This window comes from Taudactylus pleione, unplaced genomic scaffold (genome assembly GCF_031769625.1).
Source record: "Taudactylus pleione unplaced genomic scaffold, aTauple2 ptg000302l, whole genome shotgun sequence".
NCBI lineage: Eukaryota > Metazoa > Chordata > Amphibia > Anura > Myobatrachidae > Taudactylus > Taudactylus pleione.
Genome location: NW_028284703.1, coordinates 7838523 through 7956615, shown reverse-complemented (window position 1 = coordinate 7956615; position 118093 = coordinate 7838523). Strand labels below are relative to the sequence as shown.

Genomic DNA, 118093 nt, shown 5'->3' with positions numbered 1-118093 from the left:
TAACACACACACAAAGACATTTTTTTTTTTTCACACTGGGGGTGGGTGAAGAGCACCCCTTATGGACAGAGCACCCCTGGACAACACAGCAGAACAGACAGCTTCTAAGGACAACAGCCAGCCCCTATGGACTACACCCAGCCAGCCCCTATGGACAGGACAACAGCCAGCCAGCCCCTATATATGGACAACAGATGGTATGCAGTTGGGATGCTGACGGTCTAAATCCCGACCGTCGGCATCCCGATAGTCTAATCCCGGCAAGGGTCTAATGACAGGCGTCGAAATCCCAACGCCTGTCATTTTACCTACGCCGGGAGCCTGATGCCCAGCATCCTGATCGAAGGTAAGCCGGGCGCCGGGCACGGACAGCCACGGGGGGGAGGGTTAGGTTAGGGGCCCCAATTTAGGCTTAGGCAGCCCCTCGGGAGGGTTAGGTTTAGGCTAGGGGAAGCGGGTGTTAGGGTTAGGCACCCCCGGGGGGAGGTTAGAGTTAGGCACCCCCCCGGAAGACTTAGGTTTAGGCAGCGGGGAAGGGAGGGTTAAGTTTAGGCACTTAGAGGGGGGTTAGGGTTAGCCACTTGTGGGGGGAGGTTAGGGTTAGGCACCCCTAAGGGAGGGATAGGGTTGGGGGGGATTAGGTTAGTTTGTTCTTACCTTAGCTGCTGTCGGGATCTTCACCTCTGACGGGCTTCCGGTGTCGGGATTTGAACCACGCGGCCGGCGTTAAATCATACCGATCCCCAACAGACAGCCAGCCCATACTGTATGTATGGACAGGACAACCTCAGTCATAACAACAGCCAGTCAGCCCCTATATGGACAACAGCCAGCCCCTATGGACATTAAGCAACACTGTAGCCAGCCCTATGCACCGCACAGCTCCCAGCTCCTTCCCTATACACTCTCCACAGGAGGAATGAAAAATGGCAGCGATCGCAGGACCTTTATAGAATCCAAAACCCGCGAGAATCCGACAGTGGGATGATGACGTTTTGCCTCGTTTTCAGATCCGAATCAGGCGGGAAAACCCGAGCCGACTCAGATCTGCCTCAGATCCCCTAAGTTCGGGTGGGTTCGGATCTCTGAGATCCGAACCCGCTCATCCCTAGTGTAAACTACTGTAAGTGTATGGGGGCTCCAGGTGCAGGAGATAGATCTTTCCATCTCTCCCCCGCAGCCCTGGCCAGTTCCGGAAGCTGACGCTGTGCGCATGCACAGTGTCAGCTTCCCCAGGGGAAGTCTTTCACTTCTGTGAAAGACTTCTCCTAAATGCCGGGGATATAACTCGCGGGAACAGCGGTTACTGCAACCGCTGTCCCTGCGAGTTCCCCGTATTGCACATAGCCGGGATCGTTTTATAAAAAATTTAAAAATCCCCGGCGAGTTAGGTACATAATAATTGCGGCAGTACCGCGATTATTAATACATAGATGCCTAATTTCTAGAAAAACAAATAAATAAAAGGCCAGTAAATTAGAATTACAACCATGCAAAAAGTCATTATGATGTTATTGGTTAAGTCCAATATTTCAAACATGTTTTTTTGTGCTTCAAAATATACTTATAAGCCTTTTTTCCACTGCCTAAAAATCCAGGGTAATTGCAGTGTCTACCCGGGACTCGGCTCAGTGGAAACGGCTCCAGGGAGAAAATCCCGGGTCTACTGACCCAGGATTTCTTCCCGGGTATCGAGCAGGGTTTTTAGCGGGTAATTATTTGCTGGGCTGCGTGCCATGTCTTCACTGCGCAGGGAGGGCCTGGGTGCAGCCCAGGATCTCCGGGGATGCTGGGCTCACCCTCGGAGTGATGTAACAGGGGCTTGTCATAAGACCACGCCCCTTTACTGATAGGCCACGCCCAACCTTCGGCGCACGGATGTCCCATCCACTTGACCACCAATGTTGGGAGGAATGCATATATGTAACGAGCTCGCTCTCTTCCTTGGTGGTGGTCTTTTTTCGACAGGTGTTCTGGTGTTCTATCACAAAAACATTTCAGTGAAAGTCATACCTCCCAACTGTTCCGCTTCCAGCGGGACAGTCCCGTTTTTCTGGGACTGTTCCGCCCGCGGGCCGCAGTGTCCCGCGGTGGGGGGGAAGTTGGGGAGAGCACACCCGCTGCTCTGCCTAGCAGAGCAGCGGGTGTGCAGAATGTGAACAGATGCCGTGCGCATCGCACGGCATCTGTTCACTAGCGTAGGGAGAGCCTGGGGGGCTGTACAGCATCTCGGAGAGTGCTGGGCACGCCCCCTATAGTGACGAAAGCGGGGGGAAGCCGCGAGACTCCGCCCCATTTTCAGTTGGCTCCGCCCCCTTTTTGGAAACCACGCCAGAAGGGACTGACATTGAAGTTAAAACCTAATATAAAATGTTTGCACTATTTGTGCTCTCCTTTATGGTGGGATTTACTAAGCTCTGAAAAGTGATAAATTGGAGAGTGATAAACTACTGACCAATCACCCCCTGTCATTTTTCAAACAGCCTGTAACATGACAGTTAGGAGCTGAGCGGCTGATAGTTCATCACGCTCCGCAATGTATCACTTTCCAGATCTTAGTACATCTCCACCTTAGGAGGTGATGTATTAAACCTTGGAGAGATAAAGTACTAACCAATCAGCTCCTAACAGTCATTTTTCGAACACAGGTCTATTTACTAAGCAGTGTTAGGAGACAGAGTGAAAAGTGATAAGAAAGTGATAAGCCAATCAGCTCCCAACTGCCATTTTTCAAACACAGCCTGTGAGATGACAGTTGGGAGCTGATTGGCTGGCACCTTATCACTTTTCACTCTATCTCCTAACACTGCTTAGTAAATAGACCCCACATCCTGTAAACTGACAAAAGCTGACTGGTAGGTACTTTATCGCTCTCCAAGGTTTGATCATACTTCCCAACTGTCCCGCTTCCAGCGGGACAGTCCCGTTTTTCTGGGACTGTCCCGCCCGCGGGCCGCAGTGTCCCGCGGTGGGGGGGGCAAGTTGGGGAGAGCACACCCGCTGCTCTGCCTAGCAGAGCAGCGGGTGTGCAGAAGGTGAACAGATGCCGTGCGCATCGCACGGCATCTGTTCACTAGCGTAGGGAGCGCGCGCCCTGTCCCTCCTTCAGCTTTTGAAAAGTTGGGAGGTATGGTTTGATACATTAGTGTGTCAACATGCCTGGTTTCTCCATTATATATGGATTTAGTACATTCCAATGTAGGAAATGAGACTGTGGTGGGACTACAAGTCAAAGCATGCCTACAAACAGTATAATGCTAGGTTATACACCACACAGTCACCTACAAGATGGCGTAGGGGCGGGGCGCGGTCTCCGGAGGAGACACATCCCTCGCCCGGCCTAGCCTCTCCTACGTCACCGCCCTGCCCCGGGACCCGCCCGGCGGGCAGCACTCAGCCACAGACAGCGGCGGCAGCGGGTGTCAAAGCAGTGATGTCTCCCGTAGTGAGGACCCAGACTTGGCAGGCAGCTCCCTGGCGGATAGCTCGCAGCGCCGGTAAGAGCCTGAGACAGCCGGGGGAGCTGCTCCCTATCTAAGTTACAGGGTCCTGCGTGCAGCTCAGCTTCTGTCCCACTTCTACCTGCTCTTCTGCCCATGGATGTGGCAACATAGTGATATTATAGAGGACCAGGAACATTTATATATTAGTATTACATTTATTTCTAACACAACCTCTGCAGGCACATTAATAAATAAGTATAATATAGAGGACCTCCTTGTCCCTGCAGGCACCAGTAATATATAATAATATATATGTATAACGTAGAGGACCTCCTTGTTTCTGCAGGTACATTTTTTACCTCCTCTATGTTGTATGTCCTCTGGGTCTTCCTCCTGATAAGACTCTGAACTTTGCACAGTGTTTTCCAACTGTCTAACAACGTTGCAGCCACATTTTTGTTTACAATACTTCATAATTAGGGAGGAACAAGGAAAGCAAAGCACTAGGTACTGTGACTTCAAGGAAAAAAATGAGTTATTTGTCGGGTTGCAGGATCTAGTTGAATAGGTCCGTGCTGCCAGCAGGCGATTAAATATGCCCCATAGATTATTTGAATGTTTCTAGGTGACTATGGACGAGCGGCTCTGAATGAGGGCGGACGCTTTTTTTTTTCTTTCTTTACCCGGCCTCCTGGCAGCTCGCTAAGCTGTGGGTGACCACCCACAGCTTTTGCGAGCGGCCAGATGATGGTCGCGACCATCGGTCTTGCGACGAGACCCTTGCGGTAGGGTCTCTTCTGCCGCAAGCCCCAGTGAGCTTCCTGCTCTAATAGAGCAGGAAGCTCACTACTGACATCACGAGTGATGTCAGTAGGGCCGCCCTCAAACGGCAGGCGTTCCTTCGGGAACGCCTCAGTTTGGCCAGCCACCCCTCTCCCCGCCTACAAAACGGGGCGAGCTGTCTATCGACATCGACAGCCGTCCCGTTTGTAGCGAGTGAATTTCTCACTCGCTCCGGGGCTCGCGCACGCAGTGCCCCACCATCGACCCGCTTGCAAGCGAGTCTGAATGAGGCCCTATATGAGGCCAGCTGGGCAAATTTCTATTCAATAATGCAGGCGTTTACACGTGTTGCATCTGACATTGAGGCCCGTATTCAATTTGAGACAAAAAGCAGGAATCCGCGGAAAAGTTTCACCAATGACGTCATTTCGCCAGGTGGAAAAGTATCGCTGTATTTAATTTGAAAGACTTTCCGCCTAGGCGAAAAGTCAATGTAATAGACGGAAAAGTTTCGCCTATGAATAACAGGCGGAATAAAGTGCAGAATTGGAGTTTTGGGGTGCATCGTTGCGGGAACCCCTGTGCAGCCTTCAGACAGTCTCCCACAGGTAAACTGCGTTAAAAAAAATAATAAAAAAAACACTTAAGAACACCCCAAAAAATCACTTTGAATTTGGGGGCAAAAAAGAAATGTTGGGGGACAAAGCTAAAAACTAGCGAACTAGACTCTGGGGTGGGTCCCCAAGTATGCCCCATGTGTTTTTTTCATTGCAGGATTTTTCACGATTTTTTTTCAATTTAACTTTAGCAACTTTAAAATATGCTGACCCCCATTTTCAAGTACCTCAAATTTGCTGGGATAAGTTATTTTCTACAAAAAATAATCCTGAATACTATTCTACAAAAAAGCTATTTAGCTATTGAGCCCATTTAAAAACACCAAATACCTTCAGCAAGCCAAATCAGGGGTAACCATAGCTAACCCCCATGTCAGAGCATCTTTTGGGGGGTGTCAGGCTGATTTCCCCAAATCTGACAGTACTTTCCGCTTATTTAAGTTTCGCCGGGTCCCGTTTTCGCCTACTTTCAAATTGAATACAGGGATACGCGGGCACGTGCGCGATACTTTAACGCCTACAAGACATGCGATGTAGATGAAAAGTCCAGGAGGCAGAAAAGCATCGCAGGTCTGCTCAAATTGAATATCGCTCATAAACCTCTGGAACAGGAGATGTCTCTGTGTGTGACATGTGTATAGCTGATTGTAGATGGTGGATTAACAAGAGAACATGGGAAAGCAAAATGGGCCTGATTCATTTGTGCACACAAATCTTGTCACGACTGCAGTTCTGCAAAAATATGTTAATGATTTAGCTGATGCCTTGTACATATTGGCGTCTCACATCAGCTGCTTGCGTACAAAAGACGAAACATCGGGAACCTCTGAGCAAGCCTATGCTGCAGCAGAATGTTTATCTCCCATAAGATACCGGTGCCCCTGCAGCTGCCTATGCATTCACCAAGTCCCACTAGGGATGACCATCGTCCATCGATGATTCAAAATCATTGATGGTTTACGACCTATGTTGACTATTTTTTTTACCATTGATGGCTAAGAGCCAATGGTTCTTAACCATTGGCTCACACTCATTCATCGATGGCTATTTTTTTTTCAGACGGGACGGAGCTTAGCACCGCCCCTGGTGCTGCTAAGCCCCGCCCTTGTTTTTTTTGATTGGCCCACCATTCTCCCCTGCAGCGGTGGCCATCGAGGGGTGCAAACAATCGATGGTTTGTGTGCCATCGATGGTAACCACCGATGGACACCCCACCGATGGCCATCCCTAAGGCTTACTAGGGCATGCCCAGAAAACGATCCTGACAGGCTGGCGTTTATTTAGCCAGCCCCAGTCCCACAAATACTGCCTACCTGTCTCTCACTTTACGATAAAATCCTCGGTGAGACTGGTGTGTCAAACCCATCACAGCACATGTGCAGTGTGGCTTTGGTAGCTATGTGTCACTCCACTGCTTCCACCTTTGAATCAGGCCCTGTATATGCTCCACCTTTGGTTGTTTAGAAAGACAACATAAGCGATTAGTATGTTCTGTCATAGGTGGTTATTGGCTTCATTGTTTGGCACCCTAGTAGTGACACCATTACAAACATCAGTGACTGCATGGCATTAAACCTACAGTACATTGACATGGTATTATGATAGAAGTTTTTGTAGATGAAGAAGTCGGTCAGAGGTTTTATATTATATTATATTGTAAGGTTTAAAAAAAAAAAAAAAAAAGTGCCTTCATATCCTATTGCCAAGTTAGGTGACCTGTAGCTAACTAAGCCTTTCATCCTATGACTTGTAGTTCCACCATGACAACAGACCTGCAAGTGTATAGTGTAGTGTTTGCACAAGTTGCACGCTTACATTGATAAAGCAAGTCTCAGAAGCGTCACAGCGCACATGTTCATGTAAAGTTGTGTTCATAAAAATGTTACTGTAAATTCAGTATTTGGAAATGATGAATGTTATTGTCTCCTGACTAAATCAGTGATTGTGTGTATCCTGTGGTCAGCAGCTGAGCTCGATGTACTTTATTTATCTCTACAGCAGATGCTCTATATACCAATAAGCACAAATGGTTTCTGGCTGGGTGACTTGTAGAGCATATTTCTCTGCCAAGTGGATAATTAAGTAGACATGAAAATGTTATTTGGAGTTGTTCATGGTGAGGGGTAACCACGTTTGTATGTAATGATGTCTTTGTTCTGTTGAGTTCCTGTAGTCTCCCATCTACTCTTCTGCTTCTGTTTGAGTTTACATTTTTGGTGTGGGTTTGGCATCCTCCCCCTGCATACTGCAGTACTATATCCTGTCTACAGCTCTCTGTAGCAAAAAAGCCTGCAGCTAGCGTGATGCATATATGATGGCAAACATACATGTGGGACTGTAGTCCGTCACCCTAATCCATAAGCATGGCTGCTGTGTAAAAGCTAATTTGCAATTCCTATGTTGCAAACACTGGCAGAGCTGCAGCACCTGTGACTGGACATTGACAGTGTCTCCCAAAGTTGATCTATAGTTAAATAGTAACAGATTGGTTACAACTGATCTCTGCCTGTCTAGTGCAGATAGTGCTTTTTATACAGCAGGCATCAGAAAATGTCAGGGGTAAGGACGCCTGCCCGAACAGGGTGTCCTTTGTGTTTGCTGGGGGAGGTGGGAGGTTTAGGTTACATAGCGCTGTTAGCGTTAAATTTTTTGGGGGGAGGGTTAGGCACTACTGGGGGGAGGGTTATGTTTAGGTTGCACAGCGCGGTTAGCGTTAGGTTTTTGGGGGAGGGAGGGTAGGGTTAGACACTACTGGGGGGAGGGTTAGGTTTAGGCACGAAGGGGAGAGACAGGTTTAGGCACTAATGGGGAGGGTTAGGGGGAGAAGAGGGTAAGTATACTTTCCCAACCCCTGTCGGGATAGCAACCATCGGGATGCCGCTGTCGGTATTGTGACAGGAGGCACCCAGATAGCTGGCATTACATACCCATTCCGTTTCAAAGGCCTGCTGATGTGTTATTACAGATGGGTGCCTCTTTCATTGCTGAAATGTATTAATTTAATTTACTACTGAGCTTTAATGTAACGTGTGACCCTTTTGAAGGGTAAAGTGTTGCCCAATGCAGCCCCCAAACTGTATCAGGTTGCCTATCACTGGTGTATGCTCAGTCACCTTTCTACTTCTACAAATGCAAAATCTCTACATGAACTTTATTTACCTAAACTGACATGGCAGATTTGCTTATTGATCTGTCTGTACCTGGCAGTACGGTGTTACAGATTTGCATAGTAATATCTGAAGTTTCTTTTTTTTTTTTTTTTTTTTACTGATTTGTGCTAATGTTGTTATTTATTATAGGTATAATTTATTATCCTGTGTATAGACCTGTTTAGAAAGGTTTGCTAATTTCACAGACCACATATGTCAACTGCACATAAATGACTAGATGATTTCTGCTTGCACCCTCCTGAAGTGCGAGCAGAAATCCACACCAGCAATTTCACTCTGGGCAGCATCACGCCCATCACTAGAGTCTGAAAATGCAGTTTACCGTGACTAAAGCCGGGTACACAGTAGATAATGTCGTCCGATCCGAGGTCCGACAGGCGATATTGTCAGCGGGGGCCATGCTGCCGAATGCAGCATGGCCTCCACCGTCGCTCCTGGCATCGGCAAGTGTGTACGTACTTGCTGATGATGACACCCTTGTCGGGACTCGCCGCACGACACATCGGCTGGGCACACATCATAAAGTGTGCACCCAGCTTAAGGGGTGCGATGCGGTCAATTGTATAGCTCCGGATACTCATTCCATTGGTTTAGCAAACATGCACTGAATTGAATTCCACCGAAGGTTAGTGGAATGAGTAAATGTTTGGCTGAAGCACTTCAGTAGTAGTCTACTCTCAGATGAAGTTCTGGTAAGCCGAGGAGTTCCTAGAGAAACAGTCCTGGGTCCAGTTTTGTTTAATGTATTCTTTAAGGTGCGTACACACAACGATTTTTTGAACGATTTAACTATGACAATGTCGTTATCGTTAAATTGTTTGTAAAATCGTTCATCTTTTTAAGATGAGCGATAATCGTTCATGCGCATTTACGTTTGTAGTTTGTAGTTCATGGTCCATGCTGACTGTCCAACAAACGATTTTCGTTCAGAAATTTGTTCGTTGTGCAGAATGAACGAAAAACGATGAACGATTTCCATTCACTGTATGCATGATTAAAAAATTGTTCATCGTTTTTGAAAATCGTTCATTATTTTAGTAACCAACGATTTTTAGTGAACGATTTCTGTTCATTTTTTCAAGGGAAAATCTGAACGAAAATCATTCACTAAAATCGTTGGTTACGAACATCGTTATGTGTGTGCACGCACCTTAAAGCTGCATACACACACAACGATTTTGTTACCAACGATTTTATGAATGATTATCTGTCAGATTTTTTTAAAGTGTAATAAACGATTTTTGTAACTTCCCTTAATGAAAATCTTTCAGTTGGTCAGTCAGAATGAACTGCAAACGGGAATCGTTCATCGTTATAACTCAGAAACTGAACGATTGTTTCAATGATTGAACGATAACGACATCGTTATAGTTAAATCGTTAAAAAAATCGTTACGTGTGTATGCACCTTTATTGATGATATAGTCTACAAGTAGAGGTATTTGTTTTTGGCATATATTTAAAAGCTTTGTAATATGTTTATATTCCATTAGATACAAATTCTCAATTAAATAGAGGAATGGACTGGATGTACTGGACACGTTGCTTTTGGGCGCCCAAAAGCCTGACTCTCATATTCCTGCTCGTCACTTCAGGATGGTGCGAGCAGAAATTATGGGCACCTGTGACACTCACGCCCATTAGCGTAAATAATTGAATACACCCAGTCACTGCTGCGGGCTGTGTAATATAATTGAATTCCCCCTAATGATTTTAAAAATAAACAAAGCATGTAGCACATGATGAATATCTAAAATGAGACAGGAGTGAATCATTATGTAGTCAACAGAAGAGAGGAACCCTGTGGTTATTGTATCAGATGACATTTGGGTGAGCAAGCAGTGGGAACAGCCAGCATAGGACCAGTTTGTACAGGAAAAGGCATTAGTAGCAGGTGAATAGAGGATACTGGCGACTAGTGAGATGTTATCTTGAGTGCTGTGTATAGTTCTGGAGTCTGTATCGCCAAAAGTAATAAACAAAAAACCAAAGCGCAAATGGTTCAACCACTGAACAGTTATGGCTCACAGGAGAAGGTTGGTACATGGGTTATACGATAGAAACATTCAAAAATAAAAGCAATAATAGAGATCAGTAATATGCAATATTTTTACAGATAAGAGGTTTTTTCTAGAACAGGAAGATAAAGGAAGACTGAACCGGAACTGAAGGAAGAATGTTTTTTTTTTTTTTTCCTTTCTTATAAAGAATGGTATAACAGTAGTGGTGGGGATTCATACAGTTAAAGAAGTTCAGTCCAAACACATTGTTGTTTTTGTTTTTTCAGAATATTGAAAAAAAATAAAATAAACAGTCCTACAATACTATCATTTCAGCCCCCCCTCAAATAAAAGGAATAAAAAAAACAAAATGGACCATTTTATTTCCATGCTGCCTATCCTATGTGCTGCTTAATGAATGTATACTCCTCACAAGCTTTTCTACACCCGCAAACACACAAGCACCCTTTTTCTGAAAATATCCTTTATTTATAATACGGCCAGGTACTTTCATACCGTGCATCATCCAGTCCCTATCTTATTTGTCTGCCACTGTCTTGGGGACAGTCACCCGTACAGTCCCTCTTATTTGTATTAAGGTCTGAAAGCCCCTACTCTAGCTATGGTGCAACGCAGATACTGTAGTTCCAGACTCTTCCATTGCATCAGGCAGAAGGGATCAAACAGAAAATAGCATTTGTTTTGTAAGATTTTTTTGCCCTGCGGTATAAAAGAAGTGTTTTCTGGGTCCCTTTCCAATGACCGGAATTGATGATCTGTGGCTGAAACCCTTGGGGTTCCACCGCAGCCCCACTTTTCCGTGCTGAGCCTGGTAGTGCCTAGCAGAGGGACTGTACTTTGTTGATCGCCCTCTACTAAAGCTTTCAAGCCATTGCTGACCAATCTTATGTCTGACTAGCTGTTGCCCACGGCTTCATCCACGATGAAATCACTTCAGTCAACATAAGGCTACTGACAAGCGTAATGTCTGACTAGCTGTTGCCCACGATGAAATCGCTTCTGCCAACATTTTTTTTATTTGAGGTGTTTAGTTGTATTGCTTTGCATAGGGGCCCTGTGGCGGGAGTGGTCCATATGACCAACAGCGCTATACAGACTGGTGGCAGCAGCTCCTTCACCCACCTCTCACACCAATGTCACTGTGTGCCCTGTGCACAGACTGCTATGTAGCCTATCCTATTCACCCACCACTCACAACAACGTCACTGTGTGACCTGTGCACAGACTGCTATGTAGCCTATCCTATTCACCCACCACTCACAACAACGTCACTGTGTGACCTGTGCACAGACTGCTATGTAGCCTATCCTATTCACCCACCACTCACACGAATGTCACTGTGTGACCTGTGCACAGACTGCTATGTAGCCTATCCTATTCACCCACCACTCACACGAATGTCACTGTGTGACCTGTGCACAGACTGTGGCCTATCCTATTCACCCACCACTCACACCAATGTCACTGTGTGCCCTGTGCACAGACTATGTAGCCTATCCTATTCACCCACCTCTCACACCAATGTCACTGTGTGCCCTGTGCACAGACTGCTATGTAGCCTATCCTATTCACCCACCACTCACAACAATGTCACTGTGTGCCCTGTGCACAGACTGCTATGTAGCCTATCCTATTCACCCACTACTCACACCAATGTCACTGTGTGCCCTGTGCACAGACTGCTATGTAACCTATCCTATTCACCAACCACTCACACCAATGTCACTGTGTCCCCTCTGCACAGACTGCTATGTAGCCTATCCTATTCACCCACCACTCACACCAATGTCACTGTGTGCCCTGTGCACAGACTGCTATGTAGCCTATCCTATTCACCCACCACTCACACCAATGTCACTGTGTGCCCTGTGCACAGACTGCTATGTAGCCTATCCTATTCACCCACCACTCACACCAATGTCACTGTGTGCCCTGTGCACAGACTATGTGCCCTATCCTATTCACCCACCACTCACACCAATGTCACTGTGTCCCCTCTGCACAGACTGCTATGTAGCCTATCCTATTCACCCACCACTCACACCAATGTCACTGTGTGCCCTGTGCACAGACTATGTGGCCTATCTTATTCAAGTGAACGCAGGCCCAAAGCACCTCCCCCTCATCCCTTACCGGCCGCGCACATGGTGCTACACCTAACTCTTGCATTGATGATGTCAAGAAATTTTGTTTTTGTTATTGCTCAGCTTTAACTTGATCGCAAAGAAAGTGCAGGTTATTTCTAGGAGTTTCCACTACAAAATGATGCATGAAAATTGTTTCAGTAGTTTTCGCGCCAACATACAAAACAAACACACAACTTTCTTATTATATTAGTATAGATTAATGTGTGTAGGGCAGAGGTTACCAAACTTGGCCCTCGAGGCACCCTAACAGTCCAGGTTTTAAGGATATCTATGCTTGACCAGGAGGTGACTTAAATTAGTACCTCAGTCAATTTAATTAACCACCTGTGCTCAACCATGGATATCTCTAAAACCTTAACTGTTGGGGTGACTTGAGGACCACGTTTGGGGACCTCTGGTGTAGGGGTTTCTTCATGCTCTGAACCAGCAAAGGCTCTAAGCTTCCGATCACGTAGGTATCCTGCATAGTCTGAGAGCTTACAATTACAGATGTTCGTCTTTTGGGAGTCTAAATGAAATATCTTGAGTGGCTAGAAAAAGCTGTGAACTGGTTTATCTCCGCTGGTTGTGTAGAGAAGAGACCACATGTTCCTGTGCATAAGTGTATTGGGAAGATGGGCATGGTTAGGAAATCGTGCTAGGCAGAATAGGCTTTCTGTATATGGCGCCTGTTGTAGCATTATAGGGACTGGAGCATGTTGCCCCTTTACAAATTTAAAATATTAAGCACAGAGGGGTAATTTTAATGAAGCATCTTGGCAATTTGGATATATAGGGGGTATTCAATTAGCCGCAATAAAGCGATACCTTTAATGCACAACAAGTTATCGCACCCTTCGCACGATAATTTTGTTTATCACATCTATTTGCGTTCCTGTATTTTGCGCATTCCAGTTGCAAAAGTTGTGTTGCGGAATTCGCGCGATAATTCTTGCTGCTTTTACCCGCAATATGTTTAGGTGAAAATGGGGAAATCTGCGAGTACCCCAAAAAAAGGCAAGGTGATAAAGGATAACTGTATTGAAGTGAATTAGTGGCCCTAATAAAAGTTTTTGGGGTTCTTAAATTGTGTCAAATGATTGTTATTTGCATTTTTCTAAGACTTAAATAATTATAGATGGCAAGTGTTTTTTTTTTTGGTCAAATTAAATGTTCTACATAAATTGGGCGTCCATAGATTGTAAGCTTGCGAGCAGGGCCTTCATACCTATATATCTGTCTGGTATTACCCAGTTTTGTTCTATTAATGTTTTCAATTGTGAAGCGCAACAGAATATGCGGCGCTATTTAAGAAACTCTTTAATAAATAAATAAAAAATGTATATAAGTATATAGTGTTCCCGCTAGGCTATTTTAGCAGGGCGCCGCATCCTGGCCGATTTTTAAATGGGCGAAATGCACCCTGCCCTGAGCCTGCAGTTTCTCCCGGGGGTGGAAACAGTTGCGGTGACCGATCACTACCGGGTGAATTGACGTCGTGTGCATGTGCATGGCATCTATTCATTGTGAGGGGAGACTTTGTATGCATGTCACTAGAATATGGCCCCTCCCCGCCCAGGCATGCCCCCTTTTCGGGGAGCGCAGAGACTCCCTACCTGCTCCCTCAGTGCCCTGTCCTGCCCGCAGGTTAGCGGGAACTTAAAGTATATATTTGTGTCATTTAAATACACTTTTAACCACTTGACTGGCTAATATTTTTTCCCAAAAACCGCTCAGAAATTGTCAGGTTTTTTTTTTAGATTGAATTAGGTCAAGAACATCATTTTAAAACTTAACCAACACTATTTTATTAAAAATATATATTTTTGTAAACACCGTATACCATAAAGCAATTTTTATGGTAAACTGTAGGGATGGCTATTGACAGCTGCACCATCGATGGTTGATGGAGCAACCATCTATAAAAATCATCGATTGTTTGAGACCTATGCCATCGATGGTGTAGCATCGGCGCCAATGGAAAAAATCACTTGTTATCGGTCTAGTGTACTGTATAGTATACCATCCCTAATTGGAGGCCCCATATCGAGTGTTAAAAATGAAATTCTCGTTATTGGCAGATAGGTGAAATTTAACATGTAATATTTCACTGATCCTGTGGCGGATCGCGGAACATCGATGTCTGCCGTTTCCGACCGGCGGATCCAATCTCTGCATCGCGCTGATCCGTCTCAGATGTGTGGGGGTTTATGCTAATTAAAAAAATATTTTTGCCTAATTAGTCATTAAGGAAGGTGTCCCAGTGGTTGTGAACCATGGGCCTGATTCAGACCCCCTCGCGAGCGCTGAGCGCTCGCAAGCGGGTCGATGTTGTCCAAGGCTGCTCCGTCGTGCGCATGCGCGAGACCCGGCTAGCGACGGGGAAGTAGTCGCTCCGGGTCTCGCACCAAAGGGGGCGTGCTGTCGATGGTGAGTGACAGCACGCCCCCTTTGGTGGGCGTGCCGGGGGTGTGGCTGCCCAGACTGAGGCGTTCCCATGGGAATGCCTACCGTCTGGGTCCGGCCCCACTGACAACACTAGCGATGTCAGTGGGAGTGTTTTTGGCTCTGATAGAGCCAAAAGCACTACGGGCTTGCGGCCAACGAGACCCTACCGCAAGGGTCTCGTCGCAAGCCCGATGGTCGCGATGGTCTTGACCATCGCTACCATCTTTTTGGCCGCTCGCATAAGCTGTGGGTGGTCACCCACAGCTATGCGAGCGGCCAGGAGGCCGCTCCAATAATAGGTAGGATGGCCCTGATTCAGAGCGAGCGCTCTTGTCAGAGCGTCCGGCTCTGAATCAGGCCCCAAGTCCCCACATATCTACCTTTTTAAAATAGGGATTTTTCTCAACTTTTCACTTTCTTTGGAGGTGGTGATTAATTTGAAGTAAATGCTATGCATTGCATAAATGCATTAAATGCTATGGAGAATTTGCACCTGCGAAAGCCATGGCTAGCAGGATTGCGCGATAAGTATTCACACTATAAACTTTTTTTTGCAAAAAAAGCAGTTTATTGTGGTTAATTGAATTAGCCCCATAGAATCTCTTACGCAACCATTAACCTGCTATAGAAGAGTTTGTATCCCATCTAATATGTAGTAAAGGAGCAACATATTTGGTATACTTAAAATAAAATAACCTCTGCAGCTATGAAGTTTAAAGTCTAATAATATATCACAGCTGTTTGGGTGGTCTCTATGGAGATATTGTAAGAGACTCGCTATGCCCAGCTACAGAGCTGTATCTATTGTCCTGAATGTAATAGTTGACAAACTGATGGTTCTTGAGATAACTGACCTCCTATTACATGTGAGTGTAAACTGCAATTATCCTTACGACAGAGAATGACTACATTGTTTGTTTATGAGTAAACTTTTCACCACACACACACACACTGGCAGACCTGGGCATCTAATCTGCCATTGTGTGTACTGCTTTACACTAATGGTAATCCAATCAGTTGTCACGTTTCTGTGATTTCACCAGTTTATGAATTATGGCTGTAAGATTCTTTATCCTCCTGGCAGGAAGGTGCACATAAGATTCATGATTGCATATTTATCACTAATGTCTTCAGTCATGAGGGAATTGGAATTTTTATTTTTATTTTTTGTTTAAACATCTTTCTACTTCAGGGTCCATTGGGGGTCCACAGGGTTGACCTTGGGGTATAGCTGCTCCCAGGATGCACTGGGCCATCCTCCTCTATAACCCCACCCCCGTGCCACAGGCACCTCAGTTTTAGTTGGTGCCCGGCCGGAGTCGGGTCACCCTTAGCGCAGGGGGGCTACTTAGCAGCCCCTAAGCTTATTTTTAGAGTTTTCTAATTAAATTTTTTTCTTTTTAACTAACTCTTCAGAGCGACAGCATCAGACTGTCCATTGGACGTCCAAGCTGCCACTCCTACACCCTGCTGGCGCCGCGACGCCAGTACAGATCTGGGGATCGCAGTGGGACCCTAGAGTCTGTACTAGAATGGGCTCTGGGTACTCACACGACTGCTTCCGGAGCGCCGGGGATAAGGTAAGACGCGGGTCACTGCTTGCGGTGACCCGCGTGTCTATGCAGTCGCATGCCTCTGGTCTCCGAGGACAGACCGGAGGCACTAGCAGTGGCGGAGGACTCCCCCTCTCCGGAGGAATGCCCCGCGGGACCACTAGACCACCAGGGAATTATGACGGCAGCGGGAGCCAGCGTCCCTGGGGTTAATTGCTAGCCAGGAGAGGCAGCCTTCTCTATCTAGCGGCTCCTCAGCTTAGCGCGCCTTTCCGCTCAGGTCTGGCGACACTGAGCTGCTTCCTCCTGCGGCCACTCCTCCTCTGAGGTCTCCGGCGGCCATCTTCTCTCCAGTGGCAGCGCAGATCTCCCAGGCAGCGCGTGGACTGGTCCCCCTGTGTACCTCTCCCCTGCTAAAGGACAGCGTACACAGCACTATAGCCCTCCCAGACACTGAATCTGGGCAGGTTGATTGTAGTGACAAGGTGCAGTGAGTATTAACTTTCTGCATTGTATGTGACTTTTGCTAGTGCTGACTGTCTGTGCTTTATTTCTCCTTACTGTCAGTCTATAACTATCCCTTTCCTTCTCCTACAGCCTTGACAGGTGTGTAGGGGAAGGGCTTTTCTTGGATCTCACTAATATAAAGTCATGTATTTGTGAGGTCGGTCACATACTATGGTGTGCTACACGGTGCCATATTTGTGGGCTTGTGGGTGCGCCAAGAGTACATTCTGAGCTTCCCTGTTGTGTTGCTATATATATTTGTATGTATGTGTGTGTGTATATATATATATATATATATATATATATCTATCATGTCTGATGAGGAAGTTGAACGCTCTGCGGCTCCCACTCTGCTCTCCTGCATACGCTGCGCTGCTGGGGTGAATATGGAGGATTTATCACAGGATGGGCTGTGTATGAGGTGCTGTCAGTTACCTGGTCCCTCTAACCCCCCAACTTTGGCACAGGATCCTCCTTGGGCGGTGTATTCTCAGGTGCTGGCTTCCATCGCTGACTGTCTGGCGGTTCCGACTGCTCTCCCCCATAGAGGGTTACCCCAAACAGCCATCCCCCCTTCTCCGGGTATACTGCAATTATTGCAGTCTCCCCCTGGGCCTCAGACTGTTCATCCATACACAGGGTTCCCTATGTATATTCAGTCTCCTTCGGTGGCGCAGCAGTCCGTCCTTCCCTTCCAGGGTCTCCCGCAGGCAGTACAGAGTTTGACGGCCTCATCTTCAGCCTTTCAAACTTTGTTGCGTAGTGACCAACCTCAAAAGGCGTCTAAACGCACTGTTATGTCATCCCAGTCTGCGCAGCTATCAGACTACGATGCATCCTCGGATGAGGGGGAATTGCCTGAGGACTCTGATTCGGATTGCCCTGCCCAGGAAGTGGAGACGAAATCTTCCATTAATGTGCGGGCGGTGCGGTCCATTTTTGATCTAGAGGATGATGTCCCGGCCCCTAAGTCCAAGTATCCAAATTTTAAGCAGGCAAAAGTGACTTTGGCTGTTTTTCCTCTATCTGACCAGCTGACTGATCATATGGCAGAGGCCTGGCAGTTGCCTAGTAAGAGGTTCCAGCCGCAGAAATGTTTAGCATCTAGTTATCTGTTTCCTGCAAGTCATTGCAAAAAGTGGGAAACCCCGCCTGTGGTGGATTCTCATGTTACTCGCTTAATTAAGAGTGCTACCTTGCCTATGCCATCCATTTCATCCCTAAAGGATCCCACAGACAGGAAAGTGGAGACTTGTTTAAAATCCATTTATTCTCTCTCAGGGGCGGTGGCCCGTCCGTCCATGGCCATCTCTTGGATGGCTAAAGCCATTGAGAGCTGGGCCAATGTACTGGAAGATACTATTCCTGAGGAAGCTCCGGAGGTTCAGAGAGCTTTAGTTGGACAGATGAGGGATGCCGCTTCCTATATTGGAGAAACGTCATTGGATGCCAGTCTTCTGACTTCCAGAGTTTCGGCGGCAGCGTCCTCTGCTCGCCAGTCTTTGTGGCATCGTTCTTGGAGAGCAGATGCGGATTCCAAGAAGAGCCTGGAGGCCTTACCCTTTAATGGGGAGATTTTGTTCGGTCCTGACCTGGACAAAATTGTTGATACCTTGGCAAAGTCTAAGTCTGCGTTTCTGCCATCAGCAGCTGCACCTTCTAAGGCTAGGACCTCAGCCTTTCAGTCTTTTCGTACTCAGGGTAAGTCCAAGGGTCAGTCCTTCCCGAGGCAGCCGTCAACCAAGGCTGCCCCTAAACCAAAGAAGCAGGCCTGGAGCACTAGACTCCCTGCTTCCAAGAGGATAAGCCTTCAGCCTGATGGGATGGACCTCTCTCTGTTGGATCCCAGAGTGGGAGGCCGACTTCTTCAATTCGCCCAGTGCTGGTGCAATACCACCACGGATGCTTGGGTACGAGAAGTGGTCTCTCAGGGGTGTGCCCTTTCCTTTCGTCACAGACCCCCCCAACAGTTCTTCTGCACGAGTCTTTCACAGGACAAGACCAAGGCCATAGAGTCCTTGCTGAAAGCAGGGGTCGTTGTTCCCATTCCGCTTTCTCAACGCGGGACGGGGTGCTACTCTTCTCTGTTTCTGGTTCCGAAAACCCAATGGGTCTCATCGGCCTATCCTCAACCTAAAATCGTTGAAGAAGTTCCTCAGAGTGCCCACATTCAGGATGGAAACTTTGCGTTCCATCATTCTGGCTATGGAACTGGGGGAGTATATGGTCTCCCTGGACATCCAGGATGCCTACATCCATGTCCCTATAGCACCTTCACACCAGCGGTATCTGAGGTTTGCTATACGTCAGCTTCACTTCCAATTTCAGGCTCTGCCCTTTGGCCTTTCCACAGCTCCAAGGGTGTTCACCAAAATTATGGCTGTCATGGCTGCCCATCTGCATAGCCAAGGTTTACGGCTTTAGCCGTATCTAGACGACCTCCTATTGCTGGCAGGCTCTCCGGAGGTACTTTAACAACATCTGCACCTGACGATCGCTTGTCTGCAAGCGCATGGTTGGCTGATAAACTGGAAGAAGTCCTCCCTCATTCCGTCACAGAGGATGGTTCATTTGGGAGTCCTTCTGGACTCTCGTCAGCAAAGGATCTTTCTGACCTCCAGAAAAGATGCCCTCCCTACAACTACAAGTGAGCAGTTGTCTGAAGAGTTCCCAGGTGTCGGTTCACTCGGCAATGAGAGTTCTCTGGTCCATGGTGGCGACATTCGACATGGTGGAGTATGCCCAGTTTCATTCCAGGCCCCTGCAGGGGCTGATTCTATCCAAATGGAACGGGTTACCACACCGGATCAGGACTCAGATGCTGGTGTTGTCTCCGGAGGTGCGCCTGTCGTTTGCTGGTTGGCTTCAGATGTCACATCTCACCAAGGGTCGCCCCTTTTGGATCCCAGACTGGGTTCTGCTCACGCCAGATGCCAGTCTCCGGGGTTGGGGGGCAGTGTCAGGTCCATAGTGTTCACTCTAGCTCCGGCGGCAGGCAGGGCGCCGGAGCTAGAGAAGGGCAACCTTGTGCGTGCGCCCAAAAAGGGGGCGTGGTCATGAAAAGGGGGCGTGTCTATAAGACGCGTCCCCTTTTCGTCAGACTTGGGGGCGTGCCGGCACTTACGGATACGCCGGGCAGCCCCCAAGCGCTGCAGACAGGGAGAATAGATGGCGGGCGCATGCGACCGGTGTCTATTCTCCGGTGGTGACCGGGTCACCGCACATTTCTCCACCCGCGGGACACTGCTTCGCGCGGGTGAAGACGGCACCCGCAGGCTGTGAGGGCAGGGCGCTTTTTGCCCTCCTTCTGGAGGGCAGGGTGCTTTTTGCCCTCCAGAAGAAGGGCAGGGCGCCGTGCCCCGCTAGAACAGCCTAGCGCGAACGCTAGGTCCACATTCACTTCTTCAGGGCCGTTGGACGGCGGAAGAAGCGGTTCTTCCCATCAACATTCTGGAACTTCGGGCCATGTACAGGGCCTTCCAGTTGTCCGGTCACACTTTTCAAGGAAGGGCAGTGCAAGTTCAGTCCGACAACGCCACCACGGTGGCGTACATCAACCGTCAAGGGGGGACTCGCAGTTGAGCAGCAATGTCGGAGGTGTCACGCATCTGTCTTGGGCGGAGTGCAACCTTCCGGCCATCTCGGCAGTCTTCATTCTAGGAGTCCTCAATTGGAAAGTGGACTTCCTCAGCCGTCACGACGTGCATCCTGGGAAATGGTCCCTTCACCCAGAGGTATTTCAACTACTCGTGGACAGGTGGGGACTGCCGGAGGTGGACCTCATGGCCTCCCGTCACAAGCTGCCTGTGTACGGGTCCAGGACGTGGCTCCGGCTTGGCCCAGACTTCCTTGGTACTCCGATCTTCGGGGCCTCTCCATCAAAGTTCCGTTTCTTCTGCCTCAACGTCGGAACCTGTTGTCTCAGGGGCCCTGCCTTTACCCGGATCTGGGTCGTCTGTCTTTGACGGCGTGGCTCTTGAGACATCCGTCTTGAGGTCTCTGGGATTTTCCAGCACAATGCTACAGGCGCGTAAGCCTGCTTCCGCCAGGATTTACCACAGAGTGTGGCATACTTATTTTCAATGGTGTGAGTCCAAAAACTACGATCCTCAGGCGTTTCGTGTTTCTAGAGTTTTGGCATTCCTTCAGTCTGGTTTGGACCTAGGCTTACGCCTAGCGTCTTTGAAAGTTCATGTGTCTGCACTTTGTGTGGTTCCAGCGTAGGATAGCTACTCTGCCAGATGTCCGCACCTTTTTCCAGGGTGTTCTCAGGATTCAGCCTCCCTTTGTCCCCCCAGTGGCTCCGTGGGATTTGGCTCTGGTGCTTCGTGCCTTACTGGGTCCTCCATTTGAACCTCTTGAGTCGGTGGAACTCAAATGGTTGACGGTTAAGACTGCTTTTCTACTGGCGATTGCTTCAGCCAGAAGGGTGTCAGAATTGGGGGTGCTCTCCAGTCGCTCTCCTTTTCTGATTTTTCACCAGGACAGGGCAGTGCTTCGCACTCGCCCAGGTTTTCTACCTAAAGTGGTTTCTAAGTTCCACATTAATCAGGAAATTGTTGTGCCGGCATTTCAGTCACCTGATCTCTCGGCTGGTGAGGCTTCCTTAGATGTGGTCCATGCTCTCAAAGTTTATGTAGACTGGACTAGTTCCATTCGAAAGTCTGATTCCTTGTTCGTTCTCTTTGGTTTTCACAAGAGGGGTTGGCCTGCCGGCAAACAAACTTTGGCCCGTTGGCTTCGTTTGGTTATTTATGAGGCTTATGCACAGAAGGGTTTGCCTGTTCCGTCCTCTGTTAAGGCTCATTCTACTCGGTCTGTGGGTCCCTCGTGGGCTGCTAGCCGTGGCGCCTCGGCCGTTCAGCTGTGTAAGGCGGCCACGTGGTCTTCCATCCAGACCTTTCTAAGGTTCTATGCTTTTAACACCTTCGCCTTTCAGGATGCATCCTTCGTGCGCCGGATTCTCCTTTCAGCACAGGAGCGTCCCCGCCCTTAGTTGTACTGCATTGGGACATCCCCAAGGTCAACCCTGTTTACTCCCTATGGACCCTGAAGTAGAAAACAAGAGATATGGTAAGAACTTACCTTTGTTATCTCTGTTTCTACGAGGTCCACAGGGCGCCCACCCTGACGCACTGGGAAATTCCGTCTCTAGGCAACAAGGAGTAGGTGGATGATCCCTGATAGATGCGTTTCGCTCTTATCCAAGGGCTTTTTTTCACAACCACTGTGTTCCCGTAGCATTCACCGGGACTCACTATCGGCGTGCGAGCACCTGGGCTCCCTTGTTACACACTAGGAGTCTACTCTGACATGCAGGCTCGGTAGCTAGAGCTGCTTCCGTGGACCAACCAGCACAACGTGCTTTACACTCCTCCTCACTCTCAGTGCTCAGAAGTGAGGAGAGAGGTCAGACGCATTGGTAGCTGGAGGCACAAGCTGTTACAAACCCAGTGTGCCCGCTCCTTTGCAGTGGACAGAATTGGAAGGACCACGGGCAGTGTGAGTACTGGACCTTGATTATTTATACAGGGTACCGCACTTCCCCGCTATTGCCAATTTGAATCACAAAGGTGAGAGGCACTGCAGGCCTCCTACACAACGGCAAGCTAAGAACTTTTTTTTTAAATTGTTAGCACCCCAAGATATTAGGTTGCTACTGGGAATTCCGTGATCTATTTGAGATACAGCCGGTGAGCTTCAAAGTTACTAACTTTTACTGTTAAAGGATTATTATATAAAGAGACATTTGTTTCTAATCAAATTGCAACAACCAACTGGTGAGCATACAAGTATCAACTTTGTATCTACAATATAACCATTTACACTTTCCAGATGATACTGGTTAGATACTGAGATATCCAAGAACACTAGATTACTCATTTAATATAAACAAGTATTTTTAGAAAATTGAATTGTTATACGTACTAACTAGGTATTATGTATTAAATCCATTTTAAAAGGTAGCCTTTGTGTCAATCCAACATATTATTTAAGGTTATGTAATATCTGTTTCTTGTGCAGTTCACTAGAAGGTTTTTTCCGCTTGGTGAATCAGCCTTATTATTCTGCAGTACTCACACTGACCCATTGATCCTCCACAATGACTTCCTATTTTTGGTAGATTAAGCACAATAGAAGGTATTTTCTGGAGCTGTTCCCTAGCCTATATAGAAATAATGAGACCGCCCATAGCTCCAGGTGATCGGTTTAGTCGCTCAGCAACATGGTGTCTTATCTCTATCCTGTATATCAAACGCAGCTGTTCTGCTAATTTTGCTGAGGTTCTTTTATATTGCTGGTATATTGGCTACATAATCTATCTTTTATTATATAATTTATGGCCGTCCCGTAGAATACTCCAGGGAGGCCACGCCTGCTCTCAGCTCTCACTGGCTGGCTGGATACCATTGTCTTTACTATCCCACAGCTAACTGGCAATCCTCCGCGTGAATGGAGTAGCTTCTGAAACAACCTCCCAAAAAATGCCCAGCATGCTGGTCTGGATGGCAGAAAACCAGAGGTGCCCCTGCCCACCACGCACATCTCGCCTGCAGCTGTTATTGCCGCAATGGACATCCTGCTGGAGAGAGAGACTTTCACCCACTTTCCCACATGCTGCTCCTGGGTGAGCCTCTAGCTCTGGAGACTGGGAGGAACTGGCGGGACCCATGCCCCTCAGCGGAGAAGGCCAAGCTCCAGCCCTGGGTGATGACTGCCACCGCATTGACTGTGGGGATACATCATCTATTACATCTGAGATGGCCTTGCTGATCATTTAGCACATTTTGAGGGCTACAGATAGACAGGGGAAACAAGTGTGAAAGAGAGATGAGGAGGGAGTGGGGAGTAGTCAGAGGAAGGTAACGTCCTGTTCCCAGGGAGAGTGTCTTAGAATTTTGTAACACTTCTCCATAGAGAAACATGACATCAGTGGGGTTTTCGGCAAACTCACTTAAGAGCTGCATTCAGGAGCGCAATTACATTGTAGATTTGGCTGTTCAGTGTACTGTAGCCTACTTTCCATAGGTGAATGGTGTACAACTACTGTATGAAAACTATTTATATACTAAATGCCCACTGCTAATACATGCCCTCACATCTGCCCCACCACCCACTCGCTTGCCCTCACACACTGGTTTTTGAAACTCATCTATCTACAAACTCTATCTGTAAAGAGTGTGATGGGGGAAGAATAGGGGTGAGAGGAGGAATAGGAGAGAACTAGGGGAAGACCTAAGGAATACTGGGAGAGAGATGGGAAGCCAGTGGGAAGAGAGAACAAACAACTGCACAATAACTAGCAACCTGGCAAAAGATGGGTCCAAAATACTAGTAACTTATATATACAGCTCATATAGGGCCTGATTCTGAGTCAAACGCAAAGCGGCTGCGGCAGCATGATTTACTACCTTATGCTAATTAACGTATCCCTATGGCTTCATGCATTTGATCTTACCACTTATGCTGGGTACACACTGGCCGACATGCCGGATGTTCCATTGAACGGCCGATATATTGTGTGTGTGTGTGTGTGCGTGCGCGCGCGCGTCTGCCAGTGTATACCAGAAGAGATGTATCACTTCGGCTGTGCTGCACACCCGATGCCCAATATATCTACAGTTATGTGTGCATAGGCCGGTGGCGATTGACAGCTCAACTGGGCGGGTGCAAGTTAATACCCGCCCAGTTATGATGTCAGTCATGACGAATTGGGCAGTCTGTATGCAGAAGTTATGTTCTACACAGTCTGCAGATATATCTGCAGATCAGTCTGTTTTTCTGTAAGTCATCATTTGTATTGGCACCCACCTCCTACCCCATGCAGGTTGCAAATATCCGTTATAAACCGGTGTCCATACGTGCGCCTCAAACTAGCGCGGAAGTCTGGCCACACGCCTACAACACTCACATGAGACAAAACTTTCCTGTGAGTTTGCAAGTTTGCTGCCCAGAAACTCCCATTTCACAGACTGCCACGCTCAGAGCGCACCAGCTACTTGCACATCTTCTGTCAAGGTACGTACACATACAAATATACACACACACACATGCAGTGTACATTTCAATAAATACAGAAATTAGGCTACAGTCATAAATACTTAAACACATACTTATTCTGGGAATTAATATTTCCATCAACAGGATATCTGGTATAGCCTGATACATACAGGAGCTGTATAGAAAGGAAGTAGACAATAGGATAGCGTTACATAATCCAATTACCACCCCCTGAGGTTCACATACTTTCTCAGAAACTTTTGTATCATGCTAAATCCACACATGGTGTATGAATCACCCTTTGTTCCTGTGAGTTCCTTTTCCATTACGACATCTGGCCTCTCCTTATTGTGTTTATGGTCATCTGACTTAGATCTATATATGTAATGCTGCAGGAGGTACCAGACGCATATCCAGCAGGTCAGTGCAGCGTTCTTTAGCTTCTATTGGATATAGGAGCATAAGTGCCTCTGTTAACTCTACGACACTGGACACAGCGCTCCAAGTGGGCTTGTGACGTTGCTAATGACTCTTGAGGACTGGCAACATGTGGCGTGGTCCGATGAGTCACGGTTTCCTTTGTTTCGCGTTGATGGTAGGGTTTGGGAGGGGCATAGACCCCATGAGGCCATGGACCCCATTTGTCAACAAGGCACCACGTCTCGGGGTGATTCAATTGTTTCTGCGTGCTCCATCGCGCCTGACGGCCCGTCACTTTAGATGGGGCGTCATTCAATTCTTGTTCTGGCTCTGGGTGCCCTTTCATTTATCGTGCTAAAATCCCCCCTTGCCATGCCAGGTCCCGTGAGACTCTGCTAGCGCCGGGCATCTGTTTTTTTTTATTTTGCCTTTTTTTTTTGTCAAAAATGCGCCTGTCGCAATGTGATGTGACTAGAACGCACCAGCAGCCTGTGCTGTTTAATCTGATATGCGACACTTGTATATCTGTATATGAAGTGCTACAATGTAGCTGCTGCAACTTTTTTCATTCCAAGTTCCGTTGTGGCTCATATACAGTACACACACACAGGTGCACACAGGTATATACAAGCGTCGCTTATCAAATTAATCCGCACAGTCTGCTGGTGCATCCTAGTCAGAAAAAGACGCCCAACGCTGGCAGAGCAGCACGGGACCTGGAAGCTCACTGCCGGGTCCCATGCTGCATGGCGTATGGATCTGCACAAAATAGTCTAATTTGGTGAAGTGAAATGAGAAAAATATATATAAAAAATAATCTTTATAAATAAAATTCTGAATATTGGCATGTGCATATGTAATCACCCCCTTTGCTATGAAGCCCCTCAAAAGTTCTGGTAACACTGCATAACAATGAAAATGTTTCCTATGTGCAAATGGTGAACTAGACGCATGTGCCCAATCGTGAGCACGCATTTTACGGCAAGTCGCAACCACATCTGCAGCAGCCCACCACCCCCCTTCATTCCCCATTCTTTTTTTTTCCTACTTAATAAATTTTTTTTATTTATTTATTTTTTTAGTAGTTTTTTTTTTTTTTTCTTCACGAGTAGTTCATGTACAGTGCGTATGTGTGCAGACATCGACCCTTGTTGCCAATAGATAATCACATATACCCACAATACCACATAATTTCACACATTCGGCTACAGATTACCATTATCTTCACCACAATTTAGGAACCTCTGCTACATAATTTCAAGTGCTGGATGATGCTATTTTTTCTGGCAAACTCTTAAGGTGGGTATCCACTACCCGGCAGTGAAAAGACTGAACGATAACGATATCGTTATCGTTCAGTCGTTCACTACACTGCAGGGTGCCCACACTGAACGATGTGTCGTTCAGTGTAGGCACAATCAGTCATCTGCAAAAATGCTGATCCTGACGATATCGTCAGGTTGACCAGCATGTTTGCACGATGATAGATGTCTAATAGACCAAATTTTCAAACGATGTTCGAACGATTATCAAACGATTTTATCGTAATCGTTCAACTTTATCGTCTAGTGGATACCCCCCTTTACGATTGTGAGCACGGTATATCCTACTAGCTGACACCTCATAGCACAGGTGGACTTACAACGCTGGCCTCACACTTTGATCAGACAGTGTCCTCCCTGCCGGGCATTGTATAATGATAAATGAAAAAGATAAATCTTTGCCCACTAACCGCAAGATTGTTCAAATTCCTGTAAGAGTTCTGAGCCAGGGCAAAAAAATTACCCACCTGCACTGCCTGAGATGCCGGCCAGCAGAAAGGAGGACTCTCTGCAACAGGGCAGGCTAGATGGCTCTTACCATGTGTGGTGCAATGCAGAAAATTACATAAATGCTATTTTTTCACCTCTCCTGTGGGATGAATCTTGTCCGCATGTAATAAAGTGCTGCAATTCTTGGCATAAGCTGTGATTTTGCCAAGTCTTGTCTTCATGCACACCGTCCTGCCCATTTCACTAGGAAGCGAATGGGATTTGAAAGTGTAGCCAGCTCTCCCGGCAGTAGGTGGGGACTCTCCAAAATTCCGATGTCTCCCAGGCATTCCGGCTAAGTAGGCAAGTAAGTTATAAATTACTAACAATGCATACACTGAAGTTCCAAAAGTTGTCGGATAGATGCCTATTGCATCATGTAGGGCCCCCTTATAGCCCGGTGAAGTGTAGCAACTCAACATGGTATCGATTCCACAAGTGGACGGAAAGCCTTCTGGAAAGCTTACCACAGCTCCCTGATATTTGTAGGTGTAGGATCTTTGGTGCGAATGGTGACCACACCATTTGTCGGAACTCTCCAGAATGCTCCTCAAACCAATTCTGGACAACTTGGGTCCGATGATACGGTGCATTATCCTGCTGGAATATTCTATCGGTATGGGGGTACATGAGGTCCATGGAGGGCTGTATATGGTTATTCAGCAATGCAAAGTAGCAATTACTGGCCAATGAAGCGTTCAGATGGCCCAGCGGACCCAGCCCATGCCACGTGAACACAACCCACACCATTATGTAACTACCACAAGCCTGTATGGTGCCTTGTTGACAACTGGGGTCCATGGCCTCATGGGGTCTGCGCCATACCCGTACTCTGGTACCTACTGCATTGAATAAGGATGTGGCTTGAGGAAATGTCGCTTGTCTGTTACCACGGACAATTCTGGCCAGATGCTGCTGGTCACGCTCATTAAGCACCTGTGGTCGGCCACTGCACTGTCCACGGTGGGTGGTAATGGTAATGCCTTCCATGAGGTATTCCCGGAACACACGCGACACCGTAGCTCGAGGGATGTTGAATGTCTGCACAATTTCGCAAATGGAATGTACCATCCATCGGGCATCCACTATCAAGCCCCGTTCGAACGCCATTACTTCACGTTCACCTTGCAATGAGCAACCCAGCCAGTGTTCAAACTGACTCTCAAGATGTCCGATTACTATTGATGCAGATATGGGCATTTCTAAGATGTACGGTGACGCCGCCTTCTCTTACCTTTTATGTTATGACTTTTGGCACTTCAGTGTATGATCTAACTAGGGTATACACGGTACCCCCAAGCATACTGTGATATTATATACTATTTGGTGCAGAGAAAAGGCAACCCAATGGGAAATTTTGTATCATAATAAATTGTTGCAATACCTAGTATTCCCTATTGATAGAAACCATGATATATGAAACTAAAACATAGCTTTCAAAATTGTAGCCGTAAAGTGCAACGCTGTACATTAAAATAAAATACTTCTATCCAAGGACGTGTTCTTTCCCAGAGCATTTGTGGTGCACGGTATCCTAAACTAGTACAGTTTCCAGTTTGAGTCTTCGCTCCTTTGTGTCTATACATGTAGAGAAGAGCTACCTTCCAGCATGTAGCTAACGTAACCCCCAAGTCTGGCAACGGGAGCTCATCTCGTCATGACTTGTTCACGTCTGACTTTGCCCTAAAGATAATCATTTAGATGCTTTCTGTAAGTCCTAGAAATATTTATTTTTTGCAGAAATCATATATTTTTTTTTTTTTAAGCTGCTTAACATTTATCTGTCCCCCATTTTCAGCACTTTTATGGAAATCTTTAGAACGTGCATTATATTGGGTAATATATATTTTTACAGTGGTAGAGTATATCTAATATTGGATTTGGCTGAGCTTTACTTCTGTGCTATTTTTGTGGACACTGAACAGTGAACTTCTCTTGGATCCTTTTTTGTTTTTTAATTTTCCCATTATTACATAAAACCAGTGCTGCTTGTATGAGCGGCTGGATGCATGTATATCCACAATACAAGAGGATATGGCATGTAGCCTTTTAGTGTACATCAGCGCACTGAGTATACGGTACACAGCTGCAGTACTTGTACTCTCTTAGCTGGGGGGGGGGGGGGGGGTGTCCTGCCATGGGCAAAATGAAGACAGCCAGCTTAGGGGGCTTTGTTTGGCAGCAACAAGTAGAAAATCTTATGCAGCTTTTGTATCCGTATTATGTATGAATATTTATGGCAGTTTGCATAAGGAATCGGAGCGGCATAATTTCACTTACTGCATTTGAAAAGGATAACTACACAGGTGGCTCCATCCATTTGCACGTCACCTAAGGGTAGCGTCACTCAGGCGTATCCATGCACAGGGGTGATGTATGTATAATAATGAGTTTTATCAACTTAGCAATGTTGTGTCTGATAGGGAAACCTGAATGAGATTTAAAATGACAGGTGGGTCATCATTGAGCTTTGACAAGACAATAGAAAGTGTATATAGCATTATTTTTTTCTTGCATTACATTATTGTAGTAGCTGCTTTACTACGTTCTCTGATTTCCCTTTCTAATGCACTAATTCTGAATCGCAGATTTTGTCTGTTGGAGTTCCATAATGGTATGCCAAAGTAATACACTGTATTGTAATCAGTGCTATACTTTTATTATGGAAGATTCTGTTATTATTCCGCAGCCTTAGCTCAGGGTATAGGAATGGGATTGAAATATCGGCGGCTGTTTATGTACCATGCTGAGCTCTGACTGCTGAATGGCAAATTGGCTCAAATAAATAAACTATAAAGTGAGAAAAAACAATTGGGATAGAGCACATCCAAGTATTCCTGATGGGTGATTGTCTAATTATAGACGACGTGTTGGAGTGAGAAATGACCCTTTGATGCAGATACAGTTGAGGTGCTGTCATTGGGCTCGATTCAATTCAACGTGAATTGAATAGGTCCCGGAAGAAGCTCCCGGAGCTATTCAATTCAGTGCGCTGTTATCCCCGACTAAGGATTTCTTCTCACATCCCTCCTGGGGTGTGACCAGAAATCCGACAAAACTACAAGCGTGATGCTGTTTTCTGCCCTTATCGCCGTGGAAACAGCATTGCGCCAGACAGTTTAGTCGGAGAATGTTAGTTCTCGCAACTGAAAACCGTGTTTAAGGCGCTGGAGCCAGCATTCTCTGACAAAACAACGCGCTGAATTGAATCGCTCCGGGAGCTACTTCCCGGCGCTATTCCATTCGCGTTGAATTGAATCGAACCCATAGTGTTTCCACAAATCAAATCATCCTGACAATGAAAACAATTTCATAAGAGAGCATTCCTTGCAAAATGCTTTTTGTCCAGTATTAATCGGTCTACAAAACCTAGTTTTATTTCCATAATAAGTACATTTTTAGTGTAACATCACACCTTTAATAAGCGATGCCTTTTTATCACAAACTTCATTACATGTTTAGCTTTTTTAATTATGTGTATAAATAAAATATCACTTGACGAAGCAGACACTGTGACCCTGGCCTGGACTTAGACACTATACCACTATGTAAGGATGAATATTTGTTTTTAGTTTTTTTTTTATTATTATTATTATTATTATTATAAAGGTTCACAATTGGAATTATCCTTACAACTTGCCTCCAGGCGTCAGGGATGAATTTACGCCATGGTTTCCCGGTAAGGGTCTGCTTTTGGCATGAGAATAAATAAAGCACAGTGGTTGAAGTTGACCTAAGTGGAGACTGATTTTTCTCACGGACAACGTTACGTGGCCCTTTTGCGCGTCACGTCAAAACTAAATCTTTTCGTGTTGACATCAGGAGAAAAAAAAAACTGGTAATGTCGCCTACAAGGCAATCTTATAAGACCTCGGTTAAAAAAAGATTATCGTAGTAAATTAAAAATTGCTCCCGGGGCAGGTCACTAGTTATATACAGTGCCTTGCAAAGTATTCACCCTCCTTGGCTTTTTACCTTTTTTGTTACATTACAACATGTAATTTTTTTTTTTAATCTGAATTTTATGTGATGGATCTGCACAAAATAGTCTAATTTGGTGAAGTGAAATTAGAAAAATATATATAAAAAATAATCTTTATAAATAAAATTCTTAATATTGGCATGTGCATATGTAATCACCCCCTTTGCTATGAAGTCCCTCAAAAGTTATGGTAACACTGCATAACAATGAAAATGTTTCCTATGTGTAAATAGTTACTTCTAATTGATATCAGCATGCAAAGAATGAATATGACATTTAAAACTCTGTTAGCTCTGAGTTCCGAGATATAGCCCATTTATGACGATGTAAGGGTATTCCTAGTGAAGTGGGCAGAATGGAGAGAATCTTACCAGCAATCTGCGTTCCGCGCAGAGGGGGGGGGGGGCTAATGACCCAATTAAATGAATCAGTTATTTGTCCCCTCCCCTATTCAAATATATGCGATTCACAGGATTACCCACACAAGATAACTGTGGTGCACTGAGTGACAAGCATAGTGACCGATTCCACAAAGACATTTCAGCAATGGCACAAAGATATCAGGGTAGGTGATCACTACTGTTGGACAGTGACAAGAGATGCCCCAGAAGAGGAGGACAAGCGACAAGCAAAGAGAAAGCACCCCCATGAATAGGCCACTATATTAGATAGTACTTTCATATGCTGTATGTTTGTTTCATTTTGTGTTCTTATTTGTGATTGATAGAAAATAAATAACAGTTGTTTTAATTCAATCAAGAAAATATGAGATTATTTTAAAATAGCTTTTCACTATGACTATATTCCTAATGTACATACAGTATAGTGCAAGTAGTGTAGCTCAAAAAATAGAGCTAGTAAAAACATTCTGAAATAATTTGTATTTCTTGACCTCAAATTAGTAATGTATGACTATTTTTAGAAAGGAAACAAATTCAAAGTATTAGTTGTACAGTGTAATCAATTACCTTCAGAAGTCACATAATTAGTGAAATGAAGTCCACCTGTGTGAAATCTAAGTGTCACATGATCTGTCAGTATAAACACACCTTTTCTGAAAGGCCCCAGAGGCTGCAACACCACTAAGCAAGAGGCATCACACAATGAAGACTTAAGCTGGCCACACACTAGACCAACTTGCATCCAACCATCCAACTTGTTGATTGGTTGGAATGAAAATCTGGTAATGTATGAGAGTAAATGATGGTCAGCAATTTGCTCCTAAATGCCAGGAAACAGATGAAAATGGCTGTCAGACAAGTTTGAACAAATTGTTTAGATCAAACATTTAACAAACAGTTTTTGTCCATTTTCCATTGTTTGGGAGCAAATTGCTGATTATCATTTGCTTTCATACCTTACCAGGTTTTCATTCCAACCAATCAACTAGTTGGATGGTTGCTTGTAAGTTGGTCTAGTGTGCAGCCAGCTTAAGCAGCTCTCCAAACAAGTCAGGGACAAGGTTGTTGAGAAGTACAATTCTGGGTTGGGTTATAAAAAAAAATATCCAAATCTTTGTTGATCCCCCGGAGCACCATCAAATTCATCATTATCAAATGGAAAGAACATGGTACCACAACAAACCTGCCAAGAGAGGGCTGCCCATCAAAACTCACAGACCGGGCAAGGAGGGCATTAATCAGAGAGGCAGCACAGAGACCAAAGGTAACTCTGAAGGAGCTGCAGAGTTCCACAGCAGAGACTGGTGTATCTGTGTATGTGACCACAATAAGCCGTACACTCCAGAGAGCTGGGCTTTATGGAAAAGTAGCCAGAAAAAAGCCATTACTTAGTGATAAAAATAAGACAACACGATTTGAGTTTGCCAAAAGGCATGTGGACGACTCCCCAAATGTATGGATGAAGGTGCTCTGGTCAGATGAGACTAAAATTGAACTTTTCGGCCACCAAGCAAAACACTGTGTCTGGCGCAAACCCAACACATCCAGTGTTCTCCCCAGAAAATTTTTCCAGCCGGGTGGTATCAAGAAGTAGCCGGGTGGGGCCTTCGCAATAATAAAATGTTTTAAACCCTGACCTTCTAATTATTTAAACTTCAAATAACATTTTATATATTCTCCTCTTATTAGAGGCCCAGTTGTCTGATTATGAAAAGCTGCAAAGCTGTTGGATTTGGTCCTTTTTATACAGTTCCCAGATACTGTCCCCACTTGCAGACTCCCAAAGTGCCGGGTGGTGCACCTGCAAAAAACAGCCTGGGGAGAACACTGCCCTCCCTTACCATTCCAGCCCGACAGTTCTCAGGCTGCTCCCCCACTGGCCATTATGCAGTGCCCCCTGTAGTTTTCCCCTTTATACATTGCCCCCTGTAGTTTTCCCCTTTATACATTGCCCCCAGTAGTTTTGTTTTGCCCTTATGAAGTGCCCCCAGGCTGAAGTAGTGCCCCTATGCAGTGTCCTCAGACTGGTCACAACCTCAGCCCAGAACTTACTTGAACATGCTCGGCGGCGCCGCTCCCACTCCCGCTGCCTCGCTCTGACTGGATCTAGCAGGTGCGCAGGGTAGGCTCTTCACGCCGCCCGCACAGTGCATCACTGGGAACGCTTGCCTATGATACGATCGGAGGCTTCTTTAGCCTCCGGTCGCTTCAGAGGTCAGCGTTCAACACCAGGAGGCGGAGGATGACCGGGAATGCGGCGGGGGGGGAAGTGCCGGGTGGTGGGCTGTTTCTGCCGGGTGATGCGCCCGCAGAAAACAGCCTGGGGAGAACACTGACATTCCATCACCCCAAGAACACCATCCCCACAGTGAAACATGGTGGTGGCAGCATCATGCTGTGGGGATGTTTTTCAGCAGCAGGGACTGGGAAACTGATTCGACTCAAGGGAAAGATGGATGGTGCTAAATACAGGGATGTTCTTGAGCAAAACCTGTTTCAGTCTGCCTGTGATTTGAGACTGGGACGGAGGTTCACCTTCCAGCAGGACAATGACCCGAAGCATACTGCTAAAGCAACACTCCAGTGTAGTGTTCACTCTAGCTCCGGCGGCAGGCAGGGTGCCGGAGCTAGAGAGGGCACTTCCGTACACGCGCCCGAAAGGGGGCGTGTCTAGAAGACTCGTCCCCTTTTCATCACTCCTGGGGGCGTGCCCTGTGATTACGGACATGTCGGGCAGCTCCCAAGCGCTGCCGACAGGGAGAATAGATGCCGGGCGCATGTGCCCGGCGTCCATTCTCTGGCGGTGACCGGGTCACCACATATTTCCCCACCCGCGGGACACTGCGACCCGCGGGTGAAGACTGCACCCGCAGGCTGTGAGGGCAGGGCACTTTTTGCCCTCCTTCTGGAGGGCACGGGGCTTTTTGCCCTCCAGAAGGAGGGCAGGGCGCCGCGCCCTGCTAAAACAGCCTAGCCGGAATGTGTTGGAATGGCCTAGCCAAAGCCAACATCTGAATCCAATTGAGAATCTGTGGTCAGACTTGAAGATTGCTGTTCACAAGCGGAAACCATCCAACATGAAGGAGCTGGAGCAGTTTTTCCTTGAGGAATGGGCAAAATTCCCAGGGGCAAGATGTGGCAAGCTCATAGAGACTTATCCAAAGTGACTTGCAGCTGTAATTGCCGCAAAAGGTGGCTCAACAAAGTACTGACTTTAGGAGGGTGAATAGTTATGCAAGCTGAAGTTTTCTGTTATGTTGTCCTAAATGTAGTTTGATTCACAATATAGAAAGAAACACAACTTCACAGTTGTAGGCATGTTCTGTGAATGTAATGATGCACACCTTCAAACAATTCATTTTAATTCCAGGTTGTGAGGCAACAAAACATGAAAAATGTAAAGGGATGTGAATACTTTTGCAAGGCACTGTAGATCTCTCCATGGTATAGATACTTGCCATAGCTTTCAATTAAAAAGAAACTTGCATAGTGCGCACGTCTTCTGTTAGCTTCTGTTGGTTTTACATGATTTGTTTTTTTTTCCCTTATAGAGTCTCTGACATCTGAGCACGCTATGGCAAGTCCTGGTAGTAAGGTGGATTCCAGTGTGGATGGGCACCCAGAATATCTTGCCTTCATCTTGGTTCCAGTCTTCTTCATCATGGGCCTATCAGGAGTATTGATCTGCCATATCCTGAAGAAGAAAGGCTATCGCTGCACTACTGCAGAGCCTGGGGAGGAGGAGAAAGTAACTGGAGAGAAGATCGGTAAGCATGTTGTCAGTAGCCCATTAATCGCACTCTGATGCTGAGCTTCACAATTACTGTTGGAAATGGACTCACAAGTATATATGACAAGTGTTGCTATTTTTCAGTATTGTCTGCGTTAACCTTTGTTAATAGAAGGACAAGGTCTGAGAATTTGTTAATGCATTTCACAGGATTTGTCTTTCTGCTGTGTGTTACAGCCCTCATTGTGCATCCTGACCTGGTTCCTCACAGAATACACTCACACTGAAAAGTAATTGGAATCCTGTCTGTGCCTTACGTGAACAGGTTAGGCCCTAAGTTGAATCTGGCACAGGTCACGCTGCAATTGAATGTTATTATGTGAGGTTACGGTTTGAATTCTAGTCTCAGCTTCCGGTCTATGACTTTGTTCTTGCTAAGTAGACACACTTTATAAAAAAAAAAAATAGAAAAAGTTTCCGTGGAAGATTGAGTGTTTTATAAATCTGCAGTCCACAATTTTCTTCAATTACATGGTCACACAATTGCAGAATGTTTCTTTTATGTATGTGCACTGAAGGTTCATCTGATTGGCAACAAAATCAGACTGTAGACAGTATCGGTTTCAGCATTCGTATCCCAGTCATCTAAGTGGGTGTAGTAGGTATTACCGCCGGCCGCATGTCCGGCGGTTCAAATCCTGACAGCTGCAGCCCGGCAAGGGTGAAAATCCCGATCGTCCAAAGGTAAGTATCGCTTACCTAATTCTACACCCGAACCCTCCCTTAGGGGTGCCTAACTCTAACCACCCCTCTAAGTGCCTAACCCTCCCGGGGGGGTGCCTAACGCTAAGTCCCCCCGGGAGCCCTAAAATCTAACCCCCTCCCCCCCCTCTCGCGGCTGTCCACGCCCGGCTTACCTTCGTTCTGTATGCCGGGCGTTGGTCTTCCAGTGTATGGATAATGACAGGGGTAGAGTTTTCGACGCCTGTCATTAGTACCACGCCGGGATTAGAGAGTCGGGAAGCCTGCGGTCGGTATTTAGACCGCCGGCTTCCTGACTACATCCCATCTAAGTGGGTTTTGAGGGCTGACATATATCAGAGTTTTATATTGTAATGTGAGAGCTCCCTTGATTTTAATAGGTATGCTCATAATAAAACTGAAAAGCACACATTCACTAGACGATTAAATTGAGCGATTGAATGATAATGATATCGTTATCGTTCAATATTCGTTTGAAAATCGTTCACACACCGTTTAAGAAAAGTCTAAAACGACCAGCGATGCGCGCTTCCGCTGGTCGTTGAGACCTCCATCATCGGGCAAATATGTTGTACAACCCGACGATAACATCAGGTTCAACATGTTTGCAGATGATTAATGTGCCTACACTGAATGACTTCTCGTTCAGTGTAGGCACATCACAGAGTGACAAATGACTGCACGATTACAATGTCGTAATCGTGCAGTCTTTTACCTGTCTTCTAGTGGATGTGCCTTGTGTGTTCTCTCCCCGCACTTTATTTCTCTGGATCTTCACCTAACAAAACTCCCCAGCTTCCCTATACTGTGACAAGGCTAATAAGTCGCACTGCCCAGTGACGTTTCTATATATAAAGGCACAGTGGCGTGACTTGCGTCCGAGTCCCTGGCTGAATAAGGCTGGAGGGCTGGGGGCAGAGCAGATCCCTCCCCGAGTATAAAAAGAAGGGTAGGAACAGAACAGATCACAGATGCCGGTGAACAGTGAGCAGAATGAACAACCTGCTTTCACTCTGCTTTTTAGCGGTCGCAGTTTTGTTATTGTCTTTCTGTGTAGCTAGCAAGTGGGGACAGTAAGTGGGGCAGTGTTGCTGTCTGTGTCCAGCCAGCAAGTGGGGCTGGCTATCTGTGTCAAGACAGTAAGTGGGGCTGTATCTGGGCCACTCTTAGAAAAGTTATTTGTGTCCGAAAAGGCAAGTGTGCAGTATGTATGGGCCATTCGTAAAAATGATATGTGTTCAGCCTGCTATTACTTATCATGAGTAAAAATTTTAATTTGGAAGCATTATTCTAGAAATGGAAGTCCTGCAATCTTAAACTATGAAAACAGTAAACTTTAAAATGGGCAGTTGCATCCATATTGTTTGAACTAGAGCCCTACAAAAATTTATTTCTACTTCAGGGTCCATAGGGTATCCACAGGATACCTTGGGGTATAGGTGTGACGTCAGTCGCAGGGCACCAAAGAGTTAAGCTTTCAGCCTCCCAGGATGCACTAGGTCCCCCTCCTATACCCCGCCCCCGGGCCAAGGCACCTCAGTTTAGTTTGGTGCCCGGCCGGAGTCGGGTGCACCTGTTGGAGTGGGGGCTAGAAGAGCCCCTGAAGCTTTTTCTTCATGCAGCTGTGGCTGCACATCTGGATGAACAGCATGGACAGTCAGTCCTGACGTCCATGCTGTCTTCCCTACAACCCGCCGGTACCAGAACGCCGGTACTGATCCGAGGATGCTGGTGGGCGTCTGGGGTCACAGCTAGCGGTGACCCCAGATGCTTCGGACCATGGCCGGATTCAAGGGGGACAGAGGTAAGCAGCGGGGTCCCGCGGTGGGTCCCCGCTGATCACATGGTCCTAAGTCCCCAGGCAGGGGGCTCCCTGGGGACTGGCTGCAGCATGGAGCCAGGCGACCAACCTGCGCTTCCACTACCCCCTGGGACAGCGGACCGCAGCAGAGCGGTAGCGCTGCGGCGTCCCAGGGGTTAAATGCATGCCAGGGGAGCGCGCCTTCCCTGTCTCACAGCCGGCGCCTCCCCCGCTGCACACAGCCCTCTCTGCACTGTGCTGACTGGTCCTGTGTCAGCGCTCCTCCCCCAGGCCAGCTTCTCTCTGCTCCTCGGCGGCCATCTTCTCTGCAACGCATGGTGAACGCTGCTGGAAGCCTGGAAGGAAGCATCGTGGTCTGGGTCCCCCCGCATACCTCTCCTCCGCTGTGGCTCAGGTCTGTGTATGCAGCGCTGTGTCCTACCAGGCCCTGTGTCTGTGTAGTTGAGTGATCAGTGCTGTTAGTGCAGGAATTGTTATTTCTCTGCATTGTATGTGACTGTGCTAGCGCTGCTGCCTGTAACTTTATCTTCTCAAAACTGTCAGCTTTATTACTGTCCCTGTTCTTTCTGCTAAAGCCCTTGCAGTGCGGTGCTGCAGGGTGGTCTCTCGCCTATTTAATACTTAATTGGTGAGAGAGGTCACATACGTGGTGCCATCATGTCTGAAAGTGATTTTCCCCTCCGGCTACAGTGTACCACGTGCAAAGTACCATTAGCGGAGGGGGAGGGTAGCGCGGAGGGCCTTTGCCGGCAGTGTTTGTCCATGGCGCGGCCTATTACGGTTACAGCACCGGTACAGGAGCCGCCCTGGGCTTGTTTCGCTCAGGTGTTAACAGCTTTAGTGGGCCAGTTAGCTCCGCAGCCTGCATTTACTCCGATGGGTTTGTCCCAGCAGTCTGTGGTGTCGTCACCCATGCAGGGGTTCCCACGACAATTGGTGGTACCCCACAGTCTCCCTATTTCCCCGCTACCGGGTTCTCAGGAGCCAGCGTGGGTTAACTCCCTGACGAGTTCTGTACAGCACTTGTCGGATGTGTTGCAAGGGGAGTCTGTGATGCGGCCTCATAAAAGGCCGGTGGCGTCTCTGTCCGCTCCTTATGAGGATGACGAAGGGACGTCTGATGATGGGGAGATTCTGGATCCTTACGATCAGGAACCTCTCCATACTAAGGACGCTGATGCTAAGTCCAAAGTATATATTCCTGGACTTATTCGGGCGGTCCGCACAGCCTTGGTGATTGAGGACGAAGTTCCCCCAGCGGCTAAATCTAAGTATGCCTTTTTCAAAGATGTGAAGGGCGATGCCACAGTCTTTCCTCTTTCGGGTCAGTTGGTGGACCATTTAGAGGAGGCGTGGAAACAACCTGGCAAAAGATACCAGCCGCAGAGACGCCTGGCGGTGGCTTATCCGTTCGCGGATAATTATTTTGCTAAGTGGGAATCCCCTCCACAGGTGGATTCTCACGTGACCCGTCTTGTCCGTAGTGCCACATTACCGATGCCATCCATGTCCTCCCTTAAGGATGCTACGGACCGCAAGGTAGAAATCTGCCTGAAGTCCGCTTATTCCCTTGCAGGGGGGGCAGCACGGCCGGCTATGTCCATTTGCTGGGTTGCCAGAGCGATGGAGCGCTGGGCGGATTCATTAGAGGCTTCTTTTGAATCCGACTGTCCGGCCGAACAGGCGGAGTTGATTGGCAATCTCCGTGATTCGGCCACCTACATCAACGAGGCGGCTCTAGACATTAGTACTCTGGTGTCTAGAATTTCTTCAGCAGCGGTGGCTGCTCGTCGCACCTTGTGGCTGCGATCCTGGAAGGCGGACGCAGATTCCAAGAAAGGTCTGGAAGCGTTGCCGTTTACCGGAGAAGTTCTCTTCGGTCCGGATCTGGATAAGATTGTGGCCACGCTGGCGGCAGCCAAATCTGCTTGTCTCCCGTCGGCCGCTGCTCCTTCTGGTTCTGGACCATCATCCTTTCGGTCATCTAGGGCCCAGGGCAGGCCCAAACCACAGTCGTTTCCTCGACAGGCTGGCCCTAAGAAATCGGTCAAGCCCTGGAAGCAGGCATGCAGTACCAGACGTCCGGCCCCCAAGCCAGATGACAAGCCTGCGGCCTGACGGTCCGGGCCTCCCTTTGGGGGATCCCAGGGTGGGAGGCCGCCTGCTACAGTTCGCCCAGTGTTGGTCGACCACTACGACAGACACTTGGGTTCTGGAGGTGGTTTCCCACGGATATGCCCTCTCCTTCCGGCACAGACCCCCGGCTCGATTCTTCACCACGGGTCTACCATCAGACCGGAACAAGGCTACGGAGCTGCGGAAGGTATTGCACACTATGCTCCAGGCTGGAGTTATAGTGCCTGTTCCATTCTCCCAGAGGGGCCAGGGTTTCTATTCAAATCTATTTTTGGTACAGAAACCCAATGGGTCATATCGTCCGATTCTCAACCTCAAAGCACTCAACAAGTCTTTGCGGGTCCCGAAGTTTCGGATGGAGACCCTACGGTCCATCATTCTGGCGCTGGAACCTGGGGACTACATGGTGTCATTGGACATACAGGACGCTTACCTGCATGTCCCTATTCTTTTGCGCCATCAACAGTTCCTCCGGTTTGCAATCCGCAGCGACCACTTCCAGTTTCGGGCGTTACCTTTTGGCCTGGCGACAGCACCACGTGTTTTCACCAAGGTGATGGCGGTCATGGCGGCTTCTCTGCGGCTGCAGGGAGTCCGCATGTTGCCGTACTTGGATGACCTGTTATTGGTGGCAGGATCTCCAGAGCTCCTGTTACACCACTTGGACCTGACCATTGCGCTGCTGCAACGGCACGGCTGGCTAATCAACTGGCAGAAGTCCACTCTAATCCCGTCTCGGAAGATTCTGCATCTTGGAGCCTTATTGGACTCGGGACAGCAAAGGATCTTCGTGACGGAGGACAAGATCTCTGCTTTACAGTCAAGGGTGCGCAGTTGTCTGCACAGCCGCCGGGTGTCCTTACACTCGGCGATGAGGTTACTGGGCTCCATGGTGTCGGTGTTCGACATGGTGGAATACGCCCAGTTTCACTCCAGACCTCTGCAGCACCTGATCCTGTCCAAATGGAACGGGCTGACTCAGTCTCTGAAGTCCCAGACGATTGTGCTCACCCCGGAGGTTCGCCTGTCCCTTGCGTGGTGGTTAAAGACGACCCACCTCAACAAGGGACGTCCGTTCTGGGTTCCAAATAGGGTCCTGTTGACAACGGACGCCAGTCTTCGGGGCTGGGGAGCAGTTTCGGGTCCACACTTGTTCCAGGGCAGGTGGACGCCGACAGAAGCGGAGCTTCCAATAAATATCTTGGAACTCCGTGCGGTCTTCAATGCTCTCCAGCAGGCACAGCGGTTTCTCTAGGGTCACCCGGTGCAGGTCCAGTCGGACAACGCTACCACCGTGGCCTACATAAACAGGCAAGGAGGAACTCGCAGTCGTGCGGCTCTCGTAGAGGTCTCTCGGATCCTGGTTTGGGCGGAGCGCAATCTTCCGGCCATATCAGCGGTCTTCATCCCGGGAGTGCTAAATTGGGAGGCGGACTTTCTAAGTCGCCAGGACGTTCATCCGGGGGAATGGTCCCTGCACCCGGACGTTTTTCAACTACTGGTGGACAGGTGGGGTCTTCCAGAAATCGACCTCATGGCGTCCCGGCACAACAACAAGTTGCCGGTGTACGGGTCTCGCACAAGAGACGAAGGGGCGTCTCTGGTGGATGCTCTGTCCGTCCGGTGGACGTTCCGGTTCGCATACCTGTTCCCTCCGGTCTCCCTTCTTCCACGGGTAATCCGGAAATTCAAACAGGAAGGAGGGACGCTCCTGTTGATAGCTCCCGCGTGGCCAAGACGGCACTGGTTCTCAGACCTTCAGGGTCTGTCCGTGGACAGTCCTCTGCGGTTGCCGCTACGACCGGACCTTCTGTCTCAGGGTCCTTGCCTTCACCCGGACCTGACTCGGCTGTCTTTGAATAGGGTTGGCCTGCTTCAAAGCAAACTTTGGCAGCCTGGATCCGTATGGCTATTTCTGAAGCTTATCTTCATGAAGGCCTACCGGTCCCTCCTTCTCTGAAGGCTCATTCCACTAGGTCTGTGGGTCCTTCGTGGGCAGCTCGACGTGGTGCCTTGGCAGTTCAGATCTGCAAGGCTGCTACGTGGTCTTCTGTCCATACATTCGTGAGGTATTACAGGTTTGACACCTTCGCCTCTCAGGATGCTTCCTTCGGGCGGCGGATTCTCCTTTCTGCACAGGAGCGTCCCCACCCTTAAAGGATACTGCTTTGGGACATCCCCAAGGTATCCTGTGGATACCCTATGGACCCTGAAGTAGAAAATATGAGATATGGTAAGAACTTACCTTTGTTATCTCTATTTCTACGAAGTCCATAGGGTTCCACAGGACTCCCGCCCTGTCACACCTGTGCTGCAGATGGGCTTTGCTCTGGTCACCGGTTTTCCGTCTCCCTCTGGTGAGAATGTGATTCTTGTATGTGTCCAGATCTTTGTTCTCTCTCTTCCTTCTCCTCCTTCGGCCTATGGCTTGGTAACTAACTGAGGTGCCTTGGCCCGGGGGCGGGGTATAGGAGGGGGACCTAGTGCATCCTGGGAGGCTGAAAGCTTAACTCTTTGGTGCCCTGCGACTGACGTCACACCTATACCCCAAGGTATCCTGTGGAACCCTATGGACTTCGTAGAAATAGAGATAACAAGGGTAAGTTCTTACCATATCTCATATTATTCCAAACAACGGAGTTCAAATAATCTTTTCAAATTTAGTAAACCTGGCTGCTATTGGGCTGAATATACCTGTAAGCACAGCTGAATGTAAAAGAGTATTTTCTACGCTAAAGTGAATTAAAACCTATTTAAGGAATGGCACGAAGCAGAGCACACTAAATAAACTAATGCTTTCATCAGAGCAGTGATTTTCAACCTTCTTGAACTCTGGGCACAACGAACAAGATCGTAAAGTTGCCAAGGCACATCATCTGTCCCCCTTGGAGAAAAACACACATTGGTCCCCACGGGGGGAAAAAAAACACATACATTAGCCTCCACATAAAACAAAAATAAAATACATTGATTTTTTTTTTTTTTTAATGGGGGCCAATCACACTATCCCCCACTGAAGGCAAAACAATTCACATGGTCCCCACATAAAAACACAACTACACTGCCCCCTCAGAAAGCAAAATAAAACACACTGGCCCTCAAATGATAATAAAAAAAATCACACACTTCCCCTCAGAAAGCAAAATAATATACATTGCCCCCACATAAAAACACAATTATACTGGCCCCCACAGACAGCAAAATAATACATATTGACCCCCTACATGGAGTTCCCTATCCCTCGGTAACATCTAGATGCCCTTTTACTGGGCAGATCCTGACATCTTCAGTCCCTCAGCCACGATTGGTGCAGGCTTGTAGCAGCTGTCACTTTCACTGCTCATTAGCAGTGAGCAGTACTGTGTGGGCGGGACAGCAACGCAGCATGCGTGACCTATGATGTCACACCGCCGCGTCTCCATTGGTACGGCCCGTGCCGCGGTTGAACCACCCGGAAGAGCTCACCGCTGCCTGGGCACAAAGTTAAGTTAAGCTGCCGCGGGCGTCTCCGGGCGGCGCTTTTCTTGCGCCACACTTAGGAACTGCTCGCGGTTGAAAATCGCTGCAGTGGACGGACAAGATCATACAGACTGTGATAATACAAAAGCTGCCCACAACTATGCCTCTAAGAAGAGAAGAAATGAATATATAAAATGTTAATCTGGAGTATAAAGCAATATAATGTCAGGATTTGAACATTTCTTTATTGCAAATGCCCCAACTGGCTACTTCTTGATGCCGCCCAACTGGCAAAATTTTCTAGGGAGCAAACTGAAAACTACTCTCATACTCCTCTGTAAAGCTAGCTACACACTGGCCCTGATTCAGAGGCGCTCTGAATCAGGGCGGGACGTTTTTCTTTTCTCCAGGCCACTCGCTAAGCAGTGGGTGACCACCCACAGCTTTAGCGGACGGCCTGGCGATGGTCTCGATTATCGCGACGAGACCCTTGTGGTAGGGTCTCGTCCACCTCAAGCCCCAGTGAACTTCCTGCTCTAATAGAGCAGGAAGTTCACTACTGACATCACTGGTGATGTCATGATGTCAGTAGGGCCGCCCACAAACGGCAGGCGTTCAGGAACGCCTCCGTTTGTCCAGCCACACCCCCTGCACGCCTACAAAACTGGGCGAGCTGTCAATCACAATCGACAGCCGCCCCTTCTTGTAGTGAGTCCCGCAGCGAGTGAAAATTGCACAAGTGGTCAGGCGTACACAGTCTACGATCTGCACAATATATATCGTTCCACTGTGTCTGAGCGATCTATATCGTTAGACAGATCGCATAGTGTGTACCCAGCTTAAGAGGCCTGAAATGGGGAACCTTCTGTGTTACTTTTGATGCAAACCCACATTTCACATGTTGGGGTTTAGCTGGCCATGAGACGTGCTGCTGCTATGTGACAGTTACCAGGGTTTATTCCGCTGTACCTTAAATCGTATTCTTTGCGTTTTTAACTGGAGGCTTTTTTCTCATGACCAGGCCATCAGCAATTATCAAATCACATGCTTCAATTCTTGCAGTAAAAACAGGATCTGGAGTGTCACAGAAAATAATTTGACTGAAGGCAGTATCGAGGCTGCCTGTTAGATCAGCTTTAACTGAACGAATGCTGAACGCTTCCCCCTGCAGGCAGAGTCCAGAATGTGTCTGTCTACTTTCTAATAAGCATTTTGTTGTGCATTATCACCTACTTTTTTGTTTGCTAAAATGTTGGGGTTTTTTTGTTTTTTTTTATTAATCTTTATCGTTTATTTATAAAGCACAAACATTTTGGTGCACTGCTCACTGGGGGAATAGAAACATTGGCAATATATCTTCTTGCTGGGGTTTATAATGTATAAGGTGGATGATACAAAGTGGGTTCTGGATTGCATAAACCTATAGGAGAGTATTTTGTCAAGCGCTCCGTATTACTAATACTCCTTTTCCACCAAAAACCAGGTTTCAACCCAGGACACTGAGCACGGGTCGAAGCAGGGTTTTACCCCTTTTACGTCGGTGGCTGCAATTGGGCTATTTTCTAGGTCTAGCCATTCACGCCATGTCCCTGGTCTTCCGGCGTTACAGTGGACGCTTGGAGATTATGTCATCTCCAAGCACTACTGAGCCAGCCAAATTTGCTGGTTTGAGGAATGACTAGGGTCATCGTGACCCGGGTCACACCGTTTACATGGCACCATTACCCGGGTCCTTCCCGGATTCAACTCTGGTAGTAACTAAGGTCAGATTCCCAGGTCACTCGACCTAGATTTTTTTTCAAGGACCCTTTTGCACCAAGCCGCTATTCGGGTAGTTTTTGTCAATGGTTTCGATTAGGATCACAGCACCTATTGTGTTCACACTTCAAAATAGGGGGGCACGAATGAGCAAGCGATAAAGATGAGATTATATTAAAAAAAAAAAAAAAACCCTCTGTACTCAATTAGAATATTAGCATGGTAACCGCAGCACTGTGAATGGCTGCTCAGCCAATGTGTTCAAGTCTATGTGTAAACAAGTTTGAAGTATAAGGTGCTGGACAACCTAAATGTATATTGTTATAAATAGTTATTTTCCCCCATAGTAAGCCTAATTTATTTTTTTTTCCCCAGAGATGCAAGATGCTTTTGCAGACACAAACAATGATACTGTCGGACAAATTGTAAGCTATATAATGAAAAATGAAGGTATGTCTCCCTTTATAAGCCTTTGTAAAGTTTTAGTATTTACAAACAACATTTCTCTCCAAAACCAGCAACTAAATGATGAGGCCTATCGCGGTGCTCGTAAGCCAGTCGGCAATGCAGGACTAGAGATGTGTCCACATACATCTATCATCCCTGCGTGTTAAACAGAACTTCTAGTCTTGCCGTGGTGTGACTCTGTGTCTTTTTGTGCAACTTTTTGCGTTAGTCGCATGCAGCTATAATGGCAATCGCACACAGAATATAGGCATGCCACATATCCTTTTAATCAGCATAAGCTGCTTGTGCCTCCTATTTGGATTGTTTTGCAAATAAGACACACTGTAAGGGAAAATGTCACACATAAAGATGTCCACCGATATCAAGGCACACGGCGCTCGCACGTTATGTGTAACGCGACTTGTAGCGCACAGAGGATAGATGTATGTGGACACATCTGTAATATCTGGTCTATATAAATATTTAAACGCTATATGGTACCAAGTATAATGGGCTAAGCCACACTTAGATGAGCGATCTCTTCTGGTAAGACCAATGTACATAGCCATACGTCTTGCAAAGTATAATATGCTCTCCATACCTGGTGCTATGTTTTAAATGGCATATCTAATATCTAGTATAAAATGCACTCCCACAATTATGTATTTACTTACCTCTGTATAGTGGAACACAGTGCTCCAGCCTCTGTGCGGGATCCTGATCACAGCAGTTACCAGCCATCCTCGTGCTGTTTCCTGCATTGACCACCGTTATAAGATAGTAATAGAACCGGCTGCTAGTTGTTAGTCAGACAGAGGGGAATAGTTTGGGTGCGCAGTGCGTACACACGAGAGTCTATCTGCATTAGCTGCTAAAAACATTTTGTCAAATGACAATAAATGAGGTCCATTCAGGAGCTGTGGTCTCTATATACTGTACATAGGGGCTTATGGGGAGATATGTAGAAGCAAAGCTAAAAAATATAAAAGGAGACCCACTTGCTCCTGAGCACAATCCATGTTGCAATGCAGGTTGGGGAAATGCATGAATGTAGCGCTCTATAACCTTGGCACACTTTTTCTTTTTTTTTTACAGTGAAATTTTAAATGAAGGCAGGACACCCCTCTCTGCTCACTCTAAATTTGCCTCCCTGCAGTGCAACATGGTTTTGCCCAACTTTGGCTAAGCCTTGAGTAGTTTAGATTTCTTATCCAGTTTTCACTCCCAGCATTACAGCTCTCCTCTCTATACTGTCAGTGCATAACTGGGTTCCAGTACAAGTGGGGCTTCCTTGGGGAGTTGAGGGAGACGCCCATGTTTTAGTGGGGTCTTTCCCTAAATAGAAATAATTGGAAATTTAACAATGCACTTGGTTTCCTTTTGAGTTTAATGACCTATAATAATGAATTGAGCTATTTAATGGAAATACAAGATTATTGATATTGCTTATAGAACCTATCTGTATTTATGATTTTTAGACGTTTTAAATAATTGGTAAAAGTCTCCCAGTTGTTTGTGGTACATCATCAGTCAAGCAATATGGTGGAGCTCTGTCTCATTGTTTTAGGATGCAGCCCCCTAAATATTACTGTCTTTAGACATTGCTGTCTATGTGTACGGTATTGCTAGTATCTTCCCTTTCCAAACCTTTTATTATTAATTAAAGTTTCACTAAGTTTACATAAAAGTTAAAGCTTAACTTGTGGGTATCTGTTTACCATAACCGCCAGGGTCTCAGAAGCCTTCAGTAGTCTAGTACCTGTTTCCTCCATGCTGGCTTGATTCAATCATACACACATGGGCCTTATTCAGAGTCAGTCTTAAGTGCAAGTTAAAACATTTTTTTCAATCTCCACTTACAGTACATTATATTTACTTTTTCACCCGTCTTTTTACAATCCGAGGCTGTAATGGGCGAGGAAACACAGGAAGCTGGTGTGAATGTGATTGCGGTAGGAGGGCAGCCACAACGAAAGTACAGTAAAGCCGCATACAAACGGGACGATGTGCTGTATGAACGATATTGGTGAAAGATTTCCCTTGACCTCTCTGTAGTGCAGGACAAACGATATTGGATGTACACACACACTGATAGATCTCTTCAGTGAAGTCATCCTGCCACATCTCTTAACAGGCAAATCTTGACGATATCGTCCAAATTGGCCTGCATGTACGATAGTAAAAACAAAGATATCGTTATCGTCCATCGGGAGCATGCGTTGTTGGTCATTCATTACGCATACACGGAACGATATAGTTATGGTTCATATCGTTCAAAGATATCGTTTCGTGTCTTCTGGACGTGTAGGCTGTTGCTCAGACAAACATGGCTGCTGAAAGGTCTGAAACTCAGAGCCCATTTCAGAGGTGCGCACAATTTGATTGCAATAACGATGCTCGTGTAGCTGAACGATTATTTGCCCCTGAGCATGCAGGAGAAGTTCCAAAAACCCTATGACACATGCGTTACATAGAGTGTACACACAAAGATGCTGTTGTGATTGGGATGGACTGTATCAGATATGAGGTGGCCTGAAGTGTACTCTAAATAAAAAAAAAAAGTCTCATGGGCGTTTCACAGTCCTGTAGATGAAAGCGGCTGCATTCTCAGATGCAGAGCTGCAGCCAAAGAGGCCATGTTCACATAGAGAAACTGTACCTGCCATGGCGTACAGAGACGCTGAAAGTGGATGTTTCAGTGCTTGCTGATTAGACGCAGGCTACCGCACCAGGAAGGGGGGCTGACTAGCATATGCATATAGTCACAGCTGGCAATCCAGCAGCATACGCAATAGCAGCATCTACCTCTTAATCAGGCCCTCAACCCCTTGGAAGGGTCTAACTTGCGTCAGCTCTGACCAGGTTGTAAGTGTAAGAGTTGATAGTGATGACTGTAAAGTTGATAATGATGACCGTCTCTGGTTGGAAATGTGAAAGACACACCCATGTATTCAAATACATGAAAACTTCAGGACCTGTGCTTAAAAACTCTCGTTTTACAGAAATAAAGAATGATTCATGCACAGTTTGGGAAGGGGAACATCTGTTTATTCAAGATGACATGGGGAAAAAAAAGCTATTTGCGTCTGCTTTGTGGAGCAATTCACATGTTCAGAGCCACTTGGCTACTTATTAGCTGCACTGTCAGACCATCAACTTCAATATGGTTTCAATGTATTCCACGATTTTAAGCAATTTTCTGTGCTCTGTGAAACCATGCCACCAATAGCAATCCCTCACCCAGAGACGACAAGGGGAGGGAGTTGCAGCTGCGGATTTGCACATATGCCACTGGTTGAATAGGTCACAGACTTGGGATTTTCAAAAATATTGCGACCGTGCTTCCAACAGACTCTAATTAAGGCCCATTGTCTGCCGCTGCCTTGTGAACGCTATAGTTCATGCCAAAGGGCATTTTACAGGGGAAGGGAATTAAGAGCATGTTTGTCTGAAGTAACTCCCCATACAGAATATGCCGCAGACTAGACTAGAACCACTTCAGGTTCCTCACCACATTCCATTTAGGTAAAACTCTGTATCTTATTTTAGCTTTGTCATTTCCTCCCTATATAAATGGTTCGTTTTTGAATGGAGTTCTTCAATTATCTCTGTGTCAAGTATAGTTGGAATTTCTCAGTGCCTGATCATGTGACTTGACCCTTAACACTGGACTTGTCTCTGCAGCAAATGCTGATGTTCTGAAAGCCATGGTCGCTGACAGTTCAATGGTGGCAGATAACAGCTTGTATGATCCAGAGAGGTAAGTGTCACTAGAATAGCTTAGACCATGTGCTTTACACTCCATGGTTTCTGTGTTTTCCAGACTTCGCCTCTACAAGCGTATCATCATCCCTTATCACAGAATAAAACAGGGGTCAGACTGGTTAATGCCATTTCATGCAGTGCTGTGGTTCATTGCGCCGAACTTAGAATGATGTGAGACTTAATAATAACACTTATTGTGCCCAATCGACTTGGTCTACAACAGTAAAGTAACCTAATTGCAACACATCATTGTTCTGAACCCAGCTGCCATGCTTTATCTTTTTGCCCTGACTAATAGAATAGATCTAAATGATCAATAACTCTTAATTCATATTTTATTTCTTAATGATTGTCTGAAGAGGTTTCCATAGCTGTTTCAGTTGTTAGAGCAGGAAATCTGTTTGCGTTACACGCATCCTGGTTGCGACCCAGCTGAGACCCCTTTAAGACTGGCGGCCGGACTCTGCTCATTGCCGGGTTGATGACCTCACCGCCATGACGTGCCGAGTCGACGCTAAGAGATGAGATCATGTCCAAGCGCCGGCTCTTCCGATGCTGTAAACGGGTCACACTGCACTGCGAGCCAGGTTGAACCCGTGTTCAACCCTGCTTGTTACTCGGGTTGAAATGCCGGGTCACTTCAACTGGACCCTTTCACACTGCTGCGAGTTCACGTGACATAACCTGGGTTATTGCTGGCAGTGTGAAAGTGCTGTTAGTGTAACATCTTAACAAGACAAATTCCTTTAAAGTCCATTAAGTACGTTACAGGTTCATCTTTTTTTCAGCAGGCCCGTAGTTACCTAATGTTCGATTAACATAATGATAGCTTGTAATTTGCCCACAACCTCCCCACCCCCTTTTTCCTTCAAGTACAGGACTATTAGAATAGTTTTATTTTCTTGATTGTAATAAAGCTTTTATGGACTGTGCAGTTCTAATATTGATACTTTAATAGTGAGTGTTAATACTATATTTGGCAATACCGACTTCTTCCATATAAGTAGAAGGGAAGCGACATGACGTAGCTGAATGCAGATATTGAATTGACAGATTGTAGCCTTTTTTTAATCTTGAAATGTTTTTTTCTTTGCTGTGCCTCCTGGAAGATTTGGTGAGTGTCTTACCTTTCTGGTGTGGGAGAGGGGGTGCGGGGACCTTTGATGCTTGAAAAGGTTGTGCCAGATGCTGCAATTGCTCACTTCCACGAGGGTGGGATAATTCTGTATTTCTGTGGGCTTTCACATATGACCAGTTTCATCCCCCGGCCTCTGTAGATGTCATTGCCCCCTAATGACACTTTCACCACATGGATAGGTTGAAAAAAAGTTACTGGTCCATTGAGTCTAACCTATTGTAAACTCTGATTCCATTGATTTCTCATTTGATAAGGAGCGGCGCACTGGCAAACTACACCTGGGGACTGGGCTGAAAAATCACTAGGAACATGGGGACAATCTCTGTGAATACAGCTATACATATTTACCATGAACCTTACTGAGGAGATTAGTAGGCTGCTTCCTTAATATGTTTACAAGAATTAAAAAGATTTCAACCTGGTCTGCGCACAGCAGCCAATAATGGGAGTTCTCAATACTAATAGATGTCACCACACCCAAAAATATTTATACACACAAAGAGTAAAAAGAACTAACACCTAGGCGCTTAGTAAACAAATCCAGATAATTAAAGGTATATATATCCCTTTTCAAAAATGAAGTCTTTATTTCTTAATTGCTCTTCTTGTCCTCTTCTTTCCTTTTATTTGAACTGGAGTTTGATGTTAGATAACTTCTTCCTCAACGTAAGTTGACATGTGGAGAGATATATCCAGATATCAATCTTCAAATATATATTTGGTCACAATTTAACAAAAAGAAACCCTCGTGACGTAATAGCGTACCCCACAGCAGAGAGAAGGTGTGTATTCCTCAAAAGGTTTCTTTAATAGGTACCATCACCCAAAGATTTCACAGAAAACGACAAGGAGAAAATCCTGCGTACCGTAACTCACATTCAAACGGGTAGGGACACCACATATAAAGGTTTCTTTAATGGATAGTTATAGCAGGCGTACCCAAACTCACAATCAGAATAGTGGTTATGTATTCGTAGCAGTTTCTTTTTGTTCTTATTCCCCTTCTTCCTTTTCTTTTAGTAATGTATTCTCCCAATAACGTGATGGATAAGTGCCATATCAAAAAGATTTATTCGTCAATATAGACTCCAATACCACACAGTACATATCATGAAGCATCAAAACAAAATAAAATTATGAATTTAAAAACATATAAAAAAAATAAAAGATCTCCCTTGTGGGTAATGTCACAACACAGAGTGAAATATTCACAAGAGTGGAGTCACCACAACTAGAGCGGACATACCTCAACCCAGGGGATCATGAAAAAAGGGTCACACTTCCTTAGTCGACGCGCGTTTCGGCTCGTGCAGGAGCCTTTGTCAAGACATATGGAATAGTGTGATAGACTGTTATTTAAACTACCTCCCACCAATCACTGCAATCCACAGGGCCAACCCTCTTAAAACTATCCAATCGATGTGTGCCCAACTCGCATGTTTGGTAACCACGGATGCCGTATAAACCGGAAATAACTGGAGAATGGTCTCACTATGAAACCAAAGGAGTCCTCCGCATCGCCCGCCGGGCGGAAGTGACATTCCGGCAGCTGCCGGAAACTGTGTTTGCGTGTCATCTAACCGGCTGCCGGAAACTATGTTTGCGTGCCACCTGACGAAAACCCGTGGAACGCATAGGCTCAATTAGTACTTAAATTATATAAATTTCAAGCCCAGGAGTAGCGTATGATTGGTGGTTTACAAATCGCTAAAACATAAGATAGTGTTGACATGAATTATAAATGTCACAAATCACCTAACTTTACACAATAAAATACATAATTAAAGACATAGTATAATGTATCTAAAACACTCATAACGGAAACTTTATTCTAAGAGGATAAAGACATCCACAAATGCATCCATCTCTGTCCTCCATAACGAAACTTCATATGAAACGATTGCAATGAAGTGTTCCGATCTTGGTTTCTCAGTTTTTTCAAAATAGTCCCAGGTGATATAACATCTTCATAAAATTCCATAAAAAACAGGACAAAAAGAAAACAAAAACCACATTAATGACCGTATTATAAAGAAATCTGAAGGACAATCCAAAAACTACAAAAACCATTTTAACTCAAAATCTTTGTTTAGCCCCCAAGGTATAAGTGTCTTCAATGAAAAAATACACTTCATTTCAGCCTTTGCTAACATTGTGGCTGTATCCCCTGATCTCAAATTGCCCCTTATGACTTTCAACCCGTAAAAACCAATTATACCATCCGGGGAACATCCATGGAATTCTTTAAAGTGTATTGAAAGAGCGTGAGTTTCCATACCTTTCTTTATGTTTCGTAGGTGCTCACTTAATCTAATTTTTAGTGGTCGTGAAGTACGACCAATATAAAATTTGTTACACTTGCATTCAGTCCCATATACCACATTTTTGCTATTACAGGTTACAAATTCTTTTATGTGAAAATCCTTTTTATTAATCCGGACCACTTCTATTTTATTTCTTCCATCCCCTTTAATAGATTTACAACCTAAACAAGCACCACATCTATAAAAACCTTTTGATAAAATATTTGTTTTATTATTAGATGGTTCAAGAAAACTCTTTACTAATTTAGTTTTAAGATTCGGGGCTTTTCTATAAATACATATTGGTTTATCCGGTACCATTGTACCCAAAATGGGGTCTCTCTTAAGGATCCCCCAGTGTTTTTTAAGAATCTTTTCAATATCTCTATATTGTTTGGAATAATCAATAATGAATGCCCATTGGTACTTATTATCTCTAGAGGGTGATTGACGTTTTTTATTTTGGAGAAGGTCTTTCCTTTCTAAAGCCTTCACTTTATCCAAGGATTCATTTATTCTATCTTCCTTATATCCACATGCCTTAAATCTAGCTTTCATTTCTTCAGCTTGGCTGTGAAAAACTTGTGGATCTGAACAATTTCTCCGTAACCTTTTCAACTGGCCTGATGGAATTGAATCAAGCCAGTTATTATGGTCGCAACTAGTCATATTAATGTCCCTGAATCTGTTGGTTTTTATCAGAATTATCGAGACTAGATCGATCTCCCCTCCATACAAAAAAAATATCATCTATATACCTGCGATAGGACACCAAGCCCGCCCCAAGCTCGCCAACACCCCACATGGCTTCCTCCTCCCACATGCCCATGAAGAGGTTGGCATAGCTCAGGGCGAACCTGGTGTCCATCGCGGTACCTGTCTTCTGCAGAAAATACTCATCCTTAAATAGAAAATAATTATTCGTTAAAATAAAATTGATCCCCTCCAAGAGAAAACATTGCAAGTCCTTTGATAAATCGGAAGTACTAAGAAAATGTTTAGTGGCTGCAATCCCCAAATCGTGACTAAATATCGTATACAGGGAGCTTACATCTGATGTTATCATATAAAAATTATTTTCCCATTGGATTTTTTCCAAAGATATTAAAAAATCCTTTGTATCTCTTAAGTGGGATCTGTTGCGGACTACTAGAGGCTGAAGATAATAGTCGATAAATTCCGACAAGTGTGAGGAATTAGGATGAATGACAAGAGATAGATATCAACCAGTGAAGAACCAAAGAAATAGAAATAATAAGTATGAAGTTAAGTCCAGAGGAAGTGATGATAGGAATCACCACAAGTTAGATGATGATTTCTCTGTACATTGGAATGGGAGACATGATGAAGATAGATATATGCTAAGTCCTTTCTCACACGCCAATCGCTTTTCACCATTAAATAGGAGACGTACCCATTTTTTAGAGGAGAGTCCTTATCGAAAATACCACAAATAATAAAAAGGAAAGTACGGGGGAAAAGAGGGGGGAAATTAAAAGCTGAGCGTAGGAAGAAGGGTAAGAAAAGAAATAGAAAGAAAAACAAAAAAACTAGAGATATCCAACAAAAGGATAACACATGTTGAAAGACACGTTATTGTCACAACAATATTCAAAGGTTAAAATTTTCAACCTTAGCTCGCATGTCCTGTCCAAAGATGAGGAATCCTTACTAGAGAAGGGTTTGAAATACGCTCCAAATCATTACATCAATCCCTTCAATGTTTATGTGGATACTCAAAGATTTATTCGTAAATTAACGATAAAAAAATTATTCCATAATGAAACCTTGACGGAAGAGACATCTGTCATTCCGTTTCATCCGAAATCAGTTTTTTATCCACAGCATGTAAGGGGCCCATTTTTGGACACTTTTAATGCTTTGGTTTCCGAAGATCTAGAAAAATTGAATATTAATAGGCAAAATAACAACAAAATACAAAAGAAGAGTTGTAATTTAACAGTAAAAGAAAGAGCAGCCCTCAAAGATTTAAGAGATAATACAAATCTTATTGTGAAACCCGCCGATAAAGGCGGAGGAGTGGTGATCCTAAATATTGGGGATTATGAATGAAAGGTTTACAGACAACTACATGATATAAAAACTTATAAAAAATTACGGGGAGATCCCTCAAAAGCTACTTGTAGTAAATTGAAAATTCTGATAGATAAATATGAGCATAAAGGCACTCTTACTCACAAAGAAGCATTGTTTATCATTAATGATAAACCCATTACACCAGTGATTTATGTATTGCCAAAGGTGCACAAAAGTTTATGTAATCCACCGGGACGACCAATTATTTCCGGTGTAGATTCTATCTCCTCAAACTTGTCGGAATTTATCGACTATTATCTTCAGCCTCTAGTAGTCCGCAACAGATCCCACTTAAGAGATACAAAGGATTTTTTAATATCTTTGGAAAAAATCCAATGGGAAAATGATTTTTATATGATAACATCAGATGTAAGCTCCCTGTATACGATAATTAGTCACGATTTGGGGATTGCAGCCACTAAACATTTTCTTAGTACTTCCGATTTATCAAAGGACTTGCAATGTTTTCTCTTGGAGGGGATCAATTTTATCTTAACGAATAATTATTTTCTATTTAAGGATGCGTATTTTCTGCAGAAGACAGGTACCGTGATGGGCACCAAGTTCGCCCCGAGCTATGCCAACCTCTTCATGGGCATGTGGGAGGAGGAAGCAGTGTGGGGTGTTGATGAGCTTGGGGCGGGCTTGGTGTCCTATCGCAGGTATATAGATTATATTTTTTTTGTATGGAGGGGAGATGGATCTAGTCTCGATAATTTTTGTAATCATCTAAATAAATATGATAGGAACATCCTTTTAACTTTTGAAATTAGTCAAATAAGTCTCAACTTTTTGGATGTGACAATTTACATAAAGGATGGTCGAATGGAAACCAAAAATTATGTAAAACCAACAGATTCAGGGACTTACATTAATATGACTAGTTGCCACCATAATAACTGGCTTGATTCAATTCCATCAGGCCAGTTGAAAAGGTTACGGAGAAATTGTTCAGATCCACAAGTTTTTCACAGCCAAGCTGAAGAAATGAAAGCTAGATTTAAGGCATGTGGATATAAGGAAGATGGAATAAATGAATCCTTGGATAAAGTGAAGGCTTTAGAAAGGAAAGACCTTCTCCAAAATAAAAAACGTCAATCACCCTCTAGAGATAATAAGTACCAATGGGCATTCATTATTGATTATTCCAAACAATATAGAGATATTGAAAAGATTCTTAAAAAACACTGGGGGATCCTTAAGAGAGACCCCATTTTGGGTACAATGGTACCGGATAAACAAATATGTATTTATAGAAAAGCCCCGAATCTTAAAACTAAATTAGTAAAGAGTTTTCTTGAACCATCTAATAATAAAACAAAACAAATATTTTATCAAAAGGTTTTTATAGATGTGGTGCTTGTTTAGGTTGTAAATCTATTAAAGGGGATGGAAGAAATAAAATAGAAGTGGTCCGGATTAATAAAAAGGATTTTCACATAAAAGAATTTGTAACCTGTAATAGCAAAAATGTGGTATATGGGATTGAATGTAAGTGTAACAAATTTTATATTGGTCGTACTTCACGACCACTAAAAATTAGATTAAGTGAGCACCTACGAAACATAAAGAAAGGTATGGAGACTCACGCTCTTTCAATGCACTTTAAAGAATTCCATGGATGTTCCCCGGATGGTATAATTGGTTTTTACGGGTTGAAAGTCATAAGGGGCAATTTGAGATCAGGGGATACAGCCACAATGTTAGCAAAGGCTGAAATGAAGTGTATTTTTTCATTGAAGACACTTATACCTTGGGGGCTAAACAAAGATTTTGAGTTAAAATGGTTTTTGTAGTTTTTGGATTGTCCTTCAGATTTCTTTATAATACGGTCATTAATGTGGTTTTTGTTTTCTTTTTGTCCTGTTTTTTATGGAATTTTATGAAGATGTTATATCACCTGGGACTATTTTGAAAAAACTGAGAAACCAAGATCGGAACACTTCATTGCAATCGTTTCATATGAAGTTTCGTTATGGAGGACAGAGATGGATGCATTTGTGGATGGATAAAAAGATATACGTACTGCGCTCAGCTTAACCTTAATCTAGGCTATGAAGGTGGTCTCATATGGACTGATATGTAAACCGTGAGAGTCAGTATGATTATGAAACAACGAGGGGTTTTAATGCAAAAAACAATTCATACGTATATATCACAAAATGTACAAAAACAAATAAATGAATAGGGAAGGTGATAAGTATATCACTAATTATAACAAAGACAAATAGATGGGTAGAAAGGTGATAAACATTAATCAAATATAATGATCAAATAAGATAGACATGCATACCAAGATCGGAACACTACATTACAATCATTTCATATGAAGTTTCGTTATGGAGGACAGAGATGGATGCATTTGTGGATGTCTTTATCCTCTTAGAATAAAGTTTCCGTTATGAGTGTTTTAGATACATTATACTATGTCTTTATGTATTTTATTGTGTAAAGTTAGGTGATTTGTGACATTTATAATTCATGTCAACACTATCTTATGTTTTAGCGATTTGTAAACCACCAATCATACGCTACTCCTGGGCTTGAAATTGATATAATTTAAGTACTAATTGAGCCTATGCGTTCCACGGGTTTTCGTCAGGTGACACGCAAACATAGTTTCCAGCGGCCGGTTAGATGACACGCAAACACAGTTTCCGGCAGCTGCCGGAATATCACTTCCGCCCGGCGGGCGATGCGGAGGACTCCTTTGGTTTCATAGCGAGACCATTCTCCAGTTATTTCCGGTTTATACGGCATCCGTGGTTACCCAATATGTGAGTTGGGCACACATCGATTGGATAGTTTTAAGAGGGTTGGCCCTGTGGATTGCAGTGATTGGTGGGAGGTAGTTTAAATAACAGTCTATCACACTATTCCATATGTCTTGACAAAGGCTCCTGCACGAGCCGAGACGCTCGTCGACTAAGGAAGTGTGACCCTTTTTTCATGATTCCCTGGGTTGAGGTATGTCCGCTCTAGTTGTGGTGATTCCACTCTTGTGAATTTCTACTTCAGGGTCCATAGGGTATCCATGTCTTGCAATTAATCTTCAATTTTCTTTTTCTTAAGATATGTGGACATATGAGATTTTTTGATAATCACTACTAAAACAATGATGATTCACGTAGATATTTCACTCATTAATTATTCCTTTCACATTATTTTCCACAGACACATTTTTTATTTTTTATATATATTTATAAGCATTATACCTTACACCAATAAACCACTCATTAATTTTCCCCTCCTATTTCTCACATTAATAATTTTTCATACAGAGTGTTTTTTTTTTGCACGATTTACAATTGTCTATTATTCACACACACTTTTTTTCATCCAAATTAATTTTTATATTTCTTTTTTAATACATTTAAAGGGGATTTTCACATCACATTCTTCACATTCATCTTGTATCTTTCTTTATCACATTGTTGCACTTATTCTTACATCTAACTAATATGCATATCAATAGATTATGTAGATACTATTGTGTTTTACATACAAATATTTATATGCTTAGATAGTAGACACCAAGTCTAAGATATTTATTTTATTATATTACACTTACTTTTTATGATTGATCGGGTTTCTCCGTTACTTATTTATAACAATTAATGGATACACTCTCCCCTTGTTAGGCTAAGGTTTTGGTCACATGTTCTATATCAATATTTATGATCTGCCGTTCTTAATATAACATATGATTCTAGGCAGAGGGATACTTTCAGACGCTAGGGACTAAGCCTAAGACATCCAACTTACTACATAAATTTTTTTTATATATATTTGTTCGTATATTGTTAGTCCCCTCCGTTATTTGTTTACAATAGTATTTAAATGAGTGGACACACCTCCCCCTTGATAGGAGGGGGTTTTGATCACGTGCTTAAAATCAGTGTTCACGATTCTCTATACAATATGTGAGCCCGGGTAAAGGGTCTGTCTATTGGTTGTTAATATCACGTGATTTGGGACAACGACCTGATTGGAACTTGGTTCCTCTTAAATACTTGGCCGAGCTGAACAATCGGGTTCAGCCTTGATAAAGCTTACAGTGAAACGCGCGCGTCGGCGTCACTGGCGGTTACACGTGTGTTTGTTATTGGGGAGATATCTCATACCTTATATTGATACATGTTGTATGTAATATGCCAATACAGATAGTGAGACCAGCAGAATAATACCTGACAGCCTATGGAGATATATACATCTTTTAGACTAATACTGATATCGTGGTAACTGCTGAGTTAATATACATGTGTTTTTTGTTTAATAATTATTTTATTCCTTATATTTCACTGTCTATATTCCCTGTATTGGGATATTTTTAAGAAACAATTTATTAAAAGTTATATATTAATTGACATCAACAATTTTTGTGCGCCCAAAAAAACAACTCCTTTGCCTCTATTTGTCTACTGTATGATCCATAGGGTATCCACAGGATACCTTGGGGTATAGGTGTGACATCAGTCATCGGGCACCATAGAGTTAAGCTTTCAGCCTCCCAGGATGCACTAGGGTCCCCCTCCTATACCCCGAGCCAAGGCACCTCAGTTTAGTTTGGTGCCCGGCCGGAGTCGGGTGCACCTGTTGGAGTGGGGGCTAAGAAGAGCCCCTGAAGTTTTCTGCATGCAGCTTTGGCTGCACATCTGGAAGTACAGCATGGACAGTCAGTCCTGACGTCCATGCTGTCTTCCCTACACCCCCGCTGGTACCAGAACGCCGGTACCGATCCGGGGATGCTGGTGAGCATCTGGGGTCACAGCTAGCGGTGACCCCAGATGTTCTGGACCATGGCCGGAATCAAGGGGGACAGCAAGGTAATCAGCGGGGTCCCGCGGTGGGTCCCCGCTGTTACATGGTCCAGAGTCCCCAGGCAGGGGGCTCCCTGGGGACTGGCTGCAGCGTGGAGCCAGGTATATAACCTGCGCTTCCACTACCCCCCTGGGACAGCGGACCGCTCTGCTGCGGTGTCCCGGGGGTTAAATGCATGCCAGGGGAACGCGCCTTCCCTGTCTCACAGCACTCCACCGCTGCACACAGCCCTCTCTGCAACACGCCAACTGGCCCTGTGGCAGCGCTCCTCCCCCAGGCCAGCCTCCTCTCTGCTCCTCGGCGGCCATCTTCAAGAACGCATAGTGAACGCTGCTGGAAGTCTGGACGGAGGCATCGTGGTCTGGGTCCCCCCCGCATACCTCTCCTCCGCTGTGGTCAGGTCTGTGTATGCAGCGCTGTGTCCTACCAGACTCTGTCTGTGTAGTTGATTTATCAGCGCTGGTTAGTGCAGTTTCTTTGCATTGTATGTGACTGTGCTAGCGCTGCTGCCTGTACTTTCCATTTCTGACTGTCAGCCTTATTACTGTCCCTGTTCTTTCTGCTAAAGCCCTTGCGGTGCGGTGCTGCAGGGTGGTCTCTCGCCTTTTTAAAACAATTGGTGAAAGGGGTCACATTTCTACCATAATTTTTGAAACTGACTTTCCTCTCCGGCTACAGTGTACTACGTGTAAAGTACCTTTAGCGGATGGGGAGGGTAGCGCGGAGGGCCTCTGCCGGCAGTGTTTGTCAATGGCGTGGCCTATTACGGTTACAGCACCGGTACAGGAGCCGCCCTGGGCTTGTTTCACTCAGGCGCTTACAACCTTAGTGGGCCAGTTAGCTCCGCAGCCCGCGTTTACGCAGATGGGTTTGTCCCAGCAATCAGTGGTGTCGTCACCCATGCAGGGTTTCCCAAGACAATTGGTGGTACCCCGCAGTCTCCCTATTTCCCCTCTCCCGGTTTCTCAGGAGCCGGCGTGGGTTAACTCCCTGACGAGTTCTGTACAGCACTTATCGGATGTGTTGCAAGGGGAGTCTGTGATGCGGCCACATAAACATAAACGGCCGGTGGCGTCTCTGTCGGCTCCTTATGAGGATGACGAAGGGACGTCTGATGATGGGGAGATTCTGGATCCTTACGATCAGGAACCTCTCCATACTAAGGACGCAGATGCTAGGTCCAAGGTGTATATTCCTGGACTTATTCGGGCAGTCCGCACAGCATTGGTGATTGAGGACGAAGTTCCCCCAGCGGCTAAATCCAAGTATGCCTTTTTTAAGGATGTGAAGGGTGACGCCACAGTCTTTCCTCTTTCGGGTCAGTTGGTGGACCATTTAGAGGAGGCGTGGAAACAACCTGGCAAGCGATACCAGCCGCAGAGGCGTCTGGCGGTGGCTTATCCGTTCGCGGATAATTATTTTGCTAAGTGGGAATCCCCTCCACAGGTAGATTCTCATGTGACCCGTCTTGTCCGTAGTGCCACATTACCAATGCCATCCATGTCCTCCCTTAAGGATGCTACGGACCGCAAGGTGGAGATCTGCCTGAAGTCCGCTTATTCCCTTGCGGGGGGGGGCAGCGCGGCCGGCTATGGCCATATGCTGGGTTGCCAGAGCTATGGAGCGCTGGGCAGATTCGTTGGAGGCGTCCTTCGATTCCGGCTGAGCAGGCGGAGTTGATTGGTAATCTCCGTGATTCGGCCACTTATATCAACGAGGCGGCCTTAGACATTAGTACCCTGGTGTCTCGAATTTCTTCAGCAGCGGTGGCTGCTCGTCGCACCTTGTGGTTGCGATCCTGGAAGGCGGACGCTGATTCCAAAAAGGGATTGGAGGCGTTGCCCTTTAACGGAGAAGTTCTCTTCGGTCCAGATCTGGACAAGATTGTAGCCACACTGGCGGCAGCCAAATCGGCATGTCTCCCGTCGGCCGCTGTCCCTTCTGGTTCAGGACCATCGTCCTTTCGGTCTTATAGGGCCCAGGGCAGGCCCAAACCACAGTCTTTTCCCCGACAGGCTGGTCCCAAGAAATCGGCCAAGCCCCGGAAGCAGGCCTGGAGTACCAGACGTCCGGCCCCTAAGCCAGATGACAAGCCTGCGGCCTGACGGTCCGGGCCTCCCTTTGGGGGATCCCAAAGTGGGAGGCTGCCTGCTGCAGTTTGCCCGGTGTTGGTCGGTCACCACGACAGACACTTGGGTTCTCGAGGTGGTCTCCCACGGATATGCCCTCTCTTTCCGGCACAGACCCCCGGCTCGATTTTTCACCACGGGTCTACAATCAGACCGGAACAAGGCCACGGAGCTGCGGAAGGTATTGCACACTATGCTCCAGGCTGGAGTTATAGTGCCTGTTCCATTCTCCCAGAGGGGCCAAGGTTTCTATTCCAATCTGTTTTTGGTGCAGAAACCCAATGGGTCGTATCGTCCGATTCTCAACCTCAAAGCTCTCAACAAGTCTTTGCGGGTGCCGAAGTTTCGGATGGACACCCTACGGTCCATTATTCTGGCGCTGGAACTTGGGGACTACATGGTGTCATTGGACATACAGGAAGCTTACCTGCATGTCCCTATTCTTTTGCGCCATGAACAGTTCCTCAGGTTTGCAATCCGCAGCAACCACTTTCAGTTTCGGGCGTTGCCTTTTGGCCTGGCGACAGCACCGCGTGTGTTCACCAAGATGATGGCGGTCATGGCGGCTTCTCTGCGGCTGCAGGGAGTCCGCATGTTGCCGTACTTGGACGACCTTTTATTAGTGGCAGGATCTCCGGAGCTCCTTCTGCGCCACTTGGACCTGACCATTGCGCTACTGCAACGGCACGGCTGGTTAATAAACTGGCAGAAGTCCACTCTAATCCCGTCACGGCGGATTCTGCACCTCGGAGCCTTATTGGACTCGGGACAGCAAAGGATCTTTGTGACGGGGGAAAAGATCTCTGCTTTACAGTCGAGGGTGCGCAGTTGTCTGCACACATGAGGTTACTGGGCTCCATGGTGTCGGTGTTCGACATGGTGGAATATGCCCAGTTTCACTCCAGACCTCTGCAGCATCTGATCCTGTCCAAGTGGAACGGGCTGCCTCAGTCTCTCAAATCCCAGACGATAGTGCTCACCCCGGAGGTTCGCCTGTCCCTTGCCTGGTGGTTGCAGACGACCCATCTCAACAAGGGACGTCCGTTCTGGGTACCAAATTGGGTCCTGTTGACAACGTACGCCAGTCTTCGGGGCTGGGGAGCAGTTTCGGGTCCACACTTGTTCCAGGGCAGGTGGACTCTGACAGAAGCGGAGCTTCCAATAAATATCTTGGAACTCCGAGCGGTCTTCAATGCCCTCCAGCAGGCACATCGGGTTCTCCAGGGTCGCCCAGTGCATGTCCAGTCGGACAACGCTACCACCGTGGCCTACATAAACCGGCAAGGAGGATCCCGAAGTCGGGCGGCTCTCGTAGAGGTGTCTCGGATCCTGGTATGGGCGGAGCGCAATCTTCCGGCCATATCAGCTGTCTTCATCCCGGGAGTGCTAAATTGGGAGGTGGACTTTCTCAGTCGCTAGGACGTTCGTCCAGGGGAATGGTCCCTGCACCCGGACGTTTTTCAACTTCTGGTGGACAAGTGGGGTCTTCCAGAGATCGACCTCATGGCGTCCCGGCACAACAACAAGTTGCCGGTGTACGGGTCTCGCACAAGAGACGAAAAGGCGTCTCTGGAGGATGCTCTGTCCGTCCGGTGGACGTTCCGGTTCGCTTACCTGTTTCCTCCGGTTTCCCTTCTTCCACGAGTAATCCAGAAATTCAAACAGGAAGGAGGGACGCTCCTGTTGATAGCTCCCGCGTGGCCCAGACGGCACTGGTTCTCAGACCTTCAGGGTCTGTCCGTGGACAGTCCTCTGTGGTTGCCGTTACGACCGGACCTTCTGTCGCAGGGTCCTTGTCTTCACCCGGACCTGACTCGGCTGTCTTTGACGGCGTGGCTGTTGAGACAGCCATGTTAAGGTCCAGGGGGTTTTCCAGCTCTGTAGTGCGTACCATGTTACGAGCTCGGAAACCGTCTTCCGCGAGGATATATCATCGCGTGTGGCATACGTTCTTCCAGTGGTGTCGACCGAGAGGTTATGCACCGCGGGAGTTTCGTCTGTCTCGGATACTCGCCTTCCTACAAGCGGGACTAGATCATGGGCTTCGCCTTGCTTCTTTGAAGGTACAGGTTTCGGCCCTGTCTGTCTGGTTTCACCGTAGGATTGCTACAATCCCGGATGTGCGCACCTTTATGCAAGGTGTTCTCCGCATTCAACCACCCTTTGTTCCACCTGTGGCGCCTTGGGATTTGGCTGTGGTCCTGAGGGCTCTCCAAGGGCCGCCGTTTGAACCACTGGGCTCAGTGGATCTTAAATGGCTAACAGCTAAGACTGTTTTCCTTCTGGCCATAGCTTCGGCCAGACGTGTTTCTGATTTAGGGGCTCTTTCTTGTAGACCTCCTTTCTTGATTTTTCATGGGAACAAGGCAGTGCTCTGCACTCGGCCTGAATTTCTTCCCAAGGTTGTTTCCCAGTTTCATGTTAACGAGGAAATAGTTGTTCCGGCCTTTAACTCACCTGGCCTTTCAGTGAGTGAGGCCACTTTGGATGTTGTGCGGGCCTTAAGGACTTATGTTGACCGCACTTCTTCGTTTAGGAAGTCGAACGCCTTGTTCGTCCTCTATGGCTTCTGTAAAAAGGGTTGGCCTGCTTCAAAGCAAACTTTGGCAGCCTGGATCCGTATGGCTATTTCTGAAGCTTATCTTCATGAAGGTCTGCCGGTTCCTCCTTCTCTGAAGGCTCGTTCCACTAGGTCTGTGGGTCCTTCGTGGGCAGCTCGACGTGGTGCCTCTGCAGTCCAGATCTGCAAGGCTGATACGTGGTCCTCTGTCCATACCTTCATGAGGTATTACAGGTTTGACACCTTCGCCTCTCAGGATGCTGCCTTCGGGGCGGCGGATTCTCCTTTCAGCACAGGAGCGTCCCCACCCTTAAAGGATACTGCTTTGGGACATCCCCAAGGTATCCTGTGGATACCCTATGGACCCTGAAGTAGAAAATATGAGATATGGTAAGAACTTACCTTTGTTATCTCTATTTCTACGAAGTCCATAGGGTTCCACAGGACTCCCGCCCTGTCGCACCTGTGCTGCAGATGGGCTTTACTCTGGTCACCGGTTTTTCCATCTCCCTCTGGTGAGAATGTGATTCTTGTGTGTATCCAGATCTTTTTTCTCTCTCTTCCTTCTCCTCCTCCGGCCTATGGCTTGGTAACTAACTGAGGTGCCTTGGCTCGGGGGCGGGTTATAGGAGGGGGACCCTAGTGCATCCTGGGAGGCTGAAAGCTTAACTCTATGGTGCCCGATGACTGACGTCACACCTATATACCCCAAGGTATCCTGTGGAACCCTATGGACTTCGTAGAAATAGAGATAACAAAGGTAAGTTCTTACCATATCTCATATTATTTCACTCTGTGTTGTGACATTACCCACAAGGGAGATCTTTTATTTTTTTTATATGTTTTTAAATTTATCATTTTATTTTGTTTTGATGCTTCATGATATGTACTGTGTGGTATTGGAGTCTATATTGACGAATAAATCTTTTTGATATGGCACTTATCTATCACGTTATTGGGAGAATACATTACTAAAAGAAAAGGAAGAAGGGGAATAAGAACAAAAAGAAACTGCTACGAATACATAACCACTATTCTGATTGTGAGTTTGGGTACGCCTGCTATAACTATCCATTAAAGAAACCTTCATATGTGGTGTCCCTACCCGTTTGAATGTGAGTTACGGTACGCAGGATTTTCTCCTTGTCGTTTTCTGTGAAATCTTTGGGTGATGGTACCTATTAAAGAAACCTTTTGAGGAATACACACCTTCTCTCTGCTGTGAGTGGGGTATGCTATTACGTCACGAGGGTTTCTTTTTGTTAAATTGTGACCAAATATATATTTGAAGATTGATATCTGGATATATCTCTCCACATGTCAACTTACGTTGAGGAAGAGGTTATCTTACATCAAACTCCAGTTCAAATAAAAGGAAAGAAGAGGACAAGAAGAGCAATTAAGAAATAAAGACTTCATTTTTGCTTTCTCAATATAGCTTCATTCCACATAACTGCAGCTTCTATTGTCTTTAGAGGACTGTTTCATTTTAATGTACTCTAAAACTCTAGATATTGCCTTCTGTTCATTCATCCCCACGCCACCCCCCCCCCCCCCCCCCAATTATTTCTTCTGCTAGCTTCTCCTCTCTTGTCAGTTGTGTTTACTGTTCATTTGTTGCATTTCATACCTGCAGTTGCCCCCCTGCTGTAATCCCAAATGAATGGGGGGACAAATTTTCAGCAACTGCACAGTTCACTGATTAGACCAGAGTAGAACCCTGATGGAATCCTACAGTGATATGAGGACTGCTCTCAGTGTGTGACTGTCATTTAGATAAGACGGGTCCTGAGGCATCGCAGCAGTGCTCCTGCCACAGACTTAAAAACTCTATAAGGGGCGGACACTTCAGTCTGGTCAGCAGAAATTGGGCTCCCTGTTACGGTGTTCTAACAATATTAGGGGGGTTTGTAGGGCGATGGGCAAGGATGAGTAGTTTGAAGTGAGACCTTTTTATAGTCAAGTTTTCATAGTCCTTTTTATAACTGACAAGTGAATATATAGCCAAAACGTATTTCTATTAAGAAAATAAGCAAAGTTTTATATACGTGAAGTATAAGTGAAAACAACTGAATAGCCCCTGGTCACTTTAGACGAGAGCTACGGGCATTGCAAATAATGGAATTCCCCACTTAGATTTTCTGTAGTACGCAAACATGCATTATGTACTGTAGTATGGAGGTACTGCAGGTGTGCTTTTAGTTTTGATCTGCAGTGCTAAATAAGAGACTCCAGCTGTCAAGCATCACATTGTGTACTAGTGTCCAGGGGACGCTTCGCATGTAGAGCGTGCCGACATCATTGTCACTCAGTAATCTCGGGGCACCTGCCTTGTTACTGATTCCATGCCTGTGAATGCAGGGATACAAAACGAAAAGTAATAAATCTATGCTTACCTGGGAAATAGAAAGCTGTCATTCTCTGTACTGTGATGTATTTTATACTTGATGCCTTTTTTATTTTACTACAGACCATCCACTTTTTGTTTTCCTGTAGCCCTAACACACCGAATACTCCAAATACTCCTTTGAGTCCTACAAGTCCAGTTAGTCCAACCTCGCCTGGCGCAACACCATCAAAACACTCGTGCCAAGGGCACCACTTGCACACTGTTGGGGGGGTGGCTGAGAAAAATGCGTGCAGCCGGTGCAGCAACAAGCGCTGGACCTTGAAGACGCCGCAAAAACACAAAGAGCCTAGGAAGAGCCGCCCGGGAGCTGTCACTGTCCTGTCTGTTGGAAGGTAATATTGCTCTCATTGGTATTTATTTGTCTGCCGGGGTGAAAAGTGATGGATTTTCTGAACATAAATAACGGGATGATTTTTTGTATCTGTTCGTTGTACTTTTGTTTGTTTGTTTTTTAGGCTAAATCTGTAACCAGCCTACAATTTACCAGGATGATAATAATTGTTGTACTAGTACATACAGACCTTTTTTTTCCACCTTGTTTAAACAATGCCCTCATCTAGGAGTGTTAGAAATACCGTAATTGCTAACTCCTGTACCTGGGGTTTTTGTAAAAGGTAAAAAAAAAAATCCTTGCCCCTTTAGAATCCCAGGTTTCAAATAGCCAAGTCCCCCCCCCCCCCTCTCCCTTCACCTTCCTCTCTCTCTTTCTCTCAAACATAAAGGCCTTCCTGTGCTAAGCAGATCTTGCAAAGCCAGCATCACATATTCAGTTTTGTGGTTTGCTGCTGTCACGGTTTTCCTGGGGAATAGTATCGCATACATAGCAGCATTTTCTGGTCTCCTAATAATATTGCACCTTGTTTATGGACCTCTGTCTGTAGCACTTGTGTATAGGACTGTGACATCGTATGACTCGGTGTTAGAGAGCTGTAGAGAGATAGAGAATGCTTTGTGTATTTTGGGATTCTGATCCTGTCTTATTACACAGAGGTTCTCTCCTGACCAGTGGGACGTGCAGACTGATTGCATTAGGGAACCGGGAATGAGATGTGTGGGGGACATTAGAGCTTGTACAATGCTTGGCTGAGAAATGATTTCCACACTGAATTGTCAAACATGTTAGTCTTAATCCTTCTAATATGCTGCTCCTGACCTTTTCCTAAATACGTAATAAGGGGCTGTTGTTTTTTTTTTTTTATTCAAATATTGAATAAGTTGGGTTCAAAGTTACACAGCAATTGTAATAATAGAGTAAAGGGTTCTTTAGACTAGGGGTCTTTTTAAGAACAAGTAGTAAGGTGAAACAGTGTTTGTGGAAATAGTGGTGTATTGATTGCGGGCAGAAGTGCAGGATCTGTATATCCCTGTGATATACCAAAAACGTTAGGTATGCTTCATTGGGAGCTCATAGTAATATACCTACTGTGTTAGGAATACATTGTCTGATGCACTCTGTTTATTCTATAAAGAAGTATATGACAAATGAAGAGGTGCATTGATTTGAGATCATTGCTTTTATCAGTTTTAAATCCACTTGTCTTGTAGCTTAGATAGTATGCACATAGACTGCAGGTTATCCTCTGGTATCTTATTTGCATTTTTCTTGTCCAGAAACCCATTAACCAAAGCGTTCCATAGTGCAGATAAAAACAAAAAGCACAAAGTAGGAGTTGATGCTGAGTGGGAATACAAGTCCGTCGTAATTGCTTGCGCATTTTCTGCAGGGGACTAAACGTGGCTAATCACCTATTTGTTGACTTGGGCGCATCACTGCAATTGGTCCGCGCCGATTTGTATGCTCCACTTGGACATGCTTCGGGCGCACTTATACACACTGGGACGTCGGGCGTTCACTCCGACATCAGAACGAATGCCCTTGAATGGGGATTGCCCGTCCACACTTGAACGCGTTGGTGAACGATGCAGCGATCACTGTTCCGGCCTTCATTAACTTAACATGGGTCACTAGCGATGTCTTCAGGTTTGATGTGTACAGCACATCGAACCTAGCGATCGTCGCTAGACACTGAGTGATGTTGGCCATTTGTCACTTGAAACGGCAAGTTGGCCTGACATCGCTCCAGTGTGTACCCAGCTTTACACCCGCCCTATGTTGTATGAGAAACAGGCGCATTCACATTCCGTCCAAATGTGCATAGCCCACAATTTCACCAACACGCCCACTCTGAACATTGCCTACGCTACACTGTTGCGCTCCTTCAGTTGCAATTGGAGAGACTGTAAAAAAGACTGGTGGTCATTTTTAAATGTATGTTAGTAGATTTTAGGTATAGCGCTTCAAAGTCTTAAACATTGCAGATATTATACCAGTAGTAGCAGCACAGGTGGTGTAATGGTTAGCATTACTGCCTCACAGCACTGAGGTCATGGGTTTGAGTCCCACTAACTGTGTGGAGTTTGTATATTCTCCCTGTGCTTGCGTGGGTTTCTGCCGGGTGCTCCGGATTCCTCCCACACTCCAAAAATATACTGGTAGATTCATTGGCTCCCAGCAAAATTAACCCTAGTGTGTGTGTGAGAATGTGGTAGGGAATATAGAGTGTAAGCTCCACTGTGGCAGGGACTGATGTGAATGGCCAAATATCTGTACAGCGCTGCGGAATACGCGTGCGCTATATAAATAACTGGCAATAAATAGTACTAATTCCAGCATAGTGGTACAGCGCTGAAACCATGGTGTGTTTGGATCTCCAGAGTGCCTCCTCCGGTATGCTCACCACAGAGAGAGCCGCAAAATTATTCTGTGTGACCAAAATTAGTATTTTGCAAGTAACACCTCCCCCCCCCCCCCCAAAAAAAATACAAAAGTTGGTTCCGAATGATGATTACTGCATTATATGTGTGCTGCTGCTGCAATCTGCGTTGTGAGCCCATATTTGTCTGTCTCCATGTGCTAATACTATGCTCTACAGATCCTATATGTTCTCTTCATTTCACCTGCAGGTTCAGAGTCACCAAGGTAGAGCCAAAGTCCAAGGAACGGAAACGCTTAATGTCTGACGGAACAGAAGTGACAAACGGTGAGGTACCTACTACACCAGTCACTCCGAATACCAGGCAAAGAAGTGGCACAGAAACAGAGGTAGGTAAGCCTAGATGTTAGCTGTTCTATGATTGGATAGGGGTATATTGAATTAGTCAATAAAACATTTGAATAGCTGTCAGAGCATGTAACTGATATTGTTTAGTGCCTGTGTGTAATGTATGGGTGTCATCTGCTGAGGATAGTGACTCTGTACAGACCAGGCTTATCCTTGCGGTATAAATTCAGTACATGCAATTAATCAATGATGACTGAAGTATCTGCACTCTATTATTATTTCTGCCGCCACTTGTGGATTCAAATAATAAAAATTTAATATTAACTATTAACCATTTAATAGTATCATAAAAATGTACATACTTTTTGTAACTCCGACAAACCATTTTCACATTTTAGACCGTAGTGACAAGTAATCTCGACGCAAGTATGAACAAAATTCCAAGGATTATAATAATTCTTAAACACAGCCCTAGACCGATCGGAATGAATAGGAAGACTCTGTAACCATCCTTGCAAATTATACAAATTTACTATTATCCTTTGCACACTATAATGCAAAGTATCAAAACCTATGAGCAAAATTAAAAATAACATTTTCTATTTTCAGAAGAGCGATATACAAAGCCAATAGCACACCAGAGACCAAGCAAAATGTTTGATTCCTGCGTAACTGCTTTAAAGCCTGTAGACGCGGTTACTCTACTGTATGACACCATTTACTTGTTGCTTTTCACAGAAGTAAAAAGTTGAAAGTGATAAAGTGGAGTAATCATTCGTTTTTCTGCTTGAATTTCAGAATCAAAGCACGGTGGATACCTGAAGTGTGAGGGTATGTGTTGTGTTGTGCCATCATTTTTATGCTATCTCACTATAAAAATAAAAAGATAAATGGGAATAAAAAAAGTGCAAACATACAGTAACCAAAAGCATCCAGCTCTTACTGGTCTCGTGCTGGTTGGACAACCAAAGAAAATGCAAGTGAGACCTTGTTATGATGATGGCTGATGAATTTATATCCCCTTTTATTAAGTCCCTGCTGTTGGTATTTTATTATTTCCCCTTCCTATGCTTTCATCCATCGTTGGTAAGAGTATTGACACTTTTTTTCCTTTTCTACGAAGTCTGTTCTAGTGTATCTCGTTTCACCTACCAGTACTCTTGTGCTTTGCCAGGCATTTACCAAGTTAAGACCTTCATCCACCAAGTATGGCTATTTACCCTTCTGTTCTGCCATTTATACCCAGGAGGTGATCTCTTGGCCCTTACGTCACTCTCCCATTGCCTATGGAGGAGTCTCCTGCCCCTAATACTTCAGTGGGTTCCAGATCAGCTGAAATTCAGCCACTCTGGCTAAATCGCCTCCTTGTCCATTGCATCCTGATGGTAATGGGAGATGACCGCATAATGGCCGACACCTTTTCCCCCTGTCCTCTCTTTCCTCTACGCCCAGTAACGATCCTCACGGTTTTTAGGGGATCATTAATGCAGAATACAGTCAGTGTTTACCGTTCAAATCTTTCCTCCTTCCTACTAACACAACTTAACCACTGCGGGTACTCTGTTACGCTGCCCATTTCTTAGCTGGGTGGGTAATTGTTAATGCTACATAGTTTCTTTTCTTTGGTGCCCCCTCCTTTTTTTTTTTTTTTTTTTTTTATTATTATTCCCTAAATGGGTTTACTCTTGTATTCTTCCTTGTACTTCTGTGTATCTTGTTAGTAGAACGCCTGAGCCCTTCATCTGTGAAATGAACAGACACGCTTTTCGTTTGCTCTGTTTAATCCAACTGATCCCCAGGCCCCCAGGAGTTGGCCCTGTTTGCACATCCCTACTAACAAGTATAACAGTCCTACAGCATTTTAATAGGACAGGAGAGTGCCTAGGACTACAATCCAATAAAGCCGTGTATTCCCCATACATTGTGCAGAGCTCTGTGTCTCTTATTGCCGCTATTTCACATCCAGCAGCTAATGTCAGTGGTTTCATACCAATACACTCTCTACAATAAAAAAAACATTGTTCATTGTTCGATTGTAACACATTACAGATGCGCATGGGGCTTGGAGGACAATTGCACATAATTCAAGTGGGAGACTTTATGTGAATGATGCTGGATGAATGTTGGCTAAAACTGTGCTCGTTTCTTCTTGCAGTAACTCTGTGCGAGTTGTGACGGTGCCTCAATCCTTTGGGCCTTGAAGATTTTAAAAAGCCTATCTAAGCGGAGATGTCCGACTGTGCGACCTGCATACAGAAAGCATGGGTCTTCTCTTTTTAGTAATACAGAAATAGGGGGGAAAAAAAGTAATTTTGTTAAATTTTTAGCAGTGTGCATCTGTAACAGAAACTATTTTTATAATAAATGAAGAGAGTGCGAAGTCTGATTGATCCACTACACAAAATAGACAAGTTAACTTAAACGCTACTAACAACATTCAAGATGATGAATTACTTTATGCCAGTAGTATTATGGTATATTTACAACGCTATTTGAGTACATAAAGGCTGCTGTCACCTTGTTTAGTGTGTACTAAGTTTTTGGACTAATACAGTATTTTTAAAAGTAGATGGCTTGTCTACAATCTGGCCTGGCTGCAGTGTTATACATTGTCAGCCTTACTTGGCATTGCTTATGGAATAAACTGTTTTAGTTATGTGATGTGAAATAGGAACTTTGTTTTTTATTGTAGCATATATATGAGAAATAGCCATGGAACCAGTTTCTAAATTAACTATAGGTGATGGGCAAAAACAGGATGTGAAATGTACATGACACTTGTTTTGTTTTTTTATTACTCATTTGTTTAGTTTAATGAACGATTTTAAAATGCATCCACATTGATTTATAGGGTTTTTTGTTCTCTTTTATTTTAGTTCAGTTTTTCTCTCTCTAAATATATATCATGAATGGGCCAACTGGAACTTGTCCTGATTTGGCAAAGATGCAGGTTTTTTTTTTTGTAGCAGGGTTTAAAGTTGCAATTTCTTTAAAGGTAAAACCAGGTTGGGTTTTGCCTTTTTTTTTTTTTTTTAATAACTTTAATTCCCGCTGCAAAATCGATGAAAGCATCTACACTTTTGCCAAGACGTGCCCAGTTACATTTGGCCCATGATGTCTTTTTATTTGAAGGCATTTATGGAATCTAGAACCTATTTTCAGTCTACCCATAGCATCCATTAAGATTTATTTTTATCAGTTAATATCTGGTTATTGAAGGTTATTTGTTGACCATGTTATTAAATGGACCTTTTAATAGTCTCCTGTATGACCATTTCCTGTTCTCGTTCTTTGCCCAACAGCTGACCTTTATTTCTTAAAAATATCCGCTCACGTGGTCAGTCCACGTGTATATATCTCACTGTCTTCATTCTTAAGGTCTGTTAAAGAAAGAAAAGTCTGAGTGACCCAACACTGTTAAATTACAAGTAAATCTAGGATCTACTAACCACATTCACAGACCTGAAAGCTTTAGTATTTATCTGAACATAAGATGTTCTAAGATAAGTATGTGACACTGAAAGATAACTAAAGATGACTTGCATTTAGCACTGTAGGCGGCGCCTCTGGGCCAGGACACCTCTGATAACGGAGATAAATAGCTTTTTTTCAGCTGCATAGCAAAGTTACGATGCCAAAAATCTTAATTTCTTTGTAAAGTTTTTACGTATATATTTGCATGTGATACGAGATGCTTTTTTCATTTTTGATCATATTGTAGATTTTATAGAACGGTTCTGTAAACATCTGTGTACAACTGTAATTTATTTTAGCTAGATAATATGACCTTACATAACAAACATTTTATTAAATATCTGTTTGCGCACACAGGAAAAAAAAAATCACTAAGTAGCAATGTGATCAGAAATAGACATCGTTGCCAATATATTCATAGGGAGGAAGACTTATGACACGACTAAGGGGGACTTCTGCACAAGAGAAATTCTTTTCAAACACTGAAGTTTCAATATTTCTTGATGATTTTTTGTTTTGTTTTATATTCGTTTAAAGTCTTAATTCTCAGCTAATTACACTTTTGGTGTTTGAGTGGAAATATGAAATTATTATACAGCATTTGCAAAATGCTTAAATCTTTTAGACTGGGGCAGCAACTTTATATTGTATCATCAAGGAAAAAACACAATTCAGAATTAAAACCAGCACCCTATAGAAAACATTGATGAAGAAGTAGTAAAATTGATATATCTATATATAAAGTGCATTTAGCTTCAGGGCAAAGGGGTTAATTCAATTAGAGGGGGGGCAATCAGGGGGTGCGTGTATATTTATAATATATAGTACCCCTGGTATCGCGACAAAATGACAGTTTTGTGCACACCTCTATGGGGACAAACAAAACTTCACAATGTTGATTGAATGCAGAATCACGTTCTGGAACGAGATTGGCACCTAAATGAATTGCCCCCATAGTGCTAGTGCAGGGTTATAGACGTCATGGGAGTGTATATTGGATTTATGTAGTCACAGATCTTCGTGTTGCACGTATTCTGCTGTGTTCTCAAATCGCACATCATTATTTGTTTTCCTATCCTTTATCACATTTCAGGAAACTGTTTAAAAACACAGGGTGGTCGGGAATCATTGTAAATATATATATAATTATTGCAATATTTGTCTTAATCAGCCAAATACAGAAATGTGACCTCTGGGTTATAGGAAAATTCACATTTGCACCTGACAAATCTTCGTTTATATTGTTGAATGTCTATCACTATGCTCTGTCTGTTTCTGACATATTGTATGTGGCTGCTATGACTGTGTGTGATGATGGGATGTAGAAATGTATAGTTATATATTTTAATCTGTGTAGTACATATTTTATATAGACCAAAGTAAAAGTGCTATTCCACTTCGAGAAAAAGGCAGCTTTTAAAATTCACCCACCCCCTACCTGAACCGAGGGAATACCGCTAAAGTGACGCTTCTCCAGTGGAACACCTGGAGCGCCGAGCTTGCCGTAGTGGCACGTAATGTCAGGCCCAGTAGTAAATGTATCCTACCTTTGTTTCTGCTCCTTAATGTAATAAGATAAGAATGTCCGAGCGTCAGTCACTACACTTGTTGGTCCAGACATTATACACCATTAGGGAGGCCCCTTTCTGCCCTTGCAGTGATGGTTGGATTTCAGCGGTTGAACAACCACTGTTTAGATGGGGGGTGGGGTATTACACTTTTCTAAAGGGTTTTTTTTTTTTTTTTTATTCACAAGTTGAACTGCCCCATAATATATAGTAAGTTTCAAGGTATTTGTAAGTATGGAGTGTATATATGCGCATTTATATAAAGATAGACATGTTGATTTAAAAAAAAAAAAAAAAAACCTGTTTTTGTAGTTATCTTGTATGGACTTGAATATTTCTGGAAGTAGTAAAAAATGTAGTTACTTTTTGTTTTCATCTGTGCAATATGTACTTTCACTTTTTGTACTCTCACTTTGACAGAAATAAATGACAAATGTTTGTTTCATGTTAAGTGTTTTATTTGCTTGATGCCTATCAACATTACATTGTTTCTATCCGTTTAGGAGTTTTTGTATGTTCGCTTTTTATTTGTGCCTATTAAACGTACAGGCTAAATATTCTATCCCTGAAACCCACCTGTCACTGCTAGATGACACCCCCCAATATGTGACATTAATAAGATAGGAGGGTTTTTGGAGGAGAAAAAGACATAATGTCACACTGATTTTGGTTTTAGTTAACACCTTTTATTGAAGCTAGACCCTAGTCATGCAATAAAAATATAATGTGAATATTTCCATTGCACCAGCAATGTAAAACCATGCTTAGTCAGTCTCACGTACAAAATGTACTGGCTCATTTATGTTGGTTACAATGAAGCAAGCATAATGCAGTATTTATATAGGCAGAAATACAGCATGCCAGTGCTCTTGACAGCAGGGTCGATACTGTAACCCACGGGTGGATCTGGCAGATTCATGCTAACTGAACACCATTGATTATTTTATAGTACAGGCTACAAATCACAATAGGCCGAATAAAGATACACAAGGTGTTTATTTTCTTGAACCAATGCCTCAAATCACAGTAAACCTGTAAACCCTTTTTAGTCTTTAAAAAACGGCAAGCACAATATTGTCCATTAATGTATGTAATTGGCTGTGTAGTCTGTAATACAGAAATAGGTAGGATTGGAGTGTCCATAGAAAATAAGAGTTTTAGGCTTGCCACGTACAGGGCGATCCTGCGGCTTTAATGGCCAGGATTATTGTTCAAATTGACCACAACCAGTGACTATGTCGGATGAGATCTGCCCATTCCAGGTTTGTGCCCATTAGTGCGGTTTAGAACACTTTCACACACCTAAGCTGGTGGTAGCTATCGGTGTTCATGTTCATATTGCATTTTTCCTCATTCAAGATGTTTTGTATTTGTTCTTGTTCTGCGTAAGTGGATTTGAAGTGGAAGTCTATCAGAGACTTTATTATATCAGTTTATCAGAATGTTCAAAGCAAATTCTCAGGAGAGGAGCAAACTAATCTTACAGGAAACAGTGACCTCTGCCCTCTCATGTGATTGTAATGGTGTTATATTTAAGACCGAGGATTAAGCTCCGCACTAGCTGCCTCGGTCTCTGGTGATGCACATGAGTAAGTACAGATCTGGTATACAGTCACATTTCTGCTCAGTTTTCTCATTGGCTCTCAGTGCCTGTTAAACGGGATTGTTCACTGCTCATTATTGGTATGATTTCCTTGTCTTCCAGGGCGACTTATGATTCTTCCACGGACCAGCCTTGAATGAGTTTGAAACCATGTCTAAAAGCTGCCTGTTGATATTTCATGTCTAAATGCTGCCTGTCCTGACCAATGTTCCTGCCCAGCATTGACTTTCGAGTCTGTTCTACCAGAATTTGATTCTCTGGCTTGTGTCCTGACTATTAGAATGCTGGGCATATTTATTTATTACCAGTTACTTATATAGCACACACATATTCCACAGCGCTTTACAGAGAGAATATTTGGCCATTCACATCCGTCCCTGCCCCAGTGGAGCTTACACTCTATATTCCCTATCACATGCTCACACACATACACACTAGGGTAAATTTTTGTGGGGAGCCAATTCAACTACCTGTATATTTTTGGAGTGTGGGAGGAAACCGGAGCACCCGGAGGAAACTCACGCAAGCACAGGGAGAATATACAAACTCCACACAGTTTGGGCTGTGGTGGGAATTGAACCCATGACCTCATTGCTGTGAGGCAGTAATGCTGACCATTAAGCCGTCTGTGCTGCCCATATACTCTACAATTATCGGGCCGATCTCCCTGATAATTGTAGTGTATGTTTGCTTGACCAAGGGTTAAATATTGATCGGTCGGGCATGCCCGTTCCATGCAATATCTGCAAGTTAAAATGTCGGCCGCCTCGGGCAGTGTATGTTCAGCCGACAGACAGACATTTCCCCTGTTCCTTCAGGAAATGTCTCCTCCCCCGGGGGCGGAGCGCAGATATCGGGGCCAATACACTGTGAGATATCTCAGTGTATGCCTGCGATATCTGTGGGCTGACAGGCTGCCAGATAAACTGTCTGTCTGTCTGGCAGGCATTACTAACGTTCTTAACACAGGGGACCGGAAATACATTTGCGGCCATAGCAACAAATGGAAAAGTACCCATAACATAAATGTCATCACAAATCCCGCCATATAGACAACCAATATACACCATTAATATATTCAATAATATACATAAAACCTATGACAGAAAATGATGAAAAATACAATAATATATATCCATCATAAACCATATATAATTTTCTTTTGTAGTGGGAAGTCTGCTGTCATGGTCATTGATAAATCCATAGGATACAGCGTAGAATCTAAAAAGTAAACTGGAAAATAGACATTAATAAATATGTCAGCCCCCAAAAAGGTTGACATATAAAGTATCTCTATATAGAAAAGTAAAACCCATGGTGTGGAAAAAAATCAGCGGTCATTGGATCGTAGCACTTTGTATACAGATTCAGTCTCATCGCACACAGTTATGTTATACAAGTGTTGCATATTAAATTAATCAGTGTTGTGTCCTGGTGCGTCTTCATTACATTGTAATGAAGACCCCTTTTGTGAGTGAAAAAGACGCACAAAAAGAGTTGCACGGTCCAGATGCGCCAATTTGGTGTGACTGCAGCAATAGTGTATGAGGACACATCGCTAGCTGAAGTACACAATAAGCCTGTTTGTGTGTATTGTAAGGTCTGTGAGTTGATGTGTACTGCAGAGGGTGCGTCTGATTGTGTTGGGGTCCTGTGACTTCCCACCATTCCTCAACATTAGGTCCATTTGTAAAATGTTTCTACAGTTCTTTCTTACAGTATATTGTAAAATAAATAAAAGATGGGGTATGACTTGTCGACATGGACATTAGGTCGACAATCAATATGTAGTCATATATTTAGGTTGAAATGGTTAAAATGTCGACGTATGGGTTATTTGTTATTTTAGTTATAAACCCTACCCTAAAAAATTAACAAAAGAACATGTCGACACTTGTTGACTTAACTGCTTGTCTACATATTGTCAACCTAATGACCATGTCTACCTTCTGAATGTCAACTGGATACCTAAATACGATCTATTAAGCTTTCATAGATCATAAACTGAAAGGAAGGTCTCTGTGATATATAATAAGAATGCAGCCTTTCTGTCTGTCGTATAAACTGATTGGTCTTTTGCACCCTTTCTTGATTAATTTGAGTGTAGAGGTGCATCTGACTTCAGCAGCAATTAGGACAGAGCGGAACTGACAGAATACAGCACCGAACATCCATTATATGATTTACATTACATGTACATAAAGCATTTCCAGGGACCCTTTGTTGCTGAACAAGTCTGTAATACCCCTTTCAGACATACTGAGATTCCCAGGATTTTGGCCTGCCTCGGCCAAAATTCCCGGGTCTCATGTCTGTGTGAAAGGTACCTACCCGGGAACACGTTCCCGGGTAGCCGCCCCCTGTAATCGACCAGGGTTTTTCCCGGGACTTAAGTCCCTGGAAATTACCCTGCTTCTGTCTGAATGGTGCTACCCGGGAATTTACTACTCCCGAGCAGCACCAAGCAGCTTTTACATGTAGTTGACAGCGCAGAGCGTCCTATAGGACGCTCAACGCTGCTGCTTTGAGCTGACAGCGCAGAGCGTCCTATAGGACGCTCAGCGCTGCTGCTCACCACCCCCAGCACCGGCCGGCGGTGCCACAGCGGGCCGCCCGCACTCCCGCTGAACCACCAGGGAATTAAAATAAATGTTAAAAAAATGATAATAAAAAAAAAAAAACTGCATTACAATTGGCCGGCTTTTGGCTGCTGAATGATGACATCATCATCATCATCAGCCAGAGAGGGGATAGGCTAGGAGGAGCAGATGGCAGAGAAGAGGCAGGTAAGCAGAAAAACCCTGCTCTTGTCTGAAATGGGTCTACCTGGGAATTTCCCGGGTAGACACAGTAGTGTGAAAGGGGGGTCTCGACCAAATACCCGGGAATTTGCACAGGAGAAATTCCCGGGTCTGAGCAGGAATTTCCTGGGTTGTATATCTGAAAGGGGTATAAATGTTTGTGTAACGCACTCAACAGACACAAAGAGCTCTAGTGCTTTTTATATTACTCACTCTGCAAGATGTAAAAGAAAAAAAGGATACTTACGTATCTTCACTATTCAGCTTAAGGTAATACCATTCGGCCCCTTGCGGGCTCGCTTTGCCACGCTGTGGCCACGGTGGCTCGCTTCACTCGCCACATGGATTTATTCCTTCTCCATGCCCACTTTGATGGTAGGGAATGACGTTGGCCATTAGCGTAAAGATGAGCCAGTGTCCAACGTCATTCCCTACCATCCAAGTGGGCATGGAGGGGGAATAAATCCATGTGGCGAGCCACCGTGCCCGCAGCGTGGCGAGCGCAGCGAGCCCGCAAGGGGCCGAATAGTATTTCCTGGTTACGCTACTTACGTAGCGTCACCAGGGGCCCGCAAAGATACGGAAGTACCAAAAAAAGTTACAACAGGGAAATATTAAAGATCAATATGTACTGATTAACAATAAAGTACAATATCAAGGGTCAGTCTCCCAAACCAGGGGCTCAACCTGAAAACCAGGGCCAATTGGCGACTTTGGGGAATGTACCAATCTGTATAATGACTGCTGATGTATAACCATTCTTTAACAGGTCATACAGTATGAAAAACGCTTTATGCAAACAGTGTATCTGTTCGATAACTTCCTGCTGAACAGTTCCTTGACGCATCTGTGTCACACCTGTTTGTCTGTCCCCCCCCCCCCCCTCTTTAGAATGTAAGTTCTGACGAGCGGGGCCCTCTACCCTCTTGTGCTTCTCCTTCTCTACTTTCATCTACTTATTAAGGGGCCTATCCATTAGCAGATAAATTGAACACTCCCGCGGCCGATAAATTGAATCTTTCATCTCTCCAACTTGGTCAATTATCGTATATCGCTGCCAGATATTAGAAATATCTGTCAGTTTATATGCAGTAAACGACGAACGATATTAGCAGCAGCTACAGAGCGCTGCAGAGAAAAAAAATCCACTCCCTGAAGGATGTCATGCGATATCGTTCATCGTTTGTCTTTTTCCAAAATCTGTCATGTACATGACGGATATCTTTCAGCACAGCCACCGGAATTTTCATTAGATATCTTTTGGTCTTTCATCTTTTGGAAAAACATCTGCTAATTGATAGGCCCCTTTACTCCCCACTAGGGCACCAAACACTTGGCTGCTTTGCTCTGTTGCTTATCTGGGTGCTGTGGTCGCTAATGTAGCAGTGTATATTATCCATGTTACTTGTCCTGTATTGTACTGTAAGTCACTAGTGAACTTATTTGTTTATGTACTTTGTAAGGTGCTGCGGAACACTTGTGGCGCCATATAAATAAATGGTAATAATAATCTACAAAGAGGGAATAGAAATTAAAGCAAGCAATTGATAATGACAATAGTCAAATTGGAGGACAGGAGTGGGGAAAGGGGAAGGAAACTCACCGCACAAGCAAATGAATCACCATATATTTTAAGAAAAATATCAAAAAATATATATATTCTTCTATATAGAAGATAGAGACGGGGCTATATCCACAATATTCCTATGGATCCAAATATATTGATGGAGTTGTGGTGGTGCTGCGCAGAGTAGGTCAATGTGGAACAAAAGGAAAAGGGAAGAGGTCCTAGGACCAAATCCAAGACTCTATGACGGCGCACTCTTAATAGCTAGTAGGTGTGTGATAGTCTGTTTTAGCTTGAATTCATTAAAAGTTATATTTTAGTAACTAACATGATATACAGACATAGAAAATAATAAGGAAAAGGTGCAAGGTGCTGAGAATGAGAATAATCCCATAAAGGCGAAATATACTAAAGACCAATAAAGCATAAATACTAAACAATTATACCCAATACTAACCAGTATCGGTATATCACAAACAAATTATAAAAATACACTCAGGTCATAAGCTTGTCAGGGGTAAATATATAAGTATATATAGAATGAGAAAACATCAATGTAAATATCACAAACTGAAAAATACATTCAAATTTTTCCAGTTGAAATAACAAAACAAATGGGTCCTGTAAATGGACCAATCAATTATAGAAAGTAACCGTATAGTACAGAAAGAAGATATAGTGAGGGATGTTAAGAGTCCTGATTCATTACAGAGTTCTACTGCTTGCCATCATGCTATCGCAGAGAATGGGAAGTGAGAGACCCGCATGTCACAGTAACCCCTCGAAAATAAAGCAAGAAGACGTCCCTGTAGCAGGCATTCATTAAATCTCCTCCTTTGTCATACTATAATAGCATTGGACAAAAAGGAGGGGGAAAATTACTGGGCTGCAGGCGGGAGGTGAAAGAATGTATAGTTGCAGTGTACCAATGGTCAGTATTTGATTATATGAGTCCATGCATAATAGTATAAATACCATATAGTACAGAAAAATAGAAATATGAGGTATAAGAAACCTGATCCATCAACGAGTTCTGCTGCTTCCCATCTTGCAAAAAGCAGAGGCTGGGGAGTGAGAGACCCGTGTTTCACAGTAGCCCCAGAGAAAAATAAGACAATATCTAACCTCTTAAACAGGCATTCATTTCTACCCCTTTATTGTCTTACTATATTAGTATTGGACAATAAGGAAGGGGGAAGTTACTAGGCTGTAGGCGAGGAAAGATAGGAAAAGAGCTTAGTTTACCAGTATTGATATCAAAGTATAATCACCCAGGATGATTAGCTCTATTGAATATATAGTGATAGAGAATCAAAATGGGGTTGGATGATGGGTAGTTAATCCTCTAAATTGGGGAGATAAAGTTATCAGTTTATTAATAACATATTACATCTCATTCTCTCAGCGTGTAGCGACTTTATTGAGAGATGCCCAGTTACAAGTTGAAAGTATCTACCTAGAGACACATAATTAGCAGCAGAAAAATGCTCATATGAAAATAAATGTCATATAATATAAAAAATGGGGAAATCTTAAGATTGTAATCTATGAACTCACATATGCCAAAAAGGTACCGCTAGGTTATAATACAAATAGGTGAAAACAGCAGACTATACTATTCAACAGAATGCAATAGCCAGCATGTAATCAGGATTGGGCACCTGAAACTGTACTTAAATAAGAATCACTAACAAACATATGATGGCTATGTACAATACCGCAAAATAAATGTACAAGGGCTACAGATAGAGTGTCAGTGTCGTGGACGCTGTATAAGGGAGAAACTCCAAACTATAATATGATAGAGAATAGAATCCCCAATATGACCTGAGTGTAGGGGTGTCCTACATCGTGCACATGCAGGGCACCCTGGAGACCGACGCACGTTTCGCCAGCGAGGCTTGATCACGGAAGAATCAGCTACAAATTAGCTACAGGCTCCCACAGGTTATCTAGGGTCAGAGACCCAATCGGGAGGCTGGGAAGAGTGATTGACATCTATAACAGCCAATCATCAGTGAGCTCAGTCTCAAATAGACTGGCCCAATCAAATAGCAGGGGCGGAGTCAAAGCGGAGGCTTGTGTGATCACGTCAGCAGCTTGTCATGAGCTGCTATCCCTGCGTGTATGCAGTAAAATGTAAATAGCAAACACCAGCTGGTTAAGCTGTGTTGAATGATTACATGAACGGAATGTGCAAAGAATATATACACACATATCTTCTAGACTGAATCGTTTAGGAAGGTATACCAAGTGGGTAGCAGGGGGAGGAAGAAAAAGACAAAAGAGAACAGACAAAATATATATATATCTATATACATATATATATAACAGATGGAGAAATGTAGGACAAAAAAGGGGGTGATAGTAGCAAGAAATATAGCTACATTATTAGGTCGCCTTCATCAGTATTATCCTATAAGGATTTATTAATTATAAATTGTATAAAAAATTTTTAGACATAATGTGATACTACAGGGAATTAAATCTACCTGATTGAAAAAAATTATATATTAAATTTATTTATATATAGGATAAAGGGCTGAAAAGATTAAACAATATATCCTAACTATATAGTCCTGAAGTGTGATATTATAAATGAAAATAAAGTGAATCTAGTGTCTACACCGAAAACTAAAATAAATATTCCATATATCTCAATAAGAAGATAATATTGATTTATTCTCAATTAGTAAAAAAAAACACGTACAGAATATAAGTGAAAATTGAGATGTATAATAGTGACAGAATACAAAGTGGACATTATGACATGAGTGTAAGAAGAATAGAGTGAAAGTAATCTGTGTGAAAAATATACATAACTAAAATATAAATAATCTAGAATTGTATATAGATTGTAGGAAATTTGGTGATAAGCATCAGTTAAGGGATAATACGTGAAGTAATAAGGAATCATCATAAGATTACTACCGGGTCAAAAAAGGACTGTAGCTGTTATAGTCATTGAGGCCACGCGGACTCATGGTCCCCAATCTGAAAATCCATTCCGTTTCTTCAATAGAGTGTTAGTTAAATCACCTCCTCGGATACCCATATGGATTCTGTCCAAACCAAACACTTTCAGGTTCCTGGACTCCCCATCATGTTTGAGATGAAAATGTCGAGCGACTGACGAGATTTTCTTCATTTTCAACAAATCCGTTTTGGCGTTTCTGATATTACCGATATGTTCCAAGACACGTACTTTAAGACTCCTTGTGGTCATCCCCACGTATTTTAGGCTACATTCACAGAATAGACAATAAATAACTCCAATAGCCTTGCAGTTCATGAATCTGTGTATCTGTAAAGTGTTGCCATATTTGTCTATGACTTTGTTGGTTTTAAAGATGTGAGTGCAGACCTTACATTCCCCACAAGGGTAAGTACCCGTGAGCTTGGGGATTTTCCTTTTGGAGTTCTCAAAATGGCTGTGCACAAAATGGTCTCTAAGATTCTTGGCACGTCTCCAACTCATAGAAACAGATGAACCTAGATGTTTTGCCAAATCTGGATCAGAGAGGAGAATAGGCCAATGTTTTTGTATGATGTTTTTAATGTCGCGCCATTCTTTGCAGTAATCTCCTATAAATCTAACGTTTTCAGTTTTCTCTGGAATTTTCCTAGGAGGAAATATAAGGTTGTCCCTATTGGTTTGATTTGCAAAAAATCTTGCTTTTTTAATCATACGGTGGCTATATCCTCTCTTAAGTAGTCTTGTAGTCATTTCTTTACTCTGTTTAAGAAAGATGGAGTCACTGGAACAGTTACGCCTAAGTCGTAAAAATTCCCCTTTCGGGGAGATTAGTTATTGTGGGAGGAAAGTGGCAGCTCGTTCGATGTAATGTGCTATTGGTAGCCGTTTTTTTCCTATAGAGATCTGTAGTGATCTCACCAGTGATGTTTTTATTTATTCTCAGATCGAGGAAAGTGATAGTATCATTACTTATTTCCCAAGTAAATTTTAGATTTAGTTGGTTATCATTGAGGGAATGTATGAAATCTAAAAAGTCTTGTCTATTACCTTTCCAAATGACAAGAATATCGTCAATGTAACGCAGCCACTGTACAATATGCTGCGTGTGTACATCATTGGCTTCAGCAAAAACTACTTCCCTTTCCCACCAACCTAAAAATAGGTTGGCATAAGTCGGAGCACATGTTGAGCCCATCGCTGTGCCCCTTGTCTGTAGATAGAACTTATTCTGGAAAATGAAGTAGTTTCTATGTAACACAAAGTACAGAAGGTCAGTTAGAAAATTAGAAAATTCTCCATCTCCTCTCATAGTCAAAAAGTATCGAACTGCATGTATCCCATCTTGATGTTGAATCCCTGTATACCTCCATACAACATCTATCGATATCAAAAGGTGATGTTGCTCCATCCTAATATCATTTAGCTTCTGAAGAACATCTGTCGTATCCCTCAAATATGAGGGTAACTTCAGTACAAATTCTCTTAAGTGTATATCAATGAATCGACTTTCCTGTTCTGTAAGGCCATTAATCCCTGCCACAATGGGTCTACCAGGAGGATTCTTGTTGTCTTTATGTACCTTGGGAAGTACATAAAATGTAGGAACCTTCGGATTTTGTACTCTTAAAAATTCAAGTTCTTGTTTAGTAATGGCTCCTTTCTTAAAGCCATCATTTATGAGTCTGTCATAAAACCACAGAAAATTATCTGTAGGATTGAAGAGTAGGGGTTGGTAACAGGAAGTGTCCTGTAACTGTCTCATTACTTCTTTCAAATATAGTTCTTTGGGCCATAATACTATATTGCCTCCCTTGTCGGAGGGCTTGATAATAATGTGGTCCCATTTCTGTATCTCTTTCAGTGCTGTTCTCTCCTCCCTTGTGATATTATGTATTGAATGGCGAGCTTTGTGGTTCTTCTCATAAAATATGTCTAGATCCTTGGATACCATCCTCACAAATATTTGTACTGCGGGTGAGATATTATCTTGTGGGAAGAAGTTAGACTTCTTCTTACAAGTAGGTCTGCATATATTAGGAATGGAGTCTGCATTACCGGAAGAGTCAGTTATGAGCTCCTCCAATATATTCAGAGTTGACAGATCTTCCTCGGAATCTAGAGAGAGTGGGTGAGAGGTATCTGTTGTAGTCTGAACATTATATTCCTCTGATGCTTGCTTTTGGATAGAAAATAATTTTTTGAGGAGTAATTTCCTACTGAAGAGATGTAAATCTTTCTCCAAAGAAAATCTATTGAGACAGGTTGTTGGAGAGAAACTCAGTCCTTTCTTCAGGAATGAGATTTGTGAAGATGTTAATGTTTGATTTGATAGATTAATAATCTCCAATTCGTCATCTTTAAAATCTTGATTCACATCCGCTTGTTTAACCTTGAGGACTGTCTCTGCGGTAGTGGGGAATCCCATATGGATCGATCTCTTCCTCTTTTTGCACCCCCTCCTCGTCCTCCTCCTGTACGATACCTTCCCTTGACCTCTCAGCTGTCCCCTAAAAAAGGGACCGTGGATTTAGTTGGAAGGGGAGTAGATTCTTGGGAATGAGAACCCTGATAGTCATCTGTTTCTGAAGAATCAACTTCAGAAGAAGAATAATGCGAATCGTAATTATGCTGTTTAAATTGATTCGTTTTATTTAAGCGACTCCATTTAAAAATTCTACCAGTGGCAAAATCTCGTTTGTCCCGTGTGAATTTTGTTCTTTTCCGTTCTATTATCTGTTTCTCAAAATGTGTGTGTAACGCACTCAACAGACACAAAGAGCTCTAGTGCTTTTTATATTACTCACTCTGCAAGATGTAAAAGAAAAAAAGGATATTTCCGTATCTTTGCGGCCTCTGGTTACGCTACTTACGTATCTTCACTATTCAGCTTAAGGTAATACCATTCGGCCCCTTGCGGGCTCGCTTTGCCACGCTGTGGCCACGGTGACTCGCTTCACTCGCCACATGGATTTATTCCTTCTCCATGCCCACTTTGATGGTAGGGAATGACGTTGGCCATTAGCGTAAAGATGAGCCAGTGTCCAACGTCATTCCCTACCATCCAAGTGGGCATGGAGGGGGAATAAATCCATGTGGCGAGCCACCGTGCCCGCAGCATAGCGAGCCCGCAAGGGGCCGAATAGTATTTCCTGGTTACGCTACTTACGTAGCGTCACCAGGGGCCCGCAAAGATTCGGAAGTACCAAAAAAAGTTACAACAGGGAAATATTAAAGATCAATATGTATTGATTAACAATAAAGTACAATATCAAGGGTCAGTCTCCCAAACCAGGGGCTCAACCTGAAAACCAGGGCCAATTGGCGACTTTGGGGAATGTACCAATCTGTATAATGACTGCTGATGTATAACCATTCTTTAACAGGTCATACAGTATGAAAAACGCTTTATGCAAACAGTGTATCTGTTCGATAACTTCCTGCTGAACAGTTCCTTGACGCATCTGTGTCACACCTGTTTGTCTGTCCCCCCCCCCCCCCTCTTTAGAATGTAAGTTCTGACGAGCGGGGCCCTCTACCCTCTTGTGCTTCTCCTTCTCTACTTTCATCTACTTATTAAGGGGCCTATCCATTAGCAGATAAATTGAACACTCCCGCGGCCGATAAATTGAATCTTTCATCTCTCCAACTTGGTCAATTATCGTATATCGCTGCCAGATATTAGAAATATCTGTCAGTTTATATGCAGTAAACGACGAACGATATTAGCAGCAGCTACAGAGCGCTGCAGAGAAAAAAAATCCACTCCCTGAAGGATGTCATGCGATATCGTTCATCGTTTGTCTTTTTCCAAAATCTGTCATGTACATGACGGATATCTTTCAGCACAGCCACCGGAATTTTCAATAGATATCTTTTGGTATTTCATCTTTTGGAAAAACATCTGCTAATTGATAGGCCCCTTTACTCCCCACTAGGGCACCAAACACTTGGCTGCTTTGCTCTGTTGCTTATCTGGGTGCTGTGGTCGCTAATGTAGCAGTGTATATTATCCATGTTACTTGTCCTGTATTGTACTGTAAGTCACTAGTGAACTTATTTGTTTATGTACTTTGTAAGGTGCTGCGGAACACTTGTGGCGCCATATAAATAAATGGTAATAATAATCTACAAAGAGGGAATAGAAATTAAAGCAAGCAATTGATAATGACAATAACCAGCAGGGGGAGACAAAACCATGCATGACCAGATGAAAGAGCTGCTGAATGTAAAATACGAGGCAATCCAATATAAATAGCCTTTCATTCCAGGGGTCATAACTAAAATTGTATAAGTGGAGGATGGGAGAAGTGTACAGAAGGAGAGCAAGTGGAGATTGAGATGCCCTCATTATTATCCTTACATATATATATATATATATATATATATATATATATATAGCGCCACAAAGGTTCCGCAGCGCCTTACACAGTACATAAATGAGCACACAAAAAAAAAAACCCAGTAATGGTAGTACAAAACAATGCAGGACAAGGACATGGTTTATAAACATTGCTGCATACCACAAGCAGCAGGGCATAAGCAACCAAGAGTTAGGTGCCAATTGGGGAGTTAGAAGTACATGATACTATAAGTAAGGGAGGAAAAGCACATGAGGGATGAGGGCCCTGCTCGTGAGAGCTTACATTCTAAAGGGGGGTGGGGGGGGGCAGACAGACAGGGGCAACACAGATGGGGTAAATAATGGGGAAGGTGCATGGAGCAGTGGGTTAGGATACATGCCGCGGAATGTGTATAAGATGTCAAAAGAAAGAAGTCCTTCATTCATCTGTGTCTATGACAAAAATAGATTTTATTTATGTGTTATTTGCATGAGAAATGTACAAAATAAAGTAGTTGCCCTTTAATTTTTTTGTCTGTTACATTTTAGCATTTAAATACATCCAGCTAAAATGTGGCTATTATGGGACTGCCCCGCCATCCTAATAGTGAGTGCTATAGTCCCGGTTGCTGGTTGCTATGCTGTGAGTGGGTGCTTCTTACATGCTAGGCCCACCCACAGAGAGGTGCAGCCATCCCCAACATGCAGTGGCCACGCCCCCTCCAGGGGGGGGACGCCCGGGATGTTGCTATACTCTGGTCCAGGATTTCTCATGGCAGCCCTAGAGTGGACCGGCAGAGACAGTAGGTAATAGAGCTTAGTGGTGGGGTAGCAAGTCCATGGATGGAGGAAGGTGGTTAAGAGTGGAGGAACAGGAAGGGTGGTTGAGAGAAGTAGAGGGTTGTAAGGGAGACTGGTGAGAGAAAAAAGGTGGAACAGCAAGTGGAGGAGATTAGAGGGGGGAGGATAGGGGTGGAAGAAGTAGGTAAAGCAGAGGATTATGTAGACACTGAATAAGGAGGGTGAATGAAGTAGAGGTGTTCATGCTGTGGTAATAAGTGAGGTGAAAACTGGAGTGGAGGCTGTGTGATGTAGGGACAGTGTGGATAAATGTGGTTAGATGTTCAAAATACAGGTAAAAGAACAGTGCTGCTAATGTATGAGCACAGCTCCAAAGGTGAAATATAAAGAGAAGTAGATGAGTAATGGGTGCAGGAATTAGTTACTATAATAAAGAATGTTAAAGTAGATAGTAGTGAAGCAGTGGAAAGAGGCAATACAGTAGAAACAGGATTTTCGGTAGCATGAAGGCTAAAATTACAATGTACAGAGCCAATCTAGTCAAAGGTGTTTTGAACAACAAGAGCAGTAAGGGCAGCACTTGAAATGTTTAATCAGGGAGTGCAGTAAGGAGTTTCCTGGATATACATACAGCAGCTGTTAGTGATGGCGAATTGGCTTATTCACACAAGTATGTTTTGATGTCCTTCAGAAAGTGTTCTGGCTTTCAGGATGTTCTTTCAGTTTCCTCCAGTTTAATGTCCAGTATAAATCCGTCTTAGTTATTAAATTGTAAGTACACTTATAATCGAACACTTTGAAACGAACACTAACTTTAGCAGCCAAAAGCTTTAGCAGCCTAACAGATCACTAATAAGTATAGCTACAAACGTGTCTGTGTATTCACTGATTGGGAACCCTCTCCCAGTACTCATCACACACTAGATTGGGATGCAATAAAGTCTGAGATAAACAAATATTGAGCTGGGAGTAGACCACCACACATTCACCCAAAAAAAAAAAAAAATCCTCACTTCATTTATAGTAATATCAACTAATATAAATGTAGTAGTAATTACCTAAAATAATTTTTTAAAACTGCGTAAACTGTTCATGTTCTCAACAGCAGCTACTAGGGATTGAAAAAGAGAAGACGGCTAATGACGGTCTTTGTACATGGGCAGAAAAGCAGATACGTTACTACAGCTAGCCCACATTCCGCAAGAAAAGCCCCAACTTCAATGACCAATGTTTATGCCCCATTCACAGTCAGATAACTCCTTCATTTATATATTGAGGGACATCAGCTGAGACATCTGTTATGCTTCTGTACACCTAATTTATTATATGAAGCCAGTGACGCACCCTACTGGTTTATAAAAAAACAACAAAGTGATGTTTGGCATTTGCTGTACAGAGTACATTAAATTAGGCTGACTTTAATACAGTAGCTACATTGTGTTATGCACAGGATATAACAAGCTTCAAGTGTTTGATATAATTAAAAGTATGGTGTTCTTAATCTGATAGGCCCCATACATCTGCAATGGATTGCCCCAATTCCCCGTTCTGCCAGGGTCAGGGAATCCAGGAAATCTAACCAATGTTGGACCAATTCCGATGCGAAAATGGTCGGAACCGGTGAGTCTGGGATTTTTACCATGTTGATTTACCCCGACGGATCGCCGATCAGGGATTCACGGCGCTGATGTATCGCACTAAAGAGATACGTGAAGCAGACACAGTCATTTGTAAGCGTTAGCCTTATGTATTTACATGGTTGCTGATGGGACATATGATTTGTGAACTGGATTATTAACTGGAGAGGATTATTTAGCCAGCTGATATGTGTTGTTCAGTTGGACATTGATTTGTATCATGCAGGTTCTCACTGTGTTGCGCACCATCAATTCTCACACACAGCTTCCCATGCTAATTGCACTAAATTTGTCCCAATTACCACTGGCACAATGTTGGGAGGAAATAATTGTATATATATATATATATATATATATATATATATAAACAACTTATGAATATTTACGAGGCTGAAGTTGGCTTCGTATTCATTTCTTATTCACTTATTCATTTTCCAGCTTTTTATTCAGACAATGTTATATTAAAACATTTAAATAGTGTTAGTTTAGTGATCTAACTTTATGTAAACAAAGAATTGTGGGCCTCATTCAGAGGCGGTCGTTAGATGCAAGCGGTCGCTCTGAATCAGGGCGGCCGCTTGCATCCTGAACGGCCGCCTCCTTGTCGATCGTTAAGCTGTGGGTTAACACCCACAGCTCTAACGACCGACATGGGTGATGGTCAAGACCATCGGGGCTTACGACCAGACCCTAGGGTAGGGTCTGGGCACTCGTAAGCCCCAGGGAGCTTCCTGCTCTGTTTGAGCAGGAAGTTCCCCACTGACATCAGCAATGATGTCAGTGGGGCCGCCCCCAAACGGCAAGCGTTCCGACTGAAATGCCTCCGTTTGGCCGGGCACGCCGCCGGCCCGCCCAGCAAACGGGGTGAGCTGTCACTCAACATCAACAGCTCGCCCCGTCTGCTACGAGACCCCTAACGACGGAGCGCCCGTTGTTAGCCGGGTCTCGCGCATGCGCACGACGGAGCCGTGCTCCATCATGCGCTGTGGGGCAACATCGAGTCGGTTGTCAGTGCTCATGACCGACTCTGAATGAGCTCCTGTGTCCCTTACACAGTTTCCAATTGTTTTCCTGGAACAATAAGGATTTTGGCATGAATTGGGCAGTAAAGCGGGCACAGGCACCATATTATCTCATTTTGAATAAGAAGCTGTAGTTGTGCAGTTGTTAACTAGCTTCGGTCATCAAATTTTACACTTGAAACCCACAGAGGGTGGTCTGTTACATAGGACCCACTTGTCATTTGCCTTGACCAAGAAGGTTTTGGGCATGAATAGGGTAGTAAAGCGGGCACAGGCACCAGATTTTGTCATTTTGAATAAGTAGTTGTGCAAGGGGTAAATACATTTGGTCAACAAATTTGACACTTGGAACCCACAGAGGGGGTCAGGTACACATGACCTACTTGCCATTTGCCTTGACCAACAAAGATTTTGTCTCAAATAATTTGGGCAATGGACAAATGGTCCGGATCTCGGTACCTGCACATAAACACAAAAAAAACAGCCACCTACACGGCTTCACTATACTGACTTCTTTCTTTAGTATGTACCACACACACTGGTGTCACAAGGTGGGTGTGGGCTGCACTGGGTGACACCATCCGAAGGGGATGACACTAAAATAGCAGAGCTGCTCTGCTATTTTGGTGTCACCGTGACGCCAGGACGCGGAGAGAGGCAGGGAAAGACTGTGGGCTGCCCCGGCAGCTGCAGGAGCGCTGGGGAAGCCCACTGTGTACCGAGAACGGGAGGCGGTAGCGCCCCCAAGATAGACTCACATAAGGGGTGTGGCTTCACGGGCAAGGTCACGCCCTTTCCCGCGAAGCCATGCCCCCTTCCGGGAGTGTGTGCCTACGGCGTGCAGGAGGACTCAGTGAGTCTGCACCAGGTGACGCCTCTGACCACATACACCAACCTGACTACTCATACATACACCAGCACCCTGCCAACAGCAATACAGGCTAGATGTAGTCCATTCCATATCACCATGCTACCCCTATGCTCCCCAACAATGCATCTACACCAAAAATTTAATAATTGTTACAGGACAATGGAATAATACAGTTACAAAGCATTACAATAATCACAAACACAGCATACCTTTTAATGGAGGTCTGACTGCAGTAGCTGAGATGACGAGGTAACAAGGTTACAAACCACAATACATTCTCATCAAATCAGAACAACAGTACTACAGGGCTTAATGATCTGCTGCTGCCTGAGGCCTAGTGCCTGCCTTCTAGGGGATCAATGACACTATGGGTTAATGACGTGGATCCCAAATGAACTCTATAGGGCCTAATGCCCCTTATACCTTGTGGGACTAGGGCCCTCTCTGGCTCAGGCTTATTGTCCGCCTAACAAAGGCTGTCCCTGCTGATTAGAGCTTAACACCCACAGTGGCCACGGGCCTAATGCCTGACAATTAAATAGCATGCAATTGAATGAAAATACAATGCAATTAGACTTACCAGTCCAGTAGTCTTTGGCTGAACTAAGCCTAGTTCATCCACAATTACTATGTATTCACCCGAGGTCTCAGTGCTTCCTGTAGTCTTCACCTTGACCTGGCAAACTGCCACAGCAGGCTTCACCCATGTAGCAGTGACCAAGGTCCAGGGGCATAAATATGGTGTTTGGTGCCCAGGGCAAGATGAGAAGATGGCACCTCGTTTATTTATATGACCTGGGCCTATTGCCCAGGGTCAATTATAGCCTTAGGAGCACGGGTCTAATGCCCGCCCTATTTGTACCACAGGCTTAAGGCCTGATGACCCCTACGTGCCTACTGCCTGACAACCTGGTGGTCTAGGGAGGGGTTAATGATGGTAAGGCCTCAACGAGGGTCTACCTGTCCGGTGGGAGAGGCTGCAGTGAGGAGCTTCATTCACTCTTTTACTTCCCAACCAATGCAGTACTCTCTGGTTCTCAGTTGCATTCTTCTGTCGCTGGCCTATTCTGGCCAGTAGCGGCGTCGCCGGAGCTCTTCTCTATTGAGCCTGGCGTCTTCTGCAGCTGCTGGAGCTCTTCTCTTTTGAGCCCGGTGTCTTCTGGACTCTTCCAAAGCCACTGGAGCTCTTCACCCATTTCCGCCAAATTGACTCTTCCTCCCAGAGACATCTGATGATAGACACCACGGGTGTAGTCAGCCATGACGCGGCTTACAACGATTGGCTCACTGTGACCGCTTTCTATTGGCTGCCGGTGCGTGCTGTGATTGGCTCAGATTGTCAAAATTGTTAGCACTGTGATTGGCTCAAATTCAAATTGTCACCCCTCTTCAATGGCCAGCGGTCCATGAGCTGCACTCAGCTAGCAGCCGGCGCCACATGTCAGCTGCTGCTGGTCCTTGACCGGCACCGAAAACACATGCTGTCCCAGCACCGGACACTTGTGTCCTGCTGGGAATACATCTCACTGGATTGCAGGACTAAGGCACTGGTCTAAAGCACTTGGTCACAGCACTGGTGTAACTAGGGTATATGGAGCCCAGGACAAATGTAAAAATGGAGCCCCCTTATGTGCGTGCGCCAAAAAATGGGCGTGGACACTTAATGCAGTGCCCCTTAAACAGTCCCCCCCTATGCAGTGCCCCCAGTAGTGGTCCCCCTTATGCAGGCCCCCAGTATGCAATGTCCCCAGTAGTGATCTCTCATGCAGGCCCCCAGTAGTGCCCCTTATACAGTACCCCTAATAGTGGTCTCCCTTATGCAGCCCCCCATTAGTTCCCCTTATGCAGATCGCAGTAGTGGTCCCCCTATCCAGTGCCCCTTATACAGTGCCCTCTGTAGTGGTCCTCCCTATTCAGTGCCCCCAGTAGTGGTCCCCCCAGTAGTAGTCCCCCCCCTCCCCCCATGCAGTGCCCTCAAGTAGTTGTCCCCTGATGCAGTGCCCCAGTAGTAGTCCCCTGCCCAGTAGTGGTCCCTCCCCGATGCAGTGCCCCCAGTAGTTGTCCCCCCCAGTAGAGCCCCCCTGATGCAGTGCCCCCAATAGTAGTTACCTCCCCCCGTTAGTAGTAGTCCCTAGTAGAGGTCACCTTCCCCCCCCCGATGCAGTGCCCCCATTAGACAAGCACACGAGTAAAAAAAATGAAAAATACCACTTACCTGAATCCCCGCTCCGGCTCCTGCTCCCGCCGCTGTCCGCACCACCGCAGTCCTCCCGGGCTGGCGCAGTCTGCATTATTGGAGAGACGTCATGATGTCTCTCCCCTAACCCACTACAGGAGCTGGAAGGTGGAGCTCGGGAGTGAGCTCCAGCCCGGCTCTTGCAGTGGGCACAGCAGCAGACAATGAGAGTTCATCTGACTCTCATTGGCTGCTGTAAATGCACTGGCGGCTCTACGGGCTAGCCTGAGCCCGCCTCCCACCCTTTGCCTGGCGCTATTAGGTAAGCGCTCATGGGAAGAGAAGGGGTGCGGCTGTGCAGGACCGTGCTGGACGCAGGGAAGCCTAGCGCCGGTCCTGATTAAATGTGTAGTGCTGACCGCACTCACTGTGGTCGGCACTACACTGGCTAACTAGGACGGGCCAGTACTGTGGCCGGCGGTGCGGGGGGCGTCTCCGGCCGCGGCGGCCCTGCCCTAGTTACGTCACTGAGCACTGGCCGTCAGCTCCTCCCCTCTGCCGGGCCTGTCAAAAGGTGCCCCACACGCACCCCCTTATTACGCCACTGCCGGTGTACCAGCTTTCCAAGAGATTCCAGAAATGTGCTGAATAGTTTAGGGCTGGTTAATGTGATGGCAGGAGGACACCACGCTAAGGAGCTCATTCAGAGCCGCTCGCTCGTTCGCGGCTGATGGTAAATGACTGCGCATGCTTTGTTCTGCGCATGCGCGAGCTACTCAGAGCGATCGGAATCCGCTCGCTCGCCCAGCAAAGACAGCCCAGTGTAATGAGTGACAGGAGAGGCAGTTTGTGGGTGGTAACAGGGGCAGGACACTAATAACGGGTGAGTGGAGGTGCGAATGCAGGCGTGCCTGAGTGTTTAAACACCGTTTCAGAGGCCTGCATATTTAACAGCCAGCGTTAGAACACGTTACATGCCTGTTTTTTACACTGAAGTCCTCGCAGTGCTTGCGGTAGGGCAAGGCAACCACAAGCGCTGCGATTGCTTCCGATGGTCCTCGATGTACAAGTGTTTTAATACACTTCCTGAAGATAACGTGCGCTAGTGGGCGTCTCATAAGCTAAAGGGCGTCTATAGAGACAAAGTGGTCGCTCGCCAAAACAAAGTGGGCGTGCTTATGCCTTTCTGAGCGAGCGCCTGCCATGCCGTCACTTAGCCGAATTTGCATACGCTGGGTGCGAGCGATCACATCTAGTGAGCAGGTCTGAATCAGGTCCCAAGTGTGTCTCCCTGCTATAGTGTTAGTCCCTTCCTCCCTATAACCAGCCTAGTGCTGGTTATCGAAATAAAAGGTGAACACCACACCGATTTTAATTTCTGTATTCCAATAACATACCATGCTCAGAAGTGTGGGGCTTTTACTAATTTAGGGAAAGATCCCAATTGTCAAATTTGTTGACCAAGGCTATTTAACCCTTGTAAAACTAGAAGTACTTGGTGTCTGTGCCCGCTTTACTGCTCTATTCATGCCAAAATCCTTGTTGTCAAGGGAAATAGCAAGTGGGTCATATGTACCTGACCACCCTCTGTGGGTTTAATGTGTAACATTTGATGACCGAAGCTAGTTAACCCCTGCACAACTACAGCTTCTTATTCAAAATAACAAAATGTGGTGCCTGTGCCCGCTTTTCTGCCCTATTCATGCCAAAATCCTTGTTGTCAAGGGAAATAGCAAGTGGGTCATATGTACCTGACCACCCTCTGTGGGTTTAATGTGTAACATTTGATGACCGAAGCTAGTTAACCCCTGCACAACTACAGCTTCTTATTCAAAATAACAAAATGTGGTGCCTGTGCCCGCTTTTCTGCCCTATTCATGCCAAAATCCTTGTTGTCAAGGGAAATAGCAAGTGGGTCATATGTACCTGACCACTCTCTGTGGGTTTAATGTGTAACATTTGATGACCGAAGCTAGTTAACCCCTGCACAACTACAGCTTCTTATTCAAAATAACAATTTGTGGTGCCTGTGCCCGCTTTACTGCCCAAATCCTTATTGTGCCAGGAAAATAACAATTGTAAACTGTGTAAGGGACACAATTATTTGTTTACATAGTGTTAGTTTAGTGCTCTAACTTTATTTAAATGTCTTAATATATCATTTTCTGAATAAAGCTGCATACACACGTAACAATGTTAGTAACCAACGATTTTCGTTCAGATTTTCCCTTGAAAAAGTGAATGAAAATCGTTTAGAAAAATCGTTGGTTACTAACTTAATGAACGATTTTTTCAACTATTTTCATGAACGATGAACGATTTTTTAAACATGCATACAGTGAATGGACATCGTTCATTCTGTACAACATGAACGATTTTCTGAACGAAAATCGTTCTGTTGGACAGTCAGAATGGACGATAAACTACAAATGGGGGCGCGTTTGAACGATTATCGTTCATCGTTCACCCCAAAAAATTTAACGATTTTCAAACGATTTAACGATAACGACGTTGTTATAGTTAAATCGTTCAAAAAATCGTTACGTGTGTACGCACCTTTAGAAGTGAATAAGAAGCTGGAGCTTGAATAAGAAGCTGGCCGAATAAGAAGCCAACTTCAGCCTCGTTGAATATTTAGTGTTTGTATTTTCCAATTGATGTTTTACTGGATAACATCTATAAAAGGGTCAAAAAGAGAGAAAAGTTCTTCTGGATGAGAAATTATTTTGTGGGACTGTACTGATAGCTGTGAATGGGAGACGGTCGCAGTGATAGGAGGAGTGTTCATCCACAGATTGAGATAACATGGAACCTTTAATTCTTACATCCATCCTAATCATTAAAAGAAAAGCTAAAATATGAAAACTGTTTTGTATAAAATAGTATAAGGCAGCTGTACAGTTTATTCTTGTGTTGATTCTATAAATTATTAGTAACAATTCCTTTTTAAACAGAATCAACTGTAATGATAGAATATTTGACTCTTGATGTTTAGTGGATGGAGTATTTACAAATCTACAGAGAGGGGCGTGCAGAACGGGCTCCGTTCTATGTTCTTCATTTTGTACACTTACCAGAATAAGCTCTACAATTTACCATATGGCTTGTACCACAAGTGAAAGGTCGTCCATTATATATTGTGTTAATCATTATAACCTGCTAGAGTCATAAGCTTTTTTTGCCAATTGTAAGGCTGTTGTCACGTCGCTAGAGGTTTGTTGATTCGGGGGCCAGCTATATGTGAATGAAGCTGGGTGGCTTAATTATGCAATTCCTCATGCAGACCACTAGGAGTAGCAGAGGACTGATGCTGCATAGTGATTAACAGAACAGGTGCAGGGTAGCCTGTGGCTGTATTAGCAGGTAGGATATCTTGGAGCAGACTGCATTTATATTGGAGCTGGGTGCCGGGAGCACAAACTGAGGCTGCAGGAAACACTGGGATGAAATGCAGGAGCATTAATGAAGCAAACTGCAGTGAAATGCTGGAAAGCAATACTGGAGCAGGTTTGCTGGATTATACTGGAGAAAATGCTGAGAAGCAATTACTGGAGCAGCTGTGCTGGAATACACTGAGACAGAATGGTTGTGAAGCAAATACTAGAGCAGGTTTTCTGGATAATACTGGAGCAGGTTATCTAGATAGCACTGAAACCGTATGTGGTAAAGCGGTACTGGAGCTGGTTTTCTGGATAGCACTGCAGCAGACTGGTATGTAGCAATACTGCAAGAGGTAATGAACTAGGAGCCAGGGTACTGATCCTCAGCGAGATATTGTACTGGCAACAGGGCCGATGCTAGGGTCTTCGGCGCCCCCCTGTAAACTATAAATTTGAGCCTTCCTATATATGCTACAGGCAGTGGATGATGATGGGAAGAGGTCGTGACAGGCAATGGGTGACGCTGGGTAGAGGCAGTGGGTGACACTTGGGAGAGATTAGAGGGAAACAGGGAGGGGGTGATGAGGAGAAGCAAAGGGTGTTGGGGGAGGGTGATGTGGAGCGGCAGTGAATGACGGGCAAAGTGACAGAAAGAGGCAGATGGTTACAGGAAGAGGCTGTGGGTGACAGGAGAGAGGGTGATGGGGAGAGGCAGTGTGAAGAGAGGCTGGTGCAAATAATGGATGGACAGAAAGGCTGGTGCAGGCAGAGGATGGCGCAGAGAGAAAGGTAAGAGGCTAGCACAGAGGATGGGCATAAAGGTTGGCACAGAATGAAAAGCCAGAATGCTGGCATAGGCAAGAAAAGGGCTGAGAGGCTGACATAGGCAAGAACAGATAGAGGAGAATGATATCACTTAGACAACCTTGGCCCTCATTCAGAGCCGTACGCTCTGAGCAGAGCGCACGCTCTGAATGAGGGCCGGGCTCCATTTTCATGGAGCGTCCTCCTGGACGCTCGTATAGCTGTGGGTCACCACCCACAGGCTATACGAGCGTGCATTTTGATGGCCGCGATGGTCGTGACCATCGCGACCATCGAAATTGCGAGCCGGAGCCTGCGGTTGAGGTTTTCAACCGCAAGCTCCGGAGTGATTTTGGCTCTATCAGAGCCAAAATCACTCCCACTGACATCACTAGTGATGTCAGTGGGCCGGCTTCTGACGGGAGGCGTTCCCGTGGGAACGCCCCCGTCAGGGAGGCACGCCCCCGGCACGCCCACCAAAGGGGGCGTGCTGTCAATCAACATTGACAGCACGCCCCCTTTGATCGGACACAACGAGCGAAGGAAAGTCCTTCGCTCGTCGTGTCTGGCGCATGCGCACGACAGAGCTCCCTCCGTCGTGCTCATGCTCAGTGCAGACCATCGACCCACTTGCGAGCGGACAGCCGCTCGCGAGTGGGTCTGAATCAGGCCCCTTATGTGCCACCACATGCAACTTTGACCTCCCCATACAACAAATACCACACTGACCCTTCCTGCACCAAATACCACACTAACCTCCCCACATCCCACACCAAATACCACACTGACCTCCCCACATCCCACAACAAATACCACACTGACCTCCCCACATCCCACAACAAATACCACACTGACCCTTCCTGCACCAAATACCACACTGACCTCCCCACATCCCACAACAAATACCACACTGACCCTTCCTGCACCAAATACCACTTTGACCTCCCAACATCCCACAAAAAATACTACACTGACCCTCCCCACATCCCACAACTAATACTACACTGACCCTCCCCACATCCCACAACAAATACTATACTGACCCTCCCCACATCCCACAACAAATACTACACTGACCCTCCCCACATCCCACAACAAGTACCACACTGACCTCCCCACATCCCACAACAAATACTACACTGACCCCTTCCCACATCCCACAACAAGTACCACACTGACCTCCCCACATCCCACAACAAATACTACACTGACCCCTTCCCACATCCCACAACAAGTACCACACTGTCCCTCCCCACATCCCACAACTAATACTCCACTGACCCTCCCCACATCCCACAACTAATACTCCACTGACCCTCCCCACATCCCACAACTACTACACTGACCCTCCCCACATTCCACAACAAATACCACACTAACCTCCCCACATCCCACAACTAATACTACACTGACCCTCTCCACATCCCACAACAAATACTACACTGACCTCCCCACATCCCACAACAAATACTACACTGACCTCCCCACATCCCACAACAAATACTACACTGACCCTCCCCACATCCCACAACTAATACTACACTGACCCTCCCCACATCCCACAACAAATACTACACTGACCCTCCCCACATCCCACAACAAATACTACACTGACCCTCCCCACATCCCACAACTAATACTACACTGACCCTCCCCACATCCCACAACAAATACTACACTGACCCTCCCCACATACCACAACAAATACTACACTGACCCTCCCCACATACCACAACAAATACTACACTGACCCTCCCCACATCCCACAACAAATACCACACTGACCCTCCCCACATCCCACAACAAATACCACACTGACCTCCCCACATCCCACAACAAATACCACACTGACCTCCCCACATCCCACAACTAATACTACACTGACCTCCCCACATCCCACAACAAATACTACACTGACCTCCCCACATCCCACAACAAATACCACACTGACCCTTCCTGCACCAAATACCACACTGACCTCCCCACATCCCACAACAAATACCACACTGACCCTTCCCCCCTTCCCACAACTAATACTACACTGACCCTCCCCACATCCCACAACAAATACTATACTGACCCTCCCCACATCCCACAACAAATACTACACAGACCCTCCCCACATCCCACAACAAGTACCACACTGACCTCCCCACATCCCACAACAAATACTACACTGACCCCTTCCCACATCCCACAACAAGTACCACACTGACCTCCCCACATCCCACAACAAATACTACACTGACCCCTTCCCACATCCCACAACAAGTACCACACTGACCCTCCCCACATCCCACAACTAATACTCCACTGACCTTCCCCACATCCCACAACTAATACTCCACTGACCCTCCCCACATCCCACAACTACTACACTGACCCTCCCCACATTCCACAACAAATACCACACTAACCTCCCCACATCCCACAACTAATACTACACTGACCCTCTCCACATCCCATAACAAATACTACATTGACCTCCCCACATCCCACAACAAATGCTACACTGACCTCCCCACATCCCACAACAAATACTACACTGACCCTCCCCACATCCCACAACAAATACTACACTGACCTCCCCACATCCCACAACAAATACTACACTGACCCTCCCCACATCCCACAACTAATACTACACTGACCCTCCCCACATCCCACAACAAATACTACACTGACCTCCCCACATCCCACAACAAATACTACACTGACCCTCCCCACATCCCACAACTAATACTCCACTGACCTCCCCACATCCCACAACAAATACCACACTGACCCTTCCTGCACCAAATACCACACTGACCTCCCCACATCCCACAACAAATACCACACTGACCCTTCCTGCACCAAATACCACACTGACCTCCTTACATCCCACAACAAATACTACACTGACCCTTCCTGCACCAAATACCACACTGACCTCCCCACATCCCACAACAAATACTACACTGACCCTCCCCACATCCCACAACTAATACTACACTGACCCTCCCCACATCACACAACAAATACCACACTGACCCTTCCTGCACCAAATACCACACTGACCTCCCCACATCCCACAACAAATACCACACTGACCCTTCCTGCACCAAATACCACACTGACCTCCCCACATCCCACAACAAATACTACACTGACCCTCCCCACATCCCACAACTAATACTCCACTGACCTTCCCCACATCCCACAACTAATACTACACTGACCCTCCCCACATCCCACAACAAATACTACACTGACCCTCCCCACATCCCACAACAAATACTACATTGACCTCCCCACATCCCACAACAAGTACCACACTGACCTCCCCACATCCCACAACAAATACTACACTGACCTCCCCACATCCCACAACTAATACTACACTGACCTCTCCACATCCCACAACTAATACTACACTGACCCTCCCCACATCCCACAACTAATACTACACTGACCCTCCCCACATCCCACAACAAATACTACACTGACCCTCCCCACATCCCACAACAAATACTACACTGACCCTCCCCACATCCCACAACTAATACTCCACTGACCTTCCCCACATCCCACAACTAATACTACACTGACCCTCCCCACATCCCACAACAAATACCACACTGACCCTCCCCACATCCCACAACAAATACCACACTGACCTCCCCACATCCCACAACTAATACTCCTGTTATTGTCCCCAATTACTGTTTTTCTGAAAGAATCTTTCGCCTCCCAAGAGCTCTCTGTGGATCTAGTTAGGTGCCCAGGAAGGGCGGCAGCTGCTGTATCTGCTGCCAAGTGGACCTTCTGAGTTTCTACTGCTGCTGCACTCTGACTCCTGCTCCACCCCCTCCTTCCCGATGGGTCTGCACGGCCAGGTGCTGCACACTAGACTTGCCTGCACCAGGGCCGCAACTAGGGAGGGGCTGGAGGTGCGGGTGCACCGCTGCACCCGGCGCCAGTGTCCTCCAGCCCGGCGCCGCAGGGAGACTCCAAACCGGACGCCCGCTGAGATGTTATTACCAGTGGGCGCCCGGCTCCTTCTCTGCAGCGCCGCGCTAGCCGGAGGCTGAAGTTCTCTCCTGAACTCCAGCTTCCGGCTCTTCCCACAGGCACTATGGGAGAGACGTAATGACGTCTATCCCATAGTTCCGAGGAGCAGCCGGTGCGGACCCGACGGTGGCAGTCACAGGAGCGGGGTTTAAGGTAAGTATTTTTGTGTGTGTGTATGTGCACTACGGGGGCATTAACAGAGGGCACTACAGGGGGACTACAGTGGCATTACTTACAGGGGCATTACCAGGGGGCTCTACAGGGGCATTATCAGGGGGCACTACAGGGACATCACCAGGAGGCTCTACAGGGGCATTACCAGGGGGCTCTACAGGGGCATTACCAGTGGGCTCTACAGGAGGACTACAGTGGCATTACCAGGTGGTATTACCACAGGGCTCTACAGGGGCATTACCAGGGGCTTTACAGGGGCATTACTATTTGGGCACTACCATATGGGCACTACAAGGGCATTACTATTGGGACATTACCATATGGCTACTAGTACAGGGGCATTACTATAGGTGCACTGCTGAAGGGGGCATTACTATGGGGGCATTACCGGGAGGGGGGGGGCGCCAAATTACTGTCTTGCCCCGTGTGACAAAAACCCTAGTTTCGGCCCTGCCTGCACACAGAAGCCCATTATGTTCATGGAGAGACTAATGTAGGCAGGGCTGGCCAGAACCAAAGCCCCTCACAGCACAGTTCCCCTCATCAGAGCCCCTCACACCAGAGCCCCCCTCTTCACAGCCCCCTTATCACAGTACAGCCCCCCCCCACCACCGCCCCCCTCGCACCACAGCTCCCCCATATTACAGCACATCCCCCTCTCCTCTCCCCGCCAGTAGCAAACACCTGCGGGGGGCTGGCAGCGGGAGATTGGCGGTGGCAGTGCTGCCATGTATTCATAGTAATGGGGGGACCAGCACTGGATGTGCTGTCTGCCTCTGAGGGGAGGCGAGGGGAAGGGAGGGACCTGGCCAGGGGGTGCAGAAGCAGCCAGTGACAGCAACACTAAAATCATCTGCAGCAGGCAGGTAGAGTGCCTCTCTAGCCTGGCGCCTCCCTGCAATGCAGGCTTTGCTGAGTGTGTTGCATCGGCCCTGACTGGCAATGTATTGTCAGCAGCCTCAGGTTTAAATAGGGCAGCCTGAGTGCTTATAGGCTAGGTGAGACATGTGCCCGAAGTGCTGGACGGTGTTTGGATAGAATGGATCATGTGATTCAGTCCAAAGATGGAGGCACCAATGATGCAGAAACTGCCAGATAAGTGACCACAGGTCTCAAGGATGCCAAAGGCAGTAAGGTAACACCTCTGGACCTGGTAACTGGGAGCTGGACCCTAATGTATGACTATCTATCTACATAAACACCCACTCATGCTACTGCTAGCCTTTTTGTCATTTTCAAACAAATTGTTACACTCTCATTGCCCTCATTTATGCATAATATTACCACCCTCATACCTCTCTTTCTCGTCCACCCAAAGCAGAAACTCTGCCTATTGATTTGTCATCTAAGCTCAACTCCTTTCTACTGTAGCTTAACATTTTGGCCAACATCATGCATTTTGAAAGGTATGGTAGTGTTGGGGGATCATGGGCATCAAGTAATCCCCCCTAAGTGCTCCCCTGCTGAGAGTCATGGCAGGCCTATTGTTTCATTTTGCCACACACATTGCTATATTGCCACCAGTGTTGCCAACTTCGCTTGAAGTTTTCAAAAATGCTCCCCAGTCTAATTCAGTGTCATACTGCTTTTCTTAAGAGACGGCAATATCGTCTAACTCAAATTTTGATCTCTACTTTGCTTAATGTATTGCATCTTTCTACTTCAGGGTCCATAGGGGGTCCACAGAAATGACCTTGGGGTATAGCTGGATCTGGATCCACGGGCACCACGCAGTTAAAGCTTTAGCTGCTCCCAGGATGCACTTGGGTCCGTCCTCCTCCATACCCTGCCCCCGAGCCAAAGGCACCTCAGTTTTAGTTGGTGCCCAGCCAGAGTCGGGTCACTGTAGTGCAGTGGGGCTGCACAAGCAGCCCCTAAGCTTATTTTTAATTTTTATGAAGATTTAATTTATTTTTTACTCTTCAGAGCGGCAGCATCAGACTGTCCATCTGAACGTCCACGCTGCTGCTCCAACAACCTCGCTGGCGCTGCGACGCCAGTACTGATCTGGGGATCGCAGTGGGACCCCGGAGTCAGTACTAGCGGGACTGCTGCCGGGCTCTATGGGGATCAGGTAAGCCGCGAGCAGTGCTATCAGCGTTGCTCGTGGGGATAAATGCAGTCTCTAGCCGCCTGTCTCTGGGGACAGACCGGCGGCGCTAGTAGCGGCGACGGGCTCCCCCTCTCCAAGCACTTACTCCCTAGTGGTCCGCTGGACCACTAGGGAGTAAGTGCTGGAAGGGAACCAGCGTCCCTGGGGTTAATCACTAGCCAGGGGAGGCAGCCTTCCCTGGTTTAGCGGCTCCTCCCTTCAGCTCAGCGCGACTTCTCTCATGCGTGCTGGCGTCGCTGAGCTGCTTCTCCTGCGGCCACTCCTCCTCAGAGCTCTCCGGCGGCCATCTTCTACTGGCATACGCAGATCTCCCAGGCAGTGCGTGGACCGGTCCCCCTGCGTACCTCTCCCCTGAAAAAGGACTGTGTTTGCAGCGCTATAGCCCTCCCAGACACTGGATCTGGGAGGTTGATTGTAGCTAAAGGTGCAGTGAGTATTAAAATCCTCCTGCATTGTATGTGACTATTGCTAGTGCTGCTGTCTGTGACTTTTTCTACTTACTGTCAGCTTATACCTATCCCTTTCCTTCTCCTACGGCCCGGCAGGTGTGTGGGGGAGGGGCGTTTTCTGGAACCTCACTTATATAAAGCAAGTATTTGTGAGGTCAGTCACATACAGTTGTGTGCTACACAGTACCATATGGTGTGCTGTTTGTGTGCATACTTGGGAGTGCGCAGGTGTTAACACCATACCGTATTGTGATACGTATTCATTAAATATTTACTGTATCTTACTGTACTGTATCTTACTGTATTTACTGTATCTTGTCTGATGAGGAGACTGAGCACTCCGTGGCTCCTGTGTTGATTTCCTGCAGACGCTGTTCTGCAGGAGTTGATAGGGAGGATTTACCTCAGGATGGTCTGTGCGGGCGGTGCCAGCTGGTACCTGGCCCCTCAAAACCCCCTATTTCACAGGATTCTCCTTGGGCGATGTTTTCCCAGGTGCTGGCGTCGATTGCGGACCGTTTAGCGGTCCCGACATCGGTCCCTTCCAGGACGTTGCCCCAGCCGAACATCCCCCATTCCCCGGGTATTCCGCAGTTATTGCAGTCTCCCTCGGGGTCTCAAACTGTGGGTCCTTATGCGGGTTTGCCTTTTCTGGGGTTTCCTCAGGCGGCTCCTCCACCATGGGTGGATTTACTCTCCAGCTCTGTACAGAGTCTGGCTGCCTCATCTTCGGCTTTTCAGTCAATGTTGCAGAGTGACTTGCCCCCCAGGGCGTCCAAGCGTCACGTCGTGAGTTCTTTGACGGCGCAGCTGTCGGAACTCTGATGTGTCTTCAGATGACGGAGAAGTCCATGAGGACACTGACTCGGATACCCTGACCCAGGAAATGGAGACTAAGTCCTCCATAAATGTGCCGGCATTGGTTAGGGCGGTGCGGGCTATCCTTCATATAGAGGATGATGCACTGGCCCCTAGGTCTAAGTACCCTAACTTTAAAAAAGCTAAGGTGACTTCGAGTGTCTTTCCCTTGTCTGACCAGTTGACGGATCATATGGCGGTGGCCTGGCAATTGCCCAGTAAGAGATTCCAGCCACATAAGAGGTTGGCGTCTAATTATACTTTTCCTGAAGCTCATTGCAGGAAATGGGAAATCCCACCAGCGGTGGATTCCCATGTCACCCGCTTGATTAAGAGCGCTACGCTACCATTACCGTCTATCTCCTCTTTGAAGGATCCCACGGACAGGAAGGTAGAGATCTGTTTAAAGTCCATTTACTCCCTCTCGGGGGCGGTAGCTCGCCCGTCCATGGCCATCTCATGGGTGGCTAAGGCCTTCGAGAGCTGGGCTAATGCTTTGGAGGATACCTTTCCTGAGGATGCTCCGGATATCCAGAGAGCATTACTTGGACAGATGAGGGATGCTGCTTCCTATATCGGGGAAGTGTAGTTGGATGCTAGCCTGCTGACCTCTAGGGTTTCGGCTGCAGCGGCGTCTGCTTGTCGGTCCTTGTGGCTGAGGTCTTGGCGAGCAGATGCGTACTCTAAAAAGGGTCTGGAGGCCTTGTCTTTTAATGGAGAGTTGCTATTTGGTCCAGACTTGGACAAAATAGTAGATACCTTGGCTAAATCCAAGTCGGCCTTCCTCCCTTCGGCTTCAGCGCCGGCTAAGGTAAAGAGCTCTGCATTTCGGTCCTTTCAGGTCCAGGGTAAGGCCAAGGGTCAGTCCTTCCCGAGACATTCGGCGACCAAGGGTGCTCCCAAGCCCAAGAAGCAGGCATGGAGTGCTAGGCGCTCTTCTTCCAAGCAGGAGGATAAACCTGCTGCCTGATGGGACGGGCCTCCTCTGGGGGACCTCAGAGTGGGAGGCCGACTTCTTCAATTCGCCCAGTGCTGGCACAATATCACCACGGACGCCTGGGTTCGAGAAGTAGTCTCCCAGGGGTACGCCCTGTCTTTTCAGCTCAGACCGCTCCACCAGTTTTTTTGCACAAGTCCTTCTCTGGACAAGACCAAAGCTTCACAGATTCAGGTAGCTATAGAGTCCTTGCTGCAAGCAGGGGCCATTGTTCCCGTTCCACAGTCTCAACGTGGGACAGGGTACTATTCTACTCTTTCTGGTGCAGAAGCCCAATGGTTCTTATCGCCCTATCCTCAATTTGAAGTCCCTGCACAAATACCTCAGAGTCCCCAAATTCAGGATGGAAACGTTATGTTCCATCATTCTGGCGATGGAGCCCGGGGATTACATGGTCTCCCTGGATATCCAGGACGTCTATCTCCACGTACCCATAGCACCTGCACACCAGAGGTATCTGAGGTTTGCTATTCTGCAACATCACTACCAGTTTCGGGCGTTGCCTTTTGGCCTTTCCACGGCTCCGAGGGTGTTCACCAAGGTGATGGCAATTATGGCCGCCCACCTTCGAAGCCAGGGTATACGGCAGTATCTGGACCATCTTCTTCTGCTGGCGAGCTTCCCGGAGGTACTGCTTCGACATCTCCACCTGACCATAGCTTGTCTTCAAGCACAACGGTGGTGGATAAATTGGAAGAAGTCATCTCTGATCCCATCACAACGGATGGTCCATTTGGAAGCCCTTCTGGATTCTCGTCAACAGCGGATCTTCCTGACTCCGGAAAAGGTTTCCTCTCTATAACTGAGGATACACAGTTGCCTGAGCAGTTGCAGGGTGTCGGTCCACTCGGCAATGAGAGTCCTAGGGTCCATGGTGTCGGCATTCGACATGGTGGAATTTGCACAGTTCCATTCCAGACCCCTGCAGGGGCAGATTCTATCCGAATGGAATGGGTTACCTCATCGGATTCCGATCCCAGACGCTGGTGTTGTCTCCGGAAGTGCGCCTGTCTCTAGCTTGGTGGCTTCAGACAGCTCATCCCATCGAGGGTCGCCCCTTTTGGATCCCGGACTGGGTTCTGCTCACAACAGATGCCAGTCTCCGGGGATGGGGGGCAGTGACCGGCTCGTTGTCTCTTCAGGGCCGTCGGTCTGTGGAGGAAGCAACTCTTCCCATAAACATTCTGGAGCTGCTTGCCATGTACAGGGCTCTGCTGTCATCAGGCACCGCTCTTCAGGGAAGGGCGGTTCAGGTGCAATCCGACAACGCCACCATGGTGGCGTACATCAATCACCAGGGAGGAACTCGCAGTCGAGCGGCGATGTTGGAGGTGTCTCGGATCCTGGTTTGGGCAGAGTGCCACCTTCCGGCAATCTCGGCAGTCTTCATCCCGGGAGTCCTCAATTGGGAGGCGGACTTCCTCAGCCGTCATGACGTGCATCTAGGGGAATGGTCGCTTCACCCAGAGGTGTTTCAACTTCTCGTGGACAAATCAGGACTGTCGGAGTTGGACCTGATGGCCTCCCGTCACAACTACAAGTTGCCCGTGTATGGCTCAAGGACAAGGGACGCAGGCGCAAGTCTGGTGGATGCGCTGTCGGTGACATGGACATTTCACCTAGCGTACCTGTTTCCTCCAATCTCCCTGCTGCCTCGGGTACTAAGAAAAATCAAACAGGACGGAGGCACGTTTCTGCTGGTGGCTCCAGCGTGGCCCAGACATCCTTGGTACTCCGATCTCAGGAGCTTGTCCATAGACGTTCTGTACCTTCGACCTTAGCGTCGTGGCCCTGCTGTGTCAGGGGCCCTGTCTTTACCCGTATCTGGGTCGGCTGTCTTTGACGGCGTGGCTCTTGAAACAGCCGTCTTAAGGTCCCGGGGCTTTTCAAGCTCTGTCACCGGTACCATGCTGAGGGCGCGTAAACCTGCCTCCGCTCGGATTTACCACAGCGTGTGGCACACTTTCAGTGGTGTGAGTCCAGAAATTTTGATCCTCAGGTGTTCAGGGTTTCTAGGAATTTAGCATTTCTTCAGTCAGGTCTTGACCTGGGCTTACGTCTTGCTTCCCTGAAGGTTCATGTGTCGGCTCTGTCGGTGTGGTTCCAACCAGGGTAGCTACCCTGTCTGATGTTCACACCTTTTTCCAGGGCGTTCTTAGAATCCAGCCTCCCTTTGTGCCTCCAGTGGCTCCGTGGGATTTGGCGGTGGTTCTTCGGGTCCTGCAGGGACCTCCTTTTGAGCCCCTTGAGTCGGTTGACCCTAAGTGGGTAACACTTAAGGCTGTTTTTCTCCTGGCGATTGCTTCAGCCAGGAGGGTGCCAGAGTTTGGAGCGCTCTCCTGTAATCCCTTCTTAATTTTTCACCAGGACGGGGTATAGAGGAGGATGGACCCAAGTGCATCCTGGGAGCAGCTAAAGCTTTAACTGCGTGGTGCCCGTGGATCCAGATCCAGCTATACCCCAAGGTCAACCCTGTGGACCCTATGGACTTCGTAGAAACAGAGATAACAAAGGTAAGTTCTTACCATATCTCTAGTTATATGTGATACCACTAGTTCAGAGGTTTCCAAACACTGTTTTCAAGGCTCCCCAACAGTTGAGGTTTTAGAGATAGCCATGGTTGAGCACAAGTGGTTAAATCTAATTGACTGAAGTACTAATTAAGTCACCTGTGGTCAAGCATGGATAGCCTAAAAACCTGGACCTTTGGGGTGCCTTGAGGACCGCGTTTGGGAACCTCTGCACTAGTTTAATTCAATTACTTGAATGGTGCTACAATAATATTGGAGCTGTGTATAATATCACCTGGCCAACTGGCTTACTGAACTGTACTCACTCATTTTGGTCACCACCGGGAACACTGAACCAACTCCACCTACTTCATAAATCTCCTAGCAGAGATGCCCAAAGGATTCACATTTCATATTTGGAACTTGGCAAAGTTGAGAACTCTATATAGAGACCCAGGGCCGTAGCTAGGATAGTGCGGCCGGTGCCATCGCACAGGGCACCACAGGGCATGGGGCGCTGTTTGGGGCTGTCAAATTTCAGTTTTTTATCATTCTCACTTGTAGCTTCCTCTTATTTCATCCCCAGCATCTCCTGGTCTCTCCTATCTCTTCCCTGGCCCTTCCCTATGAAGCCATGGCCCTTTTTTGGGTGCATTATGTCCCTTTGAAAAATGAGGGCGGCGCCAATGCTCTTTCTGGCACAGGGCACCAAAAAGTCTAGTTACGGCTCTGTAGAGACCCTAGAATTGCCTGGCCAAGGTAGAAGGTATAAATCACGGTTATTTCCCTTCTGTATAATGTTACATAATCTATAATAAAGACTGATGAAAAAAAAATATGATGGTTATGTATTGCTGTGATATTTGTGTGATATGACTCTGACATTGCGTGTGGGTGAGAAATGTCTGACATTGTGTGTGTGTGTGTGTGTGTGTGTGATATGTCATACATTGTGTGTGTGTGTGATTTGTCAGACATTGTGTAAGATATGACTCTGACATTGTGTCTGTGTGTTATGTCAGACACTGTGGACCTCATTCAGAGTCGGTCGTTGCAGCCGCACGGTCGTATAGGAAAAGGGTCCGGATATGCAAATGATGCACACGCATGTTGCGACCCTAAGGTCGGATCGTTAGCTGGCCGACTAAGGGGAGGATGCGGTCGGTTCGCAAAAAAACCGCCCCCATCTCGTACGCATTACACGTCATCTCCGGCTATATAAGGATTAATCGCGAGCATCGTAAACCATCGGAACTGGTCGTAGAGCTAAAGGTTGACCATACCCTCTCTTAAGCTCTACGATCATGTCAGTGTAAAACCTCCCCTGTCACGTGTGCCATAACACTACTTTGTTAATTATGCACTCCCATAAAACGCCGTTCGCATAATTGGGCATGCCTGCGTTCGGATCTCCACACCCCCGTTTTCAAGCACCTTCTCCTGTTACCACCCACAAACGCCGCAATCTGTCACTCAAACTACCAACCTGGCTGTATTCAAGGAGAGAGAAATTTCTGATCGTAGCTGCTAGTTTGTGAACGCGCATTGCGAACTTTACGCATGCGCAGTTTAGCGAACATCAGCTGCGTACGACCGCTTCGACCGACTCTGAATGAGGTCCTGTGTGTGTGTGTATGACATGTCAGACACTGTGTGTTATGTCAGACATTGTGTATGTGTGTGTGTGTGATATGTGAGACATTGTGTGTGTGATATGTCAGACAATGTGTGTGTGTGTGTGTGATATGTCAGACATTGTGTGTGTGTGATAGGTCTGACATTGTGTGTGTGTGTGATATTCAAGACATTGTGTGTGTGTTATGTCAGACGTGTGTGTGTGATATGTCAGACATTGTGTGTGTGTGATATGTCAGACGTGTGTGTGTGTGATATGTCAGACGTGTGTGTGTGATATGTCAGACGTGTGTGTGTGTGTGTGATTTGTCAGACATTGTGTGTGATATGACTCTGACATTGTGTGTGTGTGATATGTCAGACACTGTGTGTGTGATATGTCAGACATTGTGTGTGTGTGTGATATGTCAGACATTGTGTGTGTGACTGTGTATGTGATATGTCAGACACTGTGTGTGTGTGTGTGTGTGTGTGTGTGTGTGTGATGTCAGACATTGTGTGTGTGATATGTCAGACATTGTCTGTGTGTGTGTGTGTGTGTGTGTGTGTGTGTGTGTGTGTGTGTGTGTGTGTGTGTGTGTGTGTGTGTGTGTGTGATATGCCAGACATTGTGTGTGTGACTGTGTATGTGATATATCAGACATTGTGTGTGTGTGTGTGTGTGATATGTCAGACATTGTGTGTGTGTGATATGTTTGACATTGTGTGTGTGATATGTCAGACATTGTGTGTGTATGTTATGTCTGACATTGTGTATGTGATATGTCAGACATTGTGTGTGTGTGATATGTCAGACATTGTGTGTGTGTGTGATATGTCAGACATTGTGTGTGTGTATGCAGTGGCGGTTCTAGGGGTGGGCTAACAGGGCCGTCGCCCGGGGCGCCGGCCCCTAGAGGGCGCAACTGAGTCCCCAGAAGGTAAAAAAAAATAATCCCATAATAAAAAGAAACCCAGCGCCGGACCTCCCCCGCGTTGCCGGGCGCCCGCTGATATTTGTTATCAGCGGGCACCCGGCTCCCTCCCTACAGCGGCAGCCGAAGCTCACTCCAGAGCTCCGGCTCCCACATAGAGCACTATGGGAGGGATGTCATGACGTCTCTCCCATAGATCCGTGGTGGAGCCGTGGTCAGACCGGACAGCAGCGGACGCAGGAGCGGGGCCTAAGGTAAGTATTGTGTTTGTATTTTTTATTTTTCAGAAGGGAGGCATGGGGGCATTACTACTGGGGGCATGTCTATAAGGGGGCATTACTACTGGGGGCATGTCTATAAGGGGCATTACTACTGGGGACATGTCTATAGGGAGGCTTTACTACTGGGAGCATGTCTATAAGGGGCATTACTACTGGGGCATTACTACTGGGGGCATGTCTGTAAGAGGCATTACTACTGGGGGCATGTCTATAAGGGGCATTACTACTGGGGCATTACTACTGGGGGCATGTCTGTAAGAGGCATTACTACTGGGGACATGTCTATAGGGGGGCTTTACTACTGGGAGCATGTCTATAAGGGGCATTACTACTGGGGGCATGTCTGTAAGGGGCATTACTACTGGGGCATGTCTATAAGGGGCATTACTACAGGGGGCATGTCTATAGGGGGGCATGTCTATAAGGGGCATTACTACTGGAGGCATGTCTATAGGGGGGCATTACTACTGGGAGCATGTCTATAAGGGGTCATTTCTAATGGGGGCATGTCTATAAGGGGGCATTACTACTGGGCGCATTACTACTGGCGGCATGTCTATAAGGGGGTATGTCTAAAAGGGGGCATTACTACTGGGGACATGTCTATAAGGGGGCATCACTACTGGGGGCACTACTATAGGGGGCACTAATGGGGGCATTACAACTTTGGGCACTACTATAGGGGGCATTATTACTGAGGCACTACTAATGTGGGCACTACTATAGGGGGCACTACTACTGTGGCCATTGTATTAGGGGCACTACTACTCAGTACTGTGGGCCTTGCGTATAAGGGGCACTAATTTGGGCATTGTGTTAAAGGGGCACCACTGTGTGTCATAACATGAATAAGGGACTAATGTGTGGCGTAATTTGAATTGGGGATACTGTATTATAAAGGGAATTACTGTGTGTGGCACAATGTAATATACAGGGCATTACTGCGTATGGCATAATGTGTTATACAGGGCATTACTGCATGTGGCATAATGTGTTATACAGGGCATTACTAAATGTGGCATAATGTGTTATACAGGGCATTACTGCATGTGGCATAATGTGTTATACAGGGCATTACTGCGTGTGGCATAATGTGTTATACAGGGCATTACTGCATGTGGCATAATGTGTTATAAAAACCATTACTGCATGTGGCATAATGTGTTATAAAAACCATTACTGCATGTGGCATAATGTGTTATACAGGGCATTACTGCGTGTGGCATAATGTGTTATACAGGGCATTACTGTGTGTGGCATAATGTGTTATACAGGGCATTACTGCGTGTGGCATAATGTGTTATAAAGGCCATTACTGCATGTGGCATAATGTGTTATACAGGGCATTACTGCGTGTGGCATAATGTGTTATACAGGGCATTACTGCGTGTGGCATAATGTGTTATACAGGGCATTACTGCATGTGGCATAATGTGTTTATAAAGGGCATTACTGCATGTGGCATAATGTATTTATAAAGGGCATTACTGTGTAAGGTGCATTACTGCTCATGGCAATTATTCGCCATGAGGGGAGAGCTTGGGGGAAGCCCACCAATGTGATGAATTAGGGGTGTTCCACAAGGACACGCCCCCTTTCCGGAAGCGCGTGTGCTTTCAGCGCGCGCAGAGGAACGTCATCTACAAAAAGTTTTTTTTTTTTTTTTGGGGGGGGGGGGGGGCGCGCAACTGTGAACTTTCGCCCTGAGCTCCACAATGTCTAGAACCGGCCCTGTGTGTATGTTATGTCAGACATTGTGTGTATGTTATGTCAGACATTGTGTGTATGTTACGTCTGACATTGTGTGTGGGTGTCCAAGACATTCACTAGTTGTAGCTTGATTCATGACTGTTCTATCTCAGTATCGGGGCTGCTCCTCTGGCACTGTGTGCTCTACCTCTGCCAGCTTTTAATATTTCTAGAGAAGTGTACACACACACAAAGTACTTTCACCTTTTGTCTCCGCACTTTATAACCTGAAGATTGGTTCCTTCCTTATTTGTCCTAAAGTTGTATTTTATGGTTGATCCAATATTACGGAACAATACTGAAGTAAGCAAGGCTGTCATCAGCATTTGGGGGAGGGGGGTTTCATTACATATGTAACATAGGTGCTGCTAAGGAGCTTTCATTCTTTCATATTCTGAGATTCTATGAATGATCCTCATGATTTTTCAGTTGATTAAAGCTTTTTAGAGGCCAATGTCAATATTACTACTAATTATTGATGTGTGAATATTTTTATGCAATTCTTCTATAACATAGTGCAAGCATGGGCGTGGTTATAGTGAGTGCAGGGGGCACCATTGCTATGGGGCACAGAGGCTTAGGGGGCCCTGGACCCAGGTCATATAATTGCTTACCTAGTTCCTGGAATTTCCCACTAAGCAATGGGGCTCGGCCTGAAAAGGTCATATAGGTGTCAGTATCTCCCCCTCAGTAATTCCCCACACTGATAGGATTCATGTCCCGCACTCCTGTTTCATCCTTGCAGGCACAGCTGAGCCAATCAGTGAGCTGGCACTGTCATAGAGTAGGATTCTCCTTCATTAGAGACTTTGGGCCTGATTCTTCACGGATTGCAACTGCGTATGCAGATCGGCCGATGGTGATACTGCGCATGCCTGAGTTGGCATTGCGATCACTTACGCAGATACAATGCCACCACAGATCAAGGGAAGGGACATCAGCATTTGAGAGTGGTGACAAGGGAGTGGTCTGGAGAAACGCAGGCGTGCCTGTCCGTTTGAACGCCATTGCATGGGCGTGCATAAATTAGCCACTGCGACGGTATACGCAGCTTGAGTACTTACTGCGGGCGACGAGGGTAGCAATGTCTGAGGAAGGTCACACCTGTGGTAATTGTGCGTGAGGGGCCAATGTTACTCGATGTATGCGCAGGACTGCAAGGTATTACGATGTGAGATAGCGGTAGTGGGTGTCTCTATGCTGGCTGTACGATGGCTTTGCGATTGTATTCATTAGCATATTTTCGCAGCGGACCTGCGTGCATAATCGCAGCCACGATAACAATAGCAATTCGTAATCAAGCCCTTTGTGCAGTGAGCTGGGATGGAGGTTGGAGATTAGGACTGTCCCAGAAAGGGACAGTGTGCCAGAATTATCCTCCTAGGTAGGAGCTGGTTGGTTCCTGTCTGCACGTTAACTGGAAACTGCAATCTTCTCAGCCCTGAAGGTCCTGCAGATGTGGGGCTGCCATATAAGATTCAAAGCTGCCAATAGGGATGGAGCACTTAAAACGTTGATATCGGCAAATAAAGTCAGATAAGGTAAACTAAGAGGTCAACGGGATATAATCTCTCACCAGCCGTCTATGTAGGGTGTTTGCCTAATGAGGTATCATTGCAGTTGCAGTGAGTGGTGTGTGTAGTGGATGTTATACTGGTAAGGGTTGTGTGAAATGGATGCTTTAATGTACTGGGGACGCTAATGTGGCACAATATGACTTGGCAGCACTACAATGTGGCATAATATGAACTGGGGGCACTTCATTGTGGCCTAATAAGCCCTGTAGACACTGGCATAATGTGAACTGGGGCATAGAGTACTGGCAGCACTACAATGTGGCATATTGTGAACTGGGTGCATTACAATGTGTCACTCATAATATGAATTAGGTGCACTGTGTGGCATAAGTGAAATCGGACACTACTATGGGGCATAATAGAAATTACGGCATTACTATGGGGCGTAAAAAGAACTAGGGCATTACTATGATTCATAAAATGAGCAATGGCACTGTGGGGTATAAAATTAAGTAGGGCACTACTATGGGGAATAAAATTAACAACTTGTGTGGAGAGAGGGGATCCGGTCAATATCCCGTCAGTTGAGATGGAATCCCAACAGTAAGTACTGGGGTTAGGGGGAGGGTTAGGATTAGGGATTAGGCACTAGGGAGAGGGTAAAGCAATTGGGGGGGGGAGGGTTAGGTTTTAGGATGCAGGCAGGCGGGGTTAGGTTCAGGTACCAGGGTGGGAGGATTAGGATACTGACCGACAAGTTTTGATATTCTAATCCTGCCTGGATGCCAGCGTCCGATTTCTGACTGCCAGGATCCCAAGTGCCGGCATCCCGTACCCAACCCGGAGAGAGGTGTCTCTCAAAAGGTTGCTATGGGGCTCAGAAAGTTCTGCCTATGCCCCTGCAAGCATACATGTACAATACGGAATACTGTAGGTATGAATCACTGCCGGACCTAAGCCCGGCAGATGAAATACCGACGCCGGAAGGCCGGCAGCTGAAGATTCCGACTGCGGTAAGTAACACCCCTAACCCACCCTTAGGGGTGCCTAACCCTCCCACCCCCTAGTGCCTAAACCTAACCCTCCTAGGGGCACACCCAAACCTAACCTCCCCCCAGTGGTGACTGACTTTATCCCCCCTTACCCTAGCCTAAACTTAACCCTCCCGGGGGGGGGGTGCCTAACCCTAAATCCCCCCCCACGCGGCTAAGCGCTCACGACACATGGCTTACCTACGATCGGTCTGCCGGACATCGGAATTTCGGCGTGAGGCTGATGATAGGCATCGGTATTTAGACGCCTATCTTTGGTCCCATGCTGGGATTTCACAGTCGGGAAGCCGGTGGTCGGCATTTCGACCACCAGCTTCCTAACTACATCCCGTACAGTACATATTTTAAAATAATAATGAAGGTGGGGCTTGCAGTTAGCAAAAAGGACTGCACACTATGGGGCTGATTCAGACCCGCTCGCAAGCGCACAGCGATCACAAGTGGGTCGATGTTTGCCCCCACCGCATGCGTCGCCTCCTGCGTGCTCATGCGCGAGCCCCAGTGACCGACTGAAGTTCAGTTGCTCCGGGGCTCGCTACAAAATGGGGCGGCTATCGATGTTGATTGACAGCTCGCCCCGTTTTGCAGGCTGGGAGGGGGGGTGGTTAAGGCAAACAAAGGCGTTCCCTTAGGAACGCCTGGCATTTGTGGGTGGCCCTACTGACATCACTCGTGATGTCAGTAGTGGACTTCCTGCTCTATTAGAGCAAGGTGTACACTCGGGCTTGCGAGAGCTGAGAGACCCTACCACGGTCTCCTCGCATGCCCGATTTTCGCGACCATCTCCAGCCCACTCGCACAAGCTATGGGTGGGCACACATCTTAGCGAGCGGGCATGAAAAAGAAAAAAAATTCCCTGCCCTGATTCAGAGCGAGCGCTCGCAAACAGCGAGCAGCTCTGAATCAGGCCCTAAGGGCTCTATTTACAACAATCTGCATTTGTAATGCAGATTGTAGTGTGATATTACCGACTGAATTCACACTGCGAATTCAGGCAATATCACAGGGATTTACTTGTGATAAAGCTCTGTCCCTGCGAATCCCCTCCGCACACTTATCATGGTATTTTCACAATATAAGCCCCACCCCC

The 118093-nt window shown here is 45.7% G+C and overlaps 1 protein-coding gene across 1 annotated transcript; it reads left to right on the top strand.

Annotated features, from left to right (window-relative positions):
- The first annotated feature begins 3370 nt into the window (after positions 1-3370).
- RELL1 (RELT like 1) lies at positions 3371-75168 on the top strand. The gene is made up of 8 exons (XM_088442016.1): positions 3371-3497; positions 34834-35049; positions 45325-45399; positions 49081-49156; positions 66706-66951; positions 69584-69722; positions 70480-70512; positions 71837-75168. Exons 1-7 carry the CDS (start codon positions 3434-3436, stop codon positions 70501-70503), a joined length of 840 nt encoding a protein of 279 aa, XP_088298142.1. The 5' UTR covers positions 3371-3433; the 3' UTR covers positions 70504-70512; positions 71837-75168.
- Positions 75169-118093: the final 42925 nt, after the last annotated feature.

Coding starts and splice junctions, on each gene's coding strand:
- RELL1 (XM_088442016.1), top strand. CDS start 3,434: ATGTCTCCCGTAGTGAGGACCCAGACTTGGCAGGCAGCTCCCTGGCGG. Junction 35,050..45,324: donor AGTAACTGGAGAGAAGATCG/GTAAGCATGTTG, acceptor TTTTTTCCCCAG/AGATGCAAGATGCTTTTGCA. Junction 66,952..69,583: donor ACTGTCCTGTCTGTTGGAAG/GTAATATTGCTC, acceptor TTTCACCTGCAG/GTTCAGAGTCACCAAGGTAG.